Consider the following 144,179-nt stretch of genomic DNA (forward strand, 5'->3'; position numbering starts at 1 on the left):
GCCATTTGGCCAATTGCTCCTCTGAGACTGTCATAATCTTCTAGGCTCCAACTTCAGCCATTGTAGCGTGGTTTTCAAACCAACATTTTTCAAATTGACTTGGACCCTTTCATTGTCGCTTTAGTTGCTCTATCTCTAAGAGATTTGGTTGGCAAAGTGCTTCGTTGAATATCACAGTTAGGCGTAGTGCCTAGATGGGCAGGATTGGTCAATGCTAGGATTGCTTGTGTCCTCGGGATTTTCATGTTTCTCCTGAGGATTTGCTACTATTGTGTCATGGTTCTCCTTGGATGTGACTGGTATACTTTTGTCAATCTGTTGTGATAGTGCTATATCCACTCTTGATTGGTCAATGCAAGTAATGTTGTTGTCGGTGGATTGAGTTCTCTGTTTCTGGTTTTTCCTCATGGGACATAGGCCTGCGGGACAACCTCGCTAGGTTGTGAGGGTACAACTGCCTCTCTTTTTGGAGAGTCTAGCTCTTCAGCTAATTTTCCTTCATCTAGCTCCTTATCCGATTGCATTGGCAATTGCTCCGGGTCATGGGGCATTTGCTTTAGACTCTTGTCCTTACCCATTGGAACATGCCTCCATTGCTTCTTATCAGAGTGGGTGTTGTGTTTAGAGCTGTTTTTCTCTTGCTCTAGAGGTTCAGGTGACTCTAGTGTAGAACCAAGAGACAGTTTAGGGTTCCTATCATATAGTCTTAGACGAAACCAGTTGAACAAGTTGGGGTTGTATTTATGGGAAGCATAGAGATCTAGGATTGCAAGGTCTTGAGTGAGGCAAAAGACATATGGACTAATATCAAGAACCGTGCTCCCTACTCCTAGCCTGCTAGCCACATGTAGATCTTCTTCTAGAAGCAGTTTATCGTACAAGGGATGTTTTTGGATAGTGGCAAAAAGCTAGACCTCATGGACCATTGCCAATACTCTTAATGAGTTCGGGGCAATGTACCTGGGATCATGTATTGATGTCCAAATGGCTTTTCTTTGCTTGGCGAGTGTCATTAGTTGGTGGCCAATTTTGGCTGCCAAACTTTGATTGGAGTACCATTTCTGCACAAAATCTCCTTGTCCTTTCTCTTTTTGTTTGATTGCTTCGATCTTTTCCTTGTTTGTCTCACATTGAGTAGTATAGAGTGAGGGTATTAGGTGCAATTCTCTAGCTATGGCCTGTGGGATATCCTTTATGACTTCCTCAACAACAGCTACATGGTGGGAGCAAACATGTTGTTGCTCGTCCCAAGTAAAGGATTTGGCTATGAGCTTTGTGTGCTCTAGTGCTGGCCTTCCAATGTCCACATGGACGTACGCATGTGTGATGGCTATCAGCTTGTGATCAAGCTTCATCATGCACTTCATCTTTGGTTCATTGGTTAGATGCACCCTCTCCTTGGCCAAATCTTCTAGAGATTTCTCCTCAAGCCTAGGTTTTAGGTGCTTCAGAAGTACTGGAGGTGTCAAGGATGTTGGTTCTAACAACTCTTTCACATGTGAATTGCTAAGGACACATTCCGCAAGGGGCATCGTCACGGTCAAAGGCTGTGACTACTGTGATTCCTGATTGGAAGTAGTAGCAACTAGTTCAGTGGACCGGCTACTATTAGTCGACTGCGGTGTCAAGTCCTTAGGCAGATTGGAAGTGGTTGTGTCTTTTTTTGCCCTTTGAGCATTCACTTGTATAGATCGAGCATCAGTTGAGCTAGCCATGGTGGATTGCACAGGCATCTCCCTAGGTTGAGAATTAGGGGTGTTGTCATGTCTCGCATCTTGGACATTTGGAAGCTCGGATTGAGATAGATATTGGGATTAAGCAATTGTACTTGACAACTTCTGTTGTGCTTCATGTGTCTGTTTAGAGAAAGAGGGTGTAGGAGACTTAGGACTCCTAGGTGGACTTGGCATTGGCTAAAGGATTTGCTCATGGCTATTAGATGACTCTACTATTTTTTTTATTGAGCAATTAGCCTTATCATGAGCAACATTGCACCTGTGGTGCTCATTATCCTCTTGGGAAGTCAAAGGCTCCTTGGGCACCAGTGGCTTTTGTGCACACTCAACGGTTACATATGATATTCACTTGTTAAGCACGCTAGGCTGCTTATGTGTCAGGAATCACGCAGCAAAGGAGACAGGCTTGGGTAAATCGACACATCCGCAAGAAAATTTTTGAAGAGGGGGATTGGGTAGTTGTTTATAATTCTCGATTGGGAAAATTTCCTGGCAAATTGAATCTTAGATATGTTGGACCATTTATTATTCATAAAGATATTGGGCAAGGTACATTTCTGCTCAAAAATTTGCAGGGCAATATCCTGAAGCCTGCGGTCAATGGTTTTCGGCTTAAAAGACTACTGCAACCTTATTATTCACCTGTTAATTTAATTTTTCCTATTAATGTAAGGGAATCAAATTGTGAAGGTTACATGTGTGAAGGGTCACTTGTGCATGATGCTGACATGACATTTGGCACACAACAAAGTTTACTTGCAAAAGACTTGGACTTCACTTTTCAAATGGAGAAGGAAGCAAGCATTCTTCGTGATTCTCCTCTTTCTCCATCGCCGTGTGTTGTGTGCCCTATTCGTGCCGCCATGACATATACACGCCGAAGCTTTGCCCGGAAGCTAGCTCTTCCAAAGCATGCTTGCCAAGAGGAGGAGGACGATGAGGAGTATGAGCTATCGATGCTTTCCAACATCGGCACATTGATCCTGCTCATCAATGCATTGTACCTTTGGCTGAAAAACAGAGCATGCACCATTTTGACTTGCAACTGGACTTTTGGATCAGGGATATCTACCAAGCTGATGCCATCGTTACTATGGACCAAAACTTTGTTCATTCCAAGCATGCTATATACGTCCCTTTTGGGCCGTCTTTCCATCTTATTGGCTAGGCCCAACGCCCTCTCCACCAACTCTAGGGTTAGCTCCAACTTCCACTTGGCGGGTGTCTTCTCCTTAGTACATTGTTACAGTGTCATGGTTTCTGTTGAAGATCCGAAGGAACTCCATGCACTTTTCATAGTCAACGGCCTATCCAACCTTCTTCACATACTTCTGCAACTTGCATTGGTTCACAATTTGCCTTCTGGCTTGCTCCTCCATGACTACATCCTCCAAATTCAGGATATGCATGAACTTGAATTGGTTGTAGGCCCTCATCTCCACTAAGAGGTTATACTTTGTCTACTCTTCCTCTGAGAACGGTAACTTGCTAGTTTTTTTGTGTTGTCCTGCCATTGTAGGTGCCTATCATGAAGCCACAACTCACCATTAGTATTCTTTAAAATAGTTTCTTGTGGAAAGACACGTAGAAAATGATTGTGTGCTTATGGAAAACTGAAATTGTACGAAAAGAGACTTTTCCTTCAAGTGGTCCATGTATTCCAAAAAAATTTATGACACTTTTCCTTAATCCCAAGTTGTTTTTTATCCATTCTTTTCTATTAGCCTATTTTTATGTTCCACCCTTTACCCCCTCCCCCCCCATGGGAGATGAGAAGAATCCTTTATAGGGATTTGAAGGGTTAATGGCATTCAGCTCATGCTCACGGTCCTTTACTTTTGCATGAGCCAAGCGTAGAAGTTTGAGTTGTACTCCATATTATCATAGTAGTCCATGTCGAAAGGTCAGATGCTTATATGAGTGAAGTAGGTGAGGACATCCATTAGGAAATCACCAGAGTCTATTCTACTACCAATGTGTAACTCCTCCTCTATCAAAATGTGATATAAGTAGGGGTGAGTCATGATGTGCTCTTCTAGGGGCCGGTTGCAAATGGTTGTCAACACCTTATAGGAGGTTGGAGCTATGTAAGTTGGGTTGTATTTTGAGGTCTTGATTGCATGTCTCTACTCAGCATTGGTCATGATTTGGTAGCCCTCTTGATCCCATCATTGAAGTCAGAGAGCATACCATTTTTGCAAGAAAGAGGAATCATTGTCCACAAGTTGTTTCAATTCCTCAATTTCCTTGTTAGTGGGCAAGGACCATGCCCTTGTCATAAGACGTAATGAGGCATTGCTTGTGTGCTTGTTCGTGGAGAATCTCGGTGGCAATTAGTTTTTTAACTGCCTGGGGAGCCTTAACGAATACAAATTTTGATTCTTCCCATGAGCAAGGCAGTGTGTGTACCTCCGTTGCTAAAGGCTCATCTAAAAGACCTAGGTCTAATCGGTCATAGCTTTTAGCAAGCATGGTAAATGTGGCATCCAAGTGCCGAACTCAAACAACCAAGTTATCCCCTGTATTTTTAGCTAAGTCTGAGACCAAGGTAAGAAACGATTGTCATTCATAGGAGGGTTTAAGGCCTGTTGAACGTTGGGGTTTGACTAGACTCGATAACAGCTCAAGCAATTGACATCTACAATCGCAACTCCTAAGTATGTGGTCTAGCCTCTTGTGCGTTAAGCATGGTTTGTGATTTTGACATTGTGCTGCCAAATGTTTGTGAGGCTTTAGGGGCACTAGCAGTGCTAGGTTGAGTCGGTTTAGGGTCAGCAAGCTGCAGTTTTAGTCAATAGACCCATTGAGGCTCTGCAGGCTTAATGGTGTTGGGCACTATGGGCTTCGCAGCTTAAGTCTTTTGCGGCTTTAGTACCTGATTTGTTGTGGGGCTTTGTGTGGTCAAGTGTGAGGGTAGCATTTGAATAGTGTCGCTAGTCATCGTCGCTTTAGGCACCCATATTTACGCATTACCCTCGTAATAGCATTGCGCTTGCAATAAGGTCTTGGGGACCCATTGTGACTTGACCATTCTTCGGTGCCTATAGTTTCTTTTTTGCCTCTCCTAGGTTTCAAATATGAGTTCCTAGGCTTGCGAGGTTGTGTTTGTGTGCTTCTAGGCCGGCGATCCTTGATGTTTAGGCACCCAATTGAATTGTAGTTCAAGAGCCTTAGCTTTGATCTCAATGGTTCATTGGTGGTGTGGCTTAGCAAGTTTTGACAAGTCAAGACCCCCCTTCTTAGGCTTGGTGGTGGGTTTCTCTACACCGGTGGCCTTGTGGGCTTTGATGGAGCTACGTTGCCCTTTCTAAAAGCTGTGACTATTCGTACCTTGCCAATAATAAGGTGAATATGCTGAGACTTGTAGTCGACATTATAATGTGCTTGCTTTTTAAATTAGCATCCTAACAATGATTCCTTACCAGCATCTTTTGTATTCGGCAACACATAAAAAATTATGAGTATGCTTTTAGACTTGATAGAGACTGTGACGTTTGCACTTTCTTAAAGTACATACGATCGGCCCCCAAATGGGCTAAGTTTGGCGTTGGTGGATTGTAGTTGTGGTCGGTCAATTTGAGTCTAATGATTGTGAGTTAAGATATTAAAATCGGCTCCCTCATATCAATCAATGCATCAAAGGCATGTGTTTGTTGGGCAGTGACCGTTATGCACAAGTAAGCAAGTGCTACTACCTCTTCATTCTCCTCATCAATTTTCGTTATTGTGGCAACTAGGACCTTCACAAGGAACTTTAGCATAGGAGGCTCATGCATTGGATGTGTGGGAGGGTAGTAGTTCTTCATGTAGCTACCATTGAAGAAGCCTATTCCCTCTCCATCTAGGGTCTGAAGCTCTACATTGCCGGTTTGGTTGATAGCGAACTCAGAAAGGCCCTAATCCCCTAAACTTCATCTTATGTTGTGGCTTCTTATCGAGTACAACAACACTAAGTCACCCTACTCAAACTCTCACTGCTTGACGTGCTTGTCAAACCAATTCTTGCATCATACCTTTTCGCAAATCAATGCATGGGTGGCTAGAAGTCGAGTCTCCCATAAGCATTCTAGCTCGATTAAGCGCTCCATCCGTACCTCCTTTCCATCCCATCTCTCTTGAATGGCTACTCTTAGGCTTGGGACAAAGAACTCTACATGTAGAATAGCTTTAATCCCGTAGGTCAACTTGAAGGGAGTCTATCCTACCACCATTTTATAGGTTGTTCGGTAGGCCCATAAGGCTGTCGTCAGTTTGTTGTCCCAATCATTGCGCGAAGTAGAGACTACTTTGGTTAGGATGTTCACTAAAATCTTATTAGTAGACTTAACCTGGCCATTCGCTTGAGGATAGTAGGGTGAGGATTTTCGATGGATAGTCAGAAAGGTCAACAAGAGGTGAGCAATCACTTCATTAATGAAGTGGTGCCTTGGTCACTAACTAGTTCAATGGGGCAACCAAATTATGAGACCACCTGCTTCCAAAGGAACATAGTAGTGGCTCTAGCATCATTTTTTCTAGTGGCCCATGCTTCTATCGACTTTGTGAGATAATCTATGGCAACTATAATGTACTTAGTCTGTGAGTATTGTGTCGCAGGACTGATTGGCCCAATGAAGTCAGTTTTTCATTCTTCAAAAGGTTGTCTTGCAATGATTAGGTTTAGCTCCATTTAGTCTTTGTGGACAGATACCTTAGTCTATTGGCACTCATCACAGTGCTTTATGAATCATGTAGCATCTCGAAAAAGAGTAGGCCAACATAGTTGAGACTGCAGCACCTTGCAGGTTGTCATGTCTCTACTCAAGTGTTCTCCAACATTTTCATTGTGTACTTCTACAAGTACATAATGCATCTCATGTTCGCACATGCATCTACGCAGCAATCTATCTTGCCCTAGCCTATAGAGCTGGCCTTTCTACCAACTGATAGGGTTTGTATCTTGAGGATGAGTTGCCTAAGTCGAGCCTTCTCGATAGGTCAATCCCTCTCACTAGACAGGTTAATAAACACATGCACGTCTGGCAAAACATCCATGATGCCCTATCCACCAGTAGCTTCTCTTGTGGTATATGCGAGACATATGATCAGCTATGTAGTGCCACTTCCCTTTGCATACAATTATGGAGAAGTTGAATTCTAATAGTAGAAGCAACCATCGAGCAATGCATCTAGTAGCATAGGGTTTGTTAACAAGATAAAGCAAGGCTTGATTGTCAACAAAAAAGGTAAAAGGCATAGTTAAAAGATAGTGTCAAAATTTCTTTACCACAAACACCATGGCTAAACCCTCTCTTCCCATCATGGAGTATTTCATCTCCATATCTATGAGTTGTTTGCTAGAAAAGCTCACTAGATAGTTTAGATTGTGTTCACCAGGCTAGCACAACACAGCTCCCATGGCAAACTTTGACACATCAATGTGAACGTGGAAGGTTACGGTCCAATCTAGGGCTCTTAGGATTGGTGCGGTGGTTAGAGCCTTCATCAATTCTTCATATGTCCATTTGGTATTCCTCAGTCCATTTGAATATTATCAATAGTTTGTATAAAGGTCTCAGAATTAATGTATAGTTCAACACAAATTGCTTAGAGTATCCCATATGGCCTAGGAAGCACTGAACTCCCTTGTAATTGGTTGGTGGTGGCAAGTTGACAATAACCCTAACTTTTGAGAAGTAAGTGGCAATGCTATTCTTGGACACTACGTGCCCTAGGATACATCCATACTTCACCCAAAATTGGCACTTCAAGGGGTTTAATGAGACAATATAATTTGCATCGTTCAAAGACTTCTCAGAGTTTGTCTAGGTGTTCCTTCCAACTTGAGTGAACACACAAGTCATCAACAAATATGTCTAACTCTCGCCTAATCATGTCCTTGAATATAGCACATATGAGCTATTGAAACATAGATGGTGCATTTGTCAACCCAAAGGGCATGACCATGTAAGCAAAGACAATATAATTTGCATCGTTCAAAGACTTCTTAGAGTTTGTCTAAGTGTTCCTTCCAACTTGAGTGAATACACACGTCATCAACAAATACTTCTAACTCTCACCTAATCATGTCCTTGAATATAGCACACATGAGCTATTGAAACATAGCTGGTGCATTTGTTATCCCAAAGGGCATGACCATGTAAGCAAAGACACCCCACTGGGTAGCAAATGAGGTCTTATGTCTATCATCAGGATGTACTTGCACCTGATTGTACCCTAAGAAGCCATCCAGAAAACTGTAGGCCTCTTTGTCATCTACTCTCTTGAGCATATGCTCAATGTACACTAGCGGATAACTATCTCTCTTTGTAGTAGCGTTGACCTTCTTATAATTGACGCACACTCTGATCTCTCCATTATTCTTCAACACTATCACAATAGGCGAAACCCAATCCGTGTGCTCAATTTCATAAATGAATCCTACTCTCAATAGCTTATCAATTTCCTATTTGACAGCATGAGCATGTTTGGGATTCATAGGATATGCTTGACTGGCGTTGCATCAAGTGTCATGGGGATGTTATCAGTCACCACGATTGAATCTACCCCTTTCAGCTCATTGAGGGACCAAGTGAGTACGTCTATATACTCTTGTAAGAGAGCAATGAGACTCGCTTCTTATTGCTTGCTATAGTCATTGATTATGAACACAGGTGGGGAGTTTCCCCTTCCTTAGCTAGATTGGCCTTCTCCACTTTGGCAGGTCCTTCTATTGGCTCACTTGCTTGCCCTTGTCATTTGGCTCCTAGCAAGATCACTACCCTATTGCCTTTCTTAAATTTCGTGAATTGTTTCAGTAGGTCTTGCGGCTTTCTATGCTCTTTAGCTTGTAGTTCCCTAGGCACTCTCCCTTTTTCCTCCTCCAACCTTTGGCACCTTAGGTGGACTGCTAGGTCTCCCTTGGCAAGTTTGGTCTTAGGTGGTCAGGGTCTCTCATGATCACTATCTTTACTTCCAACTTAGAATCAAACTCTCTGACTTCCTAGAAGAGGGAGTCTCTCCTAGTGGTTCTAGCTCAAATGGTGATTCCATTTTAAACAATCGTATAGCACTTGGTTGGGTGAGGCATGCTTGTTCATAATTGATCGCTCATATGTGCTCCAACCATGTGGGATTGCAATCCCTACACATGACTCATTTCTTGATTCTGAAAAACATTCTTCTTCTATAGTTTGAAGTTTGTCTGTATTTGTTTAATCACGTGTCCCTTAGTGTTGTACTCTACTGTGTCGATTTCTCCTTCGCTCTCGTCACTGAAAGAATAGCAGTCCTCGTACTTGTCATTTGAATCGTAATCATCCGACTGCTTGTCATCCCCTAGGTCTTGATACTACATTTCCTTGTCATTAGTGACGAAGGCCCAATTGCACATCAAGTTTAGATCATGCACCTTGGTCCATCGCCACTTGGGTTTGTCCAAGAGATCCTTGAGTGGTTTAAGATTTGCGACTGGGTTACCAGCTAATTTGTCCCTGTCAAGTGCTCTAAGATCTCATGGAGCTCTAATTTGTTGTTCAGGACATGGAATGTGACGAGGATGGGCCATCTTTGTTGAGGTCTTCTAGCAATCATACAGACTGATACTAAGGGTTTGTTCTTGGGCTCGCCAACTGCCTTGGTATCTTGTTCGTACTCCTCGTTGTCCGACAATGGCAAATCAATTGTGGTTAATACATGCATCCAATCTTGCTTATCCTCAAAGCAAGGCATATACTTGGTTAATGGCCCGTAAGATTTTCTAATCTGAGTGTCGCCCTTCAGTATGGCTGAGATGGTGTCTAGATCGACTGGTGTAGTCTTCCAACTATCCATCTCCACCCTCACCGCTTTTGTTTGATTGCCTAAGAAGATCAAACTGTTGCCCCAGTCTTCTATGACTCGTGCATTGTGCATCCAGGGTTGGCTTAACAAGATGTCGTAGTCCACTCCTTTCATGACTATCAAGTCTATAGAAAACTGGACTCTTGCGACCTTCAATGGTCAAATTTTCAACACTTCGAATGGCTTTACTTTCATTCCGTTAGCCAGTGTGATGTTGAACCTAACGTTCTCGACAGGCGGATTACCCCAAGTCTGGAGTACTACATGGCTAATCACATTGACTTCTACCCCCGTGTCTACAATCCCTTTCCTCATGGTAGTTGACTTGCATCATGGTCTTGCAAGTCAACTTCCGTTTGCTCTAGCGATCCTTCTACTCATTGATTTAACTCTTGCCATAGCATCGGATGCTGCCTATGTAGGTCTCCTAATCTCAAAGTTACAAGGGTGGCCAATAGCATTGTCAGAAGATTGTTGGTTGCTTGCTTCTCTCCTAATTCTGCACTCCTTGGCCAATGGCCTTAACTAGTTTGCTAGTCCGTGGTGTTCAAGCTCCATCTAGGTGACACTACTTGAGGTGCAGCTGCGTATCTCAGTCATGTGGGAGAGACTAGCATGCTTATGCTAGAGATATTATCGATCCCATCCTCCAAGATGGGCTCAACATCCTTTAGGTGTTCATGGGCTTCTCTCACCCACTCCTTGACTTTTTCTATGGCTTCAAGTTGGCACTTCGGATTGGGGTACTCCCTTACCATAGCACTCCCTTTCTCAACAGTCTTTGGAGCAGATGTTTCTACCTCTATGTCCGTGACTTTCTTTCCAACAGGTAGTATTGTCGCGTTCTCATTTTTAAGTGTGACCTTTGCGTCAGTTTTCTTCTTTCTTTGCCTATGACTTTTCTTCCCCATTGAGACTGTGTCTAGGTTATAAGACCCTACAGTCTGCACATCTGAGGTCAGTCTTATCTCTGTTGGCTTGCTTCCTCTTGAGGTAGCACGAAGAGATGTGTCCTGGGTGACCGCAAGTCCAACACAAAATTGGTTCTTGGGTCTACCCTCTTAAGTCCCTATCTCTTCCTCTTCCTAATGCCATTATCGACACTAGTGGATAGTCCATGAGAACTGGATTTCCATCTTCGTCATATGAGATGTAAGAGTTTGCATAAATCTCCTCATCATTCGGCTCCTCCACATAGCGGACTAGAGTGTCACTTGATGGATGGGTTACAAAAGTTCCAAGTGGCCCAGATATGCATGTTGGATTGATCTCCATCAAAAGAATGGTTGGTTTCACGCCATTTATGCTGGAATACCTAATGGGGATCCTCTCCCAAAGAAATTCAAAGGCCTATTCCCTAGGTATGGTTGGTTATAAGGCTATGAGTATGGAAGTATCCTTGGTAGTTTGCAATGTATGGCATCATGATTGAACCTACCACAATTGGTGCAAGGTTGAGACCTAGGGCCTTGACACTTAGCCTGAATGTGGTTTCTGCTACAATACATGCATTGGACATGTGAGCGCATAGGTCTTCTCATCATCTCTTATAGTCTGGCTAGCTCCATTTTCATCTCCGCTAGCTCTTGACTTTGTTCAACGCTTTTTCCCTTATCATGAGTGCTTGGAACTAATCATTTGCTAGATGTTGTTGCCCTTGCTAAGATTTTAGAGTTGGCCTCGTCTTGATTTGAGCTCTTGGAGCTCCTCTCCTCAAGCTAGTCATCTACTCATATGGCTTCTTTGAAGACCTTAGTTTGTACATCTCTCTACAAGCTTGAGTTGCCTACCAAGGCCTTGTAGAGTTCCTCGGTATGAATTACATTGATAAAGAATGTGGACACCGCTCTCTCAATGGATCGTTTGTTAGTCGAGACTCTCTTAAAGAGACTCCGCAATGTGGGTAACATAGTCCCTAATGTTTTATTTGTCCTTCTGCTTAACATTCATCAACAACACTATGAGATTATCGGAGTACCTAGCCTCCTCAGAGAATCTCTTAATGAAGAGATTCTTAAGGTTGTTGAAGTTGTTGCGCTCTGCACCATCAAAGATTGTGTACCACATCCTATCCTTATTGCCTAGACATAGGCCAAAATCTTCCGAGTGCTGAGGGATATTGGTGAGGCCATTGGCCTCGCAGACATGCTCAAATTGCTCCACAAAGCTATAAGGGTCATTGCCTGGTTGGTATTTATCTAACTGCTTTGCAACTACAGGGATTTTCAATTGACTCTTGGAGCCCTGGGTAACTAATAATCCTGCAAGCAATGAGGTCGCTAGTGCTGGTGCACTCTGTTTTTCCGACATACTGTCTAAGAGCCGCTTCATGAGAAGCTCACTCAACATTAGGTCCTACCTCTCTCTCTCTCTCTCTCTCTCTCTCTCTCTCTCTCTCTCTCTCTCTCTCTCTCTCTCTCTCTCTCTCTCTCTCTCTCTCTCTCTCTCTCTCTCTCTCTCTCTCTCTCTCTCTCTCTCTCTCTCTCTCTCTCTCTCTCTCTCTTTGTGCGTTTGGTCATGTTCGGTTCCTATTCGCTATAGGACTAGACTTCCTGCATCTCTATGTCCTGATGCAATTTTCTAGCATGTTACTCCTGGTTATATGCCACTATGCTTTGCAAGGATTTTCATGCTAGTTCCCTCTCCTCTTTGAGGTCCATTATGATGTCCTCTGATGGCCTACCATGATGGTCCATCTTGGTGTGCGCATCATATTTATTCACCATCTATTGGATTTCGACTAGGAATTCTCCCAAGTCGAGCTCTTCATTTCTATAGTTCGTACTGGTTTGTTCTATTTCTATGGTCTCTTGCTTCACTAAGTTGTCGATGAGGTTGATTAAGTCGAGCAATGTTGCGCCTCCAATGGTGTCGATCCTTCTATGCATCTAGCTTTCTGTGTCAGGTTTCTCTCCTGGTCCTACAAATTGGGGTTCTTGTTCTTGATCACCCATCTAGGTCTGAGGGTTGTCTCCTATTGGTGGGTTCATTATGCTTGTTAAGTCTGAGTGGGTTCCTTCTTATTTACAAATAGCCCTCAATTTACATTCAATTAGTGTGTGCATTGTGGTGCTCTTTCCGTATACGGTGTGAAATCAGGCTTTCAATTTTTTCAAGTACACTTCAAGTGTCAGTATGGGGTGCAATGCAGAATGGTAAATTCATCTTTCACACTCCAGTCTATGTTTTTGGCTGAATATAGCTTTAGGCTCAGTTGGTAGCCGCTCTCAAGGTTTGTGCTGTGTCTTTTAGCTTAATCAAGGTCTAAATGGAGTATGCAACTCAGTTTATAGCTCTAAGAGGGACTAAAAGCCGACGTGATTATCAGTGACCATCTCTAGCTGCCCATTAGTGATTTCTAAGGTCAAATGCGCCTATAAGGCTTTCTGTGAGGATTCCCCTATTGTGGAAGGTGTTCTGTTTTGCCCAAGATGCGTTAGATTTGTCAATTTTTACTGTTAACTTTTTTGTCCAATTTTGCAACGTCCGATTCTCAGAATCGAACGTCCGAGTGAGGATGGTCTGACTCTTATGGTTTGATTCCCAACTGTCTGATTTGGACTGGTCTGATTCTACCTTGTTTGATTTTCGTGTCTAATTATATGTGGTCATCCGATTTTCAGAATCGGGCGGGTCGAGCGTCCAATCGGACAAGCAAGATATGTCCGAGTGTGGTCCAATTTTCCAAATGCCCGATTTGGACTGGTCCAGTTCTACCTCATCCGATTGTAGGTGCTATGTCTGATTTTCAGAATCAAACCGATCGGACATGTAAGATGTGTCCGAGTGCCTGATTGCCCAGAATCAAACTCTATTGCATGTGTGTCCGATTTTGATGGTGCTAAGGCAAAGACGACACTAAATTAATTCCACGCAATGATTTACAACATGCAAACCTACAAGGATTTCCATAATGCAAGTATGGACCAAGAACAAGGTTTGTATATACTTGGTATGTGCAAAAAACACATATGGAAGATGATCGATCCGTCGAGAGCTCTAGGTCTCTCTCTCTCTCTCTCTCTCTCTCTCTCTCTCTCTCTCTCTCTCTCTCTCTCTCTCTCTCTCTCATTACTGTAGGTGAAAATGAGCTTCATCCTTGCTCTCTAGGGTCTTAAACCCTTGCCCCACTCAACCTTGACTTCTCTAATCTCTCCCCTTGTGACATCAACACATTCAAGCACTCTTTTTTTCCATTTTTCCCTTGTTTATGCCCTGTTTGAGCCTATTTTACAACAGTAATCCTAAAGCGATTGGCTTCAATTTCTTGATCCTATCCTACTCCAAATGCAACAAAAATCAAAACCCAAATACTAAAATGATTTATCCTACTTTTCTACTCATCAAAAATCCAAAATACTTATTTGTTTTGAAGATTAAATCCCCAAATCTCCTACCTATATCAAACACCGGTTCAGGGATGAAACCCTACTTCGACGCTCAATCTGAAGCACGCAAGTGCTCAAGCTCGAATCCATTAGTCTTGGCAATGAAACCAAAATGAAGTGGAAGCTCACGCTCAACCACCAAGACCCACAAACCGCTTATTGCTTCAAGCATTTCAAGCGAGCACAAATGGCTCTCTCTCACCTAGCCAGTGCACCTTCGGTCCTACGGGGGTGTAGTGAGCACCACCTTGATGCCCAAATGAGTAGCCTCCTCTCTCAAGCAAGCTGGTAGCTCCATGATTCGAGATGCAAGCTCAAGAAACCTCAAGCCTCCTCCTTTGAGCTCCATCCTCGATGGCCGTGTGCAAGAGAAGAGAAGAGAAGAGAAGAGAAGAGAAGAGGAAGAGAGGAGATGATGGAGAGCTTCTCCACCACGGTCCCTCACCCTTACACACTCACTACCTTACACTCTCACACTTCCTCTCTCAAGCACGCACAAGCAAGCAAGAAGGAGAGAAGAGGAGAAGAAGTAGAGACCACTTTAGCCACACATCAAAGAATGAGCTTATTATCCACTTTTGAGTTCATATAAAAGCCCTCAATCCCTTGGGTGCCCATCCCCTTTTTGTATGACCAGGGATCTTGCCGAGGTCCTCTTTGCCTATTCCCTTCTAGTTACCTTATCCCTTCACCTATGCTAGTCTATGTTTTACAATTCACATAGGAGGGAGCCTGGCGCTCTTTTACAAAATTTTAGTGGCACCTTTACATTATAAAATGTGCCTTTGCCTTCGACTTAACCTCTGCGGTCACCTTTGAGCTTTTGGCATTTCCTCTTTTATTCCTTTGTCTAGCTACCATTTTTTTTGCATTATTCCATATTTTTGAATTTTTTTAATCATCTTGCATTGGGGTTAACACTACGCATCTATAAATGTCGAATAAATACTAAATCCCATTATTTTCTCCACCCATGTGATGTTGGTCATTGCAACCAATCGGTGATGGTAAAGCATTAGCCAACAAACTATCGTTGACCTAGTTCACAATGACCATTTAGAACCTCTTGATGAAAAGGTAGGTTCTAAACATCCCTACGAATGGATCTATCATGCTTTAAAACCCATGTCTAAGCATTGAGCTTGGCAACCTACCACCGTCCACACCTAGTGGACCTAATCATATCCCTATGAACATGCAACTCATAGTCTCTACCAATTGCTTAATGTGAACATCCCATGTTGATTGGATGTCCACAAAATCTATTATCAACATGTTCTATCAAAGAAATTGCTCAATATATACACACAGAGACACATTAAATGTACTATTAATATTTAAATATTTAAATATTAAATATCAAATATTAAATGTAAGTATACCAACCATCACTTGATTATCAAAATTACTCCACATAAACCTCAAGAAAGTGTAATGTTCCCGCCCACGTGGGAACCACCACCCCTCTCCCCTTATTAATAAGAATAATCGATTTTTAAAAAAATATTACCACCCCCTATCATCGCCAACAGGTGGCAAGGGGGGAGAGAAGGGAAAGACAGTGTGAGGACATGCCATCTCTCCAATGAGAGAAAGGAAGAACGAGATTTACAAGCCGAAGTATGGCCCCAAATTGGAGGATGACACGCACCAATGGAAATCCTGCATCCGACAATGGAGCCATTAGTTAGGGCAGTACTGTCAATACAAATGCAATATTGGGTATGGTTAAGCCATTTCTGAATATCCAGGTACGAATTGCCATCTTCCCTATTTGTGAGTCATCAGCTATATCACTTCGGTATGCACATGAATTCATGCAAAGGATTAGCTTGAACTTATTCCTATTATTATAATTTAGCATTTCAATTGTTCCTTTTAACCCAACTTAGTTGCATACGGCCTATTTGCTGATAGTGCAATTACAAGGAGGAACTAGTCAAGGGTTATGAACGGTATAGTCGCTAAAAGAACGGCATTAGAAGATTGTGCATATAAGTGCTAGGTTAAAGCATAGTCAAGGGTTACAACTAGCATAATTGCCAAAAGAATATGTCTTAAGAATCAGGAATAGAAGGTTCTAGTTTAAAGTTTGGATACTTCAAAAATACTTAGCCTAAGAGGCCAAATATTAAGAAAAACTAGATTCTAGCTCAATGCAAGGCTTGTCGGAGTCTAGTTACTTGAAAATCATCTCGCATTTATCTTATCAAGTATTTACATGTTAGGCCTATAACATGCTTGATATATGAGAACAATTTCCTGTTTGCTTCATGGCTTGGCTAAGAGCTAGTATAATAAATTAATCATATGGATTAAAATTAGAATTTTTTGAGATACGTCTGATAACTATGACTTTCACCAATCCAATTCAGGGTTGGATTATTGATCACTGTAAGTGAGCTATAGAACTTACATCATGTACAATGTTTGAAACCTTAACATATGCCTTAGCCAAAATAAGGTTGTGTTAAGTAAAATTTGCATAGAACCACTCTTGATTCCAAGGGGGAGAGCAAATACGAGATAGAAAGGTTATCACGATTATTCCTGTGATGTTTGGGAAAGAATACAATTGTTTTTGTTGATTGATCAAACAACACCCTAAATGATTTTGCATTAAACTGATTGTTGGGATGTGATTTGGATGATTATTCCAAGTGTTTGTGTTTAATGGTAAATGCATGGCAGGGGTCAATGATGACAAGTTGCCATGGGAAAATAAAGAAATGTTTTCTTGAAAGATGATATTAGGTTGATTGTCTGGATTGTGCTTGATTGTTAATTGGATTAATTAAGGAATGATATTTTATGCGGGTGGATCATCTCTAAGGTCACGACGCGTTTCAATCTGAGAGGGCATTGCTTGATTCACGGGCCGAAGGTCGAGTGGTGAAAAGGCGAACCACGGAAGTTGTGTCTCACTCCTAGGTCACTTGGGGTTAGTGGAGACTGGACATCCCCTGCCTAGTCCGAAACACAACTATAGATTGCCATGAGCCTAATGTCTAGGGTGTTGGAAGATCCTATTCTAGATAATAGATGAAAATTATAGTGCCATGTGATTTGGACCGGGTACTTCTATTGGACAGAAGGGATATATAATTTCTATTGTATGGGAAGGAGACAAAGATCAACGTGAAGATAAGGAATTTGTCTGAACTTGTTTATCAAAGGATTGCTTGCTCTTTATTTGTGTCTGTATTGTAAATTGTGCAAACAAACCATGTTCCCAAAAATGCTTAATTAAGGAAGCTGATTTTAAGTGTCACACATAAATGTGATAGGATCTAATTAGAAAACTAAAGCTATCAAGGGAAGGGGGTGGACGGAACCCCCGATGGGTGTGGGGGTGGTCCCAAAGAACTGGGAGGCTTCTCACTAAGTTTTGTCGTCGTTCCTACCTTAAGTATTGTTAAGTCAGAGCTTGACTTATGCCGTTTTAGGGGACTAGAATAGAACTATGCCCTACAGGCAGAGAGGTCGAGCGGCGCATCCCTCTCGTTTCCCATTCTCCTTGAACTAAGCATGGCATGGGTCTGCTATGGCTTGGGTATCTTTGCGTAAAGTAGGATGTCCAGGACCCGAGGCTAGAATGCTGTCAGGAGACCTTGACCACTAGGAACCCAGATTTCACGTCGATCCTAATGGGTTCAAATGCGGATGTTTCGTTGTGATGCAGACTCGGAAAACCCTAAGTGATAAATGTCATGACATTCCATAGGAGTGTCAGGCGGCGTTGCTTAGACTCGTCTCTCTATGGACTACTAAGAACATGCCTAGACATCCGATAGGCGGGCACATTACAGAAAGAGACATCACATTGTACATACTTATTACACTTCACTCAAATATGCCTCCTTATATCACAAATATTGCATACCTTAGTATATTCCATGCAGCCTTGCGAAAAAGAAGTATATATTATCACAAAAAGTGTTGGCCCAAGCATGTTAAAACACACAGGATAGTATGAGCTTATAAGTTTCCTCTCAAGTAAGTTTTGCACATCTTAACACATTCCATACAAGCTTCACAAAAAAGAAGCACATGTTATCATTAAAAAAAAGCTTGAATGGCAACCAACAATCCCTTTGGGAAATCACAGGCTCATGGTCATCATTGAGCCCCTAGAATGATGCCCACATATTATTCACCAATAGATTTATTAATTTTCTTGTCTCAAAAATACCCGTCAAAAGTTTCCTTACTTCACCACCAATGTCAGTTGACACCTAGTCAATAACACTTTGGGTGTACTTTGTCTCACACAAAACACCATACAAACCTTTAATGTATTCATGTAACTCTACTGAGTACATGGCAAGTGCATGATCTACACGTGTGCATAAACCTATCTGCATTTCCATCAACTCATTCATCTTGGTCTCAGATTTTTAAAGTCTGAAGAACTTGGAGTACTTATCATGTTTCTTCGAATCCTTATAGTTCTTGCACATCTAGCAACATGTGTTCCTTGGCCCCTTGCCACCTCTTTCATCTTTCGCACGTTCACTCTATTAGAGCCCATGTTTTGGTTGCAACAAAACATAGAAATATCTATCTCCAAAAATATACACAACACCTTCATGCAAGCACAATCAAAACAACTATCTTCCATACCCATGTGAATAACTCCAAGCCAGCAAGCATCGAAGAGATGATGTTGTGCATGTTTTGTTCAATCCTAGTGAATTCATTGCTCAATGGAGTCGAAAGTACTATGTCTGGAATATCTCCCATGGCTCCAATTTATTCTGGCATAGCCACACCAAACCTTCAAGAGAACATAAGAGTCACCCAACAAACAAATCTCAAAGCTATTCAAGACATGAGCGACAAACATCCTCGCAACCACAAACCCTAAATGCATGAATAAATGCATGTATGGCCATGAGGAGCGCCATGCACACATGGCACTCACTAAATGCTAGCCAAGCATTGCCCAAAGGCCTTGCTAATGGATGTCCATTTATCTACATTTATACAAAGATATGTTATCAAGGGAAAAGAATGCGCCCTAGATGGGAGGTGTCCAAATTTCGAAATTGCAAGAATAGCGATGCATTGGTTCTAGCACAGCCATGCACGCCTAATAAGGTGAAAGAAGATTAGTCAACACCTAATAAACAATTCAACGGTTCATGACCTACCATTGATGAGTATATCCGTAATAAGAACATCCCATAGGACTATATTTTAAGCAGCAAGCATCATTAAAAAAATCCCTATCTAATTAACAAAACAAAACAAATAGAAGGCACAATAGTCAATAAAGGCATGTGCTCATGATTGACTTCAAAGTGAGAATGTCACAAACCCATGGCCATATCATTACCTACTTCCAGAATACCTAAAGGCTCATGGATCATTTCAAAAGAAATAAGCATGAGCAACATAATAATATATTATTCAAGAATGCAGTGGTAAAGCTTAAGCATACTTCTCAACAACAAATTCAATTACAAACCTTGACCTCACTTTTCAAGTGCGATATCACTCTTCTGCTCAAAAACATGCTATGATGTCATTTTTATTTCCCAACACCTTTAAGCTTTAACTATTTTATGTTTCTAAACCAAGTCAAGGGAGCACTTTAGTCAATTTGTATCCACCACGTTTGATTTAATGAAACAATTTATTGCCACATAAGCTTTAAACTCACAAGGGCTATTGCATAGATACCTTGGTCAAAAGGAACAACGAAACATCTATACATGAAAGAATTTCGAGGCCAATTCACAACATTAATAATTGAGAGAGAGACAGAGGGAGGAACAGACTATTAAAATGGCTTTAAAATAGTTATATAATTTGCAAGAGTCGAACAATGTGCTTCAAAATAGACATTTTCATCAAAAGCTCGTTTCAGAAGTCGTGTAAAGACTACATATATTCGAGCAAACTATGGCGACAGCCTATCTGGTGATTCTTCTGCATTAACATTGCTCAAAATCTATTAAGATAAAATTTCAAAGAAGTAAGTTGCACATCAAGAGCAATGTTCTCTAGTGCAACCAAGCTCTCATTCTTATGGGTAATTAACTTACACACTACATCCTCTATACGACTTGCATTGTTGATAATGTCTTTCAGCTTCTCTTCTTGATCATCCAAAGATCCAACATGCAGCCACCAAATTTTCTGGATGTGTTCATAAATGTCACCTATATAACCCTTAATCTCTTCTAACTTGCCTTGTGTCATTACTTCATCGACAAGGTTCACTTCATATTTCTCTTCCAATATTCTCTCAATCCTCTATAGATGGTCACCAATGGTCTCACCAAGAGAAATCGATACTTTTTTATGTAGAAACAACGTCTTCACTTGCTTTTCAATCCCATCCAAGTGACGAATGATCCTCAAGAAACCACCAACATTATTGTGCCCTCCAATATGCTTGAGCACACGACCAAATTGCCTTTTTCCTTGTGACCTATTTCATTTTGCATACATTCATTTGTACGCTAGGAGTGCATCGTACAACATTTTCTATGGACACATTCTTGTTTGCTGTAAAAGCCTCCATACTCGACAAAAAGCACGTGTTAACCTTGAGCAATATATAAACCATTCTCTCTTTTTCTCTACCTAACTTACTAACTAACTAATGCAACAAACATAACCAACCTACTCTCTCTCCCTACTTAATTAACTATCTAACTAACATAACTAACCTTCTCTCTTTCTCATTCTTTTTCTTCTTATGTTGGTTATGTTAGTCGGTTAGTTAGGTAGAGAGTCTCTCCCTCCCCCCTCTCTCTCTTATTCTTATTATTATTATTATTCTTATGTTGGTTACGTTAGTTGGTTAGAGAGAGAGAGAGAGAGAGAATAATAATAATAATAATAATAATAATAAGAGGGGTGAGGAGAGAGAAGAAAACGAAGAAGAGAGAGATGGAGACGAAGAAGAAGAAAAAGAAGAGGAAGGTGAGAAAAGAGAGAGAGAAAAAGAAGAAGAAGAAGAAAAAAGAAAACAGAGGCGAGGAGAGAGAGAGAGAGAGAGAGAGAGAGAGAAGAAGAAGAAGAAGAAGCACGTGTTAACCTTGAGCAATATATAAACCATTCTCTCTCTTTCTCTCTCTACCTAGCTAGCTAACATACCAACATAACCAACTTGTTCTATCTCTCTCTATTTCTCTTTGAGAGAGAGTGTGTGTGTGTGTGAGGGGAGAGAAAAAGAAGAATGAGAGAGAGAGAGAGGAATAATAAGAAAAAAAACTAATAACTAATCTACCAACAAAACCAACTAACATGTTAACAAAATCGACACTTATATAAACAAAAAAATCAATAACAAACCTCACCCATTCTCTCTATCCCTCCCTAACTAACCCGCCTCCCTCTCTCTCTAATAAACCATTCTCTCTCTCCAACTAACCTACCGCCCTCTTTCTCTCTCTAACCAAACTCTCTCCCTCTCCCTCTCTAACCTCTCACCACCCCCCTCTCTCTCTTTCTCCCACGCTCTCTCTCACCATCCCCCCTTTCTCTCTTTCTCCCACACTCTCTCACTATCCCTCTCTCCCTTTCACCACCTCTAACATATACACACACTCTCCCTCTCTCATCAACCTTCCCCTCCCTCTCCCCACCTCAAACACACGCACTTTCTCACTAACCCCTCTCCCTCTCTCTCTCTAACCTCTCACCAACCCCCCTCTCTCTCTCCCACTTGCTCACACACACACAATCTCTCTCTCTCTCTCTCTCTCTCTCTCTCTCTCTCTCTCTCTCTCTCATCACACATGCACACACATTCTCTCTCCCCACCTCACTCACTCACTCTCTCTTTCTCCCTCTCTCACCTCACATACACACACACACACACACCCTCTATCTCACTTAGACTCTCTCTCTCATCTCACACACACACACATTCTCTCTCTAATAGTGCAATAGTGGGCCCACAGTAGCCTAACAGTCGGTCCACGACGGTGGTGGTGACTCCAACAGCCCTGTGGCCCTGCGGTAGGGCCCGACGGTGGCCTTGCCTTGGCTCAAGGTGAAGGTGGTGAGAGAAAGTCTCTCTCACTCACTCTCTAGCCCTGCGTGGTCCACCGATGGCATTGCTTGGTAGCCTTGCATGGCCCACAAGTGGCACTATGTGGCAGCTCTATGCGCTACCTATCAGCAGCGGGCAACCCTACGCCCTACCCAACTCTCTCTTTCTCCCCATCTGTAGCTCAAGGTGAAGGCGGCCCAGCACCAGTTTCGTCGACTGCGGTGGCATGGCACACTGGTGGCTCGGGAGTGGGCTCTTGGGCAGGGCTCCTAGACGAGCCACAGGTGGAGAGAGAGAGAAATGCATGTTGCTTCCTCTATCCATGTTGCTCCCTCTATCGATGTTGCTACTATTTGTGCTCTCTCCCTCTACCACTACAGTTGCTACTATTCGCGCTCCCTCCTTTGCTACTTCTGTTCATGCCCCCATGCTCCCCTGTTGTTGAGAGAGAGAGAGAGTTGGCCAATAACAATCATGAGCCACCTTTCCACCACCATCCTGTCACTTTCACCATTCCACCTTTTCCTTCATTAAACCAATTCAAATTTGGTTCGGTTTGGGAGCTCTCTAGTCTTAGGCACCTCTTGAATATGCAGCTCAAATAATAAAGTATTATAAATGGAAAGGGGGAAAAAGTTTTGAAACTACAGGTAAGGAATGGAATATGTCCTCAATGCAAATTGAATATTGAGTCTCTAACTCATTTGTTTATACATTGCAAGTACAATAAAGAAGTCCGCAATTTCATTCATTAGATTATTAACACGTTTCACCCTTTCGAGTAAACTTAGAAGAAGACAAGCGAAGTAGCCGTGCTATCGCACAGCAACTTCGCTCAACAATCCATTTCTCATCTTTCTCTTTCCTCTTTTTCCTCTCTCTCTCTCTCTCTTTCTTCGCCTTCTATTTTAGTTTATTTTTTCTCCTCTCCTAGTTCTCTCTCTCTATTTTTTTCTCTCCTTGCTTTTCTTCTCTCTCTCTCTCTCTCTCTCTCTCTCTCTCTTTATTCTCTCCTCTCTTTTCCTTCTCTCTCCCTCTTCTCTTTTTTTCTTTTTCTTTCTTCTTCTTCTCTCTCTCTCTCTCTTCATTCTCTTTTTAATTTTTTTAATTCTCTCTCTCTCTCTCTCCTTTTCTTCTCTCTCTCTCTCTCTCTCTCTCCTTCTTCTTCTTCTTCTTTTTCTTCTTTCACTTTCTTCCCCTCCCCCTCAGTCTCTCTTAAAGTATGTAAATTTTATCTTTTCCCTATATATAATTCTCTCTTTATGTTTATATTCTCTCTCTTCTCTCTCTCTCTCTCTCTTTCTCTCTTTCTCTCTCTCTCTCCTTCTTTTTCTTCTTTCACTTTCTTCCCCCTCCCTTAGTCTCTCTTAAAGTATGTAATTTTATCTTTTCCCTGTACATAATTCTCTCTTTATGTTTATATTCTCTCTCTTCTTCTCCTCTCTCTCTTTCTCTCTCTCTCCGCCCCCTTTCTTCTTCTCCTCTTTCTCTTAATTTTCCATTTTTTCTTCTCTCCCTTCCTCTCTTTTAAATTTCATCTTTTTCTTCTCTCATTCTCTCTCTTTTAAATTATATATTCTCTCTCTCTTCCCCCCTCTCTCCTTCTTTCTCCCTTCCTCTCTTTCTCAAAAAATATTTAAATTTTAAAAAGACTTTTCTCTTTTCTCTTTTTCCATATCTCTCTTCCTCTTTCTTCTTCTTCTTCTTCTTCTCTCTCTTTCTCTCTCTCTCTCTCCCCCCCTCCTCTGTTTTCCTTCTCTCCCCTCTTTTTTTTTCTCTTTAAGTTTTTTTTTTCTTTTAAATTTTCTCTCTCATTTTCTTCTTTATATCTCTCTTCCCCCTCTCTCCTCTCTTTTCCTTTTTTCTTTTCCTCTCTCTCCCTCTCTTAAATTTTATATTTCCTCTCTCTATGATTCTCTTTCTCTTTATTCCCCCTCTCTCTCTCTCCCTCTCCTCTTCTTTCTTTTTTGCTCTTTGTATATATATATCTCTCTTTTTCTTTTTCTTTTTTCTCTTTAATTTTATCTTTCTTTTAAATTTTATATTTTCTCTTTCTATAATTCTCTTTCTTTTAAATTTTATATTTTCTCTCTATAATTCTCTCTCCGTGTTCAAATTCTCTCTTCTTCTTATTTTATCTCTCTCCCCCCTCTCTCCTCTCTTTTCCTTTTTTCTTTTGCTCTCTCTCTCTCTCTCTCTCTCTCTCTTAAATTTTATATTTTATCTCTCTATAATTCTCTTTCTTTCTTTTAAATTTTATATTTCCTCTCTATAATTCTCTCACTATGTTCAAATTCTTTCTCTTCTTCTTCTTATTCTCTCTCTCTCGCTCTCTCATTTTCTTCTTTGTCTCTCTTCCCCCTCTCTCCTTTTTTTCCTCTCTCTCTCTTTTAAATTTTATATTTCCTCTCTCTATAATTCTCTTTCTCTCTGTTCCCCCTCTCTCTCCCTCCCTCCCTCTTCTCTTCTTTCTTTTTTGCTCTTTGTGTATATATATATCCTTATTTTAATTAAACAAAAAGTTTACATTTAAAAGTTTAATCTGATAGAGAGAGAGAGAGAGAGAGAGAGAGAGAGAGATCCTAGGCCCTACACATGAGAGAGAAAGGGCGGAGGAATTTAATTAAAAAAGATGGGGGAAAAAGAAAGAGAGAGATTATAAGTGAGAGAGAGGGAAGGGGGTTTTAATAAAAAAAAGGGAGGTGGGAGGGGGGGAGGGGGGAGGGGAGAAGCTTTAATAAAAAAAGGGAGGGCGAAGAGAATATGAGATATTATAAGTGAGAAAGAGCACTACAAGGGAATGGGGCAATAGCGACGCCGATTAGCGACGGCGGATATCGGCGTCGCTATAGGCGTCGCTATTGGCGTCGCAATTGGCGTCGCTATTTGCGTCGCATTTGCGACGCAAATAGCGACGCATATAGCGACGCCAATTGCGACGCCGCAGGGAAAAAAAGCGCGGCCGAAACCAGAGTGCCGTTTTCATTTTCTTTTCTTCGCCTTTTGAGAGTGAGAGCGAGGGAGAGAGCCAAGGCTTTGTGAGAGAAGAGAAGGAAGAGACTTGCTGCCGCCGCCGCCGCCGCCACCGCCACCGTCGTTGTTCGCGAAGGAGAGGAGGAGCCCTCGTTGCAAAGAGAAGCCGCCCACGCTCGCCATATCTCATTAGTGAGTCTCCCTCTCTCTTTCTTTTACTTGTTGAAGGTTTTAATCGTTTATTTTTGTTTGTTTAGGAGAGGAAAAGAAAGAGAAGGAGAGGGAGAGGGAGAGAGAGGGAGAGAAAGAGAAAGAGAGTGAGAGTGCATTCTCTCTCTCTCTCTCCCTTTTGCTTGTTTAATGTTTAAATTACTTTCTTCTTTGCTTGTTTAGGAGAGGAAACGAGAGAGTAAGAGAGTAAGAGAGAAAGAGAGGGAGAGGGAGAGGGAGAGGGAGAGGGAAAGAAAGAGAAAGAGAAATAGAGGGAGAGGGAGAGGGAGGGGGAGGAAATAGGAGAGGGAGAGAAAGAGAAAGAGAGGGAGAAGGAGGGAGAGTGCATTCTCTCTCTCCCTCCCTCTCCCTTTTGCTTGTTTAATGTTTGAATCACTTTATTTTTTGCTTGTTTAGGAGAGGAAATGAGAGAGAAAGAGAGTGAGAGGGAGAGGAAGGGGAAGGAAATGAGAGAGGGATAGAAAGAGAAAGAGAGGGAGAGTGCATTGTATCTCTCCCTCTCCCTTTTGCTTGGAGGATGTTTAAATCACTTTATTTTTTGCTTGTTTAGGAAATGAGAGAGAAAGAGAGATAGAGAGGGAGAGGGAGAAAAAGAGAAAGAGAGGGAGAGGGAGAGGGAGAGGGAGAGGGAGAGGGAGAGGGAGAGGGAGGGGGAGGGGAAGGAAATGAGAGAGGGAGAGAAAGAGGGAGGGGGAGGGAGAGGGAGCGAGGGAGAGGGAGAGGGAGAAAGAGGGAGAAAGAGGGAGGGAGAGGGAGAGGGAGGAGGAGGGAGGAAATGAGAGAGGGAGAGAAAGAGAACGAGAGGGTGAGGGAGAGGGTGAGAGAAAGAGAGGAAGAGAGGGAGAGGGAGAGAAAGAGAGGGAGAGGGAAGGGAAGGAAATTTAAGATAATATACGTATTGATAATGGTATGCAATGTGCTTTGCATACGGCCACGTACTTCATCAAAATTAACCCAAAATTATTGTTATAGAAGAAGAAACCCTTAAATTGAGTATAGGATAATTTCTCTCAGGTCTTATGACTATGAGTAAAATTGGTTGAAATAAATTTTATTACTATAGTTATAAAATTTCATAGATGGCGCGCATTAATTTTAAAATGGATCACTTATACTCAAAGCCGAGATATAACAAAAAATTATCTACTGGGACAAGCAAATCGTTGAGCATGATACAAGGCCGAGATATAACATCGGAAAATCTCTCGACTACTACATACAATGCAAGGTTTATGGTCAACTTGCAACTTGACGTACATCTCCATAAAGCTATCCATTTAAGCCTCGTTTACTGTAATGTAGATAAGATGGCAAACGAAGAAGGTCCTATTGTTCAAGACCGCGAGTCGTATCTTAGTCAGCGTGTCCCATGTCCTTGCTCTCAATGCAAGTTGGCAATTAGACGAAAACGCCGATTGTCTATAGAACACGTACGACGATTTGGCGAGTTTCAATCTGAGATCATTGATCAGGCGATTGCAGATTTTCAGCAAACGGTAATTTGAAGTTAGCATTTTTCATGCATTGTACTCTCAAGCTAATTGAAAACCATACACAATAAGATTGGGTCTTGTTGGCAAATTTTGTATCCAGGGGGGTGATGTCTCGACCCAAGGGGGAGTGCACCCTTTGCGGCCAATTAGAAGAGTTCGTGGACGTGCGATGGATGGATGGCAGGAGCCAATCGACCACTCGCAAGGCCCATCTATATCGTCAATGCCAGAGGAGACAGACAACCTTCCCGACTTGCCTACAATCTTGGAGCCTGAGATGGAGGCAATGATCGATGCATTGATTCCCATGGATGTTGAGACATCTGACCCGCTTAGAGAGGAAGCATCCATACCATTATATGATGGATGCCGAGTATCTCGGTTGAAGACATTGCTTGCACTCTTAAGTGTGCAAGCAAAATACGGTTGGAGCGATACGAGTGTGACTGAGTTATTCAGGTACCTTGCACACAGACTTCATTGTTTTTTTTTAAAACAATATTATTGCAAACATGGTTGGATTTTTCAAGGTGTTTTATGATTTTTTCAGGTTATTGAAATATCATATATTGCCACCTGCAAACACCATGCCTGAGTCTCGTGATGATGCACGACATGTTTTACGGAAGCTTGGCATGGACTACAATAACATCCATGCATGTATCAACGACTGCATATTGTTTCGAGATGAATATGAGACTATGGAGACATGTCCAAAGTGTGGTGCTCACAGGTATCGACAGGACTTGCAAGGGCAGACCATCCCTCAAAAAGTCCTCAGACACTTTCCGCTCATCCCCCGCATAAACCACATGTTTCGCACGTCTGCCATGGCAAGCTTGACAACGTGGCATGTGCAGAATAGGTCTACGGATGGAGTGCAACGAATATCAGCAGATTCGCGCACATGGAGCCACATTGACTCTACCTTCCCAGGCTTTGCGCGAGAGCCAAGGAATCTTCGGCTCGGTCTCGCCATGGATGGTGTGAACCCATTCGGTCTGCGCTCAACTTCTTACAGTGTGTGGCCTATAGTGCTTGTCAGCTACAACATTCCTCCATGGCTTTCTACGAAGAAAGGACATCTTATCCTTAGCTTGCCCGTCCCGAGCCGCTACAAAGTAAAAAATATGGACGTGTATCTTCGTCCATTAGTCGATGAGCTTAAGATTTTGTGGGAGGAGGGGGTTACGGTGCAAGATATGAGCAGGCGCGATGGTCGGCGGTCAGCCAACATTTGAGCCATTCTCATGTGGACGATGCATGACTTTCCGGGATTGGGAGAGTGCTCAGGTGAGCAGACCTTTGTTCACGCCGGTAATATTTATATTTTATTTCATTCAATCAAGTATTCACTAGGTCGTGGATCGCCTTGCAGGTCTCGTTACCTCAGGTTATCATGCATGTCCATTGTGTGGGCCACAGTTAGACTCCCGAAGGTCACGAACCATGAAGAAGATGGTATGTCAAGGGCACGCCGCTTTCTTGCCGGAGGATCATGAACTCAGGGAAGGTTTTCTTGGACGACCTCCAGCACGTATGAACGCTGCAAGCTGGTACGAGCTGAAAATGGTAAACCCGGAATCACATCCAAATGGAATGCGACGGTTCTCAGTTTTCTACGAGTTGCCATATTGGACCCACTTACAGGTCAACCACTTGTTGGATCCCATACATATTTTCAAAAATGTGGGCAGCTTGCTATGGGACCACATCACAGGAAAGAGAGACACTATAGGGTCACGAATGGATTTAAAGGAGGTAGGTAAGATGGAGGCGCTTTGGCCGCAGTCGAGTGCTGAAGGGGGAGTGCAGCTTCCTCGCGCTCCCTGGGTTTTGTCTACCAAAGAAGAGCGCATTGTGAAGCAAGTAATCAAGTCTACCCGCACTCCGACGGGTATGATGCGTTCTCTCAGGTCCGCATTTTCTAAAGATGACCAAATGTCTGGGCTAAAATCCCATGATTGGCATAAGATATGTCAGGTTTGTGAACAGAATGGATTTTAATTAGCGTGGACATTTTGAAATTTGAAAAGTGACCATTATTCTTAATGCTTTCTCATTTGTGACAGTTTGTCCTACCGATCGCGATCGCGGGATGCCTAACTCCAGAAATTCGCGGGGCCATTTACAAGCTGTCGACTTTGGTGCAATGGATCTCACAGAAAGAGATTAAGACGTCCTCTATTGAATCCGCAAGGCGGGGAGCAGTTGAGACGGTCTGTCTCTTTGAGAAATACCTGCCCACTAGCATGCTCACGATACAAGTTCACCTTCTTGTGCATCTTGTGGACGAAGTGGAGATTGCTGGACCTGTCCATACGCGATGGATGTTCTTCCTGGAGCGCTTCATGAAAACCCTGAAAGGCTTTGTGCGACAACGAGCTGGTCCGGAAGGTAGCATGGCGGAAGGTTGGTTGGTGTCAGAGGCGTTGGTGCATATCTCACAATGGCTACCAACGGTGGAACCAGACAATGAAATGCTATGGACGCTCAAGGACGATGACAGGCTGACTGGAGATGTGGTGGTTGGAAATGGGGTAGAAAAAAGAATGGATGCCTCAATGGAAGAGAAGGTGAATCGCTTTTGTATGTTGCACCATGCCTCCATGGAGACGTGGCTCGCCAAGTACCAGATTGCAAGGCAAGATCGAGAGGAAGCGCGAGCTGAATTCCGACGCAGTACGCGTCACCGACCGATTCGATATCCCGAAGGCATGGAGGAGATGCCGCGGTTTATGTCAACACGATGGTTGCATGGAGCCTTGATCGCAGCATCCAGCGAAGGGACAGAGGTCTCAATGGAGAAGTGGGAGTTCTCGAGGGGATGTAGTCCAAAGGTAATGAGGGGTTTAGAATGTGTCGTATCTGAATTTGTTTGCTACATCTAATTTGAGTGTTTCAATGTGCAGTACAAAATATATAGTGCAGCGTGGTCGCGCGGACGGCATTTTCAGGTGGAGCGTATTGACAAAATGCGCTCCACAATGGACTGTGGTGTCATGGCAAGGTTTGAGCAAGAGAGCCGGCGACGAGCAACGGATCCGAACACGGTTGTGGATGACATGGAGTATTTTGGGAATTTGCAAAGTATTATTACGGTGGATTACCGTAGCTTCTCCATGATAATATTCGATTTGCAGTGGTTCAAAGTGGTACTTGGAGGAGCTGGCGCAACAATTCGACGAGGTCCATCTGGATTTCTCGAAATAGATTCCAAAAAAAAATGGATTGATTTGCGCGACACCTTTGTGTTGCCGGCACATTGTGAACATGTACAACTAGTCATTTGCTTGCTAATTGTAATACGACATGGTTTATGTCACAATGGTTTGAAGATGGTTTGTAAGTGTTTGTGAACAGGTAATCTTCTATCCAAATCCCCGACAACCTCGATGGTGGTATGTTATACCTTCAACTCCTCGAGGTGCGAGAGTATACGATCAAAGCGATGTTCCAGGCATAGACGAAGAAAATATGCAAATAGAGGGATCGAACTTACAAGGGGTGGAGGCCACCGCAAGCTTGGAGCCCGCATCGGCTAACAATGATGGAAATACAGAAGTCGTAGAATTTTTTGAGAACGAGGCAGACTCGTTCTTTTGTGGTGACATGTCTATCGACCTTCCAGTGTATGCAGAGTTGTGTCAGGAGATTAATATGGGACCATAGAATACTTCATTCTTGGAGAATTGTATTACTCAATTCGTTGTTTAGATCTTCCATAAAGGTAGATAAGATATGCATTTTAAGAGGGATTTTTCAAAAATGATTTATATTAATGTGCTTTGTATAGTTTAAATTGATTATTCTAACATTATTTTTTACATGTGCAGGTATCGACATTTTCAGGATGAGTCGAGGGATGAGCGATGAGGAGTTTCAGGAGATGATGGCACGTATGTCTCCAGATCAGCTCGCGAGATTCAGAGAGATAGCAGATCAGGAGCTGTCTCGTTCTTCGTCAGGGCGCTCTGCTAGATCAGCTTCAGTGCGATCAGATGCTTCAGCTTCGAGCAGACGATCTCGACCCTCGCGACTTGGGCCAGAGGGAGGGACTGCGACTGCAGGAGGATCAGGGGGGTGCTGTTGTGGAGACACGGACGCGGTGTCTCCGTCTCGTCGTTCAGCTGGAGCTCGGTCACCTCCAGGATTTGTCACACCTGTGGGGACGTCCACTCCAGTTACTCCGGCTTTTGCGCAGCCGTCGGCAGATGTCACGCCTTTTGGTGGCACTCCTTTTGGTGGCACCCCCTTTGGTGGCACCCCTTTGAGTGGCACTCCGGGAGAGGGTACCCCCGTCGGTACACCGGATGTTCAGGGGTCTCCTGGATATGCCCAGGAGCGTGGACGGAGATGGGAGAGGGCCCATACGAGGCACACTCCTAGGGATTATGGATACCTAGTGGATGGCAGGTCAGGAGCCATCATCATGAATGATGAGGGGAGGAGGGTGATGGCTCGCATGAGGGAGTTGTGCCAACAAGTTTTTCGGCACAACGTCCTGGATCATTGGAGGAACATACCGGAGGGGAGCAAGGAGTACATAGTAGCATCCTTGCACGAGGAGTTCCCGGTGCCAGCCGCAGTAGATAGATTCTCTACGGGCTGGATGATGGATTGCATGCGTGCATATATGTCACATAGACGATCCGACGCATGCAAGGCAATCAAGAGTGGGGCTCCAAAGCCCGAGTGGTTAGATGCAGATGACTGGCGCCGACTGAGGGAGGAGGCTACAAATTCGCCAGGACGTTGGAGTCAGCAGCGGGAGGCGGCGAGGGCACGAATCGAGGCCGAATCGGTACATCATCTTGGGAGTGGTGGCCACAGGACATATTTGGAGGACTTTGTAAGTTTCTCTTTTGTTTTGCTTATTTGTTTTTTTGAGATATTATTTGTACTGACAATCATGTTTCTAACAGTTAGCATTTTGTTTTCTTTGCAGCACTCCATTACAAATCGCGATCCGCAAGGCCTTGAGACTCGATATGCAGAGAGGCACGGTCTCAGATCATTGATCGACCGATTGTACAGACGCGGCGGCCCAGTAAGTCACTCATCTTTCATGTCCGTAGTTACCATGAGATATTTGAATGCATTATTGTATGGTGGATTGATATGTTGTTTCTTTTTCTGCAGAATCCGTTTGATGCTCCTTTACAGCGGGAAGAGCTTTCGGGGGACGACGATTTGTAGCTCGCCCTTGGATCCTTAGCGCTCACATACCTTTAGTTTTTAGTCGCCCGATCTATGTAGACATTTTCTATGTATTAATGATATTGTTTTATGATTGTACCAATCGCATTTTATGCGATATCATGTATTTATTTCATCTATCAGTTTTATGATTTCAGTATACATTCTTTTTGTTTGCAAACGCTTTGTATGCAGCAGTGCAGAAACTATTTTATATGGCTCTCATACAGCACACAGTGCTATATGTGGCAGGGCAGCTTGCTGCCCTGCCACAAAAAAAAACAATTATCTGTTACCGTCGCTATTTGCGTCGCAAATTTACTGCACGCGTCGCTATTGTCGTCGCTATCAGCGTCGCAAATTGTCTGCAACCGTCGCTATATGCGTCGTTATTTGCGTCGCTATATGCATCGCATTTGCGACGTAAATAGCGACGCATATACCGAGGCATATAGCGACGATTCTATGGCGTCGTCAATAACGACGCTTTTTGCGACGACGGGGGCAAATTTTGTTGTTTGTATTTTCGTCGCTTTAAACGTCGCTATAAGGTCTATATCTTGTAGTGGAGGGGAGGGGAAAATAAGGGAGCTTTGGAAAAGGGGGTAGGTTCGGGAAGCTCTCTAGAGGTTCGGGGTTTTCCGAACCTATAGCTAAAATAATATAGTAGTAAGATATAGTGGTAAGATTTCTAGTCAAGGCTTTTATAAATGGCCACCCCACAATAAATACACAATATGGCCATTGTCACGACCTATACCACTGCTACCATTTGTGCCACCCCAACTGCTAGTAGCTATATTATATGCTTCTTGTCTTAGCCTCAATACTTAAATCTCATACATTTCTCATGGTTCAAAACATCATACTTTGGCTAGTTCTCAAAGCCAAGTTTTGGAATTTTTATTAAATATGCATGCTCTGTAGCAACTTAGTACAATACTTTACAACCTTTCTCCTGAAAAAAATCTTGAATGTCGTAGGAAATACTGGACATCCCCTTAAATTTAGACCTTCGAAAAATCTTCCCAACAGTTACCACGGTTTTCTTAGTTATGATAAAATCCGTTATCGGTAAGAGTGGCAAAGAAGTTGACTGTCAAGTACTTCGTATCACTTTAATTAAGCTAGCGCATAGAATGCTAGGCTGCTTTGCTACCTCGAAGCGGCAAGTAAAGGTGCCGTGTGATATGCTTAACAATCCATTTCTCATATTTCTCTCTCCTCTTTTTCCTCTCTCTCTCTTTCCCAAATTCCCTACATCTAATTTGGCTTCTATTTTAGTTTATTTTTTTGTTTCTCCTGGTTCTCTCTCTCTCTCTCTCTCTCTCCTCCCCGGCTTTTCTTCTCTCTCTCTCTCTCCTTTTATTCTCCCCCCTCTCTCCTCTCTTTTCCTTCTCTCTTCCTCTCCTCTTTTTTCCTTTTTTTTTCTTCTCCTCTCTCTCTCTTCTCATTCTCTTTTAAAAAAATTTCTTTTCTCTTCTCTCTCTCTCTCTCTCTCTCTCTCTTTTCCTTGTCTCTTTCGCCTCTATTTTTTATTCTCTCTCTTTTTAAAATTTATCTTTTCTCTCTCTATAATTCTCTCTACATGTTCTCTCTCTCTTCTTTTTCTTCTTCTTCTTTTACTTTCTTCCCTCCCTCCTCCCCCCTCCCTCAATCTCTCTTAAAATATGTAAATTTTATCTTTTTCCTATATATAATTCTCTCTTTATGTTTATATTCTCTCTCTTCTTCTTCTCTCTCTCTCCGCCCCCTTTTCTTCTTCTCCCCTTTCTCCTAATTTTTCTTTTTTTCTTATCTCCCTCTCTACCTTTTAAATTTTATCTTTTTCTTCTCTCCTTCTCCCTCTTTTAAATTTTATCTTCTTTGTCTTTGTCTCTCTCTCTCTCTCTCTCTCTCTCTTCCCCCTCTCTCCTTCTCTCTCCCTTCCTCTCTCTCTCTCAAAAAATATTTAAATTAAAAAAAATCTATTTTCTATTTTCTCTTTTTCCCCATCTCGCTTCCTCTTTCTTCTTATTATTATTCTCTCTCTCTCTCTCTCTCTCCCCTCTCCTCTCCTTTTCTTCTCTCTCCTCTTTTTTCCTTTTTTTTCTCTCTTTAAATTTCTTTCTTTTCTCTTTCTTTTAACTTTTATCTTTCCTCTCTCTATAATTCTCTTTGTGTTCAAATTCTCTCTCTTTTTCTTCTTATTTTCTTCTCTCTGTCTCTATCCCCCCTCTCTCCTCTCTTTTCCTTTTTTCTTATTCTCTCTCTCTGTTCCCCCCTCTCTCTCTCTCCCTCTCCTCTTCTTTTTTGCTATATATATATATATATATATCTCATTCTCCTTATTTTAATTAAAAAGAAAGTTTCTATTTTTTTCTTTTCTTTTTCCTTTCTCTATAATTCTCTCTCTATAATTCTTCTTCTTATTTTCTCTCTCTCATTTTCTTCTCTATGTCTCTCTCCCCTCTCGCTCCTCTCTTTTTCTTTTTTCTTTTCTTCTCTCTCTCTCTCTGAAATTTTATCTTTTCTCTCTCTATAATTCTCTTTCTCTCTGTTCCCCCTCTCCCTCCCTCCCTCCCTGCCTTTCCTCTTTTTTTTTTTACTCTTTCTCTCTCTCTCTCTCTCTCTCTCTCTCTCTTTGTGATTAAACTTTTTAATGTAAACGTTTTGTTTATATTGTCTCTCTTTTTCTCCTCTCTCTCTCTCTCTCTCTCTCTCTCTCTCTCTCTCTTCTTCTTCTTCTTCTTCTTCTTCTTTCACTTTCTCTCCCCCCCCCCCCCCCTTAGTGTCTCTTAAAGTATGTAAATTTTACATTTTCCCTATATATAATTCTATCTTTATGTTTATATTCTCTCTCTTCTTCTCCTTTCTCTCTCTCTCTCCACCTCCTTTTCTTCTTCTCCCTTCTCTTAATTTTTCATTTTTTTTTCTCTCCCTCTCTCTCTTTTAAATTTTATCTTTTTCTTCTCTCATTCTCTCTCTTTTTAATTATATATTCTCTCTCTCTCTCTCTCTTCCCCTCTCTCCTTCTTCTTTCTCTCTTCCTCTCTTTCTAAAAAAAAATTTAAGTTTTAAAAAGACTTTTCTATTTTCTCTTTTTTCCCATCTCTCTTCCTCTTTCTTATTCTTATTATTCTTCTCTCTCTCTCTCTCTCTCTCTCTCTCTCTCCCCCCCCTCTATTTTCCTTCTCTTCCCTCTTTTTTATTTTTTTTCTCTCTTTAAGTTTTTTTTCTTTTCTCTTTCTTTTAAATTTCCTCTCTCTATAATTCTCTCTTCTTATTTTCTCTCTCTCATTTTCTTCTTTATGTCTCTCTCCCCCCTCCCCCCTCTCTCCTCTATTTTCTTTTTTTCTTTTCCTCTCTCTCCCTCTTTTAAATTTTATATTTCCTCTCTCTACAATTCTCTTTCTCTTTGTTCCCTCCCTCTCTCTCTCTTCCTCTCCTCTTTTTTCTTTTTTGCTCTTTGTATATATATATATATATATATATATATATATATATATCTTTCTCTCTCTCCCCCCTCTCTCCTCTCTTTTCCTCTCTCTCTCTCTCTCTCTCTTAAATTTTATATTTTACCTCTCTATAATTCTCTCACTGTGTTCAATTTATTTCTCTTTTTCTTCTTATTTTCTCTCTCTCTCTCTCTCTCTCTCATTTTCTTCTCTTTGTCTCTCTTTCCCCTCTCTCCTTTTTCTTTTCCTCTCTTTTAAATTTTATATTTTCTCTCTCTATATTCTATTTCTCTCTGTTCCCCCTCTCTCACTCGCTCCCTCTTCTCTTCTTTCTTTTTTGCTCTTTGTGTATATATATATATATTCTTATTTGAATTAAACAAAAAGTTTACATTTAAAAGTTTAATGAGAGAGAGAGAGAGAGAGAGAGAAAGAGAGAGAGAGAGAAAACTAGGCCCTACACATGAGAGAGAAAAGAGGGAGGGGGGAGGAATTTAATTAAAAAAGGAAGGGGGAAAAGAAAGAGAGAGATTATAAGTGAGAGAGAGGAAAGTGGGTTTTAATTTTAAAAAGGGAGGTAAAACGGGGGGGGGGGGGGGGGGGAAGAAGCTTTAATGAAAAAGGGATAGGGAAGAGAAAATGAGATACTACAAGTGAGAAAGAGAGGAGGGGAAAAGGAGGGAGGTTTGGAAAAGGGGGTAGGTTCGGGGTTTTCTGAACCTATAGCTAAAATAATATCAAGGCTTTTATAAATGGCGACCCCACAATAAATACACAATATGGTCATTGCCATGACCTGTACCAATGCTACCATTTGTGCCACCCCAACTGCTAGTAGCTATATTCCATGCTCCTTGTCATAGCATACTTAAATCTCACACATTTCTCACGGTTGAAAACATCATACTTTGGCTAGTTCTCAAAGCCAAATTTTGGAATTTTTATTAAATATACATGCTCTGTAGCAACTTAGTGCAATACTTTACAGCCTTTCTCCCGAAAAAAATCTTGAATGTCGTAGGAAATACTGGATATCCCCTTAAATTTAGGCCTTCGAAAAATCTTTTCAAGAGTTATCACAGTTTTCTTAGGTAGGATGATCCGTTATTAGTAAGAATGGCAAAGAAGTCAACTCTCAAGTACTTCGTATCACATTAACTAAACTAGCGTTCCACGCGCGCTTCGCACGCACAGAACGCTAGGCCGCTTCGCGATAGTTTCGTTACCTTGAAGTGGCAAAGCGAAGTTGCCGTGCGATTCCCTATGTCTAATTTTTTTTCTCTCTCTCTCTTTCTTTGCCTTCTATTTTAGTTTATTCTTGCATTTCTCTTGGTTCTGTGTCTCTGTCTCTGTCTCTCTCTCTTTTCTCTCCCTGCTTTTTTTTTCTCTCTCTCTCCCCTTTTATTCTCCCCCCTCTCTCCTCTCTTTTCCTTTTCTCTCCCTCTCCTCTTTTTTCCTTTTTTTTTTCTTCTTCTTCTCTCTCTCTCTTCATTCTCTTTTTAAAATTTTTTCTTTTCTCTCTCTCTCTCTCTCTCTCTCTCTCATTTTCTTCTCTTTGCGCTTTTCTTATATCTCTCTCTCTCTCTCTCCTCTCTTTTCCTTCTCTCTTTCGTCTCTATTTTTAATTCTCTTTTTTAGAATTTATATTTTCTCTCTCTATAATTCTCTCTACATGTTCTCTCTCTCTCTTCTTCTTCTTCTTCTTCTTTCACTTTCTTCCCTCCCTCCCCCCCTCAGTCTCTCTTAAAGTATGTTAATTTTATATTTTTCCTATATATAATTCTCTCTTTATGTGTATATTCTCTCTCTTCCTCTTCTTCTCTCTCTCTCTCTCTTCGCCCCCTTTTCTTCTTCTCCCCTTTCTCTTAATTTTTCTTTTTTTCTTCTCTCCCTTTCTCCCTTTTAATTTTTATCTTTTTCTTCTCTCATTCTTCCTTTTTTAAATTTTATATTCTCTCTCTCTCTCTCTTCCCCCCTCTCTCCTTCTCTCTCTCCCAAAAAATATTTAAATTTTAAAAAGTATTTTCTCTTTTATCTTTTTCCCCATCTCTCTTCTTCTTTTCCTCTTTCTTCTTATTATTCTTCTCTCTCTCTTTCTCTCTCTCCCCTCTCCCCTCTCCTCTCTTTTTCTTCTCTTTCCTCTTTTTTCCCTTTTTTTTCTTCTCTTTAAATTTTTTTCTTTTCTCTTTCTTTTAACATTTATCTTTCCCCTCTCTATAATTCTCTTTGTGTTCAAATTCTCTCTTTCCTTCTTCTTATTTTCTGTATCTTATTTTCTTCTCTCTGTCTCTGTCCCCCCTCTCTCCTCTTCTTTTTTTTTTGCTCTTTGTATATTTCTCTCTCTCTCTCTCTCTCTCTCTCTCCTTCTCCTTATTTTAATTAAAAAGAAGGTTTCTCTTTTTCTCTTTTCTCTTTCCTTTCTCTATAATTCTCTCTCTATGTTCAAATTCTCTCTCTATAATTCTTCTTTTTATTTTCTCTCTCTCATTTTCTTCTCTATGTTTCTCTCCCTCCTCCCCCCTCCCCCCTCTCTCCTCACTTTTCCTTTTTTCTTTTATTCTTCTCTCTCTCTCTCTCTTAAATTTTATATATTCTCTCTCTATAATTCTTTCTTTTCTTTTAAATTTTATATTCTCTCTCTATAATTTTTTCATTGTGTTTAATTTTTTTATTATTATTATTTTCTCTCTCTCATTTTCTTCTCTTTGTCTCTCTCCTCTCTTTTCCTTTCTCTCTCTCTCTCAAATTTTATATTTCCTCTCTCTATAATTCTCTCTCTCTATTCCCCCTCTTTTTTCTTCCCTCCCTCCTCTTCTTTTTTTTTACTCCGTCTCTCTCTCTCTCCTTATTTTAATTAAATAAAATGTTTACATTAAAAAGTTTAATCTAAGAGAGAGAGAGCCTAAGCCCTACACATGAGAGAGAGAGAGAGAGAGAGAGAGCCTAAGCCCTACACATGAGAGAGAGAGAAGGGGGAAGGGGGAATAATTTAATTAAAAAAGGGACTGGGAAAAGAAAGAGAGAGATTATAAGTGAGAGAGAGGGAAATGGGTTTTAATTTAAAAAAGGAAGGTGAGGGAAAGGCTTTAATGAAAAAAAAGAAAGGGGAAAGAAAATGAGATATTGCACATGAGAAAGAGAGGAGGGGAGGAGGTTTTGATTGAAAAAGGAGGTTTGGAAAAGGGATAAGTTTGGGAAACCCTCTGAAAGTTTGGGGTTTTTTGAACCTATAACTAAAACTAGGCGCTCCGCGCCTAGACTCGTCCCGGCACGATTTTTTGGGGAGGGCACCCGCCCCCGTGTTCTCTTTTTTTTTTGTGGGGGAGGTGGGGCCACCCACCTCTCCTTAACTAATAGTATAGATAATATAATAGTAAGATAAAGAAGTAAGATAAAAGCTTGAAGGTTTACTAAAGACATAGCCTGGCATGGTGTTCCTTTTTGGAAAAGGTGAAGTTTCAAAAAACGGGCGCCGAATTGGATGTTCGAATCTCTGTGTCTCTCTCCCTCCCCCCGCACACACACACACTCTCTCTCTCTCTGTGTCTATCTCGTGCACATCCCTCTTCGCTCTCCTCACAGGACAGGCACACAGACTCTCAAATTCTGCATTGTTCAATAGCATATTACCTGATCAAGCGGATCCTCTTCTACGCAAAATGCCTTTCCTCTGAACCAGCTTGCTCCAGGTTTTTTTCATGGAAGTACAAGTTTAGCACCTTCGCTGCTAAGCCTACACAGATGCAAAGCCTCCTTATGCCGTTTTTTTTCCTGGTTCAGAGGTCGCATGAACAGTTTTCCCGAATTGTAGCAATTTATGATGATATGCAACCTCACGAGACAGTTTTAGCCTAGCATTTAAGCAGTTATCTTTCTTAAGATTGCCAATGGCCAAATTAGAACTTCATCGGGCTTCATTCTGGTACAATGCTTAATGTTCAATTGCAAAACATAAAAAGTTTCCGTCCACAGGGCTCAATGGCTTAGCTCCGAATTGCTGCAACAATGAGCACCGTAGAGCTTTGCTTTCCTTCTCCGCTTGCTCCAGCTTCACCTGCAGCAGTCGAGCATGGACTGACTATCAAGGCTTCCTCCGATTCTTTTCCGAACAGTGTTCCGTTTTCTCGTCTTGTTGAGTTTCCGCCAAGGCCTGTGAAGTTCTCTCTGCATAGTGTGCCTGACGAAGAGGAGCTGGCGACAGAGTCGTTAACCTCTGGCCAGGAGACACAAAGGTCACCTTATGAAAGTAAATGGACACAGCTTCGGAAATGCTATTACCGCAAAAACAAAAAGCCATTGCATTGTTCAGGTAATTCAACACTTACTGATCGTTCTCTTCAGCTGCCTGTCAATGGAATGCCTGTCAATGGAATTCCTGAAGCTAAAGTCAACGAGTCATGTGCGCAAATGCATGGTGGTGTGACAACAGAGTTCGTTTCTGTCATGTGTGCACATGGCACATTGAATGAGATTTCCAGGAAAGAGCTAGTAATCACAACCAAACAGGGCTATGCTTTCTCTCCTGAAGTTATGTGCGACAAAAGAGCAGATTTACCATCTCCTAGGGTTGATAATAAGTGTTCTTGGACATCTCTGTGTAATTCAACACCAAATCCTATTTTTTATGGTGGTGCAGCACTTAGAACCAGGAATATTGGCACAATGCATTTCCCTACAGATCACAGGGACGGAGAAGCATGTTCTGATCTTCATGTTGCGGCATCAAGGCCTGGAGAGGCATCGCTATTTGGAGCCAGCAAGCTAGCAGCTGATCAGAAGTTGCATGCTTATGGAGTTGACCAGGTCACAAAGAAAGACAATGACGATCAAGGAAACATTCTAAGGTTTTCTGAAACAACCACACCACCTGAAGTTGAAGGCTCTATGGCAATGAATGCAGACCCCAAAGAAAACCTCTCATATTCTGATGCAGTGGAACAAACAAGTCAAATGGAAGATCATGAACATCAAAGAAAGATCTCTCCATGCTTGAAAACAGTTGCACTGCCAGAAGCTCAGGACACTGTAACAGATCCAAATATAAAAGGACTGATTCGAAAGGTGAGAGCATGCTCGTCTGTTACAGATACTAGGGCAAAACAAAACCTGCTGCTTGCACTGTCCTCATCAAAGAAGAAAAGATGTTTGGTGGGAAATAGTGCTTTTACCAGAAAGAGGAGACAAATTGACAGCAAAGGTGAGCTGCCAAATTGTGCTCAGTCTTTTGCTGGATGTCAATTTAAAGCTGGTCCTACTCTGAGGAGTTCATTGAAGCGTTTGAGCCTGAGTAAACAAGAACGGCGACAGCTAGTTTATGCTTCAAACAGAACTAAGCTAGCAAAGTTTGGGTCATTTTCAGCCTATTCATCTAAGAAGGCCCTTGTAAGAGCATTGGTAGAGAAATATATCAGAAGTAAACGAAGGAAAAGTGTGCCTATAGAGAGCAGTGACAATTGTTTGCCTTTTCTCAATCGTGGAGCTAAACGAATGGTGAGTTATATGGGCCATCTTTGACGTTTTTGTATTTGATCTCCATCAAGTAAAGTATGTTGAGCTTTAACCTAATCTGATGTCTTTCTGACGTCATAAGACAAAATTTGGAAGTTCAAGATTTTACATTTTCTCATAACTAGTCTCACAAGCTCAAAATAGTTTGGGATGGTTTTGTTGTCTAATATCAGATAGAGTCCTCTAGGTAGAATGCTCAATGTGTGCCATTTGGCTGACTGTATTTGGGTTTACACAACAGAACAGCCTCTGGTGGATAAGTTAAGTGGGTTTTTCTGGTATAAAGCTGTTTCCCTGCAAGTGATGCTCAAAAATCAAGAGCACAATATGCAAGCCTCATTTCCAAATTCTAGGGATGATTTGTCTTCTTGGCATGTTGTGGTCTCTTCAATATCTTTGCCATACATATAGTTCTCTTGTGACTTCAAATGATATATTCATAGTAATAAATACAATTACCCATTACGAACAAAAAGAAAACTCTAAAGAAGATAAACACTGAATATTGAGAATTGAGAGCAAAATATGTACACGAGTGCATGTGTGAGTGTATCACTCTCAAAGCACCTAATTGGTCGACAAGCAGCCATTGTAAAAGCTGTCAATAATTCTTGAACATACCACTATTGAGAAAGGAGAATTTGCCTCTCACTTTGCCATATCTCATGGCCTAGGAAGAAGTGTCAGAACCCCATATCTGTCATCTCGGACTCTTGGATGAGGGAATCCTTGGTCTTTTGCACTATTTAGGTGTGGTCCTTGTCAAAGTGAGATTATCCATGTAAAGCACAAACACAAGTATTTTGCCACATGAGATGTGGACATAGAGAATGGGATAAGAGTGTGATGTCCATTAACCCAGCCTCTCTTGAAGAAAGGTGTCATCTTTTTATTTCATGCATGTGGAGCCTATTTCAAGCCATGAAGAGCCTTCTTTAACTTGTACATCTATCCCTTGGCATTTGACATTGTGAACCCATAAGGTTGCTAAACATAGATCTCCTCCTTCAAATCTCCATTGAGAAACACAAACTTCACACCAACTTGATAGATTGACCATCACCTATGGATAACCATAGCAAGAACACCCTTGTTGGTCCCCATCCATGCAGTAGTAGTGAAGATATCATCAAAATCCACTCTGGGTTTTTGAGCAAACCCCTTGTCCACCAATTGGGCCTTGTGCTTGTCCAAGAACCATCACTATGATATTTTATTTTGAACGCCCACTTCACTTGAATGACTTTGTGTTTGGCTAGTCGAGGCAGTAGCTCCTATGTGACATTCCGCTCAATGGCCTCTAATTCTTGCTCCATGGCCTATGATCAATGGTCATGTTGCATAGCTTCTTTAATTGACATGGGTTCTTTTTTGCCATGGCATGAGTCATCAACTTGTAATTGGTGTGCAAAAACTCTCCTGAATGTGCCTCATGCGGACGAGATCGTCATGGACCATCATGCTGTCATAGTTTCCAAAAATGGCATTTTGGATTGGCGGAAATGGGACGGCCATTTTGGTTTTTTGGAACCGATGTTTTAGGCAAGTTAGGTGACGGGCAGGGTGAAACCCTCTTTTTGGCTGTGTTTTTTTGTCGCTTGCTCAATTTGCTTGTTCCTTGTATGTTTTGGATCACTACACTTGCTGGAATTGGTTGCAAACCTGCCCCAATTGCTGCAAACCAGCCCAAGATGAGCCAAAAATGCATTAGCTTTATTAAAATAGCCCCAAAACTCAAATAATTAATGGATTAGACCTTTTATTAAAAAGGATATGTGTTCTTAGAGAGTGTCTACATCCCATAAGCACAAACCCTAATTGGGAGAGCCCAAACTTTCTGTAAATAGGCGTGTTGCCTCCTCTCAGCTATAATCTTGCGTTTGCAGCTTGCAAGTGCTCTCTTTGCTGTTCACACCCCGTTCGTAGAGGATCTCAACTAGAGCTGCCGATCATTGCTACCTACCATTTGGCACCTGTTGTCCAAGCCCTATTGCTGTTTATGGAGGAGTTTCACCTTGTCTAGCTCCTACATCAGCTGATGGCTGCTGCCAAAGAGGGTCTACGAGCCTGGGTTTTCAGATTTCAGCCTTCCGATGCTGCTATGCAGCCTAGAACTACTGTCACCCAATTGTCCATGTCAGCAAATTGTTGTGTTTTGATCAGCTTGCTGCTGCCTTGCCTGAAAAGTTGCTGTAGATCTGTGTCTTTGCTGTTCAGTCATCTTTAGAGCTGCCATGTTAGCATCATCAGCATCGCTTGCTGATTATATCCGTCTTAACACTGATCAAGCACATCTCTGCTGTGTTTTGCTGTTCAGCCATCTATAGAGCTGCCATGTCAGCATCATCAGCATCGTTTGCTGATTATACCTGGTCTTTTGCCCGTCTTAACACTGATCAAGCACATCTTTGTTGTGCAAAACAAGGATGGGCTGAATGGTGGGTAGCTTATCTATTTATAGATGCAAAAGGATCCTCTTGAATTAGGGCTTTGCTTATGGGACACAGAAACTCTCTAGGAACACATTTTTTTCAAATGAAAGTTTGGTAACATTTGAGGTTTGGGGCTGTTTAAAAGAGCCAATCACTTTGTGATGCATTTTTAGCTCAAAGCATGCCACTTCTACTCCTTGCGATACTCTCAATGTTTGCATCTTTGAGGGTTTGTCGAGAGCCCCATCGAGGAGGAGGTTGAAACTATGAATGAATGATGAATATATATGACGCTCAATGTAGCAAACATACTATGCAAAGGTGGGTGACATCTAAAACAAGAAAACTTAGTTCAACAATCCAATGGTAGGTGGGTGACAATTGGAAGATCCAGAACAACATCAGTAGATGATGGACATGTAGTAAATGTAGAGGCTAATTAGATTGCCATTAATTGAGGAGGGTTGGACAATAGATACCAACAACAAACAATAGTAGACAACAAGTCGAACTGAGATATCCTCCATGTAGGGTTTGGACAACAAAGTTTAGGTACCAACACTTTGTAAAACGAGATTCAAATTGAGTGGTGGACAATGTGTCTATTCATAGATAGTTAGGTTCTCCCAAATTAGGGTTCGGATTAAGGGACATAGATTCTCTATGATCACATTTCTTTTTAATAAAAGTTTGGTAATTTCTAGTTTTGGGATTGTCATTAAGAGCTAATTAAGTTTATAATATATTTTTAACTGAACATCCCCTTTAGGTCCAAAACTTCAGCTAGGAAGGGATAGTCAAGATAGATCAGGCCTAATTTTTCTTTTACCCCAAGATGTCCCACCCGAAAGCAACTAAGGCATTAGGTACAAGGTGCTTAGTGACCTTGCAAGACTGTAGAGTCGATGGTTGTCTTGCCAAGGGAGCCCAAGTGATCACCTTGGAGAGGCTAAGGCATCGAACAAAGGATGCAGGAGGATGGTACCATATTGAATATTGTTTTTTCTTTGGGAGTATTTTGAATGTTAGTTTTCTTCCTATTGTGAGTAATTTGTGTCTCTAGGAAAAGGATGAAAAGGGATGGTTAGGGGAACACATCACAAAATAGACAAGCTATTCCAACCACCTATGGGTGTTGATGAAAAAGGAAGCTATGGGGGGATATGTGGTGAAGAAGGCAAGGGAGATTGCCTTAGGAGACTACTGTGGGAGTTGTCACGAATATGACAGATATTACTCTCTAAACAGGTAAATGTGCATAGATACATGTTTACAAGAATAGAATGCCAATGTATGGGGTAATGCAGTTCAGCTACACTCAAATCCTTCATGGAGAAGGCTGAATTCAGTTGTCTTTTCAATGCATTAACCTGGCTCTTATGCTTACTAGCGATAAGCATACCAAAAGTAGCTCTCTTCTTCTTCTTCTTCTTCTTGCTTGCTTGCTTGAGTTTGTACTTGAGAGAGGGAGTGTGGGAGTGTGAGGGTGAGGGACCGTGGTGGAGAAGCTCTCCATCTTCTTCTCTTTTTTTCTCTTTTTTCTCTTCTCTTGTCTTGCTGGCGGCAATGGAGCTTGGAGCGTGGAGCTTGAGGATGAAGCTTGCACTTGGATCGTGGAGCTACTGGAGTGCTTAGGAGAGGAGGTAACTCGATCGGGCATGGAGGTAAGCTTACTACACTCGTAGAGATGGATACTGCATCGGCTATGTGAGAGGTAGCTATTAGTACTCAGCTTGGAACGCTTGAAACAATAAGCAGTCCTTGGGTCTTGGCGGTTGATCGCCTCTATATTTTGGTTCCGTTGCCGGGACCAACAGATTCAAGCCTTGAGCGCTTGCACGTTTTGAATCGAGTATTAAAGTAGGGTTTTTCCCGAATCAGTGCTTGAGGTAGATAGGTAGGAAGCGAGGGAGTTTGAAGAGGTATTCGATCTCCTTAGCAAGTAGGTTTTTGGTTTTTTGGATTTGGAAAGGAGTAGTGTAGGTATTTTCTTTATGATTTTTGCTTGCATTTAGGTAGAATAGGAGCAAAACATTTGAGCATGTAGTAGGGTTTTCTATTGCTGTATAACAGGTTGAAACAGAGAAAAGAAGGGCAAAAAATGAAATTTTGGGTTAAATGTTGGTAAGGGGAGCAAGACTAAGGTGAATGCAAGCCTGGGCAGGGTAATAAGAGGCCAAGAGTGGTAGGAGAGACCTCAATTTGCATTTCAGGGATTCAGGGAACTGGGGAGAGAGGGAGAGTTTCATTGCGTGGACTTGTTTTGATTTTGCTGTGTCGAGGAATTTTTTGCCCATTATAGGAGCTCCCACATCCTCTACTGTATGAGTAGCTAGGATCTAGAGATACTCGACCAGTAGGAAGGCCTCGATCGTTTGGCCGACGAATTCTGTGCAAGTCCAGCGAAAAACGCGTCGCGTTCGGCCCATCCGAGTGACGGTAATTTTGGGCCGAGTTCCAGAATCGGCCCTCGGCCTACATGACTCGGACCACTTGACTCAGACACTCACCGCGCGGTACGTCTGAGTCAACCATTTGGATCAACTTGATATTCGGTCCTTGGCCTTGTCGACTTGGCCCAATTCCACTCGGACAAGCTGACATTCAGTCCAATCAAATTCACCACACTTGGTGGACCAACTTTGCACTTGGCCCACCTGACTTGGCCCTTGGCCATTTGGTCCAAGCCTTCCATTTGGACAAATCACTTGGTCCTCGGCCTAGTCGATTCGGCCCACCACCATTCGGCCATTCGGCCCTCGGACAACCATATTCGAATTGTCCGAATTTGACATTTGGACCAATTACATTCGGTCCTTTTCTCATTCGGCCCTTGATCACTTGGACGGGCCGAATCGGACATTCGGCCCCTGCGATTTGGACTTGTTGGGCCGAATTGGGATTTTTTCAAAATTTTAACCTATAAACCTTGAAACCGATCTAGAGATTATATAGAGCCAAAAGCACATCATAGATCTATCACTAGATTGAAATCTAGAGTAAGAAGTTCAAAACCTGACTACGAATGGTCCTTCAAATTGCACATGGTGTTTAGCGTAACGGCCTTGTGGACTGGGGGGTGCTGGCCCCTCCCCTTCCCCCCTCCCTCCAACCCCCACAGAAGGGGCTTTGCCCTCTCCGCACCTCTCCTAAGTAGGTTGGAGAGAAAACGCGCGCCGTGACAGGTCCTCCAAATTGGATCCTAGTGTAGTAATGGCTCTGCACAAGGATAGACTCTCACTTGCAAAACAACAACCAAAAGTCCATACACGAACAAAGACAAACAGAGACCCTAGAACCTCAATGGGCCAATCTAGCCAACAAGGGCAAAAAGGCCATACCGCAAAAACACGTATATGTTACATTTGGACTGCATCTAGTCAAGGTGGAATGCAATAACATCAAGCTACAATAGCGAGGGTGACTAGACATGACAGTCCTGACAATACATGCATCTTGAATGGCACTGCATAGATGACCCAAGACATCAGTAGAGAATCCACATCTAGCTGTGTAGTTGAGGACTCAAATACATGTATTAGAAGGCTTGAATTTACAAGCCAAGACCCGGAAGATGGAGACATAGTACCACCAGCTTACCTTAGGGTCAAGCTCATTGCAAAAAGAGAGCATAGTGTTGATGCTCTCATTGATGAAGGAGCTGATTTTAATATCTTGACCTATGAAGCATGGATCCTACTAGGCCAACCAGAGCTCACACTAACTATTGCAACTCTTAATCCTTATGGGGGATACCCACAAGCACTTATTGGGAAGTGTAAAATCCTTGTAACTATTGAGGCTGAAAGCTTGCCTATCCTATTTTATGTCCCCCCAAATAGTGCTAATTGATTATTGTGGAAAAGAAACCCTTCTAGGAAGGCCCTTCAAAAGGGTGACAAAGTGTGAAGCTGATTATGTAACACAAAGGATACACTTGACACTACCAGGTGTAAGGATAATCACAACCTTTAGTAAGGGTAATCTCATCAAACCTCAAGGGAAGGACAAGGAATATTTTGACATATCAGGCAAGCCTAGTAATGAGGGCAAGGACTTATTGAAAGAGTTGATAGAAGCGCATGTTGAACAGAGAGAACCAGCCTTATAGACAAAGGTATAGATGGAGAGCTAGCACAACACCGTGATGGATATTCAAAGCGTTGCTACGTGCTTAAGGGTATAATGCAGGTAACCGATGGGTTTGGGTACCAAAACCCCCTGCTAAACCACCTCTGTCAATCGTTGAGGATACACAAAAGCCACTAGTGCTCGAGGAGCCTTTGATTTCCCAAGAGGATAACGAGCACCATAGGTGCAATGTTACCCATGATAAGGCTAATTGCTTAATAAAGCAAATGGTAGAGCCATCTAATAACCATGAGCAAATATTTCAGCTAGTGTCAAGTCCACTTAGGAGTCCCAAGTCTCCTACATCCTCTTTCCCTAAATGAACACAGGAAGCACAACAATAGTCAAGTGCGGCTACTCAATTCCAATCTCTTATCTCCATTTAAGCTTCCGAATGTCCAAGAGGTGGGACGTGACACCACCCTTAGCTCTCAGCCTAAGGATATGCCTGTTCAATCCATTGTGACTAGCTCAACTAATGCTCAAGTTACACAAGTGAATGCTCAACGGGCAACAAAAGACACGACCACTTCCAACTTGCTTAAGGACTTGGCACCACAATCCACCAACATAGCTAGTCCACTGAACTAGCGGCTATTATTTCCAATTAGGAATTGGAGAAGGAGCTAAACAAAGGAGAATTGACCAAAGAGCTAGACTCCCCAAGAGGAGCGGCAGTTGTACCCTCACAACCTCACAAGGCTGTTCAACAGGCTGCAGTTATGTCTCAAAAGAACATGCCAGAAGAAGAGAATGCTGAGGCCCAACTAAGCACGTCAATATTTGACCTAGTTCAGGGTTTTGAGTCTTTAGAGGATACATCTCATTTGCCCAAGAAAAAGAGGAGAAAAAAACGAAAACAACGGCAGTTGCTAGTGGCTGTAGACACTAAGAAGATTGAGACCAAGAGCGTTGAAGAGTTGAGGAATAAAACATCGAGTCCATCCACCAATAAACCCATTGCCGTCTCTCCTAACAACGGTGAAACCTCAGATACATCCGTGTGTTTTGAAAAATCAGAGTAACCATTACCACCAACGGTTGCTTGCAACAATCAATCCACCGATAATAGAACTCACATTGACCAATCAAGAGTGGATACAACACTGTCACAATAGAATGACAAAACTATATCAGTCACATCTGAGGAGAACCATGACACAATAGCAGCAAAGCCTCAGGAGAAACATGAAAACCCCGAGGACATAGACAATCCTGGTATTGACCAATCTTGCTTATCTAGGCCCGACCCCCAGCTATGCTAAAGTCTAGAGAAACTCTTAGAACCTTGCATGAGATAGCAACCAAGCAGGTCTTCATAGAAGTGTTACAGAGTGTTTGATTGAGTTGGACGCTAAACTCAAATTATTCGCATGTGTTTACGTCCTTGCAAACATGGACACATTCCCTAGGGAGTAGCTTGAAGAGTACTTGCCATGTTTTCCATCTTGGAAAGAGCAGGAATATCTTAATGACCACTATGATACACTCCTACATAAGCGCATGTAACTCATCTCTGACGAGGAGATTGACGAACTACGCTTAACTGTGACATTCAATGAAGCGCTTAGCCAATTGAATCTCTTAGAGATAGAGCAACTAAAGCGACAATCAGAGGGCCAAAGCTGATTTGAAAAACGTTGGTTTGAAAATTGTGTTACAATGGCTGAACTGGGAGCCCAGATTATGACGGTCTTAGAGAAGCGATTGGCCAAATGGCTGTCTCAAAGAGACCCAACCTATGTGGTGTCAACTTCCCTTCGAGTACTAATTGCCATTCGGGGTATGGACTTAGTCGGAACTAGCTAAGAAAACTCTCTGGTTGATAAGATTCTCACTGAGGAGGAGCTACATGTTGCGAGTAGACTCGGACAAGATACCATGTTACTCGATGTTGCAAAATATCTGTTGTTATTGAGTAAGCTGCCACGAGTATTGGATGCGTGTGCCGTACTCCAGTACAATCCCGAGTTTTACAATTGGTTCTTATTCTCACGAAGTGACGTGGGTTCATAAATATGTATATAAATAAACAATGAATTTTGTAACTGTGTATAGATAATGCCAACACACACAAGCAATGATAGTCAAGCACAGGGAGAAAAGTTTGGGTTTGACAAGTTGAGCTCCTAGGGTCCTCTCAACACACGTCTAGAAGTTGTGTGACCACTCCTGCCTCCAAGTGGAGGGCATGCAGTCCTCATGGCCGCCATGGTAAGTCCTAACCAACACCTCTGAGGGTGTGCATAGGGCGTTGTTCCCTTCTACAGGCTTTTCCTTGTTTTCGATCTATCCTTTCGGGAACGAGCCTTGTCCCGTTCCATCACAACCAGTCTGTGCAACTTGGCATGCGCAAAGATCTGTTACTAGCTAGAATACGCTCCGCAGTCAAGGCCGGACGAACATCATCACGGGGGCCGTCTCTCTACAGCAAACACTGCATGCCTCACCTCACCTCTTCTCGTCATATGCGCTTGATAATCCATTGTTTAATCCCTTTCATGTGAATAGTTTTATCCTGTCTCACGACCTAACCCTTGGTTCACATTTTGTAGGTTCCCCCACAGAAGCCCATCATAGAGCACACAATGCAGCTCGCCTGTAAAGAAGCTCTCCTTCGTAGAAGGGAGCATACGGCATGAGCTTCTTCACCAGAACGCTACGTGCTTGCCCTAAAGAGGTATGCGCCGAGGCGAGGCTCAAAGCAACATTGCCCGGATGCAGGTCGCAAAATTCCCAGGCCAAGAAGAGGAAGGCTCAAGGGAATGCTTGGGGGGTAGCGACCCTTGCCGTGCAGGCCCTCCCCAGATGCTCGGGCACCAGATGCTCAAAAGAAGAGAAGGAAGCTAAAAACAAGAGGGAATTTGCTAAATTATTTAAAAGCATTCTTGATACGACAGCGGCCAGGGACTACATCATTTGGGTCCTAGCCGATATCTCCCTTGCTCGGCCTGATAAGAGCCCCCCACCAGCAACGGCCCCGTTGCCTCATAATCCGAACTCACCCCGCCTCATACAAATAGAATAGCCCCTATGTTGTATAAAATGCTTACCAAGTGTTACCTGGCCATGACTTTTTGTCTTTAGATAGTTAAAAGGGGGCAGGTTCCCCAACTGTACAAACCTTCCATATCTACTTTTAATATATTTCACGCCTTTAGCAAAAGAAAAAGATAATCAAGCACATGTGATATGTATCTAAGTCAACACCATGGGATTTAGATAAGTGATGTCTCTTTGCGTTGCACCTGTTCATTATAGTTGAGGCATATGACTTGTATGTACTCTCACGAGTTGTCAAGTGGATATAGGACGACACAGGTCTCTATACGAAAGCGTTTAATGTTCAAGATGCCACAAGACCACCAACGCCACAAAGAGTCATCACAGAAAAAGCAATAGAAATACCAGGAACAAAGAGCCACGACAGAAGTCTCACTACCGAAAGCGAAAATCACCCTTGCAGACCATCCACATTGCATGGCCCAAAGCATAGTCATTGGCTACTCTCTCTTTCTACGTCAAACTCTACATTTGGCTCACAACAGTTGTTATCTCAATTGTACCGATATCACATGTCACAAAGAGGTTTTGGAAAATCTCAAGTGTATCTCTTCATCTTCACAACTGTTCCTCCAACAACGAGGTTAATAATATAATCATCGTTGTAATATCCATTTTCACAGCCTTTGACTCTCTATATTTCCCAGTCCAAATGAAAGGTTGATGGTCTCAACGTATTGCAATGGTTGTATTTTCAAAAAAAAAAGAGAGAGAGAGAGAAGCAAAAGAAGAAAAAAGAAAAAGTGAAAACAAAAAGAAAGGACAATAAAAGAAAAGAAAGAAAGAAACAATGAAAGAAAAAGGAAAAAGCACTTACAATCACAGCACAACACCTAGGGGTCCTTAAATTAGGTGCGTTCAATGACCTTGGTCAGCTGGCTCCGTCCTTAGTCCCCTAGCCCTTTTCACATTCCCACATTTGTTTAGGGCACATCAAGGGCAAGACATACCTAGGGAGCTTGTCTCGCCTATGGTTAGATCTATCACCCTGATCCATTTGCATACTTCTTTTTTGTATTCCACTTCACTACCATTGCAATCGATCATGGTAAGCAATGCACGAACGACCATGGAAAGTACACCGTACGCGTCAAGCAATACAAGTAGCTACCAACTACCAAAAGTTAAGGTGTCGATGAGTTCAATTATGCTACATTATATTGCCACAGCACAAATGATGTCTCATCCACCTTCATGTGTACTTCTCAACCACATGTTGCTACGTGATACCAAACCAACAGTCTTTTAACTATGTAATATCTAAGTATGCATAGACACTTACGTACTATCTAAACCACACTATACACAGTTTGGATCCTCAAGTGCAGGCATTACTCTCGGCTCACCTAGAGTTCATTGACCTGTCTCCCAAACTCATTAAACTATGTCTTGTGCATGGTAAAAAGACTAGCACTATCCCCAAGGAGAGACCACATTAGCGAGGTTTCCAATTGTAGGTATTGAAGACTCCAACGAAAGTGTTGTCAGCTCTTCATCAATACTCAACTTTGAACTCTTGTCCATTTTCATCATGCAAGTCCACCAAAGAATCGTTCTGTGCAGAATCCCCACACACCACCACCTATGCCAACCACCAGTGCAATTCCCAACACTGAACAGCCCTATCCCCAGCTCCAACAGTCCTACCACCAACCATCCACACCAACAACGTGCCTCCACCGACCTTCATCCGCATCACTACTAAAACTCCAAGACAAACCACTGCTGTTCCTTCCACCCACGTCTTCGATGCATGTCAAAGCTTGCTACCTACGACAAGTGCCATGGGACTGGCCCTCAACTAGGAGGGGGTTAATGCTAACCCTCAAACGAACAAGGTGGAAAATCGGGAAAATCTAAAGTAGAAGACAGAGCCAGGGCAAAAGCGGAATGGAGAACGAAGGCACGCCAAGAAAAATCGGAAAACACAAAAGTGTGAAAAAGTCCTAAATCAAGGAGAGGCGCTCAAGAAAAGGCACAAGTCAATACTTTTGTAAAAGAGCGCAAGGCGCACCATGATTTATTTTAAAAGTGTTGACCTGTGCAAATTGTAAAAGTAAATGGGCGGTGGGAAGGAAGTTAAGAAGATAGGAGGACAATGGGAAAAATGGCCTAGGCTACCGCCGGCCATGTAAAAAAAGGGATAAGGGGATGACCGCTCAAAAGGGATTTAGAGTTTTGTATATAAAGTTAAAAAGTGAATGAGAATCTCATTCTTGTGTGTGGCCAAAAGTAGCTCTCTTCTTTTTCTTCTTCTTGTTTGCTTGCTTGAGCTTGTGCTTGAGAGAGGGAGTGTGAGAGTGAGGGAGTAAGTGTGTGAGGGTGAGGGACCGTGGTGGAGAAGCTTTTCATATTCTTCTCTTCTCTTCTCTTCTCTTCTCTTCTCTTGTCTTGCTCGCGGCAATGGAGCTTGGAGCATGGAGCTTGAGAATGGAGTTTGCTTGAAGCTTGCACTTGGATTGTGGAGGTCGGCTATGTGAGAGGTAGCCATTAGTGCTCGGCTTGGAACGCTTGAAACAATAAGCGGTCCGTGGGTCTTGGCGGTTGATCGCCTCTACATCTCTTTGCATTGTTGCTTATTTTGACATGGTATTAGAGCATACCTGTTATTTTTGACAGACATTTGATTTTATAGATCCATTTGTTAGGAATGGCATTGTGCCTCTTTGTATGCGAGAGGCTCATCCTCATCTGTGAGTAAAATGTAGTCCAAAGAGGGATCAAACCTCTATAAGGGTCTTTTGACACATGTAGACCTTCTCACCCAATTATTTGTATTCTCGGGCAATGGATCTACATCCAAAGGAATGTCAATAACCTCATTATTTAGTTGCTAAACTACATTTTTAGGCTGTTGTAATTCGTTTTCAGGTTGCTATAATTTGTTTTCAGCATGTTGATTATGATGCCTAAGCTCATTTTCAGCATCCCTTTGTTGCCTATTTTCATTTAGCTCAATAATGACATGCTTTGATCATCAAAACCAACATACATCAAACAGGGCTGAATGTTTAGTGATGGCTGTTCAAGTGATCGATCATGCTAAAATTTCACTTTCTTCTTGTCTAAGTTACCAGATGTGGCATTTTTTTGCAGCTTTGATTCATTAAATACCACATCTTGGTTGCAAATCACATGTTTTATACTTCGAATCCAAACTCTATGACCCATTTCTTCATCTTCATAGACCATGAAGATGGCGTTGATGGATTTTATGTCAAGTTTGGTTCTGATATCAATAGGTGCAGGTACATAACATTCATAGCCAAAGACCGTTAAGTGGTCATATGAAGCAGGCTTGCTAGACCAAACCTCTTTAGGGATGCTAGTATCAAGTGCATGATGTGGAGATCGGTTGCAAATATGTATTGCAGTTTTAAGTGCCTCCCCTCAAAATGATTGTGGGAGATTAGCTGCTGACTATATGCATCGAATCTTCTGACATAAAGTGCGATTCTTTTGCTCAGCCACACCATTAGATGACGGATTATAAGGGGCAGTAAGCTTCCATTTAATCTTGTTCACATCACAAAACTGGTTGAATTCTTTTGATACATACTCTTCCCCATTATCTGTTCTTATACACTTTAGTTTTAAATCCTTTTGAGTGCTAAGGAATGCATAAAATCTTTTAAAAACATCCAATGTCTCACTTTTTTGCTTAAGCAAGTAAACCCATAGCTTTCTAGAGTAGTCATTAATAAAAGACACGAAATAATAGAAACCACTATGAGTTTTTGTTGGCATGGTACATGCATTAGAATGGACTAAATCCAAAATATATGCCTTTCTAGCAGCTCCATGAGAGTATGAACTCTTTACATGTTTTTCCAAAATACAGTCATCACAAAAGTCAAGCTTTGAATCTTTCACATCAACTCTTCAAAGTGAAGAGAGTGCTTGCAAACCCTTTTGGCTCATGTGTCCAAGAAGACGCTTGTGCCATAGCTCCATGCGTGACTGCACTTGTGCAATTGCAACAAACTTTCTAGGAAGTGCCTTGCAGTAAAGATAATACAAAGTTCATTTTTTACTACCTCTAGTGACAAGCATGGATCCTTTTTGTACCTTCTACATTCCACCACCAAAAGTAGTGAAGTAACCCCTTTTGTCTAATTGCCCAACTGAAAGCAAACTCTTCTTGATGCTAGGTACATACCTAACATCATGAAGAATCAATTCTTGGCCATTTTCAAGAGCTAGGTATATGGTGCCGATTGCCTCTATGTCACATGCATAGTTATTCCCTAGGTAAACTTTCCCAAGGTGACCTACTGCATAAGAAAAGAAATACTCCAAAGATGGATTACATGAAATGAAGCACCATTGTCAACAATCCAAGATTGTGACAAACTGTCACGAGTAGACAGCAAAGCATCTATCACATCCTTTTTAGTGATATACATGTCTTCTGTTGTCATAGCATGTGGATTTGAAGATGCAATCAACAAATTTGCAACATCTTCATTTTCTTCTATTTCTTTAATGACAACCCTCGATATCACATTTGCCTTCTTTGTTTCTTGAGGGGTAGAGTTGCTATCTTTGTGATTCTTTTTGACTTTTGCATTTATTTACTTTTTACATTCTTGTTTCTTTTTAAAATACTTGCAATCAGGCTGTTTATGCTCTTTGCATCCACATTGGTAGCAAGTGACATCTTGCTGTTTTTTCTTGCTTTTGCTGCAATTTTTGTGTATGTTTGCAGCATTTGACTTCTTTTTAGTCCTTCCTCTTACATTATAGGCTGATACACTGTTGCTCCCACTTACCTTGTGTCTAATCTCATTGAGAATAGAACCACTCACACCATCAAAAATCAAGGTCGGGTTGTTGCTCAAAGAGACAACCAATGCTTCCCATGAATCCAGTAAAGTCGTGAGTAATAAGATAGTCTTCAACTTGGGATGAAAAGGTGGCAAGCTTGCATCTTGTATCTGACTCAAAATCCCAGTAAATGTATTCAAATGCTTTGAGGTGGGCTTGGACTTATCAAGCTCCAAGTTAACCAACTTCTACAAGAGATGGACTAGATTGAGAGGAGTTGTATTCTCATATGAGCTTTGAGTTTTATCTAAACTTCACGTGTAGTGGAGAGTCCCTTGATATCAACCGAGATATCATGTGTGACTGGCATTTTGATGTAAGCAATAGCTTCTTTACTCATCTTAGCCCATTCCTCATCTAACAAAGCAATAGGCTTTTCTTGTTCCAAAGAATTATCACAATCCTTCAGAAACAAGATACCTTGCATATGATTTGTCCAAAGATCAAAGCTGTTGCCATCAAATTTCCGAACCTCGAAAAGATTCCTTGTGTTAGAAGTGGATGCAGTGCCAACCATTTTTCAGCAATAAATTTCTGCAATAAAGTGCTGAATATTGTTAGCCAATAGTAAGGTTGCTGAATATAACAGCAAGTACACAAAATGCACTTCCAAAGGTGCTGAAGAAGCAGATCATTTGCTCCAATTTCAGTCCAAATAGGTTGATTACAGCATATACATGAACAAAATGTGATAAGTATGCATAAAAGTCAACTCCACACTTCGATAATACATCACTGTAATGCCCATATGCAACAACCCAAGTGCTGTATATACCACTGTTTCCGTGCACAATGAGCATTCAACAATACATGTACTAAAGAAGCTGCCTTTTGACAACATTTGATACATCCCAAGTAATAATTTCTCCCACTCAACAATGAATTTGCTGTTATTTTATTGCCAAAGCATGAATTAGCGCAAAATATATCACCGATGTGAACACCAAAATTTCTTTGACAAACCTGCCCCAATTGTATTAATACAGGTTCCCGAGTGCCAAACAAGGGTAAATGTTGCAGAAATTCAACAAATTCTGCAAAAGCCCCAAATTTCTTGGGTTTGGCCACACACCAATGTCAGTGAATTCAACTCAGTTGAGCAAAATTCCACTGATATATGAAAAACCCCAAATGTTTCAAAGCCAGTGTGTACAATGTTGGCAAGTTTTGGGTCAAATGTCACTGCACAAGCATTCACTGTGCAAAATCAAAGAAAATCCCAAAAGGGTTGATTGTTGTAGTGTCCAAAGATTGCTCTAGATTTAATGAATGTCAGTTCAGAATTGACAGCAGGACTGCTATGTCATCATAGGAGAGCCTGTCAGTTGTCACACTACTCCAGACGGTACTACCAGCTGTCATTTGTGTAAATTTTAGGGTTTTAGATTTTGTCTGATTTTAGGGTTTCAGATTGTCTGTCTATGCAAAAACAACGTGTGCTTGTTTGCTTGAGCAAAAATGACTTGTGTCTGCACCAAATTTAGGGTTTTTGGCGTGGCAATTTTTGACAGTCCAGCACACACGTGACCTAGAAAGTGACGACTTGATGATTTTCTCGCACAGAATGAGCCGGATCAGACTCACACAGACTCCGGGAAGCACGCACGCCTTGACCAAAGCTCTGATACGAGTTTGAAGGGGGTGTGCGCAGCAGGAGTGCAGTAGTAGAGAGTGCAAAGAGAGCAAAAATGTGAGTAGGGTGTGTACATTGAGTAAACAAATTCTAAAGATTGACATAGTGTGAATCTTTGAGAGTAATTTTCCTACAATAGATCTATGTGTGTGCTTTGTTGAAGGGTTCACCATGGGAGCCCTTGGCTAGTTTGATAGGGAGATCTAGAGGCATGGCCAAAGGTTGTGTTTGATTAGTGCAAATTTGGTTAACTAGCTGATGTGCTTACTTCTATGAGAGACAAAAATGGAATCCCCAAATCTAATTATCTTCATCCTTAAAAATAAGACATTTTTACAAAGGTCAGTTATCTCAAACGTGGAGCTAAGTTGGGCCTTAATATTTGCAATGGTAGCAAAGAGCTTGTAAGAAGTAAATCATCAATGTATAGTAAGATATAGTTGACCCCCTTTGAAGTAGATCTGGCATATAAGTTTGGGCCATAAAGGATAGAATGGAAGTCATGAGTTGTTAGAGGTAGAGTCATCCCCTGGACAGGCTGTGTTAGGATTTTTGCACAATTAGGGTTTGATTCAACAGTATACAGCATACGACAGAGGACACATCAGTAGTCTGCGTAGGTGACATGTGGCAGCTTGCAGTCGGACAATAATTTGGCATTATTTTATTGCAGTTGGCTGCATTTAATGCAGCCGACATGGTCATTTTTGTGCCTTTTCTTTCTGCTTTATATAGCAGTCCTCCAGCACTTTGTTGACACATTATTCAGATACTGATCTTGAGATTTGTTGGTTGAGACAGACTGTGCTCGGGTTGACGGAGATTGAGGTCATCAAGTCAGAGACACACGCAGATATTTTCTCTGCCCCCGTTGTGGTGGTATCCACACTTCCGAGGTGTTGCATGTGTCAGGCTTGGGGTATCATTTGCTTTCGGTCCATAAGATTTGTGCTCTTGGTCTCTTGGTGGAGTTTGACAGTGATACTGTTCGAGTCCTTGATCGTGGATCAAGGAAGGTTCTCTCTGCAGGGTATGAGGAGAATGGCATCTACAAATTAAAGTCTTCTACAACTCTTACCTCTTTTCTTCTTACCTCTTAGACACAGTCTGAGCTATGGCATGCTCGGTTTGGCAACTTGAACTATGAGTACCTTCGGAAGGCGTCGCGAGGATCATTTGTCCAAGGTTTGCTGGATATAGTGGTGAGCCATTAGCCATGTGTCTCTTGCATTCGTGGGAAATTGCATCGGGATGCGATTTCCAACAAAGCTTCGAGGCGGTCTACTTTACCCATGGAGCTTGTATCTACGGATCTTTGTGGCCCGATGAGGACCGAGTCCCTGAAGGGGAGCTTGTACTTCATGTTGATCGTAGATGACTATAGCAGGATGACTTGGGCCTATTTCTTGACTTTGAAGTCGGAGGCTTTTTCTCACTTCAAGGATTGGCTTCTCTTTGAGGAGAACCGTTTTGGCCGGCAACCGAAGACCTTACGTTCAGACAAGGGAGGTGAATTTATGTCTAGTGAGTTTGCTCGTTTTTGTGCAGATAGGGGCATTCACTAGGAGTTTGCTAACACCAACACTTCCTAAGAGAATGGCATTTTGGAGTAGAAGAACTGAAGTGTGATTGAGATGGCGTCATAGTTGTCAGGTACGAAAAGTACGATATGGTACGGTACGATAAAATACGGTATTAAATGGTACCTTAAGATTTTATAAGGTACGGTACGATATTAGTACGAAAAAAAAAACTTCATTTAAAAAAAAAACTATAAATAATAGAACACATGTTTAAAGTGAAACTAGCAGTGCCATTACAAAATATGCTGAATACATGAGGTAAAAAGCCCTTGCAATCACATGCGAGCAGCAAACATGCGGGCAACGGTACAATGTACTGGATACATCATACAAATTACAATCATCAATGAGTGAAACTGGATACAATCATCAGTGATAGTACTAAGTAGATACAAAAAGGTGAGACTCGAGAGAGTTGAGGCCTAGAGGCTAGGATGACTCATGAGGCATCACTATCATCAGCATCATCATCATCATCATCTGAGTGCTCATCAAGAGAGTTCGAAGATGACTCCTTGTCATCGAATGATGAGGCACTCTCATACTCATCCTCATTGATAAGGTTACCATCATCATCAAATGATGGCTCCCTAGGCAATGACGGTCTAACTGTAGGCAAGGGGGGAATGCCATCATCAGGGACTGGACGAGAGCTACTAGAGCCCCATCTCATATATATCTACAGACTACTTGAACCACCCCTCGTCGATCTCAGAGGGTGCCGAATGACCATGCCCTTGCTGGCAACTCGAACTCCTCACCCACGAGCACGCTGACTACGAGTGTCACGGGTGTCTGCTGCTATGAGCTCTCTATAGAGCTGTGCAAAGATCTGCTCCTCCTCATCGACCTCCTGATGTACACTTGCAAGAGTGTCGCCCGTCAACTTGAATGTATCAACATTCACCTACACAATGCACATAAGATAATAGATTATAAATACTAAATTGTTGAGCATAATACTATAAAGTAACAAGTTGAAACAAATAAATTTAAAAATTGAACTTGACTTATCATTTTATGGTTAGGTGTTTACTTGCTTTGGACTACCCATACTCATCATGGCCTTCATCATGCGCAAGTTAGTGCGGCAATACACTAGCTGCTCTAATTGTCGTGTGCTAAGATGATTGCGAATCTTCGTGTGAATGAGAGAATTGACACTTCAGTTTCTCTCACATGCACCCGAAGAGCAATCCTGCGCAAGGACTCTCATGGCCAAAGGCTGAAGAGTCTCCAGTGCATATCCAAAATTTTGCCACCAAAATAGAGGCTTTACAAGTGACTTCCTTTTCCAACAAGTGGGAGAAGAAAATGCCACATGTCCTCTCTGATCTGTATAGCATCCAAGCTCCTCTAGGATTGTGTTGTGGTCATCTATGGGGACCACATGAGTCAAATATGCAAGTTGATCTGACCGGAGCTCTCTGTTATCCATGATCGCCGGCGACTTGTAGGCCGGATGCACCAATGCTGCGAAACCATGGATGGGCCTATGCATCCATGCCCATCTCCTCTCTGCTATCTCTATGATGTATGCACGTTGAGAATCTGTGATCATCGTGCAAGCCCGTACCTCCACCAATGCCGCTCTGAAGAAGTGAATGAGAAGGCCCATGGTGGACCCCTCGCAATCAGTCATGCCCAACACCCTATAAAAGGGAGTCACGGCAATCACAATGGCACGGACTTTTTGCCAAAACTGCTCATCAAGGCACAGCCGCTGCATGGCTTTCGCCTCCTCTGTCTCATGCTCATCCCACTGATTCCATAGAGTGGACACTATTGTTTGGCGTAGGGCGGACCACACCTCATAAAGCCGCTCCAACAATAACCACATATAAGCAAACCGAGTTGAAGAAGGCTTCTTTAACTCAAGTTTGCTATGCTCCCGATACATCGCAAGCACCTTCACCTTCACCGTGAAGAAGGTGACAACAGATGTAGCCTTGTATACCACCCTCTTCACCCATTTTAGCTTTCTGATGTTCTCCATGAGCAAGTCCAAACAATGACTTGCACATGGAGTCTATACGATCAAAGGAAACTCGGTCTCAAGCAAATGGCCCATGCACCGACAATTGGATGCATTGTCAGTCACAACTTGCACCGCATTTAACGGGCCCACCTACAAGCACATCATACATGGCACAAATTATAAAAGCTTCGGGGAGAGATGAATCATGAATCATGACTTGAAAATTCTAATTATGATTCATGAATAATGAAAGCAACTTTAAAAAGACAATGTGTACCTCAATGATAGCTTGCCGAATGTGGCGGTAGATGAATGAGCCAGTCGTTTTTTTTCTCCTCTTGCCGGTGTCTACGGCCCACAAAAAATATGTGCCAAGTGGACATGAAACGAGTATGTTGATGATACCCCGTTTCTTACGGTCACTCCATCCATTGGTGAGAATGGAGCAATCGTATTTTGTCCATGCGGCCCGGATAGGATCAAGGGCTTTATCAATCCTCTCCTCTTCATCAATCTTCTTTGTCCTCATATCATTGTATGAGATGCCGCTCCATCCTTCACATGGGCCAACATTAGTGATGGTTCTCACCATCTTCTTCCATTGCTCATACTTCAGGATGTTGAATGCAAGATTGCACTCGATCACCGTGCGTGCAATCTCAACATCGGCTTGTCGTTGCCTTTCTCTAAGAAAGGCAACCGATCCACGTGTATAACCGGGAGCTTGAGAGAGAGAGGATTGCCTCTTCGGTATTGCATGAGCCTCTAACCTTTGCCTTTTGCCAGTGCTGGAGCCCAAAGGGGATATGGAGTCGGCACCACCAATGGTGGAGGCCTCACCTGCATCGGTCGAAGATAGGCCTACATTTGAGGCTTCCTCATGAGTAAACATAAGTGTAGATGCCGCCACCGTCGATCTGCCACCTCCTCCTCTAGTGGATCCCCCTCTCATCTTGGCGAGAATCTCGTCCGCAATGTGTTGAGGGATCGACTTGCACGGAGCAACTTGCCCTCCCCCCCCGTCTTGGAAAGATGTTGGAGAAGCCAGGTTGCACCACTTGTGTAGCTCTTCTTGCAATACTTGCATATCCAATTGTGGGAGTTGGACTTCTTTGTGTCCCTCTTCACATGGATGGCGTGCAAGTTGAAGACCTCATGCTTCTCATGTGTCATGGTGCCGAGGCTTGGTCAGAGGCCTGATAAAGAGGAGAGAGTCGAGACTTGTTACTCCGATTGCCGTGATGCTTGAGGAGGGAGGGGATGGGAGGAAGAGGAAAGAGTGAGATGATGCTTGAGCCTTGAAGAGAGAGGGGATCAGGGAAACTTGGAAAGTTGGAAGAAGAACGAACTTTGAAAAGGGAGAGGATGGGAGAAAGACTCAAGAGAAGAGGGGAAGAGGAGAGAGGAAGAGGGGGACTTGGAGAGGATGGGAGCTTGATGCAGCCTTGGAGTCTTGGAGACAAGAGGGAGGGTTGAGGAGAGAGTCGAGACTTGCAAGAGTGTCTATGTGTCACAAATGATCAATCGTGCCCAGTTTGCGCCATTTTCCCCAGCCTGTTTCGCGCGGAAACTCTTTGGATAGCTCACCTTGTCCCGCAGGATACGTGGCCAAAACATGTCTAAAATCTCGTACGAAACAGTACGGATACGTACCGTACGGTTTGTATGGTACGAACCTGTCCGTTCGACGTACGAGTGCAACCTTGGATGGCATGCACCATGATGGAGCACCGATAGACACCTCAGTTTTTGTGGGCCGAGGTAGTGGCTACCGTAGTTCACATCCTCAATCGATCTCCCACTTCAGCCGTTGACAAGATAACACCTTTTGAGGCTTACTTTGGGACTAAGCCTGATGTCTCTTACTTCAGGATCTTTGGGTGTGACGCTTATGTGTACATCTCGAAGACGTAGTGTGACAAGTTCGAGGCGGTTTCTTGACGACAGGTTTTTGTTGGCTACAGCTCCCAATCCCAAGGTTATAGTCTATTTAATCCCGTCAAGCAGGATGTCTACACGAGCCGAGATGTGCGGTTCGTGGAAGTTCCTGCCACAGAGGGGGGTGAGGAGCACCTCGTTCTTGGAGATCCAGGGGAGAGTTGGGCTCCCGAGACAGTTTCTTTGGAGCCAAAGTCTTTTGATGGAGATTCTTCTTCTGATTCAGAGTCTTTACTTCCATCGGCCATCCTTGAGGAGCTTCCGCCGGTGGATGTTCCCGAGTCTTCCACAGATTGAGAACGACGGGGAGAGGTCCGGTCGAGATTCAGGGATCGAGGGGGTCCTTGAGGAGTGGAAACCGCAGGATGGACCGCGGAGGTCACGGAGGAACCAAGCACATTCTATGGAGCTTGTTTGCTCCAACTATTGTTTGCTGACCTGTGTTATGTAGGACCATGATGTCAGAAGTGATGCAACAATGGAAGCATAAACAACATGTTGAAATAAACTGTTGAAACACAAGACAAGAAAATATAAACACAAATACAGATGAGAACTCAGATGTATGCTTGGGAAATGGAATCCATATCGAACACGAGACAACAACATACAATAGTGAATCACTGGCTGTGTGGGCACCTTGGCATCGGCTCCTCTCTCCTTAGAAGAATCCACAAATGATGGTTGAAGTACATCAGAGGAGGAGGAGCCCTAGCAATATATAGGCATAAAATGGGGGGAGCAATAAATGTAGTTGGCCAACATTAAATGCTCCCCACTCCTAAAAAGGGCACAAAAAAAACGCTAGAAAAAATACTATAAAAAGGCCACAGCCTCTGCAGCACAGACTCACCGTGAGCTGACTAATCTACTAACACCCTCTCTCAGATAAGGGATGAGCTGATACAATACAATAGTACAATGATGGGGAATCATAAACTATACAACATAGAACCACCAAAAGAACCATGGATATCCAAGCAATGAGTGGCCAGCCCATCACCAAGATGCCTCGGAGAGTATCTGACATTGATGTCGATCATAACAACACCACTTGAAAATAGAGAAGAATCATAGTAGCTCTTTGTGTTATGTCACCTATGTCACTCAGGACATACGAGACCAATGTGCCAAACATGTCTTTGAACACGTGACCATGGAATCCTCGCCTTTGGCCAGAACCGCCAAAGTGTCCCCTCTTGTGGGCTCGAGACGAAAGCCTCCCACTCTTTGTCAAGTAACCAGCCCATCATGAACTTGGATGTCAATCCTAGCTCCAGGATTTGTACCTGCCAGGCTTCGGTCGATGCATCAGGGATGTCCCTCTCTGGATCTTGTGCATTTGTATAAACATGTAGATGAGGCACGGTTGCCCCATCTCACCACCCTCTCACACTCCCTCTTTGGCATTGGAGAGTTGTGAGGGATGTCCGCATCACCACCACTAGAAAGCAGCTGAGGAAGGGGCCACTAGGCCCTTCCCATGATCCGAAGAAAAGGATCCCTTCCGCGCCTTGGACTTCGCCTTGGTTGGAGGATTGGAATCGGAATCTGAGGCAAATGATGACTCGTGAAATGAGTCCGCATCCCGCTTCGTCTTTTGCTCCTTTTTGTTCCAAGAAGCCGCTAACTCTTTGCAGTCCTTCCTTAAATGACCTTTCTTGCCACAGTGGTAACAGTGGGCCTTTGACTTCTTCATCTTTGAACCCCTCTCTGAAGCTGCAAAAGCCTCACTTGAACCTCCATAATGTGACGGAAGCCGCCCTTGTAGTCGCAAAGTAGCCTCATGCTCGAGTAGCATAGAGGACATGTAAAGAAAACTGACAGAAGTCATAGATGTCTGCACTTGTAAAGCATTCGCCACTCCATCAAATTCCTGGGGAAGCTTGTAGAGTACCGTACCAACAAGATGTGCGTCTGATAGGGCAGACTGCATAGTGCGAAGCTAGTCCTAGAGTTGGGTAACACGAAGTAGGAAGGATTGAATCGTATCTTTGGATTCAAACTTCAGTTTGCTGGAGCTGGCCATAGAGAGTAACGGCCCTCATGGTGGAAGAAGCCTCGTACATCAACTGGAACTTCGACCATACGTCTGAAGTTGTCGTACAGGAGGTGACCGCCGGTAGGACTTCTTTGGAAATACATCGGAGTAATGCTGAATAAGCACGGGCATCATCCGAATCCCATGTAAGCATAGCCTCCTCATGGTTGTCTTCATAAAAATCAGATGGAACAGGAGAAGGTTGTTGAGGACGTGCCACAGCTCCATTAACCACGTACCATAACCGCTTCTAAATAAACCAAGCCTTCATCACCGCACTCCACGTGTAATAATTAGGTCCATGGAGCTTGTCATCAGTGGATGTGCATGGAGGAGCCATCTTGAAAGGATTTAGAAAAGAAGTAGAGAAAAGAAGGGATTGGGAGAGGGAACACTGCCAAACCACGAGCACAAACTGTAAAAAACAAGAGTTCACATGCAGTATAACCCAAAATCTGATTTAAAAAAAAGACAAAACTGCTATAAAAAGTCAAGAAATCAGTCAAAAACTGTCAAGAACAGCAAAAACAGCTTGATGATGTAAGTGCCCAGCCAGGAGGAGATGTAGAAACACCAAAATGCAGGCTGAAATGGATGCACAGGCTGTACGGATGCTGACATCAGCAAAAAACACAGGCAAAACTAGTCGCCTGATTGGAGCAGCAGCTGCCTGATCAGCAAGAGGGAAAATAGTCTTGAAATCAGAAATAAAACACAGCAGAAACACAAAACGTGAGCTCTGATACCATGTCAAAAGTGGTGCAGCAATGGAAGCATAAACAACATGCTGAAATAAATTGCTGAAACACAAGGCAAGAAAAAATAAACACAAATACAACAGAGAACACAGATGTATGCCCGGGAAACGTAATCCATATCGAACACGAGACATCAGCATACAACAGTGAATCACTGGCTGTGTGGGAACCCTGGCACCGGCTTCTCTCTCCTCAGAAGAATCCACAAATGATGGCTGAAGTACAACAGAGAAGGAGGAGCCTTGGCAATATATAGGCATAAAATGGGAGGAGCAATAAATGCAATCGACTAGCATTAAATGCATCCCAGTCCTAAAAAGGACACCAAAAAAATGCCAGAAAAAATACTATAAAAAGGCCATAGCGTCTGTAGCACAGACTCACCCTGAGTTGACTAATCTACTAACACATGAGCCCACTTCAGTAAAGGAGGCTTTGCAGCCTGATCATTGGTGGAAGGCTATGGAAGCCGAGTTGGAGGCTATTGAGAGGAATGACACTTGGTCTCTTGTGCCTTGTCCCTCTCACAAGAAGGTGATTCGTGTCAAGTGGGTCTTCAAGACCAAGTATCTTAGCGATGGTTCTTTGGACAAGCACGAGGCTCACCTTGTTGCTAAAGGTTTTGCTCAGCGCCCAGGCATTGATTTCCATGATGCTTTTGCCCCCATTGCTTGTATGGTGACTATTTGAGCTGTTCTTGCCTTGGTTGGCTATAGGAGATGGCCTGTCTATCAGTTGGATGTGAAGTTGGCATTTTTGAATGGTGACTTGTAGGAGGAGATCTATGTATAACAACCTCCTGGCTTTGGATCCTCGGATGGGAAAGTTTACAGGTTGAAGAAGGCCTTGTATGGCCTCAAGCAGGCTCCACGTGCATGGAACGAGAAGATTGACTCGTTTCTTCAGTCGAAGTTGGGATATTGGCGCTCCAAGGCTGATCCACAGCTTTATGTGCACACTTCAGAGGTTGGTCGTGTGTTGTTTGTGTTGTATGTTGATGATTTGATTTTGATAGGGGATCATGCACAGAAGGTCCACGAGACTAAGACAACTTTACATCAGACATTCAAGATGACGGATTTGGGGCCTTTTCATTTTTTCTTGGGTCACGAGATTTATCACTCTTAGAGGGGGATTTTCATCTCTCAGCAGAGGTACATTCAAGAGCTCTTGGTGACTTTTGAGATGGAGACTTGTCGGCCCATTACTACTCCTATGGATCTGAACTGGAAGTCCACTTCACACGCAGATTCTCCCGTGATGGATGCTTCCCGCCACCGTTAGTTGATTGGGTTCTTGATTTGGCTTCTTAACACTCGTGTTGACCTTTGTTTTGCTATGGGTCTTTTGGCGGGGTTCATGACTGAACCCAAACAGGTGCATTCGCAGGCCGCCCTGAGGATTCTTCGATATTTGAGGGGGACCTTTGACTTAGGGATTTCTTATCCAGTAGGTACAGATGCTTCAGATTTGGTTCTTGTAGGTTGGAGTGACTCGGATTGGGCTGGCGATGTGGACCACCGACGGTCTACTACAGGCTATTGTTTTAACTTGGGTATAGGTGTTATTTCTTGGAGTAGCAAGAAGCAGCCCACGATAGGCTTTTCTTCTACTGAGGCGGAGTATCGGGCTGTGTCTTCCACCCTGTGTGAGGTTGTGTGGCTTCAAAGATTGTTGGAGGAGCTTGACTGCCCCCAGACTCCTCCTACTCTTTTGCGGTGCGACAATGAGGGTTGCATTGCCTTGGTGCGGAATCTTGTATTCCATGCCCGGACAAAGCACATTGAGATCTAGTATCAGTTCATTTGGGAGAAGCTTCTAGATTGGACCATTGATGTGGAAAACTGCAAGATGGAGGATAATCTTGCAGATTTGTTCATGAAGGTGCTTCCCCAGGCTCTTCTTTAGCAACATTCTAGATCCCTCAGTCTGATGCCTCGTCCAGGATCTGAGAGGGGGTGTTAGAGGTAGAGTCATCCCCTGGATAGGCTGTGTTAGGTTTTTTGCACAGTTAGGGTTTGATTCAACAGTATACAGCATACGACAGAGGACACGTCAGCAGTCTGCGTGCGCAGGTAACACGTGGCAGCCTGTAGTCGAGAGCAGTGTAGTCGGATAGTAATTTGACATTATTTTATTGCAGTTGGCTGCATTTATTGCAGCCGACCTGGTCATTTTTATGCCTTTTCTTTCTGTTTTATATAGCAGTCCTCCAACACTTTGTTGACACATTATTTAGATTCTAATCTTGAAATCTGTTGGTTGAGACAGACTGTGCTCGGGATGACAGAGATCGATGTCATCAAGTCGGAGACACACACAGATATTTCCTCTGCCCCCATGTATATTTCTGCACTCTTATACAGCATACTACATTGCAGATTTTTTGCGTTTACATTGTCTCCTTTTCTCTCTCTCTCTTCTCTCTGTGTTTACTCTCTCTTAGTCTTTGTGCTACGCTTCCACATCGCTGCACTCTAACATGAGTTTGAACAAACTCCTCCATTTTATGGAACCATGATCACGGTGCTTGCTTTAGCTTGTAATGAGCCTTGTGAAAAAAAAAGACTTTATCTCTGCGGTCTGCTTGAAAAGTTCCGAGAGGTTGCTCCACATAGACTTTCTCCTCTAGATAACCATTCAAAAAGCCACTTTTGATATCCATTTGATCAATCAGTTAGCTACGGTGAGTGGCCATGCAACTAATAGATGGAATGATGCCAATTGCATTATGGATGCGAAGGTATTCTCCTAATTAATGCCATGCTTTTTTCAAACACTACAAGGTGAGCCTTGTATTTATCCAAAGCTCAATGAGCTTTCATTTTGGTCCTAAAGATCCACATAGTTCCAATGATCTTGTTATGGCTTGGATGATCCACTAACGTCCAAGTTTCACTTTGGTTAGTGCTGTCAAACTTATTTTCCATGGCTTCATGGCACTTTGAATGCTTAAGAGTCTCTTGCTAACTCTGTGACTCCAAATGCGCTATGCGATTTGCCATAAAGATAGACACAATTGAGGGAGTAGGTGCAAGCTGACAAATCTTCTTGGGCCCGTTGGGATGGGATTCGATGGAAGGATCCTTAAATCTTGCATGGTTTATTGGTACTAGCGAGGTAATGAGTCTCTAGGAGGAGGCTTAAAAGTGGAAGTCTCAATAGGTGGGTCAAGAGTGAGTAGTAGACTTGGCTCAAATGACACCATCTTTGATGAAATAGGTTGAGGAATTGGTGTTGGAGGGAACTGTAGTGAGTTGCACTATATCTCTCTCGTAAAAAACTACATCTCTTTGGGTAATCACCTTGTTTGTTCAAGGATTAAATAAGTAATAGGCTTTTGACTTGGAGGAGTATCCTATAAAGATCAATGGATTAAGTTGAGGATCTAGCTTTCCTATCTTATCATTAGGCGTGTGTGTATAGGTAAGGTGCTCCAAGACTTTGAACTGGGAAATGAGAGGTTGAGTGCCAAAAAATGCCTCAAAGGGGGTCTTTTGAGGGACTATTGTGCAGTAGGTTGAGGATGTACACTAATGTGTTAACAACCTTAGTTCATAGATGCTTAGTGAGCTTTGCTGCAAACAACATAGCCCGTGCCATGTTCATCATAGTTTGGTTCCTATGCCCTATAACTCCATTTTGAGAGGGGGAGTTTGTATAGATAAAGCTAGCGAGAGATGCTTGCTCATGTAAGAACTCAAAAAACTTGTGGGATGTAAAACTCACCATTGCTATCACTCCTCATGGTTCTGATACGACGACTAATCTAATTTATACAAGACGCATCCAAGCAGAGAAATATGTGAAGGCATGAGATTTATGCTTTAAAAGATATACCCATATATATCTCGAATGGTCTTCCATAATAAAAAAGAAGTATTTAGGGTGGTAGTGGATGTTGGCTCCCAAAGATTGATGTGAATTGATTTAAAGTGTTGCTTAGCTCTTTGTGTGGTCTATTAAGGAAGTGGCATGCAATGCTGTTTTCCAAGCTGAGTCTCTATAGACATCCTTGGACAGTTTTAAGCATGGAAGGCCCTCAACCATTTGCTAGCATGATAGTTCATAGAGCGGGTCATATCCAAGGTATCGAAAGCGGAAATGCTAGACTCATTGTTCATAGGCTCTTGTGTGGTGGCTAATGCTAAAAAATAGTGGAACTTATGAGTCCTCAACAGTTAACTAGGAGAGGAACTGGGTCATCATATAGAGGCCACTAGATTGTGCCTTGCTGCGAATAATCACTAAATTGGTTTGGGAGCCTATGACCTCACAGTGGTCGTAGTAAAAGAAATTGCTTGCCCGGATCAGCAAAGTTGCTAAATGGATAAAAGTTTCACCCCAAACTAGGGGATATAATACACATCATCCAGTGAAGCAAGATCTTGGCCGTGTTAGAATCAACACTGGCTCTACCTAGACCATGGATCTTGACCAAGGCGTTGTTATCACATCGGACATTCTTGGTTGCAAGGGCTTGAGCAACCAAAATGTTCTGAATGGGGGGTCATGTGATGGATGGTTGCACTATCCACAATCTAGACAGGAGAAGATATGTTGGGTTGGGTAGAGTAGGCCTTTGTTGGTTGCCTTGTCAAGAGGTAACTTGCGAATATGGACCAAGCTCGCATCCTTTGATGTCTCTACAGAGATGAGGTTTCCCTGTCAAGAGATAACTTGCGAATATGTACCAAGCTCGCATCCTTTGATGTCTCTATAGAGATGAGGTGTGCTTGTGGTGTAGGAGACCAGTCAGACATGCCCTTTGGAGTTAAAAACAAAATTGGTTATGATGGCTAATTGGTAGTGTGGGTTTGAGTCCTCCATTGCCCTTGATTTTGGTTGCCACTACCTTGCCTTCCTTGTTGGGGTTACTTGACTAAGGAGGGGGGGTTTGATTCTTAGGTTTTGGTTGGGTGCCTCTTGCCTTTGATCAATACTCATCATGAAATGGCCATTTGTTTGATAGTGTTGCAATACCTATTTTTCTTAGGTACATTCTACGACTTGGGTTTGAGAGTAGATTGGGAGTGCCCTTGTGATGCGCTTGTGGTTGGCTATGAAATCACTTGTTGAATGAAATTGGAGTATTTCTTTGGTAGCTTGTTAAGGAACAATGTGACCTTGTCATAGGAAACTTAGGAGCCTCTATTGTGGAGAACTCAACGAGTAAGTGCCGATATTGAGTCAACTTGACCTTAAGGTCATCTTGGCGAGTGATCCTAAATTCTTGGAGCTCATGGTTGAGATTTATATGACAAGTCCTATCATGAGCCACATAATGGTCAGTCAAGTGTTCCCACTGCTTTGATGCAAGGCCAAAATGTTGTAGTTGAGAGTGAAACTTTGAGAGTAATCCTTGCCTACATCAACTCAATGATGGTGGAGGTGTTTTTAGCCTTCCAAGAATAGACAACCTTGTATGGAACGAGAAGAGGGTCTGGTTGGGGTTCTAGCCCCTATACAATGTCCCACACATTCCATGAGTCAAGAACCTGCTTCATCAGATTTGACCAAGTAGTGTAGTTAAACCCTTTAAAAGGAGTCTTATCAATAAATGCATGCTTAGTTGACAAGGAGGAGGAACTATGAGGTGAAGAGGGGTAAGGTGGATAATAAGAAGAATGAGATAGGTAGGCAAAAATAGCTTGTGATAGTCCAAAAGGTGCCATCATGAAATGTAGTGCAAACTGAAACAACCCAAAACGTGGGGCTGAGACTACCTTAAACAAGATGTCCAAGACATATTTGATTTTCTAGAATAAAGTCTTAAAAAATTATCTCAGTAGCCGTTATATTTAAAAATATTTCAAGGTTTGTGTTAATGTGGGAAATGCCTATCTTGAAACGTTTTTGACATGAGGAAACATCACATGCTATTAAAAAACATAAAACATTTTGGAAGTGGAAATGCATGTTGTATTGGGGTTCACACATTTCATCGTTTCGGGTCCCTTTGGAAGCTGTTTTGGGTCGTTTTCTGCTTCCATGATCTAAACTCGATTCTTCAACGTAGTAGCTATATGGAGGAAAACCTCTAACAATTAGCTTGACTAGCAAAGCTTTCCTATGGCTATTCGAGTGAATGGTCCCAAGCTTGTGTCTGAATCTCTGCTGAACAATCACGTCCAAGGCTAGATTCGCCTCGGTTAGGTTGCATCTCCTCGTGATCAAATGAAGTTTTGGAAAAGATGCATCTCCTCATGATTCAACGATGTTTCAGAGAAAAGAAAATTGTATGAATGACACCTCAGAGAAATTCCTAAGGTACTGATGTAACATAAAGAAGGTCCAATAAAGAGCAATCAAGCACACTATAAATTGTTGTGAATAACCAATTTGGTAGGCTATAGTGCCGGAGCCAGATCATACGAGGGGCTAGGTGAAAGAATGTACCCGAATCCCATGGCCACAAGAAACGTCTCTCCTTCCCATTCTCTCAGAACCACTCTGCTGCATTTCCCATCTCACATGGAAGGAGGGTGTTTTGTTGTCCTTCAATTAAAGGGGAACTGGCTTCTTGAAGTAATGCCTATCATTAGAAGACAGCCAATAGAACTCACCAAGGTTATGCGAGGAACCCAAATGAAGAGCTCATAAGGTCTCTGGTTAGGCTGCTTTATGTCACATTGCCCAGAATCCATACGACTCTTCATGTATTACTACCAATGGCTGTATATGTTATTTATTCTCTCAGAACCACCCTGCAGCCTTTCCCATCTCCCATGGAAGGAGAGAGTTTGTTGTCATCCAGTTAAGGGGGAGCTAGCTTCTTGAAGTAATGTCTATCCCTAGAAGACAGCCAATAGAACTCACCAAGGTTATGTGAGGAACCCAAATGAAGAGCTCATAAGGTCTCTCATTAGGCTGCTTTATGTCAGATTGCCCAGAATCCACATGACTCTTTATGTATTACTACCAACGGCTGCATATCTTATTTTCTTTCAGGCTAGTTCCCTAGTTTCAGAAAGAACGGACTTTTACACAAAATGAAAGTTAAAATAGTGTTTGGAAAAGGTATGAAATGGACTTGAAACAAACATCTTTATAAATGCTATTATAACAGCTTTTCCTTTTCGAAAGAGTGTATTTCCCTATCTCAAGGGGACAAAATGAGTTTACTGTTAAATGGTATTGAAGAATCAGCTTGAAACTTCTTTTTTGTTTTTGGAAGTGACAGGTGGAATGTTTTATCTGCAAGAAGGTGGTTATTTCAAATGATCTGGTCAATTGTAGCCACAAAGGATGCTGTAGAAGTTACCATCGTTCATGTGCTCGTACCTTAAAGGAATCAGTTTTTCGAAAGAGTGGACATTTTGTTTGCCCTCAACATGTAATTGCTTATCCCCCTCATACGCACATTTGTACATGTTAATGTATTTTTCCACTTGTCTTGTAAATGATTTTGCAGGAATTTCCTTTGTCATGGTTAGAAAAGGTAAAACATCAGATTAGAAGGGCTTTAAAGAAATAGACTTTACCAGCTGCTTCTTGCTTTGATGGAGTCCACATCTCCTTATGTGAATCAGAAAGGCTCTGTTGTAGAATCTGCACAGGTCGATTGATTGATGTTAAATCTTGGCTTGACCTTTTCTCTGGATATGATAAAGTACCAAACTTTTATGATAAAACTTTGTGAGCAGAAATTGCAGGATTTTCTAGCATAAGGGATAAGCATGCATATATACAATATTAGATGTGTGTTCATTGAGATATATTCTGGGCAATTTATGTTTGGATTTGGTGCATAACAACATGAACAACCTTCAAATTAGGTCATACAAAACAGTAAAGCATTTTTCATACAATCTGCTGGTCTACTTATCAAACTATACAGTCATAACCTTCAGAGATGGTCTTAATATTTCATGTAAGGGTAAACACAATTTGCAGGTTTGTATGGCTTGTGGTCTTCAAAACCGATCAAGGATCCTGCACTGTGAAAGGTGCATTGTAGCAGCCCATAAGAAATGCATGGCATTTCCAGAGCATGTTTTGCATATAAATGATAAACATGGCATCATTTGTTGGCGGCATCCTCATGATTGGAGGCTTGAAAGCAAGGTAAAGGCTCTTCTTGTTACTTTTCTTCCCCTGTTACAATGAAGTTCCGTTGCCAATCTAAATGAGAGATCGGTTAGTCCTACATGAGGAGCTAGTTTGCTTGCTGTCTAGATGAGAAGTTGAACCGCTCTTGATAAAATCATGATTTTGGTCTGGATAAGAGATTCACTAGTCATTTTACTTATTTAGTATTCATTGTCTAGAGGGAATGCACATTACCACATTAATGTAAGATCATATTTGTTCCATTCAACACAACCTTTGCATGCAATGCTGATCAGCAGTCTGATGGAAAAAAGGGGTGAAAGTTATGGCTGATTGTTTAACCTAAAAATTTTGTTAAGGCTTGAGTGTCGAATCCTTTGGCTTCCTATACACGCACATATTGCGAATTGCAACATGGTGATTTTCTTGAAAGATGTCTGAAATGTCCAAAGCTAAACTGTAAACATCATCACTGTCATTGAGCAAGAGAAGAAACCGCCCCCTCTCAAACTAGAGGGAGAAGCAAGAGGAAAGCACCCTCTCCCCATCAATCTAAAGAAGTAGAGGAGGGTGGACCCAAGCCAATCCAAGGTAGGATGTACTGTAGGATTGGTGGAGTGACCACTTTGGTCACAATGTCTGCAAAATTGTCGCTTGAAGGCACAAACTCTAGGTGAATGGTGCCTAGCTCAACTTGCTTTTTGGTGAAGTGGAAGTGGACTCCCATATGCCGCGTCCAAGAGGTGATGATCGGGTTGCCCGCAAGGGCAATGGTACTTTGGTTGTCGCAGTAGACAACTGCAGAAGAATCACAGGGGAACTGAAGCGCAGCTAGCAAGCTCCCTCAGATACATGGCCTTAGTGGTACCATGGAAGAGAGCCCTATACTCAGCCTTTGCCGCCGAGGAATCTGCCACCGTCTCTTGCCTACGGCTTGACCAAGAAATGGGAGCCATTCCCAAGGAAAAGAGGTATCTGCCATGGGAACGTCAGGTGTCAGGATCTCTTGCCTAGTCAAAATCAGTGTAACCCTGCAAGCATAAACCATGTCCATATGTCAATTCATAAAGAAAAATGTGGAGTATGTTGTAGCTAATTGGCAAATGTCAAGAGCTCACAGCTTCATCATTGTGTACATTGGTGACTGTTTTATAGCCTTGTGGCAATAGAATGTGTATGGTGACCTTAAACAGCCTTAGATCATCTTAAGCTATAAATGTGCTCCATCTCAGTTGATTACCTCAGGACTCTTTCAAAGCAACTTTGTTTGTGAAGCTTGATCCCATGTAAGTATATCTGTGACCATCTGAAGATGAACAACCCCAATTTGCAAAAAAGCAGTCTTAAAGTTTGATTTCACCCTTACTTTTGGATAAGCTGGCACCAGAGGTGTAACAGCACCCTAGATCCTCTGGCCCAGCAAAGTGGATCCAGTTCTCTTTTCTTGGTCTGCATTGGTCTTTGCTTGTGGTTGTGGGCTACTGTTTAGGAGTACTGCAAGCCTATGCTGTCTGTACTCACTTGGTTGTGGTGGTTGGCTGTGCTACTCTTTCAGCATAGCTCTGCAAAATTCCACACTGTTCATATTCCCTCAGTTGCATCATTTTTCAGCACTTTTGTGATACACATCAGTCTCTACGGATCGGTTTCACTTGAGGGCTTTTATATCTCCCAGGTTGTGGTTGTATTAGGCCTCCCTTTGAAAGGTTGTAAGACCTAGGAGACTGGCAAGCTTACAAAGTGTTATATTTCTAATTCATATCCTTTCCCAAGTAGACATTGCATTTATGAACGTTGTACAAAAACTAAGAACTAGAGGTCTGCCTAACAACAAAAACCCTTCATTGAAGGAGGGAGAGAGGGAGGTGCGGTAGCTTGAAGCTTCCATATAATCTTTTCTTCTGAGACAGAGTTTATGAACTGAACCTGCTGCAGCACAAGGCAAGGACAAGTGATACAAAGGTGAGACAAATTACTAAATAGATTTTGCAATGTACTGACAAGATGTCTTTTTTAGTTTGTCAGAGTTGTTTGTGTAATGAGACAAAAAATTGGCTGAATTCAGCATCTGATAGAGGTTTTGTTGTATGACAGGAGATTTTTCAACGTTTACCTGTACCCTATGTCAATACGGAGTTTAGCATAGATACCAAAATACAAGAGGAGGTCGCTGGCACAGGGTTTGAGCCAGCTCCTTATGTCCAGATACGTCGCAGTATCCTTTCATCTTTGTCCTTATTCATACATAAGCCATGATTTGTACATAAGTATAGAGCTGTCTACAGTGTCATAGTTGAGAGGCTGCTTATACTTTGGAAACGCTGCCTCACTTGTAAATCCTGATCCTTGATTTAAACAGATATGTTTTTTGTAAAGAAAAAACGTGATGATGCTGATGATGGGGTTGGATGTCATTGCACATCTGAATGTGGAGACTACTGTGAATGCAGGTGTGCATTTCGAGAGAGAGAGGGAGGGAGAAAAAAAGAGAGAGCTATTTTTTTACCCCTGAAAAAGAACAAATAATGTAATAAGCGGTAGAAGTAAAAAGCTAATACACCTTGGGCTGGCTGCTCTATGGGCTAGCTAGATTTCTCACAAAAACCAACAGGTTAGGAAGTTGCATTAACATCTTCAAAATGCCAAAATGACCTATGAGAACAAAGAAAATAACTTTGTTTATAGCCTAGGAAGTGAAGATCTAGAAAGTCAAGGCCAACATCTAAGGACAGCTTCATGAACTAGAAACTTCAACTTGGTAAGGGGAGTGCTGAAACTGAGCCTTGAGGTTTGACCATGATGGTCTGCATTCTCTTTTGATAGTGTGTGGTAATGGGCAGGTTCTTTCTGGCCAAGGGCATTGTGTTCTCCAGAGAGAGGGAGTGAGGGAGGGGTGCAGGAGGACAGAGGAGAAAGGAGGAAGGGACGTTTCTAGAATTTGAAAGAGCACTGCATGCTTGTTAAGTTGTGGAGATTGGTTGCAACTTTGGTAGCAGACAAATGGTTGCACTGTTAAGTGACAAGCAAGCATCATTAACACTAAAATAGAATGGTATGTTGTCACTTATTTCATCAAAGCTGTAGCATTCGTTGGTTCCGTACCTTTGAAGGTATTCACTCATTTTACTCAGTCATATCAAAATGTAACAGACTCAAAATAAGTTGACAGAAAAGAGCCACAGCCATCATTCTTATAACAGCAAGTGCCTGCAATCAGCTATTACTGCTCTACAAAATCACAAAATGCTTGCACAAGAGTTGGAGGAGGGATCAAATTAGCCAACCATTCTGCAGCTGCCAGTTGAATCAATTTGGTACATGCACATGTCAAACGGTCTGACACCTCTTGCACAGTAAAAACTGAGAGCTTCTTAGAAATTTGAGCTCTTAAAAAGAGTTCCCACATGATGTGTCTGTTAAAATTTACAAGATAACTTGATAAAAAGTTGGTCTTTTTGGAAGATTGAAAATACATAATTTAGCATCATGCCATCATAAACAGTTAGTTGTTCAATAGAACTCTAGGAGGCGTTTCAGATTTCCAGAAAGATAAGATGCTCTTGCTTGTTGTCTATAGAGCACAGTCAATAAGCTGTTCCAAGAGCTGTTGTTGTGACAATTCTTGCACAAATAGACCATTTCGGAAAGAGAGAAAAATCAAGCTTGTGAAGGTAACATTATGGTCTTGACATTCAGTATAATCAAATTTTGAGTTGCAAATGAAATCCAGTTCACTGGTTTTTGATGGTTTACATTATGGAAGGTTTCAAGCACATTTTAGATGCAACTAAAGTGTGTGCCGATATGTATTTGGAATATATGCTTGTTTAAATGTAGTATGTTTGTGAGTTTTACAATGGCTTATTTTCTGCAAACTATGTTTCTATTAGTAACAGAGCGACTTGAGTTACAAATATATATTGTGCCTAAAAGGCCCAGTGGCCCATTCTTGGTAGATTTCTGTCCTCTTTTTGCTTGGACTTTTAGTGGATGTGTATCCAAGTTTCAACTGAATCTCATCCAAAGTTGCTATCCTTTGCTATGTTTTTCGGCTGAGCTGACCTTAGCGCATCATTCATGGAATAGCATCATCAGCTTCTCACTCCAGCATAGTGCCAGGTCTCATTGTAGTAGTATCCACTGTGCAGTATTACCCGAACTTCAGTTTAAGTGTTCAAGCTTGTTGCCTGCTCAGTCCAGTTGACAGGCTGCTCCAGTTGCATCTTTTTATCCAACAATTAAAGAAATTCAAGTAGTACTTGGGGCCCCACTTTTAGTGGGTTTTGGGATCCTATGCAGTGCCTGGACAATCTAAAGCCAAAAGTCTTTGTTCTAAAGTATGTTGGAACCTTAACAGTAAACAGGTTCATATGAGAGATTCCATGCTTAAAAGTAAAGATGTTCATTGGAGAGACTTAGATTTCCTTCCAAGCTTACAGGTCAGGTTGAGGGTACATGGTATAGGAAGGAGATGTTGCCAATGGTTCCACCAAGGACTTGTAGAAGCAAGCTACCAAGATGTTTGCTAGAAAAATGTGAAGAGGAAAGGAAGATTACAAGGATGCATGCGACCTAAAAAGAAGAGTTTGTTGGAAAGAGTGAAGAGGGAGGACGTGAGGTTGAGGGTGAATGGCAAGAGGGGAGATGACATTATCAAGGGATTGTGAAAGGCTCCATGAAGCAAGTTAATAGAATCCTTTTGGGGACACACTTCATCACACTATTGAGATTTTGCTGAGGATGTGTTGAAACAAGTTGATGAGGTGAGGGAGAACTTTGTTTGTTTCTTGCAAAATAAGGTGTTCTACATCACAAAAACAAGGCCTCTTAAGGCTGTTTTTGGGATGGGGGGAGAAGCCAAGGTGGGAGAGTGCAAAACTATTGGGGTTTACCATATGGTAGAGTGGAAAATAGGCTATGGGAACCCCAAGTATAAAGAAATAGTTATTGAAGCTCTTGTTGATGTCAAGGGTCTCCTTGAAGGTGATCCTATTGCGCTAAAACACGCTTTTCAGCTGATTAGCATTCTTAAACAGCCCAAAAACACTCTTAATTAATGAAAAACCTTGAAAAGGGGAGTGATCCTAAATAGTTTCAGTGGTTTCTCAAAAACCCTAATTTTTGGGGCACCCTTCTACGTCTATAAATAGACAAGCTGCCCCCATTCAGCCTCAATTCCGTCTATGCAAGTTTCACACTCTTCAGTGCAAATTGCAGCCATCAGTCTACCTCCACGTAGCTGTCCAGCCTTCGCGACTGCTGCCACCTCTCCCTCCAGCCTTGCAGTGCCTTGGTGCCTTCTTCCAGCTGTTGCCCACTGTTTGGTGCCATCTCCTAGGCTGCATTTGGCCTCAAGCTGCCATCGCTAGCATCTCCACCATCATCTGACATCCTACAACTTGAGTTTGCACCTTCCTAGAGCCTCTTGGCATCATCTCTCCATTCTGCAGCTATCGCTTCTGTCTTTGGCAGCCCTTGGTGTCAACGTTTTGCAGCTTCCTCTCTTCACACTCCGATTGGTGATCAGAGACTTGGGATCCGTCTCCGGTGGATGTCACTCTCCGACATTGCTCTGCCCTTGAGCACACTGTACACTCTTACATTCATTTACGACATTCATTCACTTCAGAGTTGTGTTCTCTCTCTCCCTTCTTCTGTTTGTGTTCGAGTTTTTGCGTTTGAGTTTTGAGTTTTATGTTTAGGGTTTGAGTTTGAGTTTTGCTTTTAGGGTTTGAGTTTTGCTCTCTGTGTTTGTGTTTGCCTCTTTGAGTTTCTGTCGTGGTCGTACACTTTGTGTTTCCTCAATGCAAACCCTAGCAGTTTTCTTCACATAGTATCAAAGCCGGTGCTCTTGTAAAGAGTATCCTACGGATATTGTGGAGAGCTAGTCTTTGTGCGAGGCACACAATATGACTTGTAACCGAATCACAATATCCCAGGCACCTTCTCCAATTCCTATGATGTCCTATCATGCTTCTCCATCACTGGAGGCCCTGAGATGGCATTATGGACTCGGTGAGGAGGACAAACTCCACTTTCACTTTCACTTTCTTTTTCTACTCCTATTTCAAATTTTACTAACATGACAGAGGAGGACTTTGAGGAGTACTATTGCAACAAGTACGGTGATGTTTACACCTCTCTTACTAGTTTTGCTACCACATTCGGACTGGTTGGTGAGGCTGGCCACCTCTCCAATCATGGAGGACATATGGCATTCGGAACGTCTGGCTATCCATCTTCATAATCTCAGCCATGTCCAATGTCAGGTTTGTACAATCCTCTTGAGTTGTATGAATCAAAACCCTCGCCTGTTTCTTCTTTTGAGGTACAGGATCTGGATGACTAGCAGACGGAATTCAGGTACATCTACAACTTCTGTTTTATTTGAGCATGTCACACACACTTCTGACTTCCCTCCCATCCCACCCTCTTCTATATCACACCTTGATCACCTCTCATCATCTTTCCAAAATCTTGAATTACACTCCACATCTGCATCATATACCCTAGGGGTTGGATCTTTCATCTCTGCTCCTAGCACCTTCTCCTTCTCTATCCCATTCTCTACCTCTTTGCACCATGGTACTTCATTAGGGGAAATGCTATCCTTTAACACAGTGCCTCTCACCTTTCAGCAAATGAGCACACCTATAGCTCCTGGGTCGACTGTGATGGGGACCTCTCTCACTATCCCCAGCTTCACATCTCACATGACCACTCAAACGCAAGGGTTTCTATCCTCAGCTTATGGTGCGTCTTCACACTCTCCTTGGGTTACACCTACGCAGGGATTCCCATCTTTTGGTCCCTGTGTTCCCATCCTACCTCCTTGGGTTACTCATGTGGCTACCAAGCCCATGCCTAGTCAGCCCATTCCTACCTATGGATCCACCTTGCACACTATCCGTATGCCTGGTGGGCACTCTGGGGCCCATTCCCAAGTGTACTCCACTCCCCATCCTACCAAATCCTCATCACAGCCTTATTCAGAGCATAGGGGGTTGGTTGTCTCTTCTTCAGGAGGAAAAACCACCAGTGGCAAGAACTTGCAATATGCAAAGGCAAGCCAATCAAAGGGTGACTCATCTTTCCAGATATAACCAAAGAATCTAGACCTATCTGGCAGCATTTTCCTAAGAAAAACCGGTTTTGCACATAGTGCCAGAGAGCCGGCTATGTGGATGAGGAGTATCGCTCCAAGACCCAAGGTCTTCCACCTAAAAAGCCTCAACAGACCGTTGTGATTGCACAGTCCAGTGGTGCTACGCCTTCCGCTCCTACTTCATCTGCTCCTTTAGCACCAGTTGTTGCTGTTGGACATGTGGCTTGAGTACAGCCTCAGTAGTCCATCTCTTTCACTACCCTTGAGCGACTAGCTGATTGGTCTGTAGGTACTGATCCTGTTGCACTTCATGCATCCATCTCACCTTTCTCTCCACCTCGTTAGGCGTTCCCTTGGCAGAGGTCTGCTGCTGGACGTACGCGATGGTGGCTACCTTCTTAGACTAGCATGTCTCTAGGTCCTTTCGGACACCCTAGGTCAGTCTAGCATTTATTTTTTTCACTCTTAGAGTCGGGCCCATAGGATTCATTGTTCTTAGCTTTTCCGTTCTTTTGTCTTCTGTTGCATTTACTCACATACATACACATTCATTGCATTTATTTTGAGGATTTCTTTCTGTTATGTTTTGCTTTGGAGCATCTCACCATTGACGTTTGTGTTTGCAGATTCTCATATCTTTTGTAGGGTTTTTGTCTTTCAATGTAGGGCTAACTTGTAGATTGCTTTGGTCTTACTTGGGCTAGAGATGTTGGGCTAGAGACGTGGGGATGCGCATCGTTCCTTTCATGGTTTCATCATCCTAGGAGTGCTTACTCTTCTTCCAACATGGTTGTTTCCCCTCTTGAGGCGGATCATGCAACATCTCTCTCAATGCTATCATGGCGGTGCCTTCTTCCTTGCTCTTCCAGCAGGGTGCTTCATCCACTTCATCTTCTTTCATTTCTTATGGTTCTCATTACCATATGAAGACTGATATCAAGCTTCTCTTCCTTCTTTGGCATCTACTTCCAGGTCGAGAGGGGGTTCCTACCCTTTTTGATATTCTACAAGATTCAGCACTTTGTCTTCGACAGATTTCTTTCCCCTGTTGTACCTTATCCTTTGCATTGCATGATTTCATCATCCTCGTACTAGGGCGCTTGGGCAAGTGAACAAATTCCCCACGAGGAATACTATCCAAGTGGCACCTGTTGCATGAGCATTCTTCAGTATGTAGAATACTTTGCATCTTATTGTGTAGAGCACCACTTGAGCGAATCGTAAGCTGTTTCTACCGGCGGTTGTTGTTACCATACGACCATCCTTCTTCATCACATGGATATCTCATCACTTGTTTTTCCTTGTTATCGACACCCTTGAGTGGATGGGTAAGCTTGTACTGTTTTGTGATGTGTTTGGTGTATCCTCCCTACTCTTGTCTTCTGGGTCCCTAATCCTCAATCGACCGAATCCCATAAAATTTAACTCACTTATTAAAAAAAAAAAGTTCAATGTGATTCCATCCGCCTTTGTAGGGCTTGGTAGGCCACTGGGCAATGAACGTGCACCCTTTGTCCAATGCCCTGTCCTCTCTAGGGGTGACTACTTGAACCCCCTTGGTAAGATCACCATCGCCTCTGGAGTCTTGGTAGGCCACTAGGCAGCCGACGTGCACCTTTTGTCCGATGCCCTGATTGCTTTCGGGTGGGACGCCTTGGGGTAAATTAACATCACAGTGGTTGGTCTAACCTTTCGGCTCAATTTTGGGCTTGAGAGGGGGTATTGCGCTAAAACACGCTTTTCAGATGATTAACATTCTTAAACAACCCCAAAACACACTTAATTAATGAAAAACCCTAAAAAGGGGAGCAGTTCGAGAGAGTTTCAGTGGTCTCTAAAAGACCCTAATTTTTTGGGCATCCTTCTATATCTATAAATAGACAGGTTGCCCCCATTCAGCCTCAATTCCGTCTGTGCAGGTTTCATACTCTTCAGCGCAGATTGCAGCCATCAATCTACCTCAATGTGGCTGTCTAGCCTTCGTGACTGCTGCCACCTCTCCCTCAAGCCTCGTAGTGCCCTGGTGCCTTCTTTCAGCTGTCGCCCATTATCCGGCGCCATCTCCCAGGCTGCGTTTGGTCTCTAGCTGCCATCGTCGGCATCTCCACCATCAGGCTATTGGGTTTTCACTCACACCTACGCTCATAGAGAAGTGTTGGTGATCAGTAGGACATTGGGACACTTTTTACTCTCGGTATGAGAGGTTTTTTCCCCCAGACTTATTGTTTTCTTTTGTATGTGCTTATGTCACACACTTATTACTGGCACTTATCGTATTCGGGTGTGAACACTCCCTACAACCCTAAGGTTTGAGGGCTGTACTTTATTCTTTCAGTTTACACTCTTTCAGTCTATTGCATTGGGTGTCGTGCTTTACTCTCCACACTGTCGACTGCACTCTCAGCTGAGCTTCGATCCTCTCTCCATCTCACATTTGATATCAGAGCTGAGGCTTTGCTCAGTTCAGCTTTGCTCAGCATCTGGGAGTTCTTGCTCAGTCCAGCTTTGTCCGGTAAAAGACCGACAGGACTGTCCGTCTCTTGTTGCAGCTCGTCAATAGTGCTCCCTGCCGCCATTGCAAGCAAGTTTGCCACAGCTGTGTCATGTCCATCAACGCCAACTCCACTTGCCCACGTTGCTTGCGACGCCCCAACTTTGTCAGCGTATGCCTTGTTTGCGCTCTCCCACCTGGACTATGCCACCCGCTTGTGGCAGCGCTTGCCACGCTTGCCTGCAGCTCGCCATCGTTGCCCTTGCCGCTTCTTGCCCTGTGCCACGTCCTCCTTCAACGTTGCCCTTGCAGCTTTCTGCGCTTGTGGAGCGCCGCTTGAGCCTGTACTTGCAACGCCATGCCCTGTGGCCTTCACTGAACTTGCTGCCACCAGCTCGATTGGTTTTTGAGGTAAAATTTTCAAAGTTACTTTTTTATTCCAGATTCATCTTTGAAAAAGGGGGCTTTTGCCCGAACAAGCACAAAATTTTGACTATATGTTTGGGACACGATTGATGCAAATTTCTTGGCAAACAAGTAAAAATTTTTGGGGCTTTTGAGGTTTTTGAAGACATTGGTACATGTATTGCAGTCTCAGTGAGAAATAGGCTGTTTTGGACAATTCTAGGGCAATTAATGTTAGGGCTTTTGCTCACACAATATTGCTGAACATTGAATGCACCTTGGACTGCGTGCATTAGAGACAGTTTTGACAGTGTACTTCAGTGTACTAATTGCAGCAAGCTATTTGCTGTAATTTTTGGAAATTTTGGAGATTGCCAGGTTATTCTAGCTTGGACATTGCTCTTTTGCCTTCTTTTGGTATTGATTATCATGGCAAATCAGGGAGGAGATGTATTTACCTATGTATCCAAAGAGGACAAATTGGATGATAACAATTACTCACTTTGGTCCTTCATGATGAAGAATGTATTTGTTGTGAAAAATATTTGGGACTACGTCAGTGGAGAAGAGTGGCTCTTGCTACTCCTTCTCCAGAAGGACGTGGACAATGGGCACCTCAACCTGTTTAGTTTGCTCCACTTCAGCCACTTTCCCAAAGATCAGCAGCTTAAAAAGCATGGGATACACGGGATGCACATGCTTTGTCACTGATTGCATTGGTAGTTTAGTGGTCCATCATCCCTCACATTCGTTCTGCAGCTTCTTCACGAGAAGATTTGGAGCAAATGTTTGCTGGTAAGAATGAGACCCGCATCTCTTTCTTAAAGAAAGAGCTTGAGATTGAAAATGGATGGGGTGATTCTATGCAGGATCACTTGAATAAAATTCAGGACTTGCGTGAGCAACTTATGAAAGTCGATGAGTACTATTTAGATGCACAACTAATATCTACTACATTGCACTCATTATCTCCTTCGTACTTGGCTTTTCACATTGCCCTAAACCTCACAATGAGGATTGCCCCACAGTCTATTTCCTTGTTTCAATTAGTCAGTTTGCTTTTAGAGGAGAAGCAAACAAGAAGAAATAGTGGTGTGGATGTCATAGCATCTGAGCAGGCTTTTATGGCTAGACACAAGGGCAAAGGCAGCCAAGTAAAGAATGCTCCATAGAGCTCTGGGATTTCAAGCATCTCACAGGGAAATAAAAAACAAGGAGACACGCAAGCCAAAAAGGGCAAATGCCATTATTGCAAGAAGCCAGGCCACTACATCACTGAGTGTAGAAAGCGTATTGCCAAGGAGAAGAAAAAGAAGTCAGGGATGTTTGTTTCTGATGCTCCTTTCACTGCTACTGAGTCAGCATCCTTTGCAGACAAGGACTATTGCTTTTACACATGCAGTTATGACACTTCTTGGGTTGATCGAGCATTTAGCTCTATCGAGGATGCGTGCACTTGGTTTTTTGATAGTGGTGCTTCTAGACACATCACATCTTGCAGAGATTCATTTGCTTCTGTAGGTGCAACTCCAGTTGGCAAGTCTGTACAGTGTGCCAACAATGCATCATACCTTGTTAGAGGTATTGCGGAGATTGTGCTCACAACCATTGATGGCTTTATTCTCCACTTACAGGATGCTTTGTTTGTGCCACGTATAAAGAAGAATCTGCTCTCTATTTCTTCTTTGGCACGTTGTGGATTGTAGGTCACCTTTGATGATGACAGATGCATGGTGAGAGACAAGGAACAGATGACTTTGGTCTTAACTGGCACTTTATGTCATGGGTTATAGGAGTTGGATGCTCTTTCAGTTGATTAGTTAGCGTATTTGGCATCTACTCTTACTCTTGCTATGATACTGACAGAGTTATGACATGCTCGGATGGAGCATGTGAAATTTGGCAGCTTGATGCTCTTACAACGTACATAGATGCTAGATGGATTACCTCTTTTGGAGAGACCTCCTGAGTACTTGTGTGAAGGATGTATTTTGGGAAAAATGCATCGGTTTTGTTTTCCCCGTAATGTTGCTTTTAGAGCCACAACTAGGTTACAGTTAGTGCATTCAGATGTATGTGGGCCTATGCAGAAAAAGTCATTGGGAGGATGTTACTATTTTGTGACTTTTATTGATGACTTTACTCGATTTTGCTGGGTCTATTCTTTGGTAAAAAAGTCAAAAGTGTATGATGCATTCTTGGCTTTTGTTGCACTTGTTGATAACCAATTTGGCTGTAAAATAAAGACTCTCCGTTCTGATTGAGGGGGGGAATATATGTCCTCTATGCTGAATTCTTTTTTGAAGCAGAAGGGCATTGTTCATCAGTTCACTACTGCTTATACTCCACAGCAGAATGGGGTTGTAGAGAGGAAGAATCGGTCACTCATGGAGATGGCCAGATGTATGCTGAAAGCAAAGAGCTTGCCAAACAATTTTTGGATGGAAGCCATTATGTGTGCTTGCCATGTTTTGAACAGACGCTCCACCAAAGAATTAAAGAAAATTACACCTTTTGAGGCTTGGAATAGCTAGAAACCTTATGTTGGACACTTTCGTATCTTTGGGTGTTTTGCACATGCACACATTCCCCAAGTACTCAGAAAAAAGTTTGATAACAAGGCTGTCAAGTGCATTTTTGTGGGATATAGTAGTGAGAGCAAAGGCTACAGACTCTATGATCCAGTCTCTAAAAAGGTGTTTGTCAGTAGGGATGTATTGTTTGATGAAAAATCAGAATTATCCCTTTCTGGTTTAGATACATATCAGGCTGCCCGCAATGTATTTGAAGGGTTGTTGCCCATTTGAATTGGTGATTTAGCTGGAGTTTCAGCAAGTGAACTTAATGTTAATGTTCAGCCAACTGGTCCATTGGAAAATGCAGAAAATCAGCCATTGGCTGATCTGAGTATTCAGCAAAGTGTTGAAACTGAAATTCAACAAGAGCTTATGCATAGTCAGGAGGCAAGACAAATGCCTAGATGGTATTTACAGACTGTGAAAGATAGTCATCTGGATGCACCCATAGCTGGTCGTACTAGAAGGCAAGCTCGTACGCATGATACTGCACATACCATAGAGTTTGTTATGACAGCAAGTACAATTGATGATGAGGAGCCTGAATGTTTTGAGGATGCACAACAAAGTGTGCATTGGATGGCAGCAATACAAGCTAAATTGGATTCTATCACTAAGAATCAAACATGGGATTTAGTGTCTTTGCCCTTTGGAAAGAAAGCCATTGGAACAAAATGGGTCTACAAGCTGAAACCAATGTAGATGGATACATTGACAAATATAAGGCAAGGCTTGTAGGTAAAGGCTATGCATAGAAGAAAGGCATTGACTATGAGGAGACATTTGTTCTTACCTCCCGAATGACGACCATCAAGTCTATGGTTGCTTTGGCTGCCCATTATGGATGGATTGTGCATTAGTTAGATATTAAAACTGCATTTTTACATGGGGAATTTCATGACGAAGTATATGTACATCAGCCCATTGGTTTTGAAGTTGAGGGATCCGAACACTTGGTTTGCAAGTTGAAAAAGGCTTTATATGGTTTGAAACAAGCTCCTAGAGCTTGGTATACAAAGATAGATGCCTTTTTGCTCAGCCAAGGGTTTATAAACAGCTCATCTGAGTCTATCCTTTACGTATGTAAAGAGGGGGGATCCATACTGATCATTTGTCTATATGTTGATGATCTTTTGCTTATAGGGACACATGCTGATCAGATTTCAGCATTCCATCAAAATTTGTAGCAAACTTTTAAAATGTAAGACTTGGGGTCTTTGCATTATTACTTGGGCATTCAGTTCATACATGATGCTAGAGGTATTGGTTTATCATAGTCAAGATACATTGGTAAACTTCTTGAGAAGTTTGGCTTACAGGATTGCAAGCCAGTCTGTACACCAATGGAACCCGGACTAAAGCTGTCATTACATGATGACAGTGATTTGTTTGATATACACACATATGCTCTAATAGTTGGATGTCTTATTTACCTATGCAACACTAGGCCGGGCATACAGTTTGTATTTTTCAGCCCTGAGCAGATATATGCATCAGCCATGCATGTCACATTGGCAAGTTGTTAAGCATGTCTTTCGTTACTTGCAGGGTACTAGATCTCTTGGATTGGTTTATGCCAAGGGGGGACCACTGCAGTTACATGCTTACAGTGATTCTGATTGGGCTTGTGATTATGATTCACGTCACTCCACTAGTGGCAATTGTTTTTTCCTCGGCTCATCTTGCATATCTTGGCTTAGCAAGAAACAATCCACTGTTGCAACATTGTCATGTGAAGCTGAATATAAGGCAACTTTCACTACCATAGTTAAATGCATATGGATTAGACGCTTGCTAGCTGATCTTGATGTATCTGTTATGGAGTCTACTTCTTTGTTCATTGATAGTCAGAGTGCCATTGCAGTGGCACAAAACCTAGTGTTTCATGCACACACGAAACACATAGAGTCAGAGAGAGGCTACATGCAAGTGATATCAACCTTGTCTATCGTCCTATCACTAGTAATGTGGCAGACATCTTCACAAAAGGTCTTCCTCGTGACAAATTTGAAGGATTTGCCAATGCTTTAAATTTGATCTTCTTTGGTGACGGATGATCCTTGTACTTTTAATCACTCTTCACTCCAAGGGGGTTTGTTGGGTTTTCACTCACGCCTATGATTACAGAGGAGTGTAGGTGATCAGTAGGACACTGGGGCACTTTTTACTCTCGATACGAGAGGTTTTTTTCCCTAGACTTATTGTCTTCTTTCGTATGTGCTTATGTCACACACTTATAGGCACTTATTGTGTTCGGGTGTGAACACCTTCTACAACCCTAAGGTTTAAGAGTTGCACTTTGTACTTTCAGTTTACACTCTTTCAATCTATTGCATTGGGTGTCGTGCTTCATTCTCCACATTGTCTACTGCACTCTTAGCTGAGCTTCGATCCTCTCTCTATCTCACAGAGGCGAGATCCTACAACTTGCGTTTGCACCTTCTTGGAGCCGCTTGGCATCATCTCTTCATTCTGCAGCTGTCGCCTTTGTCTCTGGTAGCCCTTGGTGTCAGTGTTTTGTAGTTTCCTCTCTTTTCACATTCCGATCGATGGACGTCACTCTCTGACATTGCTCTGTCCTTGAGCACACTGTATACTCTTACATTCATTTACAACATTCATTCACTTCAGAGTTGTGTTCTCTCTCTCCCTTCTTCTGTTTGTGTTTGAGTTTTGAGTTTTGTGTTTAGGGTTTGAGTTTTGCTCTCTGTGTCTGTGTTTGTCTCTTTGAGTTTTTGTTGTGGTCGTACACTCAGTGTTTTCTCAGTGCAAACCCTAGCATTTTTCTTCACAGCTTCTCGTTTCCATGAAGAGATTGGATAATGGAGGAATTGGGCTTTGCCAAGGTTGCATGCAAAGAAGGGGGTCTGCCTATTGAAAACCCGAGCTGGTTGAAAGGCAGGGTTCAATCTCTTCAAGAAGAGGAATATACAAAATACAAACTGTTGGCCAGAGCCGAAGCTTTACATGATAATAACTGTCAAACTCATCAAAATTTTGTTTATTTGCATCAGAAATATGCCCGAGAAAATATTGTGTGCTTAAAGGATGGGCAAGGTGATATGGTGACTGATGTTACCTCCATCATTCGGATGACTATTGACTTTTATAGATCCTTGTTGGGTCTGCAAGAGATTCTTTTTGATGCTGTTCTCTCTGCTCAAACATATATTTGTGACCTGGTTAGTAATGGGGTCAAACCAAAATGGATGAACTTAATGGAGGCTGATATTTCAGAAGATGAAGTGGAAGAAGTGCTGCCCCACTTGCCTCGAAGCAAAAGTCCTAGATGGGATGGGCTTCCTAATGAGCTTTTTTCAGCGCATGTGGAACTCCTTAAGGAGGCATTAACCCACTTGTGTCAGCAAGTGTGGGATTTTGGTATGATGCCTTCAGATTGGAAGATTGCTGTCATTAGGTTGTTACCCAATATTCCCTCTCCAACTTCTTTGAAACAATGGAGACCCATTTTTGTTATGGGGTTGTTATATAAAATCTTTTTTAAAATTATTGCCAACAGATTGCAGAAAGTATTTCTGCACCTTGTTCATCTACGTCAATACAGTTTCATTAAAGGTCAGACTAAAATGCACAACATTTTGAATGTTCAACTGGGAATTGATTATGCCAAAGCTTGTAGCCAGCAGCTTGTTATGCTTGAGTTAGATATTGAGAAGGCATTTGATCATGTGAGATTGTCATTTTTGCGGCAATTAATGTTTACAATGGGTTTTGATCCCTGTATGATTTCTCTAATTGATACCATTAGTCACGGTGCTGTGGCTCGTATTGCTCTTAATGGAGGGATTATAGAGGAAATTGCCTTATCTCGGTCTCTTCGGCAATGCTGTCCTCTCAGCCCTTTGCTGTTTGCTTTGGTAACTTACCCGATGCTCTCATTATTGGATAAGTTGGCAGCTCAAGGTGAGAAAGTTGGCTCATCTCTTCCCTGCGGTGACCAGCTTCTGCGTCAATCTTTGGTAGATGGTTCTTTTATGTTCCTCAAGGCTGATCGCACTAATATTAACCAGGCGATGGTGGCTTGGAATCTTTTTGCTTTGGCATCGGGTCTTCATATTAATATTCAGAAATCTACCATTCTCTCCTGTATAGAGAATGATCTGCAGGCCTTGGGCTAGAATGGAATTGTGATCTCGAGGGGCAATATAACCTGACACTTAGGATATCCTATTGGTGTGGAGGTAGCTCCCTGTGCCTTGCTGGATTGGATGGCCTTCCGGATTCATGACATGTTCATGTGCTGGAAATCTTAGAGTTGGCCTCTACATGTTAGACTAAAAGTGGCTCAATGCATTATGATTAGTATTATTTCCTTTATTCTGTCATTGCTTCCTTGGACTAAGAAGTCCCTTTTGGATTTGGTCTAGCCTATCAGATTCATGCTGTGGAAAAAGAAAGGCAATCGTTTGGGTTAGGTATGGATTTCGTGGCAGCATGTGACTACACGGAAAAGGATGGGGGGTGGAGCTTTGTTGGATGTTAATTTGCATATGGCGGCTTTGAGGCTCTTCTTTTGCAGAGTCTATTTATTCAAAGTCATCCTTGGTCAGATATTGCTAAATTCTTCATAGAAACGATAGGCATCTCTCATGATAGCAGTGTTATTCATGCTTCATGGTGGCATGTGTAGCGTGCTTAATTCTACGAGGCCTGTTAAGGTCTCCCAGTCTTTTCTTCTTTCTCATTTGATTGCATCTTGGCAAGAGATGCTACGTTTTGCAGTTTGGCGTCCTCTTGATATTGTAAGGAGGAAAATTCATTGCAAGGAGAAATATTGGCTTTCTCAAGGTTGTTGGATCGGCGAAAAAAAGATTTGCAGTGAGACAAGTTTAATCGGATGGCTCGGTTGGGGTTGAAGACAATCCTTGACGATGTTATTCTTCGGCAGCCCTGTCTTTATTCTTTCAAGCGTATTCGTCAGTTCTTTAGGGTGCCTCGTGGATATAGTCACATTTGGTCGTCCATACAAGACAGTCTTTAGAGCTTCTCTCCCTTGCATGCGTTACAGCCATTGTATCCATGGTGTGATTGGATGTTTGTGCTTCCTGATGATTTTGAGAGAAGGTAAGCTAATCAGATATATCATAAGATTGTGGAAGCCAAGAGATGGGTCATTGGGAAAGTTAATAAATTATGGCATCTTCGGGATAGCAAAATGTAACATTTTTCCAAGCAATACCCGTCCCCCGCACGCATTTTTCTTCTGTCCACATGAATGGGCTTCAAACAAAGTAGAATAATGAAAAATAAAGGATTTTTTTCTCTCTCCACCCTGACGGTAGAGAGAGGAGAGAGATGACAAATAAGACGACGGGTTGTGAGGGAGGGAGGAGGATACGTGTCTTCCACTCCCCCTGCCCACCAACCAATGGCAGGGAATGGTGGCCAAAAAACAGCCAAAGCAGGTGACCGGCTAGATCAAACGAGAGGAGAAGAGTAACCAATCAACACGAGGAGAGAGAGAGAGGAGTTAAACTCCCACTTTACCAACTCTGCCATGGCCAACCAACAACCATCTTGTAGTCAGAAGAGAGAGAGAGAGAGAGAGAGAGAGAGAGAGAGAGAGAGAATTTAGACTGGTCTTTTATTGCAGAACTTACGTGTGCTATGGGTATGGTGGGGTTATAGAGCCATTTGTCCTTGCATGCTCGGTCAGACAGGGTTGCCCTTTGAGTCCTCTCTTCTTTGCCCTGGCGACTCACCCGGTTCTTTCAATGCTATCTTCAATGGCAGCTTTTGCTCAGCTGGTCGGATTGTCTCTTTCTTTGGGACAGCACTTCATTAGCCAATCTCTGGCTGATGATAGCTTTATGATTTTGCGTGCGGACGAGGACAACATTCGCAAGGCATTAGATGTTTGGACGCTCTTTGGTCATGCTTCTGGTCTTCGCATCAATGCCTTTAAATCAGCCATACTCAGTTGCACGGAGTTTGATTTACAGTCATTGGGTTGGCAGGGTCAGGTCGTTTCCGATGACTCCATTGTCAGGCATCTTGGATACCCATTGGGGGTGGATGTTCGGCCAAAGGAACTACTGGAGTGGATTTCACAGAAACTGGTAGCGAAGTTTATGTATTGGAAGTCGCAAGCGTGGCCATTCCATGTCCGCCTCAAAGTGGCTTAGACAATTATGTTGCCAATGCTCACATATTTCCTGCCATTGCTGCCGTGGACTCCTACTACTTTGAAGGCTCTCACTCGCCCCATTCGTTTCATGTTATGGAAGAAGGATTCATTGCAAGCAGGTATTTCGTGGATTTCATGGTCACATACATGTACCCCCAAACGCCTGGGTGATGGAGCTATTTTGGATGCTGAAACTCATATGTTGGCTCTTCGTTGGTCTCTTTTTCGCACCATGTGTGTGGATCATCACCCGTGGACCATTATAGCCCATTATTTTCTTGAGGACAGCGGGCTTCGCCATGGTAATACACGACTTCGGTGCTCCTGGTGGCATGTCCTTAATGCAGACTCTTGATTTTCCAGTCCCTCTTCCTCTCTGTTAAACTGCATTTGGTCAGCTCTTGGAAAGTGGTGCTCCAAAAGGCACGTTGGCATCCAGTGGGGGACCGCTTGCATACTAACTTCTTTCAACTGGAATTGTTGGCAGTCTCGAGATTACTTTCATGGGAAGACAAACATGAGCTCAGACCAAGATTTAACCGCATGGCCCGTTTGGGTGTGACTTCAGTTGCGGATGCCACCCTTGCCACTCGTAATGTCTTCGCATTGTTTCGTACTGCCAGGAGACTTTTCAGGATCCCGCGCGGATACCGTGATTTATGGGAACAGCTTTTGTCGGTGCCTCAGGGCAGGCAACCCTTTCCTACCCTGGCTGTGGATCGTCCTTGGCAGCACTGGACCTTGCAGGCCGGTTGAGTCTGGAAAAGGCCTCTGCTAATCAGGTGTATCATCTTCTCATTAAAGATCATCAATGGCTGGGTGTGAAAGCTAATACTGTATGGGGATTGCGGAAATCTCAGTCATGGTGGAAGGCAACTGTGATGGAGGGCTTGTTGAATAAGACACCTTTCAAATGCAAGGTCTTTGTTTGGCGGGTGACGATTGGTGGTCTTCCTCCCTTTCCAAGCATAGAATCTCGAACGGCAATTGTTTCTTCTGTACCATTGGTGTGGAATCGGCCCGACATCGATTTATTTCTTGCCCGCTCGCCAAGAATATCTGGTCACTCTTGTCACAAGTTTGGCCCGCAGTGGTGGGGTCCTCACTAACTCCTTTCGATTGGGTTTTTGTGCGCCCAAAATACCCCACACCGCCACGGTTGCATATGAAGATCTTATTCCACTCTTTCAGATACTGGGGATGCTGGCACATTTGGACCATGCGGAATGCCTTTCTTTTTGATTCGGCCTCTAATGTACCGAGACACATTGCCCGGCTTAAAGGTCTCTTGCATTGGCAGATAGATCTCATTCCCCTCTCATCATCTCGATCATTGGAATGAAACGCTGTCTGTCTGACAAGAGAGAGGGGAGAGAGAAACCTTTGGAAGGTTCTAGAAGTTCCCTCTCATAAGAGGGGTTCATACGCACAAGCCCGTATTGCATATTGTGCATACAACCCACCCTCCATCACTTGCTCTTGTTTGGAAGGTCCCAATTGTAAAATCCTTGCTCCCACTTCGCAGAATTTCTTTGCAAGGATAGATAGTCCACAACAAGGTCCTCTACCAAGGACGCACACAACTAGGCCATTTTCCAAGACGCCTCGATTTATCGATGGAGTCCTTGGTTGGAGATAGAACGAATCTTTATCTTTAGTCGAGAGATTCCTAAGCTGAAAATATGGCTCCAAAACGAAGAGTGACACGTATCAATGGTAATCCCGCACCCAACAATAGAGCTACTAGCCAGGGCATTGCAGTTAATACAATTACAAGGTTGGGTATGGATAATTTGTCTCCAAATACCTAGGTACTAATTGTCATCTTCTCTATTCATTGAGTCATAGATTATATCGCTTTGGCATGCACATGAATTCATGTCATTGAGTTTTCAATGGTTTATGAGCTCATAGAAAATCATAGGATAATTTTTTCCGCATTAGGTCCACCATAATCATAAATGACCTTGCATAGATTTATGCATATGGTGCATTGAAATTCACACAAATCCTTGTACCAAATAAAATCATTGGAAGGGATAAACTTCATCTCAAATATTCGCAAGACCGAGTTTTCAAAATGCATGTATCAAGAGAAGTTAATTGCATCTAGATGCTATGTGATAAATTCATACATAGCATATATAGCATATAAGGTTCCAAAGGATTGTCGACTCCCCTTTCTTGCAAATAGTAGATATGCTTTCACCACATTAAATGTATATCTTGTAGCTTGCACACGTGATGGATTGCATGGTAAGCAACCTAGTCTAAAAGAAATGCATTTTAGAAACTCTAGATCCTTGCTCAAGCTCTTGCTAATATCATGAAGTGATAGCTCATGTTTGATAGATTGGGATCTTGGTGATATGCGTAGTTAGTAGAAGCAATGATCATAAGGATTAAAACTAAGATGCCTTGAGATCCGTTTGATAATTACCATAAGTTAGATTGGATACAAACATCAACTCCAGGCCTCAAAGGCAAGTGGAGACTCAAGGATTAGGAAACCCTAAGTCAAAGAAAAGTTCGATACTTTTATACTTGTTTGGGAAGATTGTTGGATTGTCGATTAATGTAAGTGACAATAGAACTTACATCTTGTATAGTTGTATGAGACCTTAATATACGCCTTAGCCAAAGAAGGGAGTGTTAAGTAAAATTTTGCATAGTATTGTTTATCACATCCCAAGGGGAAGAGCGAAAATGAGGGAAAAGTGATATTGTAATTATTCGCGCAACTTTTGAAGAAATGCAATGGTGTTGATGGTTGATGAAACACTTGCCATAATAGTTGCGCTTTCAAACTAATTATTGGTTGCGGTTTTGGAGAATCGTTCAAGTGCTTGATTAGTTATATAATTTCGTGGCGGGGTCTGTGATGACTTTGCCATGAGGATAAAAGGATGCCTTTTCTGAAAGATGATATTAGGGCTGAATGCCTTGATTGTGCTTGATTCTTAACTGGATTAATTAAGGAAGGATATTTTGCACGGGTGGATCACCTCCATGGTTGCATCGCAGATCAATCCGGAAAGGGCACTGGTTGATTCACGGGCCGAAGGTCGAGTGGTGAAAAGGTCAACCACGGGAATAATGTTTCACTCCTAGGCAGCTTGCGGGTCAGAGGAGCTTTGAACACCCCTTGCTAAGTTCGGAATGGAGTTGAAGATCTCCGTGGCCCTAACATCTGTGGCATTGGAATATCCTATTCTAGATAAAGGATGGAAATTGTGGTGCCATGAGATTTGGACGGGTTACTTTTGCAAGCAGAAGGGACATATAGTTTCTCCTGTATGGGCAGGAGACAAAGATTAACTTGAAGATAAGTTAAGAATAACTAAAGAACGTCTATTGAGGGAAGCGGATGTGCAGAACCCTCGACGGGTCCGCCTTACGGCAGGGTGGTCCTAGAGAATTGGAAGGCTTCTCACAAGGCTGCTTTACTAATGTCCGACCCTTAGAAATTGTTAGGTTAGAGCCTCGATTCATGCCATTTTAGGGGGATTGGAATGGAACTATTCCTTACGGGTAGAGAGGTTGAGCAATGCATCCCTCTCATTTTCCATTCTCTTTGAAGCAAGTGCGGCATGGATCTTCTTCGGCTTGGGTATCTTTGCGTAAAGTAGGATATCCAAGACCCTACGCTAGAATGCCATCAGGAGACCTTGATCACTACGAACCCAAATTACAGGTCGATTCCAGTGGGTTATCCGCGAACGTTCCGTTGCGAGGCGGATTCGAGAAACCCTAGGCGACAAACCTCGTAACATTCCATGGGAGTGCCAGGCAGTGTCGCATAGATTCGTCTCTTGATGGACCACTAAAAACGTACCTGGACAGTCGCTAGGCAGACACGTTAGATAAAAAGAAGTTGTGGGAAAGATTTATCCAGCTTTGGAAGTTTAAGGTTTTGTATCAAGGTAAAGTGTTCATGTGGAGGCTGCTCATTGGGGGTTTTCCAACGGGAGATGTGCTGCATGCTTGAAAGATCTCTGCAGGTCGTCGTGTTTTTTGCACTACATGTGATGAGACATTGCTTCATCTCTTTGTCTCTTGTCTTGTTGTGCAACAGATTTGGAGTGTTATTTCTCGAGTATGGTGCTCGATGTTCTTTATGTCTTCTTTGCATTCAGATTGTTCCTGCCTTTTCCATTTCCTTAGATGGATAGCCCGTGGCATATATGGCGTACTCGGAATGCCTTTATTTTTGATTTTGCATCGGGCATCCATGGGCATGTGGCCCGTGTGTGTGGATTAGTGCTATGGCAAATCTCTTCTATGATGTCAGGCTGACCTGGTTCTTCCGGATATTATTGCTCCCTGGTTAGCTATTGTTGGCTCTACTCTAGTTATTCTTTCTGTGTGATTTATTAGTGCTACTCATGTAATAGGTTATTCAAGTTGTTTTGATAGCTTGCAAGCCTCATGTGTGTGTGTGTGTGTAGAGAGAGAGAGAGAGAGAGAGAGAGAGAGAGAGAGAGAGAGAGAGTAGTAACTAGGGAGGACTTATGTCCTTGGCATATGGCAATTTCCTCCGCGTCTTTGCCATGACTTTGTAACTTGTAGTACTTGGAACCTCTTCACATGATGGCTTAGATTGTCATCATGTATCTTGTAATCAAGTAATCTTGTATTTTTTTTGTAATTAATACAATTATCTTTTACGAAAAAAAGGAAAAAAGAGAGAGAGAGTAGTAACATTTACAAAAGGCCAAATCGGCCTATTAGACCAAAATGCTACATCCCAAAATAGTTGACATATTATGCTACGACTATCTAAATGAAAAATAAATAGTGAATAATATGTAGCTGATGAGTACAAAATGATGTTTAAGCCAAATACAATGTGAGACTACTTAGGAAACTCTCTCATCTTAGAATATCTCTAATGGGTCTATCTAGCATAGAGAGGTTGAAGCGGCAAGGTAGCATCCCTCTGTGACGGTGTAGTATCCTCTATATTTATAGATGATGCCGAGAGAGAGAGAGAGAGAGAGAGAGAGAGAGAGAGAGAGAGAGAGAGAGAGAGAGAGAGAGAGAGAGAGAGAGAGAGAGAGAGAGAGAGAGAGAGAGAATGTGTGTGTTTTTACAAAAAAAAAGAATGTGTGCGTTTCATGAGGATGTGAAATTTTATTGCTTTGCTTCGAATTTGATTAAAAGTTAATCAAATGTGCTAATATCAATTGCACATGTGCGGTGTAAGTGAATTATTTCACAGTGTGGGACCCAAGACCTTGAGATATCAAATATTGGTGTCGAAAGCAAAAATTGTAATAAATTATGCTTGATACGTACTAGGTGGTACTTGGTGCCAGCATTTCATGATGTAGCAGCAAACATTACAGCAGCCTTCAATGCTACAAACATACACACAGCCCCAGCAGCAAGGGGCTCAAAATCAGTCACAGACCCCGGAAGCTTCTGGACAGACTCCTGCCCCTGGGCATTATCCTTTACATACAGGACCTGCAGATATAAAGTTTAACGGTGTACCACCAACCTCTTATGTACCACAAACCCCAGGTGGTACGCCTGCACCTTTTAATAATCCGGGTGGCTTTGGCTTTCCACCACCTCCTTTTCTAGGTATGGCCTTTTCTTAAAATGTTACAACTGCTAGACTATTTCTGAGGAACAAGGGAGAGCTGATTGTTCCATCTCTATTTTTGTGTATTTACTGATCCCTCTTGTGTTAGCCTAGACCAATTTATTGGTTACTAATACCAGTGGTAACATTAGAGACTAGGTATTAATTAATTAACTAATGCTTGTCTAAGGACTAATAACTGCTCAGGGATACTTGGAAGACAAATTGGCCTAGCCAATTTAATTATTGGTTGATGAAATCAATTTTTTGAGTACTAGAATAATTATTAAAATTAATTTAATAAGCTAGATAATTTTGAAAAATAGGATTATAAGGTTGCCACTTGGTTAAACATGTCCATGTAAGTAGGAAATGCATTTTTAGGGGTTGGTGGAAGTCTATTCTAGCCATTGTGTGAGAGAGGGAGGCTGTTAGAGAGCAAGGAGAGGCTGTTGATGTGATTTGCAGCCACTAGGGATTAGTCCTATATCATGTGACAGCAATTTGGAGCCCTCCAAGAGTAGGTGATAGTAGCTCAGGGTTCTTCTGGTGCAAATGAAAGCATACATGATGGGTCGATTGTCTTTTTGGTGGTAAGCTGTAGGTGATTGCCTCCATGATTGTTTGAGTAGGATGCCAATAGTCTTTCAGCATTTCTTGTAACAAAACTTTGAAATTTTTCTCTCTACACCATTCTCTCTCATCTCCTAGCCATCTCTCAAGTTATCTTAGCATTTTTCAATAGTTTGAGCCATCAAAGGAAGAGATTTGAGCCAATCTTTATTGTAAACTTTAATTTACAATAGAAATTAGGTTTTGAGAGATGCCTCATTAGATTTGGGGTTGAATTTGTCTTTCAAGGAGCAGGGTGAAGGCCAATACCTAAGGAAACCAAGGGGTAAATTGTTTTGAAGGCTTGTTGATCATTTGTGATAGCAAGGGGCATTTGGATCACGGATGAGATTAAGGAATCTCATTTGGATCAACGGAGGAGATTAAGGAATCTCAGTTGTACTCCATCCAATAACTTGTCTAGTGTCCAAGATTAAATTGGCTAAGTGTACATTTCAGTTTATGTGAATTCTATGCTTGCTGTAATTATTGTTAAATCGTGTTATCACCACTCTATTTGAGAAGGAAGGTTGGTTTCATGGTTCCATTATCGGGATACTATCAATGGCCTTGAATTGGTGGGTGCTAAGCACCAGATTGAAGGTCAGAAGCTTTGCTCTAGTGCTAAATTGTTTTGACAGTTGCCTTGGAATGCATGCTCAAAATTGAGGGCCCAGTACTTGAATTTGAGCAACTGAAATATAGAGGAATTTCATGTAGATTCAAAAGGCCAGCCAAGCAATATCAGATGTGGGGTTGAATTTGTCTTTGAAGAAGCATGGTGGAGTCCAATCCCTAAGCAAACCAAGGGGCAAATTGTTTTGAAGACTTGCTGATCATTTGTACTCCCTCTAATCGCAATATAAGTTAAAGAAATATCAAGAGGGGTGGTGATTTCGGGGCCAACGGGCTATCTAGTGTCCAAGATTAAAGCAGTAAAGTGTGTTGAGATATCGAGCTCTACATGAGTTCGCATCCACTCTGTGCCTAGGTTATGTGGCGTGTTATTATTCATTAGCATGTTAGGTTACTAACATGAGAATACGCTAGTGATTCTACAGTTGGACTACACCCATGTAGTCCATTCTTGGTTATGGCATATTTATTGTGTCACATTTTCTTTCCTAGCGGGTATACACTTAGTGATCACTAATACATACGTTGTGGTACTTTCATATTAGTCTTTTATCATATTGTAGACTTTAGTTTATTTTGTGTGGAAGAAGAAAGAAGAAGCAGAAGATTTCATCCCTATCTCTTTAGGTTCTCAAGTTTCCATTGCTTTTGTGTATGTGCTTTTGGTCATTTCTTAGGTAAGCCTAATAAAGTATGGCATATTCAGGATAGCAAAAAGAAGAGGCAAGATAGATTCATCCAGCTCTCGAAATCTAAGGTTCCGTATCAAGGCAAAGTGTTCATGTGGAGGTTGCTTATTGGCGCTCTTCCTACTAGGGATGTGCTGCGTGCTTGCAAGATCTCTGCTGGTCGATGTGTATTATGCACTACATGTGATGAGACATTGCTTCATCTCTTTGTCTCTTGCCCTGTTGCAAGACAGATTTTGAGTTTTGTTTCGCGTGTGTGGTCCTCAGTGACTCAGTATCGGATATCATGTTGTTTTTGTGGATTATGGGAAAGATGACCTTTATGACCTCTTTGCGTTCGCATTATTCCTCCCTTTTTCATTTCCTTAGATGGACATCCTTGTGGCATATTTGGCGTACTTAGAATATCGGGCATCCATGGTCATGTGGCTCGTATTCGTGGTTTAGTGTTGTGGCAAATCTCCTCTATGGTGTTTGCTGATCTGGGTCTTCCTGACATTGCTGCTCCTTGGTTGGATATTGTTCGCTCCACACCAGCTGTTCTTTTTGTGACATTTCTGTATTAGAGTCTTGGTAGACTTTCCTTTATGTTTGTTATTTTCCATGTTGACTTGATGGTCTGATGTAAACATTTACTACTTAATTCAATACCAGCCTGTTCTTGTTAAAAATGATGTGCAGGGCCGCTTTCTGGTAATCGAAGTCTTATTTGAAGGAGAGATTTTATGGTTGCTGGGCCTCTATGCTCCGAATGATCCCGCATCCCGACGGGATCTTTGGTCGACTTTGCAGGGCTCGATGTCACTTGGCCGAAGGGGGTTTTTGATGGGAGATTTCAATATGTGTGTTGACTCTTCTCAGTCCACTTCAGGGCATTCGGTAATGGATACGCCGGAAAGCCGGGTGTGGAACTCCTTTGCTTTGCGCGTACTTAAGCAACATCTTTGGTCGTGGCTTCACCCTTCTTTTTCAGGGTTTACTTTTCATTCCGCACAATATGCAACTACTTGGTCGCGGTTGGACCGAATGTATATCATGCAGGGGGATGATTTTCTTCCCGAGATGCTGGAAATGAAGGTCTTGCAGCAATATGCATTGTCGGACCATTTCCCCCTCCAGCTTGAGATGCCGGCACAACCTATTGCACCTTTTATGCAGTTGCTGGATAGGCTCCCTTTACGTTTCAACTCCTCTTATTTGAAGCATCCTATTTTTCAGGGCTATATGCAGCAATTGATTGAGAGGTTCTTATTGGACTTTGCCTCTGAGGGCTTGGCTTCATTTGCACGGCTGCTCTCTAATGTGCAGCGGGTTGCTCGGCAGTATGGGATCCATCATGCCTCTCTTTGTCGGCGACGTCGACATGCAGCGGAGGGCTTATTGGCTTTGGTCCGCTGGCTTTGGTCCGTTCGTTGCTCGTGGATACCCCAGATGATGATTTTTTGCAGTCACTAGAGAGGCGTTTGGCCCATCTTATTCAAGTATTTCAGTTGAAATCTTATCAGTAGGCCAAGCTGCATAACTTGACTGACACATTGCAAGATAGTGCCTGCCAGTCTCGTAAGTTCTTTCGCGCCTTGCATGCTTCTCCTGCTCGTGAAAATATGACTAGACTCCAGGATTCGGAAGGTCACATGGTCACTGATCCGCAGACCATTGTCAATATGTGCAGAAATTATTTTATGGAACTTCTTGGTTCTTCTCCCTCGCCTTCTAGCCAGGTTACGCATGCCCGCTCGGTCTTCTATCATCTGGTCCGCCAGCAGGTTCCACTTGATATGCAAGCCACTTTGGAGGCGGATATTTGCGAGGAGGAGGTTATGGATGTTTTGTTGCACCTGCCTAAGGATAAAAGTCTTGGTTGGGATGGTCTTACCAATGAATTCTTTGAGAACTCGGCCACGCAGCTGGTGAAGCCATTGGCGGTCATGTTTCAGCAGGTTTGGGAAACAGGGGTCATGCCTTCCTCAAGGAAAGAAGGCCTTATCAAACTGATTCCAAAGGTCCCTTCGCCGTCAATGCTGCAACACTGGAGACCAATTTCTTTGATAGGCTCGATGTATAAAATCTTCTCCAAAGTGCTGGCGAATCAGCTTTACAAGCACCTTCCAGCGATTGTGCATCCTCTCCAATATGGTTTCATTAAGGGCCGCAACATTCTGCATAATATCTTAAATGTGCAAATGGCTATTGACTATGCGCGGCACTCCAGTTAGGAAGTGGTATTGATTCAATTGGACTTGGAAAAGGCGTTTGACTATGTGGACTGGTCTTTCATTGCAGATCTCATGTCTGCTATGGGTTTTGGTACTCGGATGTCCTGATTGATCTACACCATTAGTGCTACGGCTTCTTCAAGAGTTATGCTCAATGGTGGGGTTACAGAGCCATTTGTCCTTGCACGCTCGGTCAGACAGGGTTGCCCTTTGAGTTCTCTCTTCTTTGCCCTAGCGACTCACCCGGTCCTTCCAATGTTATCCTCAATGGCGGCTTCTGCTCAGCTGGCAGGATTGTCTCTTCCTTTGGGGCAGCACTTCATTAGCCAATCTTTGGCTGATGACACCTTTATGATTTTGTGGGCAGACAGGGACAACATTCGCAAGGCATTAGATGTTTGGACGCTCTTTGGTCAGGCCTCTGGTCTTCGCATCAATGCCTTTAAATCAGCCATACTCAGTTGCACGGAGCTTGATTTACAGTCATGAGGCTGGCAGGGCCAGGTGGTTTCCCGTGGCTCCATTGTCAGGCATCTTGGATACCCATTGGGGGTGGATGTACGGCCAAAAGACCTACTGGAGTGGATTTCACAAAAACTGGCTGTGAAGTTTATGTATTGGAAGTCGCAAGCGTGGCCATTCCATGTCCGCCTCAAAGTGGCTCAGACAATTATGCTACCAATACTGACGTATTTCCTGCCATTGTTGCCGTGGACGCCTACTACTTTGAAGGCCCTCACTCATCCCATTTGTTTCATGCTATGGAAGAAGGATTCACTGCAGGCAGGTATTTCGTGGATTTCATGGTTACATACATGTACCCCTAAACGCATGGGTGGTGGAGCTATTTTGGATGCAGAAACTCATATGCTGGCTCTTCGTTGGTCTCTTTTTCGTGCCATGTGTGTGGATCATCACCCGTGGACCATCATAGCCCGTTATTTTTTTGAGGACAGCGGGCTACGCCATGGTAATACACGACTTCGGGCCTCCTGGTGGCATGTCCTTAATGCTGACGCTCGATTTTCCAGTCCCTCTTCCTCTCTGTTACTGCACTTGGTCGGCTCTTGGAAAGTGGTGCTCCAAAAGGCCCGTTGGCATCCAGTGGGGGACCGCTTGCAGACTAACTCCTTTCAGCTGGAATTGTTGGCAGTATCGAGATTACTTTCATGGGAAGACAAACATCAGCTCAGACCGAGATTTAACCGCATGGCCCGTTTAGGTGTGACCTCGATTGCGGATGCTACCCTTGCCACTCGCAATGTTCTTGCATCGTTTCGGACTGCTAGGAGACTTTTCAGGATCCCGCGCGAATACCGTGGTTTATGGGAACAGCTTTTGTCGGAGCTTCAAGGTAGGCAACCCTTTCCTGCCCTGGCTGTGGATCGTCCTTGGCAGGACTGGGACCTTGCAGGCCGGTTGAGTCTGGAAAAGGCCTCTACTAATCAGTTGTATCATCTTCTCATTCAAGATCACCAATGGCTGGGTGTGAAAGCTAATACTGTTTGGGGACTGCGAAAATCGCAGTCATGGTAGCAGGCAACGCTGATGGAGGGCTGGCTGAATAAGGCACCTTTCAAATGCAAGGTCTTTCTTTGGCGGGTAATGATTGGTGGTCTTCCTCTTGCCTCGGCCCCTTCCAAGCGTAGAATCTTGAATGGCAATTGTTTCTTCTGTACCACTACTGCGGAATTGGCCCGACATCGTTTTCTTTCTTGCCCGCTCGCCAAGAATATCTGGTCACTCTTGTCGCAAATCTGGCGCGCAGTGGTGGGGTCCTCACTAACTCCTTTCGATTGGGTCTTTGTGCGCCCAAAGTACCCCACACCGCCACAGTTACATATGAAGATCTTATTTCACTTTTTTAGATACTGGGGATGCTGGCACATTTGGAACACACGCAATGCTTTTCTCTTTGATTCGGCCTCTAATGTACCGAGACATATTGCCAGGCTTAAAGGGCTCTTGCATTGGCAGCTAGATCTCATCCGGCACTCCGACTTGCTCCCTCGGGAGGATTTGGTTCCCTGGCATATGGCAATTGTCTCTGGGTCGTTGCCATGATTGGTGTAACCCTTTTTAGTGCATTAGTACGGGGATTCCCCACACGTTGGCCTAGGGCCCTCGTGTCTCTTGTAATCATGTAATCATGTAATCTTGTACCTTTTTTTCGTAATTAATACAATTACCTTTTACAAAAGAGAGAGAGAGAGAGAGAGAGAGAGAGAGAGAGAGAGAGAGAGAGAGAGAGAGAGAGAGAGAGATTTTTCATTGGAGGGATTTGAATTTATGAACCTAAAAATAGAAAATTGCAAAGATAGCATGGCTCGTCTTGGTTTGACCTTGGTGGCTGTTGCCACTCCCTTGCCCGAGGCACTCTGGTGTCCTTGCACACCATCAAATGAGTCTTTGGGGTGCCTTGTGGCCACAGTGATCTTTGGGGTAGAGTCTTTGATCTCTTGTAGGACTGGCAATCCTTTCCTATCTTTGATTTTGATTGCCCTTGGCAAGATTGGGATTTTGATTACCCTTTAATCCTCTTCAGCTAATCAGATTTATCACTTCATGATCAGAGACCGTTCAGAGACCGTGCATGGTTGACCACCAAAGCCAATACATTTAAGGCATTGTGCAAATCTAAAGCATGGTGGAAATTGACAAGAATGGAGGGATGGATCAATTATACACCATTCAAATGCAAGGTATGTATTTGGCGAATGTTGGTGGGGGGGTGTCTATTGAGCTAAAACATGCTTTACAGCTGATTAGCATTTTTAAATAGTCCCAAAACAAGCTTAATTAATGAAAAACACAAAATCGGTGTTCAGTTTGAAAGAGTTTCAATGGTTCCCCAAAACACTAATTTTTGGGGTACCCTTCAACATCTATAAATATATAGGCTGTCCACCATTTAGTCTTATCATTTCATGTAGGCTTATCACTACTCTTGTGCAGATTTCAGCCATCAGCCTTCACCCATGTGGTGGTCTACCCTTTGCAACATCTGCCACTCCTTCCACAACTCCTCCAATACTTGTTGGTGTCTTCATCAATTGCTGCCGGCCATTGTTTAGTGCCCCACACTTGGCTGCATTTGGCGTCCTCATCATCGGCAGCTTGTCCTATTGCTGGCATTTGGACTCTACAATCTCACGCGTCAGGTGGCAGCCCTCCACTCCTCTAGGAGACCTCTTGGAGCTTGCATTTGGTCCTTCCCTTTGCACACGACAACTCATTGTTGTCTTCCTCCTCCAAGTAGTAGCTCTATTGTTGTATTTATAGCTTGTTGCTGTACTCTACTCATGGCATTATCCTTGCTGTCACCTCAGTCTCGTGACTCCCTAGTGATCAACGTTTGGTGTTTTCTTCGTCTTTCGCAATTTGACTGGTGGTCATAGCAGTTGGGATCTGTCTTCGGTAAACGCCACTCTCTGATACTTCATTGCTTTGCTCTTTGGCATTTTGTACACTCTTACATTCATTTCTAGTATTCATTCACTTTAGAGTTTCTTCTCTCTGTGTTTGAGTTTTGAGTTTTGCGTTTTGGATTTAGGGTTTTTGTTTGTCACTATTAGAGTCCTTGTGTTTCAATCTTGGTCGTACATGTTGTGTTTCCTTAGTGCAAATCTTGGGATTTCTTCACATGGTATGAGAGACAGTGATCTTGTAAAGAGTATCTTGCGGTGATTATGGAGCCTAGTGTTTGTGTGACTCACATGCGACTTGATTCTGATTCATAGTGTGTTAGACACCTTCTTTTAGGGATTTTACGATGCTCTATTAGGCTTCTCCATCATTGGAGGCTCTGAGAAGGCATTATGGTCTCAAGGAGGAGGTAGACACACCTTCACCTTCACCTTCACCTTCTTCTTCTTCACGTTTTGATCATCTTATAGATGAGGAGTTTGTGGAGTAATTGCCTTCCAAGGGGTAGTCGGTATAGAGGTATTCTGCTTTGGGGTGGTAGACAATGGGATAATCTTTAGGGCAGTAGTAGTAGCCAATGGGGTATTGCTCTTCAGCGTATTTTGCTCGTGGGTAGTTGGCTCCTTCATAGTAAACTTTGAGATGGTAGTCGGCCTTTGGCTACCGATATTTTCCTTCCTCTTCTTCATCTAACCAGAATTCATCTTCACATGTCACCTTCTTATTCTCTTGGCTCTTCTACTTTTCTTTGGTTTGGCTTCATTCCATTCTTCAACTCTTGGAGCTTGTTAACTTTCATCTGCTTCACATATCATTCAACCTGCTCATGCTTCTTTAGATCCATAGGCGGTCTCCCAGTGCCACCTTAGGATTTTATCTCCTTGTAGTTCCATGTTGAGGTCTTTGGCCATCTTGACTTGCCACAACTTGGCTCTCCCATGCACCATAATTAGTTGGTAGTCAACCTCATCCATGTTCTTGTCTGGGTCTTCAGCCTTCTCCTTGAGATTTTGTAGCATCTTGGGTCCTTTGTGAGTCTTCTTCAGCTCCTTGATTGTCTTCCATGCTTGCTTGATTTGTTTGAGCAGTAACCTTCTTGTATACATTTTTGAGCCAGTGCTGACAGTTGGAGTTCCTCTTCAAATGAGGTGTCCTTCCATAGCTTGAGATATTTCCAGGTGGTCGTCATCTCGGATGGTATGCCACACGTACCTATTGTGTCATGGCTCCTTCATAGCTTGGTTGGTACATATGGGTCAGCTTTGTGCTGTGTCAGGATATCCTATGTGGCCACGAGTTTGCTCCCCTAATATTGAGCTACTTTGCTCCGTGATAGAGTTGTTCTAATTCCAAGTATTACAGACCTTCATGGGAATTCAAGTGCATACGGCATAGAAATGGCACAATGGAAAGGAACACATAATATATCAATAAGGAATCCTTGTATTCATGAAATAGAAAGATATGACATGCAGTCACATCTCAAGACTACACCCTTGTGATGCCGCACATGTGAGGGTTCACCACCGAGCATAGGGAATCACATGTAGAGTACATCCCATGTAGAGCTTGAGTGAGTACTACTCCCTATATAGGTGCATTCTTAGGTAATGCCATGGTATACCTACAAAGCCACAAATGGGGGGAGGGGACTTCCACTTGGGGGGGGGGGGGGGGGGGGGGGTAGGGTTTAAAAATAATAATAAACTTTGGTTGCAAAATGGGAGGGAATGGTGGTGGAGGAGGGTTTTTTGGGGTGGGGGAGGGGGGGGAATGCTCCACTCATGTAACTCCCCTACTAACTTGAACAATATTAATAGTAATTTATAATTTGGGTAATATTATCATTACTAACCTACTAGGCTTTAGTAACTTAGCAAAGTGGCTCAACTATTTACTAAAATGGATTTAGTTAACCAGCATTACTAGCCCGACTAAACTGAACTAACCCATATTCATATATTTTTTCTTTCCATGGGGCAGTGTCACCGTGCAATTTAGGGGTGTTCTCGCATGTGTCGAGATGAAGTCAGTTCAAGGGATGTTGTTGTATTGAAGGGACATGCACGTTACATGGTTCCATCTCATTGAGCAACATGGAGATTCATTGCACCCCGCAATTGTTTTGTCTTTTGCAATGATGAAGTATATGGATGCATGTCCTGCCATATCTCAGGAGGTTGTGCAGCCAAGGCTGACCATACTTTTGTGAGTGTGCATGCCGGCCTGCTCATGAATGTGCCGACTTAAGTAGTAAATGCACTGACCTGCCTTCTTCCTCCGTGCTTCTGCTGTCTTCCTAGTTCTGTGTGGCATTCGTACTCTTTTATTGTAATTATATAAAATTACTCTTCATGGAAAAAAAAAAAGCGCCAACCTGCCTGCCAATGTGCCCCTTACTGAAATAGGCATGGAATGCAAGAAAAAGGCAACATGTGGTGAGGGAGTGCCATATGGCATGCTGGACAGCAAGTGGGTGGGTCTTGGCAGGCAATGTGCAGTTCTGATGCTTGAGAGGCCTAAAGATGACTGCAGTAGGATGCCCATAGAAATGGCATGTCTCCATCTGATGTGCCTCAAACATCCTTGTCTGACTTAAACTAAGGCTCACAACCAGGAGATGGACACAGAGGACAGGATGGCTAGTATGTAAATCACAAACAAATGATTGTTTGGTAGGAATCTAATGTTCCATTTGTGCACTGAAAACATTGACCTTCAGTATGACTATGTTGGGGAGTGCTCAGTGGATCCTTTTCAAGGTGCTGATACAAAGTGGTGATTCTCTATCTAGAATCCAAGGGAGGGTGTTAGCATATGGTCATGCCATGATGCATTTACTTTTAGGGCATTTAGGCACATGTATGATCTCAGACAGAGTGTAAGAAGTATTGGCCACCTTGCTTGTGCACCCCATCTCATTGAGTCTTTAAAGGATATTGATAACTATGTTTGACTTTTCTTGGGCGTGCAGTTTGTTTTTGTTTTTTTTTCATCTGCTCCCTTTTTTGACAGGCCCTTTTTGTCTCATGTCACTATGCTTCCTAGGTGCTACCATGTAGATTGATTCCTTCATTCATCTTCCCAAAGCATTCATTTGCAGTGCACTTCATATTATATGTGCAGGGTCTGTTGCACTTAATTTTCCACTGTACCCAGCTTGTTCCTATGCCTTCAGTTCATGCTTGTTCTTTTATTGCTTACTCATGCGTTGTACTTGATTTGTCCAACGACATCCAATGCCTTCACTGGCAACACTTACATTTATTCACCTTGTTCTGTTTGTTCGGGTTGATGCCCATGTTTCTCTTGACTATTTGTGTATTATGCTTTGTCTGCACTTGGCAAATAATGGGAAAAGCAATATTATATGAGTAGTTTCAAATTTATCATTATGTCTGATTGATTGAACTAGCCTAATTCTACTTTACAGTGCCCTACTGCAAGGAAGTAGTGCCCTCAAAGCCATGCGTCCTAAAGACAGACTTCAAGGATCTAAATTGAAAGAAAAACACCCAACAAATCTTAAGGGATATCATAAGAAGCAAAACTTCGGAGTGGTACATGCAATTATGGGGTGGCTCTAGGATTAACTCACCAAACCATCCAAACCTCCTAGTGCATCATCTGACCTGGAGCACCTTGGTCTTTTCTCTAAAGAAAACCTTGTTGAGGGTCTTGAAGTGCATTTAAATTCTTTTAGACATGTGTAACCCAAAGATGGATCCCACTATCAGGCACTTATCGCAATATGACATCCTTGAGGGAGCTAAGGAATCCATAAGACTTGTTATGATCTAACAATTAGGAATATGGAGTATGAGAACTAAGAAAGAATTTGGAAAATGTTAAGAATTAAAAAAAAGTCATTTAGTAGACTTCACAGTTATCTTTACATCCCCGTGCATACTTGGTTTGTGTTTGGTCTATTACATGGAACTAGGGGGGAAAAACAAGGACGAACTCCATGATGTATAGTTGGGTTGTGTTTGGTCCATTACATGGAACCATAGGGCAAAAACAAGGATGTATGAGAGTTTCTATCTGGCTGAAACTTGTCCATCTTTACAATTCTGGTTTGTTTTGTACGCAGACAATGATGTGTGGATGGGGAGTGCACACATTAGAGCCTCTTCGAAAAGGAGAGTTTATTATTGAGTATGTTGGTGAAGGTACTTTCAACCTTTTTTTAAAAAAATCACTCAAAATTTTTATTGAAGAATATATTTCTTGAATGATGTATTTCAATAAAAGGAGTTAACATTTGTAGCTAAGTTTTCTGCAAGCTATAGTTTTAAAATATTTGAATGTTTTGAACCTTGATGGAGGTTAAAAATAGCTATATGGAGAACGTTGATAACTCCATTTGCAATAGAAGCTAAGACACACAGCTTAGCATCTTGCTTCAAGGATTGTTTAGATCTCCCCCAACAATATACAAGTCACAACAATGGAGATGTAATGTGATAGGTGATGGCTATGTCATTAGATTTGATCAAAATACCAGTGTTGAAATGCAAAGCTGGCTCTTAGTTGTTCATCCATGTGAAAGTCTAAGCTCCTACTTGGTCTGATTAGTCAATGACTTTTTGGGGGGGGGGGGGCGGGGGGGGGTGGAGGAATGTTAAGCACGAGTGGCTGAATTAAATATTTATGCTGAGGTAAAATCAATATATTATAAAGGCTCAAAAGAGCATGGGTGAAGCTGAGTAGATCAAAGCTCAAGAGCAATCCTGGGAAAGGTAACTACAAATAAAAGATCTCGCAAGAGTTGTGGGACCCTCAAGGCAGTCAAAGGTGGAGTGAGGGAAAGAAGCCAACGTGACGGGGCGGGTAAGCAGGAAGCAACAATGTTGCGAGTCTCTTTACATTCGATCCTAGCCCCTTTGAGCGAGTAAAAAGCTCCACAGAAAGCGAGAAGCACCAGAGCTCAATCTCCTACATCTATCACGCGTCGTGCATGCAGCCCCCCCTATACTCCGCCCACACGCATCACGTTGCGTCCGCCCGCCCATGCGCATCAATCCCAGCGCGAAGCGCCTCGTTAAAATTATTGGCACTGTGAATTGGTATATAGGGCTTCTGGGTGTGCCACATTTCAGGATGCCAATAGTGTTTGAGCTTTGTAACTTTTCTGCCAAGGAAGGCGTTGCCTTGACACAAAAATAAAGACAATGTTTGGGTGTCTGGATGCAGTGCGCAGTCGTCACTAGCCAACGTGAACAGGCACATCTAAAAGGCTCTATATTACCGCATCTCAGGCTAGTTCCTTCAACCTCCTGACAGTCTGAAATGATAGTTCGCAAAGCCACTTTAGGTCTGTAAGTGTTGTGTCCCATTAGAGACAGACCACAAGAAACAAGGGGAGGCATTTGGTCTGTTAATAAAGGTAAGAAATACTGAAATGTACCATAAGCCTGCACATAAGGACCTCAGTGACTATGCTTCGAAGAAACTGCTCTAGTACGTGAGCTTTCGTCTAATAAAACACGACAGCAGGTTTCATTGCTGTGCAGGTTGCAGAGAATCACTTCGAAGAATGGCTGATGAGTAGTGTATTTGCTCTTATATCTGATTCTGTAAAGGCCTATAGTGACTTATAAAACATCTGAGCTGCTGTTTTGCCACTTTTTAGATGTTTGAGTCTGAACCGAAGTTAAAGCAATCTGCAGTATTCCTGGATGAATGACAGTCTGCTTTGCGTTGATGCCACCACAGTAATCAACGAAACCATGTGTGAAGAAAGATTGTGGACAATGAAAGAAAGAGGAGACAAAAACTTTTACATGTGCGAGGTCGGGAGAGACTTCATTATTGATGCTACTTTCAAGGGGAATGCATCGCGTTTTGTTAATCACAGCTGTGAACCTAATTGCAAGCTTGAAAAGTGGTTGGTTGTCACTCCCCTTTTTTGAACTTGCCATCGATGTTATCTGGTATCAGCTTAAACGTTTATTCAGATTATACTTGTCGGCAAAGTAGACACGGTATCTGACTTTGTGACGTGATATCAAAGGAGGGTTGATGGTGAGATCAGAGTTGGCATTTTTGCACTGCGTGATATCAAGGAGGGAGAACATTTGACATATGACTACAGGTATGACGCATGGCATTCCGTGGGATACAATGTCCTTTCCAACCGGAGGTTTGTAATGAATATTTACATGCGCAGGTTTGTACAATTTGGTCCTTCTGTGAGGTGCCTTTGTGGGTCAACAAGGTGCCGGGGGAATCTGGGAGAGTCGTCTTCACAACACAACCATGTCAACAAGGATCTACAGCAGCAGAGCGGCAGGGATCCACAACACAATAGTGGGCCTGACCCTCCATTTGTGATACCTGCCTGGGGTGAGAAGCAGAAAAGGTCTCAAAAACACCAGTAAATGCATTGAGCAACAGATAGACGATTAGAGCAGTTTGGGTGGGCAACCAGTAAGTGGCATGAGCTGCAATCCTCTCAGAGGTTCCCTGCAGATTCCCCGTTTTCCTCACAGGGCTGTCATGGTAATCAACTTATCTGATCGCCATAGCGGCCGTACTACTTGAACACCGGCAATAAAGCTCATATTTCTTAAGAATTAGGGTTGCCATTGTAGCCCTGATTGTTTTTTTCTCTTCACATGCACGGCTTCTTGTAGTTGGGAGGGCATTAGATTCATTGGTTGAAGTGCCACTATCATAAAATGGGCTCTCTCTCTCTCTCTCACACACACACACACACACACACACACACATTGGATTTTTAAGATTTCATCTCTCGCAAGTGGTGGTGGCTTCTTTTTAAAAAACATGTGATACCATTAAAAAAAAAGCGATAGATTGTCAAGGTGATTCTATTATTGACAATTTACTTGGTACCGTAGTACAGATCGTGTGAAGTTAGCATTATTAAAACTCATTGTTTTTGCTTCATGAAAGTACTCCGGCGTTCCGCTAATTACCTCAGTTCTTGCTCCGTCTCGCCTTATCCACCTCCCATGCACCTCAGAGTCTTCCACTCGTCCTCCTCCCTCGCTTCTATCCACCTCCTCTGATCTCACCGTTCTAGCGACCCCTGTCACGTTCCCGTCAATGCTTGGGCTCTTCAGTCGAGTAGAGACACGAAAGTCTGTTAGTAGGTTACGGAGAGAGGACGGTCAAAAAGTGCGGTTCGATGGTTGGGTGACGGGTCTAAAAAGCTCGAGTAATTTGCTATAAGGATATAGAATTTGCTAAAAGGATACAGCTCCCCCTCCCAAAGCCATATGGTTGGGTGACGGGTCAAGCTCGAGTAATTTGCTATAAGGATGTAGAATTTGCTAAAAGGATATAGCTCCCCTCCCAAAGCCATATTCAAACGAATTGGTCTTGTAGGATAATTTGGAATTTAACAATGCAATATAGTGGTGTTAATTCTCAATGGTGATGGGTGCCAGATTGGTGGCCATTGAAGCACTTTTTGAAAGTGGGTAGCTAGAGGACCTAGGAGATGCAAAGACATATCTGTTTGCCTTCATCTTGCTTTGGCCTTTACAAACCTAGAACTACCTCACCACTAAAATCATTCTATCCAACCAAGCTTCTACCACCTATTAGCCTCACCATTAGAATTCCATCTCAAGACCTATAAATTGCTATGGAGGCCTATTGGTTATGCATCTCCATTTTCAACACTTTGGCTACTACTCTAGTCCACTTTGCCTCCATACAAGAGGCATCTTCCTTCTTATCCACTAGTTCTCCACTTATGCATTGTTTAAGTGGGCACATACACTCATGGGCCACAATCCATCAATGACTTAACCTCCATTGTGATAACCTACTAAAAGGGGCAATTGTGATTGCATTGAGCTAAAGCTCTAAAGGGAAGTATATAAGCCTTCACAATAAGTGCCTCTCAACTTATGGAGGCACCTTGTTAATAAATTCTTATATATAGCACTAGAAAATTTGAAACTATTGTGAGAGGACCATCTACCAACTTTGTGTGCTTCCTTAGCCACCTATAGCCATGTAGCTAACATTTGTAGCTAGGCTTATGCAACCTCCTAAATATGTTTCTATATTTACTCATTATGAGTGTGCCTTTTGCTTTCCTTTATTACATTGCTTAATAATTAATGATTATAATGATATGAGCTTCATCATTTCAATAAACAAATTATTAATGCATCTTTTTACTTTTGATTGTCATGCAAATCTTGTGTCTTGTTAGGTTTCAACTCTCAACATGAAAGAAGCTCACAATTTGACATAACTATTTTAAGCCCAATGGTTTGAAGTTTAAATCCAAGAGTATGAAGTATTATAGATGCGTGCTTGTAAATAGTGTGTCCCTCTTGTCTCGTTGCTTGTGGAGAAAGCTCTAGGCTCCAATTGCCATGAGTATTGAACAATATTTGTACTCTAATTCAACTATATGAATTGAGAATACCTTTGGATGTGATATAATTCAACCTATTGGTAGTCTAATTCAACCATATAAACTAGGAATACCTTCAAATGTGATATAATTCATAAGATTGTGCATGGGATTTAATTCTATCTCTAATTCTATCAATTTGTCAAGTTGGATGCCATGTGTTGGTTCAACATGTGTAGGATATGGGAAAGAGGAGAATCAATACAATTTGTGTAGTAATGGCATTATTGATTATTGTCTCTCCCATATCCTTTATTTTTATTGAATCAATGCCATCATCTTGCATCTTTGTACAAAGAAGCATTTCTTTTAGTTAGAATAAAATTTGTGCATTAATGGCATTATTGATTCTTGTCTCTCCCATATCGTTTATGCCATCAACTTGCATATTTGTACGAAGAAGCATTTCTTTTAGTTAGAATCCTATCTACTTAGCTTATCTTGTGTCAAAAACTTAAGAATGGCTTGTTGAACCTTTCATATAGTCTATCACTTGCTTGCAAATGCCTAACATGTTGGCTTTTGGCCATGCACTGAACATGGAAAAGGAATAGCATGAGTTACTCAAATCCATTCAAGAGAACCAAAATCAAGTGCATCACATGGTATATCAATGGGGACATTTATTCTCAACTCAAGGCCTACATCTTAACGAGATTTTATTACTACTTAGAACTGCTTCTTTGTGCAAACACATGCATTTTTGCAGCCCTCATTTGGTTTTGCTACCATACTTGCATAATGATTGTGCCTTTGGGGAAGCGTAGTCTGGGGTTTGAACTCACACATCCATGAAACTCAATCGACACACAAACCACTAGGCTATGCCATTGGTTGGTTTTGCTATCATAGAACAAAAAGCTTTGAAAAATTGACATCCCATCCTCCCTCTACAAAATATAAGCACTCTTTCCCTACCATCAAGGTTTTCTATTGCACACACACACACACACACCAAATCCTTGAACTTTAACCTTTAAAAGGAAAAACAAGGAAAATACATGGATGGACATTGAGACATACAACACTCTTGCATAGTGCAATCCTTTCTCTTCATTAGGAGCATCGCTATATTCAGCATAGTGGTGGCCTTATAGGCCTTTGTGCACGCGCAGGAACGGCTACATACTGACTTTTTTCTTATAGTGGCTGGGGCACGCGGCCTGACGAGTTTGTGGTAGGTGCTTGTGATCCCCGCCACTGGCACATGAAGCTCGATGCCCACCACGTCATATAGTGTCTGGTGATCCGTGGGTGGAGGTACAGTGAAAGCATTGATACTCGTGATGCTCCTTTTGTTGCTGCGATGCACTCTGATGAAGTACTGGGGCGGGGCAGGTTTGGGACGTGGAGCTGTTCCACCCGAGAGATCACAGGTCGGGGGCAACATTCCGTTGTGTATCTTAGCATCTATGGCCCTGTAAACGGAAGGGGGGGCGGGGGGACCGTGCCATCTGTGTTCTATCTACCAGAAGTAGAGACACCCTTCAACTGATGTGTGCTCGAGTATAGCCCAACACCTCTCTCTACAAGGCCTCCATGCCCACATGACGCGAGGGAGGCGGTACTCCACATCACCCACCCCAAGCTCGTGGATGAGCTCCAACTGCCCAGCCATACCGGGCTGCCCTTTGTCGTCATCCACATCACCTCACATTCGCACTCTGGGCATGATCATGAGCTTTGGCCGTTGCCTCTTCACCGTTGCATCCACCTTCATCACGTCCACTCAACCCCCTTCAAGCTTTTGGCCGCCATCAACATCTACGCAGTGCTACATCAGCTCCTCCTCCGTCAGCCTTGTTTTCCATCTTGGCACATAGCCTCATCGACAAAACCATCTCCATCACATTCCTCAAACCATCCATCCCGAGCGATACCTGCTACCTCTACATCAAGGAGTCACTTAGCCTATCTACATTCGTCTATTTACTACCTTCCATGTTCTAGGAGTCACTTAGCCTCATCGACAAAACCATCTCCATCACATTCCTCAAACCATCCATCCCCAGCGATACCTTCTACCTCTCCATCAAGGAGTCACTTAGCCTATCCACATTCGTCTATTTACTACCTTCCATGTTCAAGCTTCGTCCTCCATCGTTAAAAACCTCATTGTTGTCTACAGTGCTATATTTATTGCCTCCCGACACACGGCCATGCAAATTTGCAATTACTTGCCTCTATACTTGCGACCTTATTTAACTCATCTTTCTTATGTATTTGGTAGCTTTATATTTTATGCTGTAAAGACTTATACATTTATCTCTAAATATATTTCAAATCGTATTTATTGATAGAGTGAAAGGTAAGCTTTTCTTGAATGGTAATTGTTGAAGTATGTACCAATACATGGTTTTGGGGATCTTATAAGCATAAACCTAAGTTTTAATGTTGAGTTATACTAACACAAGTTATTATACTTTCAAGATATGTGTTCATTATGATATGTGATGAATTAGTAGTGCCAATAATATTTGTGTGTAGTATATGAGAATTGTCATGTACTTTTGTGTATTATATACTTTTTTCTAATGTTTAGAGGAAGGATTTGTTATGACAACCTAATTTTGGCCATGTCATTAGTTAGTCATAGTGGAAAGCAATGAAAAGCTTTCATTGACCTTTCGATCATATATAAGATAACGATTAAAGCATGTGATTGTGTATAGCACACTAATAATAACATGTGAGCTCTCTCTCTCTCTCTCTCTCTCTCTATTATGTGTGTGTGTGTGTAGTGTTAAAGACAATATTATGTTAGTTAAATATTTCACATTACATGGTAAGGTTGATTTAACACAAATGTATGTGTGTTGACAACTTAGAAGGCTTGCTACTACATACCTAGTGATAAGCAAACTATAATGTCTTGTAGTAATTGTACATCTAGTGATAAGCAAACTATGATGTATGCACGTGGACTTCCTTGAATAACAATTCAACAAATGCTCATAACATTATTCTAGAAATGAGCGTAACATCATTGTACCATTGCATAATTAAAGTCCCTTTCATATATTGCTTTGTATGATCTAGTTATGAGATTATTGAAGGATGGATATGAACGAAAATAATATATCTAGTAAGTTGGAGGTTTTATAGTACGACACATTTGTCACACGGGAATTGTACAATGTAGGATATTCAATGGTTTGATTTTTATCTTATTAGTTAGACTTTAAAAATTAAGGTTTTTATGATCACCTCTCCAACTTATGGAAGGGGTTTAGAAGTAGTATTAAATTAGTAACATCCTTTGCTCCACCTCTTGCTCGCTTTAATTTTCCTACTATTAAAAGGATAAGTAAGTATATTTCATATATCAACATTTTACATATGGGTAACTTATGTGTAAGGTGTATTAACATTTTTATCTATAATATAAGCATACTACATATTCATAACATGCCTAAATCTAAGACATGTAAAGCATTCCTTTGTATCTATAGCATGCCTAATATAGATTTAGGATATGCGTTAGATTAGATCCGACATGTAATGCAAAGTATATATGGACTTTCTCTTAATTTGAGTTGAAATTCAATCAAGTATATGCGTATTTATATAAGCAATCAATATTATATATTAAAGTATATAATTTTTGTTAATATAAAAGCAAAACTATATTCATTATATAATGAACTTGTTTCGATAGCCATTGAAGCTTCGACAATTTGTGAGCTTGCCAAGCTCTAACCTCTTATATGAGAAAAAATTATGAAGTTCTTTTTAAATTATGGTTTTGGAGTACTATATGATTACTACATAGGATCAGTCTTAGGTTTGTTAAATCCTTCAATTACAAGATAGAATAGGTAGATATTCTTGCATTAAAAGAAAAGAGTGGTAAGAGAGGAGATGTTGAAGGTGCACACCATTATAAATCCATTCAATGGCCATTTATTTTGGATTGACACAAAAGTTTGACAAAGCCCTAGTTCTAATACCTTGTATAACACCCATCTTAAGTTCATGATCCTCAATATGTTTTGGATTTGCTAGAGAGGAGCACATGCATGCATGTGCCAGTCCTAGCATTGTGTGATTTTCAATTAATATTTTAGATACATATTAGATAAAAATTAAATTAAAATAGTATTTTGAGCCTGCTTAGTATGGCCTTAGTAATCCACTTGTTCCTTAAAGGGATTTTTGAACCACTTCAATGTAGTAAACTATTTTTGTTGATCTATCCATTCCTGATTCATGGATTTCATGAGAGTATGTTGGTCAATGATATTGTATGTGCCTCTCTCTCTCTCTCTCTCTCTCTCTCTCTCTCTCCCCCCCTCTCTCTCTAGTAATATAGTTTACAAAAAAAAGAGTTTATAGTAGCGAAGGGGATCACCCCAAAGATGCAAGTTAAAATAATATATTTATAATCATGTGGAAAAAGAATTTAACTCATTGGCCAAAGTGACAAAACAAATGCAAGATGAAATAAGAGATTAGTATCGACATGGAAAAAGAAATTAAGTCATGGGCCAAAGTGGCAAAACAAATGCTAGCACAAGTGAACGAGACCACACAATGGATTGAAGAAAACAAAATTATTACCCATCCATAAAATGGAGGTTATGAATGCTACTCTTGAGAGAAAGAGGTAAAATGTAGAGTATGCATAGTGGGGTGGATCGAGAAAGGCACTCCCCAAGTAGGTGCAAAAGCACTTGGGGCAAAAATAGGAACAAATGAGGTGCCAATTATGGATGTACAACGTGTATGTGCAACAAAGGTCTTAATTATTATAGGTTATTTTGAGGACATTGTAAGCAATGTAGATATTGCTATGTACATTGAGACTCACAAATGCATTGGTATGCATTTACCAAAGGTTTGAGAACGTAGATGGGAGTCATATTTTTGACCTTAATCATGCACAATGGGGGGACTAGAGGATGAAGAAGAGTTGTGGTATTATTTAGGAAGGAGCTCTTTGATCGAGTACATGTTGTACAAAGAGAGACAGAGGCATGATATGTACAAGTATGAGTATGTAGAGATGGAATCAAAGAATTCTGCAAAGCAGTTTGCTATTTCTTGCCACTCAGTTCTAAGCATGCACTATTAAGAGATATAGCAAAGGTGTTTCCTTACATGCCACTATCTGAGGATGTTTTATGGCTTGTCAACACGATTGACATATAATTAGTTAAATATTTTAATGCAAGTGTAGGTACTATCCAAACAACGATGTATGACACATGTGGTGCCGTGTATCGTGTGATTGTCCCAGAGGGTTGGAACATGCAAAGGTCATGAAGGGAGGTGAGCCCTAAAGTGAAAGCACCAGCGGGAGCAAGAGTTATGGTGGAAGGAGCAAGAGCAAGAGAGAGTGACACACACAATGTGGGAACTCCAACAGTTACAATGTGTGACTGGCCTTTCCTTTATTCAAATGTCATTAAAAGAATAAAGAATGAAGTGACAGTGATGGGCGTCTGCCACCTATAGTGTGCCAACGCAAGTACTGTCACAGTGTAGTAATACATGGGCGGCTAGGCAGAGGCACCTTTACCCCCAACAACCTCCCAATTAAAGGCGAATATGCCTTAGTGAGGAGTGAAAAAGAAGAAGAAAAGAAAAGACAATATAAGATATACATAGATACAAAATGATGAGGAAAGATGTCATCTCATCCAATGCCCATCGAGGCTTTTCATGAGTAAGTCAACAGGATTGTGGTCAGTTGAGATCTTGACAAGGTCAATAGACCTGTCCTCAATGACCTCACGAATGAAGTGATATTTCACCTCAATGTGTTTAATCTTCGCATGGAAGACCAGATTCTTGGCTAACTAGATAGCACTCATAGAATCCGAATGCAATGTAGGGATAGCATCTGCAATACCAAAGTCAACAACCAAACGACCCAACCAAATGTCCTCCTTGCAAGCCTCAGTGGTTACAACATACTCGACCTCTGTAGTAGAAAGGGTCATGCATTTCTGCACCCAGGACATCAATGAAACAATAACTCCAATAAAGTTGAACACATAGCCAAAAGTGGACTTCCTACTATTGGCATGTCCTACATAGTCAGAGTCAGTGTATCCCATGACTCTTATAACTTGGCTACCATAACATATGCACATATCAGCAGTGTCCTTTTCAGGTACCTCATGATACCCTTCATGGCATCCCAATGCCTCTTGCTAGGTGTAGCTATATAACGTGCCACAACACCAACTGCAAATGCAATATCTGGACGAGTGGCTATCATGGCATACATAAGAGTGCCCACTATGGATGCATAGGGAATCTTGGCCATCTTGGCTTGCTTCTCATCTGTCTGTGGACAATCGGCCTATGATACCTTCACATGAGAAGGCAATGGATAGCCAATAGGCTTCACATCTTGCATACAGAAGCACTCAAGGACTTTATAGATATACTCCTTTTATAATTGATAGAGTAGTCCATGAGACTTGTCACACGTAATGTGCATAGCAAGTATATGAGAGGCTTGCCGTATATATTTCATCTCAAAGCTCTTCTTGAGTTGAGCCTTAAGAGCATCTAGCTCATCATGAGCTTTCTTTGCTAAAATCATGTCATCCACATAGAGTACCAAAGTCAGTAATGAACCATCACGGGCTTTCTTCGTGTACAAGCATGGATTCATAACACTACGAATGTAGCCATGTGATTGCATGAATGCATCAAATTTATGGTACCATTCCCTAGGTGCCTGCTTCAAGCCATAAGGCTCTTCCTTAATTTGCACACTGGGTGTTCCTTACCAGGCTCTGCAAAGCTCTTAGGCAGCTCCATGTATATCTCATCATGCAAGTCCCCATGTAAAAAAGCCGTCTTGACATCCAATTGATAAAAGTCCAAGTCAAACGGTGTAGCCAAAGCCAAGATTAAGGGTAGGGTGGCAATCTTAACCATAGGAGAGAAGACCTCATCAAATTCAACACCATGCTCTTGCTTAAAACCCTTTGCTACCAATTTGGCCTTGTATGCCGGCCTAGGGTGTCCAAGGGTACTTTTCAACTTGTACACCCACTTGCAAGGCAAAGCCCTCTTGTCACTAGGCAAGGAAACCAAATCCCACGTATGATTCTTATGCAACGAGTTAATCTCAGACTGCATAGCCCTCTCCCAGGAGTGACTATCACCCCTGCACATAGCCTCATCATAGGTGAGAGGCTCTCCTGCATCTGTAACCAAGACATAATATATGAAGGGATCATAGCGGTGAAGAGGTCGTCTACCTCTAGTAGAACGCCTCAACGCAGGTTGTGCTGTTGCCTGTCCAATATCCTGTCTAACATCCTGTGTAGCATCCTGCCTAACATCCTGGCCATGAGGATTAGTTGGTGCAGGTTTTCTAGCTAGCCATGCGGGAGGAGAGGGCTCCTCTTGAAAGATAACCATGTGTATCTCAACAACTTTCTTAGGCTGCATATGCATTTTGTCCTCATGGAACACAACATCATGGTTGCGGATGACTTTTCGTGCATGTGGATCCTAAAGACAAGATCCCATCTCACCTGCATCTCCATAGCCAAGGAAAATACATTTCACACTTTTAGGATCCAACTTATTGCATTTATCCTTGGGCACATGGAAAAAGGCCCCACATCCAAAGACATGCAAATGAGCATATGAGCTCGCGGCTTTCCTGTCCATACCTCCTCTGCAACTTTGAAGTCAATACCACTACAAGGTGATATGTTAATGATATGAAGTCCAAAAATGTTGTGGTAAGCTTGCTTGGCTAAGCTTACTTGGTAGATCCTCTCCTGGATAGTCCTATTCATACTCTTAGCCATACCATTCTAGGGAGGGGTGTAAGGGGCAATCAACTAACGTTTAATACCCCGCTCGTTACAAAACTGCTCAAAGGCATGCAAGACGTACTCACCCCCATTATCTGTCCTTAGGCATTTCAACCTATGCCTAGACTGGTTCTCAGCTAAAGCAAGCCAACGCTAAAACACTGCCAAGACATCAGACTTCTGCTTTATGGGATAAGCCCAAACCTTACGTGAAAAGTCATCAATAAATGTAAGGAATTACTTCATACCCCCTAGTCCTGATAGAGCATGGATCCACAAACATCAGAATGCACAAGAGCCAATGGCTCACCCATGCGTGACATACCAGAATTTTTATGCGAGTTCCTAGTCTGGTTGCCATATAAACAATGATCACATGACACAAAGTTAGAATGAGTCAAAAGGTGGGATAAACTACAAAAGCACGAAGCTTTTTCATTCCCTTAAGAGACATATGCCCCAAATGAGCATACCAAAGAGATACATGTGGGATAGAACCCACTGCCAAAACATGATCAAGAGTAGAACCAGATACAACCAAGGGGTAGAGGCTGCTAGACTTGGCACCTCTTGCAAGAACAAGCATGCCACGAGTTATCTTCCTTGAAGAATCACCAAAGCATATATGATGACCTACATCATCAATCTACCCACAACAGACGTAAGGCTTTTAGTCAATGCTGGTACATGATGTACATTATGCCAGCCTGGGGTATCCAAGGGTATGTTTCAACTTGTATACCCACTTGTAAGGCAAAGCCCTCTTGCCACTAGGCAAGGAAACCAAATCCCACATACGATTCTTATGAAACTGTGTAGCCCTCTCCCAGGAGTGACTGTTACCCCTGTGCATAGCCTCATCATAGGTGAGAGTCTCTCCTGCATCTGTAACCAATACATCATTTATGGAGGGCTTATAAAACCTAACGGTCATGAGGTCGTCTATCTCTAGTAGAACATCTCAATGCAGGCCATGTTGCCTATCCCGAACATCTTGTCTAACATCTTGACCATGAGGATGGACTACTAGTGCAGGCTATCTAGCTAGTTGTATGGGAGCAATGGGCTCCTCTTGAAAGATAACCCTACGTATCTCAACAACTTTCTTAGGTTGCATATACATTTTGTCCTCATGGAACATAACATCATGGTTGCGGATCACTTTCTGTACGTGCGGATCCTAAAGATGATATCCCATCTCACTTGCGTCTCCATAGCCAAGAAAAATGCATTTCACACTTTTAGGATCCAGCTTATTGTGTTTATCCTTGGACACATGGCAGAAGGTTTCACATCCAAAGACACACAAATGAGCATATGAGGGAGGCTTTCTTGTCCATACCTCCTTTGCAATGTGGAAGTCAATACCATTGCAAGGTGACTTGTTAATGAGATGCACAACAATAGAGACTGCCTCAGCCCAAAAATACTGTGGTAAGCCTGCTTGGCTAAGCATACTGCGGACCCTCTCCTGGATAGTTCTATTCATACGCTCAGCCATACCATTCTGGGGAGAGGTGTAAGGGGTGGTTAACTGACACTTATTGATATCTCGCTCATCACAAAGTTTCTCAAAGGCACATGTGATACTCACCACCATTATCGGTCCTTAGGCATTTTAACCTAAGCCCATACTGATTCTCGGCGAGAGCAAGCCAATACTGAAAGACGACCAAGACATCAGATTTCTGCTTTATGGGATAAGCCCAAACCTTACATGAATAATTGTCAATAAATGTAACAATGTACTTCGAATCCCCTAATGACTGATAGGGCATGGGTCCACATACATCTGAATGCACAAGAGCCAAAGGCTGACCCATGAGTGGAATACCAGACTTTTTATGTGAATTCTTAGTCTGCTTACCATATAAACAATGATCACACGACTTAAAATGTGAGTAGTCAAAAGGCAGAAGATATTGCAAAGCACTAAGCATTTTCATCCCCTTAAGTGACATATGCCCAATACAAGCATGCCAGAGAGATACATGTGGGATAGAATCCACTGACAAAATATGGTCATAGGACCAGATACAACCAAGGGGTAGAGGCTGCTAGACTTGGCACCTCTTACAAGAATAAGCTTGCCACAAGTTATCTTCCATGTAGAATCACCAAAGCATACATGATAACCTGCATCATCAAGCTTCCCAAAAAACATAATGCTTTTAGTTAGTGCAGGTACATGACGTACATTATGTAGAATAAAAGTGCTCCTAGAGGGAAACTATAGAGTGACATCATAAATGCTAACAATAGCAAGAGACTGATCATCACCTAAGCACACGGTACTAGATACATAGGTATGAAACCACTCATGATAAGGGGTCACATGAAAAGACGCACCCGAATCCAAGAGCCAACATTGTGCATGCATAGACTGAGCCTCAGTCAGTTGAGAGGCATCACATGAAGAGGCTCCTTAGGCTGCATAACATTTATCTCCTTAATCTTTAAGCTGGACTTTGTAGGTATAATGTTGCGATCATTGGATTTCTCCTGCACTTTTTCTTTCCTCTTTTCCTTGCCCTTATCATCGCGCATCCTATGGCACTGCCACCGTATGTGTCCTACTTTTCCACAATAATGGCATGTAAGATTAGACTTACGTCCATGGGACTAGCTACGCCCACGTGACTTAGATTGGGACTTCTAAGAGTCCTTTCCATGACGATCATTATCTTTCTTGCCATTTCAGCCACCTTTAACAGGATAAAGCATGTGAATTGCGGAAAGCATCATTGTTTTTCCTGTAAATTTCTTCAGTCAAAAGAGCACTGTCTACATCTTTCAAATTCAGCCCATCAAGTTTGTTGGTACAGATTGCAGTGCGAAATATATTCCAAGACTCAAGTAAAGTACAAAGCAGAAACAAAGGATGCAGATTATCCTAAAACTTAGTACCCTGTTGAAGCAGATTCTTCATGATAGAATTAAACTGGCTAAAGTGAGCAGACAATTGGGTCCCCTCCTTCATGTGGAGATCCGCCATCAACTGTTTAGCCAATACAACTGTGAAGCAGGGCTTTGCTTTGCATAAAGTTCTCGAATCTTTTCCCATAGATTCCATGTACTTTGATCTTCATCTTCAACAACATTATTATGGACCTCTTCAGAGAGTGATAAAATGATAGTGGATTTGCCTAGTGCATCTAAATCAGCCCAGTCATCATCATCCATATTCTAGGGTTTAATACCTTTGTTTCTTAGTGGCTTAATATGCAATTTTTGCACAAAAACTTGCCATATTTGAGACTTCCAATATCCATAGTTGGTGCCATCCAACTTGGCAATGTTAAACAAAGCCGTATCTTTGAGACGACCAAGTCAAACAGAGGCTCTGTGCATAAAATAATGGTTTTGTGGGATACTTCATTTCACTAGTCTTTCACTCCGTGTGGCTCATAAGATTCCAAGCCATTGTTTTTATTCTTGTGTGCATAATTGATTGTGATTTTCTTGAAAAAACCAATTTGGTACTTTGTATCCTTATGGACTATACCTTGCAATAATACATAGAGGGCTTCTTCTCTTGCTACTTGATGCTTGTTGTTCCAATCTATCCCCTATTTGATAGCATTTGATGTGGACACTTAGACCCTTCCATGGAACTAAGGAAACGATGACACTAGAGAGAGACAAGAATAATCTAAGAGTTAAATGTTAAATATAAATCTCTAACACTAAGATCAGATGAACCCTATAGGATGGATTGGAGTAGCACTTGAAAGGACATGAAAATAAAAGATGTGTTGGAAGGAGACTAAAATTTAAGAAAAGGGAGAGAGATAAAGTAGAAAAGAGCAATGCATATAATTGTTATGTCATATCTTGCTAGAAGGGGAACTGGAAGAGGTAGCAAAAGGAAGGGGATAACCAAGAGGAAATTGTAAGATTGAAACCATAGCATGCCAAGGAGTAGGGGGAAATATTGTAGGATTGGTGTGATTTTTGCTAATCCTAAGGGAGAGAAAGGATATTTGAAGTAGTACTAGAGAGCTATTGTTTGTCTAAAAGTGCACGGTAGAGAGTTTCCCATAATTGAGAGCATGTTTAAATCATCTCCTCTCTTTTTGGATTAGAATGTAGCCATGGAGCTCATGCTATGGAGGATTATGCTTTGATTTAACTTATGTCACGAGTAACCTAAGCATAAAGGGCCAGTTGTTTTCCTCACAAGATTTTAGGTTAGTTTGGAGCTAAAATGTGAGCCATCTTTGTGACCCCCCATCTCATCATTCTTGATGATCAATCACCTTTCTTCAATCCCAAGATTGTCTCTTCATATGTTTTGTAAAATCTAGAATAGTTTGTCTATAAATTGCACCCTTGTCTCCTATGATAAAATTAGAGATGTCAAATCTCTCATCATATGTTAGTGAGACCTTGATCACAACTTGAAGCCTTTGATAGATTGTTTGGCTTTGTTGACTTGTCGCTCTAGACAAGCAAGGGGATGCCATGATATCATGCATGATGGTATACATGATCAATTCTATAGTTTATAATTGAATATATATATATGAGTGTCTATTCACAAGACATATCATGTCATATGCCATTTTCTTCAAGATTTTGGTACATTGATTTAGGTTAATACTTAAATAGTAGGCCCCACTTTTGTACTTTGGTAGTAATGCATGTGAATACCCTTAGGACTATTGGGGTACTTTTTTCGCACTAGGAGGTTTGTCATGCCAGCCTTGTATATACATATTCACTATACTTTGTCATGTAAATCTTCTCTTTGTTGATACCTCTCAATACATGTTGTGTGGAGTGCTCCCTAGCTTCTGTTGGGGTAAAGAAAAATGGCCTATAGCTGGGCCAAAACCTAGAACCTCTTGTATATGTACACACTATGCGATCATATATAAGTGAAGACAATAAAGAATAAGGATAACTTTCATTTTTTTACCCACATACCTCTGTTATTTTCTCTCTCTCAACCCTCCTATATTCCATAACTTTTTACCTCTCATCCCACCATTGCTTCCCTAAACTAGTACCATAGTGGCATTTGATGGCTATGGGAGCTTGTGCCTAGAGTGAGGAGCATGAGGAATGAAGCTTTGTTGTAAAGGTTGAGGATTTGAGCTTCTTCTTCAACATTGATGCTTGCTATCCACACATTGATAGATAAATTGTTCACCATTGCTTCTCCCTCAACTGGTACCAGAGTGGCATTCGATGTTTATGGGAGCTTGTGCTTAGATTGAGGAGCATGAGGAGTGAAGATTTGTCGTAAAGGTTGAGGATTTGAGCTTCTTCTTCAACATTGATTCTTGCTATCCACACATTGATAAAGAAATTGTTATTAATGGGATCTAGATCTAGCCATTGATGTTTGATTTAGAGCTACAATAGCCCATTTTAACATTGATTTGGATAGCCATTAGTGGCTAGTATTGAAAAATAGCATGGGTTTGGATGCTTGGGAAGAAATCCTAGAATAAGGTTTTGATGTGTGTAATCATAGGGCTTGCTTAAGGAGGGCGTACTTATTTCTTAGAAGTAGGGGGTATGCTTATTGCAAGAGCAGAGGGTTTAAGCAAGGGGCTCAAGTGAACACCTTAAGCAAAGGCTCTGCTTATGTGTCTAACAAACAAGAGAAGTGTTTGATTTTTCTTTTTTTTTGAGATTTGTTGCTTGAGATGCAAAGCATTTGGGCTCCAAAACACACTTGCCTACTATTTGATGAAGATTTGGAGAAAATTGACTCCATTTTGAGCAAAAGTGACCCCTCAATTTAAAAATGTGCCTTGTGGGTTGCCATTACTTCTAGAAGCAGCCCCCTTCTCTTATAAACCTTTTTGTAAGGTTTAAACCTTAACATGTTGCAATCTATTTATACTTCAAGGCTCCGAAATTACTCTCACCTTGAAATTACATAAAAATATCAATGGAATTTTCACCTTAAAGATTTTTAGGTTCTCATTTACGCTTATTTTGCAGAGATTATGCAAGATGAAATCGATTCATGAAGGCAATTTACATGTATTTGGTCATTGGTGGTTGTTTTATGCTCAAAAGATAGCGACAACACTTAGACAAGCTTGTAGAAAATGTGTATGCCTTTGGGAGTGTTAAAATATCATTTTTGCATGGGATGCACGTAAAGAAGCAGGTGAATCTTAGAAAGCACATGAAGACAAACTTAGAAAGTGCACATATACAATGCATTAGTCCAAAAGAAGCAAGTGGAGCTGATCAAATGTAGTGGAATTAAGCCTAAGAACATGGATGCACATGCATAAGAGAAATCAGATGAGTCCCCATACTCCACTATTATGCTGACACTCTCAAACTCCATGTATTTTAATATGGAAGACATGGCATGGCATGTGCATATGGTTTATAGAAAAAACTTGGTAACTTATATGATATGAAGAAAGTGCAACTTCACATGTTTATTTGCTAAAAAAACTAGTTGATCTCTGCATGGAGGAGGCGACTTCAATGTCTGATCACCTCAAAAAGTCAAATAATATTTTTAGCCAATTGATATCTCAAAAGATCACATTCCATGACTCAATCAAGGCTATGTTTCTACTAGTCACCTTTCCTGAGAGTTGAAATACTTCTAGGACTATTGTTAGTAAGTCCACACTCATAGGTGGTCTTACAAATGCTAATATGGAGAGTAGTTTGCTGAGTTAGAAGAGGTGAATAGAAAGGATAACACAAGATCAAAGAGCTATAGTGCACTTATGGCTCAAGAGAGGAAGGTCCAATACAAGAGAGAACCCTTGTAAGAGATGTAAATCAAGGAGCAAGTCACACAAAATAGCTACCTTATCGAGACCTTAATAATCACATAGCCTTATCTTAGACCTCTTGATTGTGTTCTTTGTTATGGGTTTGTGCCTTCACCATGAGTGGCTTCCATCAAGAGCCCACCTTAAAAATCTAAAAATCTTGAATTATTGACATCCAAGAATACCCATAAAGCTATCATAGTACCTCGATGGGTCATTCCTTAAAAAAATTTGGGCTTTACAACTCAATCATAATCATTGTGTCATTTGACTTTGAACTTTACAAAGGAGACTAGAAATTGTTGGGTATTTGACTCACGCACACCTCACTTGTGCCTACGCTCATATGGGAGTGTCGGTGATCAGTAGGACACTGGGGCACTTTTTACTCTCGGTAGGAGAGGTTTTTTCCCCCAGACTTATGGTCTTATTGTCGTATGTACTTATGTGCTTATATTACACACATTTGGGTACTTAGTGTGTGTCGGGTGTGAACACCCCCTACAACCCTAAGGTTTAAGGGTTGTACTTTGTACTTTCTGGTTACACTCATTCAGTCTATTCGCTTGGGTGTCGTGCTTCAACTCTATCTCTCACTCTCACACTGTCTATTGAATCCCAGCTGCACCTCGATCCTTCCATCTCACATTTGGTATCAGAGCTCAGCTCTGAGCTCACCACCATCCGTAGTCTGCAGCGCCCAGCTCCAGTCCCCAGCACTGCCTGTGGTATCCAAGCGCAGCCTGTCTGTGGCCGCCTGCCTGTGGCACGCAACCTGTCCCTGCGTCTGTCAAGTGAGCTAGAGCATCTCCACCTGACCGTCAGTCAAAGCCTCCAGTCGTCAGGCGTCACGTCAGCTCTGCAGGCGTCGACGTCTGCCAGCGCGCTGTTCGTCAGCGCGCCCAAACGGCCGCCCGTCTGCCCCACAGTCCACCTCAGCCAACGACGCTGCCTAAGTCTCTCGTCAGTCGCCAGCACGGTTCGTCGACCACGTTGCCGTCAGATTCCGCCAGTTGCAGACGCCACGAAACACGTCCTGTCCGCCCGCTGCAGTCCACGTCGGCACTGACGTTTGCCTGTTCGTCGGCTCCATACAGCCCACCTGACTGCCCCGTTTGATAAGCGACCTGCCACACTGCCCCGTTCGCCTGCAATCCACGTCAGGTAATTTAGAAAATAAAAATTTTTTTTTTTTATTTTAGTGCAAAATCAATTTCTGGCAGAGGAGGTTCATATGCAGTAAGGACCGCATACACAGCATAGGTGTGGGATAAATTTGATGCAAATTTCTGGACTGGATCATCAGAAATTTTGGGGCTTTTGTGCATTTTGAGGACAGTTGCATATGAACTGCTGGTACAGTCACAAAAAGACTGTTTTGACAGAAATTTTGGCAAAAATTTTGGGGATTTTGATATAACAGTGTTGCTGTGCACTGTTTGCACCTTGGGAAGCATGCATTAAAAGACAATCTTTTGACAGAGTACGCCCTTGCACATTAATTACAGAGGCGTGTTTGCTGCAATTTCTGGAAATTTGTAGATTTCCAGTCCATACTGCTTTGACATTGCTCATTTTGTCTTTGGAAATTTGTCATCATGGCAAATCAGGGAGGTGATGTCTTTACGTATGTATGCAAGGAAGACAGATTGGACGGAAACAACTATTCGCTTTGGTCATTCATGATGAAGAATGTATTAGTGGCCAAGAATTTATGGGATTATGTCAGTGGAGAGGAAACTCGACCGGGAGTTGTAGCTCCCGTTACTCCTCCTCCCCATGGCGCACGTGGACAACGGGGACCTCAGCCCGCTCCACCTCAGCCACTTCCTCCAAGAACTGCAGCTCAAAAAGCTTGGGATACACATGATGCACATGCCTTATTGCTGATTGCTCTGGCAGTTCAGCGGTCCATCATACCTCATATCCGTTCGGCATCTTCTTCACGAGATGCATGGTTGACTTTGGAGCATATGTTTGCAGGAAAAAATGAGACTCGGATCTCTTTCTTGAAGAAAGAGTTGGAAATTTTGAAGATGCATGAGGGTGATTCTATGCAGGATCACTTAAATAAGATTCAGGACTTGAGAGAGCAGCTCATGAATGTAGATGAGTATTTTTCGGATGCACAGTTGATATCCACCACCTTGAATTCCTTACCTCCTTCGTACTTGTCTTTTCATACTGCATTGAACCTCACCATGAGGATTGCTGAGCACCCACTCACTTTTATTCTGCTGGTTAGCTTGCTTCTAGAGGAGGAGCAAACACGGAAAAATAGTGGTGTGGATGCTATAGTCTCTGAGCAGGCTTTTGTGGCAAGACAGAAAGGCAAAAACAACAAGGTGAAAAATGCTCCACAGAGTTCTGGCACTTCGGGCACATCACAGAATCAGACACAAGGGGGGACGCAAGCTAAAAAAGGAAAATGTCATTATTGTAAGAAGTCCGGCCACTATATCACTGAGTGCATGAAGCGCATTGCCAAAGAGAAGACGAAGGAGTTAGGAATGTCTGTTTCTACTACTCCTTCCACTGCTAGTGAGTCCGCGTCCTTTGTTGTGGACAGGGACTATTATTTTTACACTTGCAGTTATGACATCTCTTGGGCCGATAGAGCACTTAGCTCTACAGAGGATGCTGACACTTGGTTCTTTGACAATGGTGCTTCTAGACATATTATATCTCGCAGAGATTTGTTTGATTCAGTTAGTGCACCTCCCGTTGGGAAATTGGTACAGTGTGCCAATAATGCATCATACCCTGTTCGTGGTATTGGGGAGATTCAGCTCATAGCCATTGATGGCTCTATTCTCTGCCTGCAGGATGCTTTGTTTGTGCCTGGAATCAAGAAGAATTTGCTTTCTATTTCTTCTTTGGCACGTTGTGGTTTGCAGGTCACATTTGATGATGACCGTTGCATGGTTAGAGATAAAGAACGCATGAATTTGGTCTTGGCAGGATCTTTGTGTCATGGTTTATATGAGTTGGATGCTCTTTCAGTAGATCAGTCGGCATACTTGACATCCACTCTTACTCTTGCTATGATACAGGCGGAGCTATGGCATGCTCGTTTGGGGCATGTAAACTTTGGCAGCTTGATGCTTTTGCAGCGTACTCAGATGCTTGATGGCTTACCTCTCTTGGAGAGACCTCTTGTGCACTTATGCGAGGGATGCATTTTGGGGAAAATGCATCGGTTCTCATTTCCTCGTGATGTTGCTTTCAGAGCAACAACTAGATTTTAGTTGGTGCATTCAGATGTTTGTGGGCCTATGCAAACCATGTTATTGGGTGGTTGTTATTATTTTGTGACATTCATTGATGACTTTACATGTTTTTGCTGGGTCTACTGTTTGAAAAAGAAGTCAGAAGTGTATGATGCATTTTTGGCTTTCAGTGCACTTGTTGAAAATCAATTTGGATGCAAGATTAAGACTCTCTGTTCGGACCGAGGGGGGAATGCATGTCCTCTATGCTGAATTCCTTTTTGCAGCAGAAGGGCATAGTCCATCAGTATACTATAGCCTATACTCCACAGCAGAATGGGGTAGCAGAGAGGAAGAATCGGTCACTCATGGAGATGGCCAGATGTATGCTGAAGGCAAAGAGCTTGCCTTTTTTGGATGGAAGCAGTCATGTGTGCTTGCCATATTTTGAACAGATGCCCTACCAAAGCCTTGAAGACCATCACACCTTTTGAGGCTTGGAACAGCCATAAACCTTCTGTTGGTCACTTTCGTACCTTTGGGTGTCTTGCCTATGCCCATATTCCACAGGTACTTAGAAAAAAATTGGACAACAAGGGTGTTAAGTGCATTTTTATGGGATATAGCAATGAGAGCAAAGGCTACAGACTCTATGATCCCGTTACAAAGAAGGTTTTTGTCAGCAGGGATGTTGTTTTTGATAAAAAATCAGAATTATCCTTGGCTGGTTTGGACACATATCAGGCTGCCCGTGATGTTTTTGAAGGGCTGCTGCCCATTACTTTTGGTGATTCAGCTGGAGCTTCAAAAAATGAACCTAATGTTCAGCCAGCTGCTCCTATGAAAAGTGCAAAAATTCAGCCATTGGCTGATCGAAATATTCAGCATCATGCTGAAACTGAAATTCAGCAAGAGCTTGCACACAGTCAGGATGCTAGACAGTTACCTAGATGGTATTTGCAGACTATGCAAGATAGTCCTTTGGATGCACCCATGGCTGGTCGTACTAGAAGGCAAACTCGTTTGCATGATTCAGCACATACCATGGAGTTTATTATGGCAGCAGGTACTTTTGATAATGAAGAGCTTGAATGTTATGAGGGTGCACAACACAGTGTGCATTGGATGGCAGCTATGCAAGCTGAATTAGATTCTATTACTAAGAATCAAACTTGGGATTTGGTGTCCTTGCCATTTGGGAAGAAAGCCATTGGAACGAAATGGGTCTACAAACTGAAAAGAAAAGCAGATGGATCCATTGATAAATACAAGGCACGGCTTGTAGCTAAAGGCTACGCACAGAAAAAGGGCATTGATTATGAGGAGACATTTGCTCCTACTTCCCATATGACGACCATCAGGTCTATGATTGCTTTGGCTGCACATTATGGTTGGACAGTGCATCAGCTAGATATCAAGACTGCATTTTTACATGGGGAACTTCAGGAGGAAGTTTATGTACAGCAACCCATTGGTTTTGTAGTTGAAGGCTCAGAACATTTGGTATGCAAGCTCAAAAAGGCACTATATGGTTTGAAACAAGCTCCTAGAGCTTGGTATGCAAAAATAGATGCTTTCTTGCTTGGTCAGGGGTTTCTAAATAGCTCATCTGAGTCTACCCTTTATGTATGTAAAGAAGGGGGATCTATGCTGATTATATGTCTTTATGTTGATGACCTTTTGCTCACTGGAACACATGTTGATCAGATTTCAGCATTCAAACAAAATTTGTAGCAAACTTTTGACATGTCTGACTTGGGAGTTTTGCATTACTACTTGGGCATCCAGTTCATACATAATGCTTGAGGTATTGGGCTATCACAGTCAAGGTATATTGGGCAGCTTCTTGAGAAGTTTGGCTTATAGGATTGCAAGCCAGTTTGTACTCCCATGGAACTTGGACTGAAACTGTCATTACATGATGACAGTGATTTGTTTGATATACATACATATGCTCCTGCAGTTGGATGTCTTATCTATCTCTGCAATACTAGGCCGGACATACAGTTTGCATTTTCAACTTTGAGCAGGTATATGCATCAGCCACGTATGTCACATTGGCAAGCTGTCAAGCGTATTTTTCGCTACTTGCAGGGTACTCGTTCTCTTGGGTTGCTTTATGCCAAGGGGGGACCACTGCAGTTACATGCTTACAGTGATTCTGATTGGGCTGGTGATTATGATACACGTCACTCCACTAGTGGCAATTGTTTCTTTCTTGGCTCTTCTTGCATTTCTTGGCTTAGCAAGAAACAATCCACTACTGCCACATCGTCATGTGAAGCTGAATACAAGGCAGCTTTCACTACCATAGTTGAATGCGTATGGCTTAGACGCTTGCTAGCTGATTTGGATGTATCTGTTACGGAGCCTACTCCTTTGTTCACTGACAGTCAAAGTGCCATTGCAGTGGAACGGAACCTAGTGTTTCATGCTCACACGAAACACATTGAGATCCATTATCACTTTGTCAGAGAGAGGCTACATGCAAGTGATATCAGCCTTGTCTATTGTCCTACCACCAGTAATGTGGCAGACATCTTCACCAAAGCTCTTCATCGTGAAAAATTTGAAGCATTTCACGATGCTTTAAATTTGATATCCTTTGGTGGCGGATGATCCTTGTACTCTTGATCACTCTTCACTCCAAGGGGGTTTGTTAGGTATTTGACTCACGCACGCCTCACTTGCGCCTACACTCATATGGGAGTGTCAGTGATCAGTAGGACACTGGGGCACTTTTTACTCTCGGTAGGAGAGGTTTTTTCCCCCTAGAATTATGGTCTTATTGTCGTATGTACTTATGTGCTTATGTTACACACATTTGGGCACTTAGTGTGTGTCGGGTGTGAACACCCCCTACAACCCTAAGGTTTAAGGGTTGTACTTTGTACTTTCTGGTTACACTCATTCAGTCTATTCTCTTGGGTGTCGTGCTTCAACTCTGTCTCTCACTCTCACACTGTCTACTGAATCCCAGCTGCACCTCGATCCTTCCATCTCACAGAAATTGCATTTGCATTGTGCTAGTTGAAGTTCCCCACATCCCTAGGAACTCTTCCCCATGAGTCCCTTGATGCTCCAAGTATGAATAACTTGGGGGAAGCAAATCTCACTAACAAAATCAACTTATTGCATTAGATATCTTTGTTAAGCTCCTCAAGTGAACTTGACCTTCTAATGTCAACACAAATTACTGATAGGAGTTAGCACCTCCTTTATATTAGGTGGTTTAAATTGTAATCTTGAGTAAGGCCTTAGCTCTACTAGAAAAATACCTCAAGACTTTGCGAAATCCAAGAGTTAAGTACCTTATGATAGGTTTTGATCTCTACCTTGCAACCACATGGTTCCTGAAACTATCATTTTGCATTATGCCTAAAGAGTGATGGCATATTGAGTTGCCTTGAGATTCTAGTCAAGAGAGAAAGCCTAGAGAGTTGATTGATTAAAAGCTAAGATTGACTAAGAACAAAAAGTAGCCAATGTTGATGCACAAGCAAAATATATTTAGAGAAAACCTTAGATATTTGGACTTTGAATAGACAAATCGACCAAATACTAACAAGAGCAATCTAGTTGTGAAGGGATAAGAGGTATCTTATGTAAATTAAAAGTGGAATTACATCCTAGCTTCCCAAAGACATGAGTGGTTGAGGTGTCATCATTTGGGGATTGTCTTCTTCAAGACACTCCCATTCCTCAACTATTTGAGATCATAAAGTAGCTTATGAAGAAATATATTAGTAAGATGATAGACAGTAACATCATAAAACTATCTTGAGCTAAAAAAACGAAATCGGACATCACTTAGACTCAACCAGTGTAGAAACCAAGGGAAGAAATGCCATAGAAGACATTATAAAATGGACTTTAAAGCACTAAGAGACTATAAAAATATAAGAAAAGGGATTATATGACATAAGGTGACTCTTTGGCATTCAAAGGACATGATCTTAGACCTATTGCAATGTAATTTGCTAGACAACTCCAGTCGCATATTGTTAACTATCAATATGAGTAGTGGCTAGGAAGTTAAGAGAGCAATCAAATATCTCTGTAGTCGCCAATCAACTAGACAAATATAGAGAAGATTATATGTATAGCTTAATAGAGTATTTGAGGAAATTTTGAGGCTAACAACCTTGTGCCAAGTTATAAGAATATATAAGATTATGGGCTATGAGAGAGAGAGAGAGAGAGAGAGAGAGAGAGAGAGAGAGAGAGAGAGAGAGAGAGAGAGAGAGAGAGAGAGAGAGAGAGAGAGAGAGAGAGAGAGAGAGAGAGAGAGAGAGAGAGAGAGAGAGAGAGAGAGAGAGAGAGAGAGAGAGAGAGAGAGAGAAGACTTAGTTCACATGTGTTAATATTCTAGAGAAGATTTGCTTCTCCACATTGAAGGACCTTATTCATCAAAAGGCTTTCCAATGCTAGCTATGTGGATAATGTCATAGTCATACTCATGAATATAAGGCAAAAGGAGAATGAAACCATTAAGGATTATGTGGCCAACATTTGTGGTCTCTATAAGAGAATACATACAATAGGATGCTATGGAGAAGGCTATTGCTACAATCTTTATGAATGGGATCAAAGTTGAGGAGCTATACAGGGTTACAATTGGCAATTTGAGCTTGGTTAAGCCGTCTAAGTGGATTGTTTGAGGAAACCATTAAGGTAAATGATATTGTCAATAAAAGAGCAAAGAGAAAAGCCCATTGTTTTGGAAAAATTATTCTCTAGAGCAATGAGGGGAAGGATAAGGAATCAGGCCTTCCACAAGTCATGGTTGGTTGAATTAGCAATGCCTTATGTAATCAAGCTTTCCACAAGTCATGGGCTGATCTTCAAGAAGAAGTCATAAGGATAGTAGGAAGCCTTAAACCTAGGCATGGCCAAACCAATGCGCAATGCATCCACTATGGTGGTAGCTACCTATTGTGTGAATACTCAAAGCCTAGGAATAGAATATGCAACATTGTGAAAGTAAGACCATGGTGCAACTCTCTATCATATCACCCAAGACTGACATTAACCCATCATGAATACCAAGGGTGCCTAGCCCAATCATAACCCATCACACTAGTGACATTCCTCTGGACTATTTGGAGGAGCTGTTGGATTAAGAAAACTCTACAACCCCTTAGATCAATCATGAAAAAAGAAATGTAGCCCCATAACGGAAACCCATTCCAGTAATGGTCCTTAGATAAGGATGCTAAAGAGGAATGACACAATCCAAAGAGTATATATCTTCTTGGCTTTGTAGTTTGCTTGGGAATTTAGCTTTAAGATGTCTAGAAATGCAAGAGAATAAGATGGAAAACAAATGCCCAAAGTGTGGCATTATGCATCTTTATGTAGGTTTCCCTAAGACAAAATTAGCCATAGGTAAGGAAATTGTAGCATCAGAGCCTTTGAATCTATCTGGAGTTAAAACCTTTCATGAGGAATTGAACCTAGCTCCCTTGACCTAGCATCTAACCATGAACTTGGACCTTTAGGAGTTTACACTTTCTAGGAAGGAGTTAAAAGGTACATTTTTTTTTTTCTAGTGTTAGCTTCATGAGACACTATCAAGAAGGGGATCATAGACACATAAGTAGGTGGCAGCATCATTAACTCAACAACATTTGAAGCATGGGATAGCATGCCCATAGTCAATGCACAATCAATGTGAATGTAGTTGATGGCTCAAAAGCTAGACTTTTGGGAGTCATTAAGGATGGGCTAGTCAATATTGGAGGGATAGACTTCTATGTCAACATTGTAATGTTGAAACTAGTTGACTATTCCTTACTACGTGAAAGTCCTTGGATGCAAAATGAGTCGAGGGATACACTTCTAAGTCAACTTTGTAATGTTGAAATTCGTGGAATGTGCCCTAATACTTGAAATCCCTTGGATTCCAAATTCTAGACTCATATGATTTTGTGAAAATATACAAGATTTCTTCTAAAATAGAATAGACATGACAAAGATTGAGATGGAGATAGATAATAACAAGGGTAGATTACTGAAATCATCCCATGTTCAAATATGAGCAATAATGAATGTGCAAGGCTTACAAAATCATACTTGCCATTTACAAACAAACTCAATACATCAATAAAATGAGATGATAGTAAAAGATCAAGGTGAACTTAACCAAGCTGAAGTAAGTTGTTTTCATTGATACTTTTCTATATGATGAATGCCTCATAGGATATTAGGGTAGAAGAAATGCATTAGTTGACACCTTGCAACAAATTTAAGGTAGTAAGAGACCTCATCTTCTTGAGAAGGAGGCTAGAAAACAATCCTTAGCTTACCTCAAGACATTCAAGGAGCTTTCACAACCTTCATAATGAATTTGGAGCAATATGCATATCTTAAATTTCTATTGTAACTATGCACTTATGGCTAATCAATATCATGAAAGGTTAATAAGGTTGTGTGATTATAATACTTTAGATAAATAAACAAAATTGATATTGGTTTACAAGAAGAAACCTTAGAAGATGAGGCAAAATGATAGACTACTACATCAACAAATGAGTCATAAGAAAATCTTAGCCAAACTAGTGCTTGAAAAAGCACCACGATTGCTAGTCTAAGATGAAGTAGTGGAAATGAATCTATATTGGAGTAGCTCAAGTTTTTGGATGTCTTAAACTATGAAGGAGAAAATGAGAAAAATGGTGCTCCTAGAGAGAATAAGTATATTGATTTGAGTCAAAGATGAGCAGTGACCCAAAAAATATGCAACACTGCGAAATCCCAAAGGATTTAAAGGGACTTCCCAATCCACTTGCAAATTTTTTCAAAAAAAAAGCTTAAGCTAACTAGGAAAGGGAATGACTCTAAAGCATTGATATTAAAAAAACCTCAGTATCTTCCTAAATGATTCACACAATTAAAAAGGGACATCAAGAAATAATGGTGTTAGGGTTCAAGTGAGAAGATAAAGCTAGTAAATATATAGATGGTTTTATTAAGGTGGAAAGATGAATCTAGTAGGGAAGGGGAAATACCTAATCTATGCTCTTAGTTGACAAACTAGGTATCACCCATTGTTGTGGTACTTAAAAAGACCAAAAAGTTCTGAATGTGTGTCTATTAGAAGGTTCATATTGCAATAAATAACTAGTACATGCTAAAATGCATGGTAAATAAGGAGACTCAAATCTTCCTTTGTGGAATTTGATATTATAATCGAGTGCAAATCCATCTAGATAATCAACATAAGATAGCCTTTACTATAGAGTGGGCAGATCTTTGTGTATATAGTCATACACTTTGGTTTGACTAATAGGCTCTTGTGGTCTTGTGAGTGCCTTTTGTCCTTGAAGCCCTAGGCCTTGTCTCCTTGCCCATCTTGGTTACTTCACTTATGCCTTCTAAATTGGTATTTTTAAACTTTATGATGACTGTTGTGGCTGATGAATGTCAAGCAAGGGGATAAAGAGGACATCAGGGACTATGTTACTCATGTGCGGAGTTTTTATAAGAGAATCCCCACTAACAAGCAACCCACCGAGAGAGCGGTGTCCATGGTATTCATAAACGGAATACACAGTTAGGAACTTTACAAGGCCTTGTGGGTAACCTAGCAAACCAGCTGAGGCCATTAGCCAAGGAGCGCAGAATCAGGAGACAAGCAAGCAGCTAGCAATCTTCTCACAACGCTAGTGACCACCCTGTAACTATGAGTCTAGGATATCTTCTTAGGTAGCATCCAACTCTATGGCAGGAGCTAAAGCAATGGGTGGAAGGATCAATGGAGCAAGCTGCCGTTGACTTATAGGAGTATGACGTAGTGATGCAAATATCGAGCTTGGCACTACACTCAATGCGCAAGTCTTTGCATGTTAATGCTTTCTAGGAAGGCACTGAAATGCACACGGTCTTGCTGGTCCTAGCTCTAGATGATACCACGAGGAAAGGGATTGTAGACACAGGGGTAGGAGTTAGTGTGCTTAGCCACATATGTCGAGGATGCTAGATTCAACGCCACACTAGCTAACTGAATGAAGGTGAAGCCATCCGAAGTGCTAAAAAACTAGCCATTAAGGATTGCAAGAATTTGATTCTCTGTGGACTTTATAGTCATGAAAGGAGTGGACTACGATATCCTATTAGGCCGACCCTAGATGTAAAATGCACGAGTCATAGAAGATTGCAGCAATGGTTTGATCTTTCTAGGAAATCAAATGGAAGCGGGGTAAGAGTGAAAATGGATACTTGGAAGACCACACCATTCGACCTAGACACCATCTCAGCTATGCTCAAGGGCGGCGTTCAAAATGTTGAGATTGCAAGCTCAACATGTGCGGACATTGATGATGGACTGCCTGGCTAGATGAGTCCGTACATCTACACTTAGCACGTTGGTGGTCATTATGATACTCACATGGCCACTGACTTATTACTTATTATATTTAGTTTGTTACACCTACTTACAGCTGGCAAAGATATAATGCCAGTCAATTAGTGTAGTCGATTATGCACAGTTTGACTTAGAAGGCCACTTTCCTTTATGTTGTATCTTATCTATACTTTGTGTACATTGTATAGTATGTGGAAGAAGAAGGAAAATCAGCAAGAAAATGTTTTGGCCTCCATCTATCTTCTTGTGTTCTTGAGTGAGCTTCCTCTTGTGTATACAGTGTGTGTTTGGTGCAACAGCTCAAGCAAATAGTGTATGTGGAGGCACCAAAAGCAGGGTCGAGCAAAAATATCAGATTGCTGTGAGATTTGGTGTGCGAGCAGAACACTGTATATTCTGTAGATATGTCCTTTAGGGCTTTTGTGTAGTTATTTTGGGTGTCTGAGGCCATTTCAGGCCCTGCTTTATAGCCGCAAGGTTGCAAACAGCAGTTTCACGGTACACTGTACACTATGATTTCGACTGTATTGACCGAAAGTAGGTGCATATGTTACAAATTGCGAATCTGTAATTTTTGAGGTGTTTGCAGGAAGCAAACATAAGGTTTATCTGCAAAGAGGTTGCAGATTACATATATTATTGAGCAATCAGTGAAAAAGGTTGCTTGGTGTAGTGTTGTGCACGTGTTGTGAAAGATTGCAGAAGACTAGCTTGCTGTATTGTATCCTTATTTGTGATAATGGCATAGAACAGTGGAAATCGCATTATTGAGAAGCTCGACAAGAACAACTACCCTTCATGGAAGTTCCGTGTGATGAACTTCCTCATTGGAAAGGGCCTTTATGAGTTTGTTTCAGGTGAAGAAGAGGAGCCAGAGCTGGGTATCCCTCTGACTGCTGATGAATTAAAAGCATGGAAAGAATGGAATGTGAAAGACAAAAAGGTGATGTATTGGTTATCTGCAGTCATTAATAATACGATGTTGGGACATATTAGGAATGCAGAAACTTCACATGTAGCTTGGATAATTTTTGAGAACATGTTTTCAGTAAATACAAAGGCATGAAAGATTCAACTCAGGCAAGAGTTGAATGCCTTGAAGAAATGAAAAATGTCTATCAATGAGTATGTATTGAAGGTGAGAAGCATTGCAAATGCTTTAGTAGTGATTGATGCAATGCATGATGATGATGATTTGGTTTCATCCACTTTGAGTGGCCTTAACCATGAGAAGGCATGAAAATCATTTGTTACTTCAGTATATGTATGGAAGCCATTTTCAGATTTTGATGAGTTGATCTCTCTCATGATTACCGAAGGGATCAATATGCAGGGTGACTCATCTGAAAAAAATGGTAAACAGGTTCAAGCATTTTACTCAAGTACAGGAAGGGAAAGTGGTAGTTTCTCTTCGAGAGGCCGTGGTATGGGACGTACTGGCAATAACCAGCAAAACAGGTTCAATTAGCAATTTGGTGAAATGCAGGTTTCAGGAGGCCAAGGAAACTTTAGAGGCAGGGGGAGCTCTAGAGGAAGAGGTGGATGGCAGAATAGAGGTTTTAGAAATTCTGCTATTTTTTGCCATTATTGTGGCAAAACGGGCCATATTGCAGCCCATTGCTATGCAAAGAATGATGATATTTGCAGTGGTAAATTGCAGCAAGGAAACTATGCATCATCTTCACGATAGAATGAAGACAAAAATGAGTGTTTGTTTGTTATGCAGCATATGATGAATGCAGTTACAGGAAAGGAGACACATGATGATGTATGGTATGTCGATTCAGGTGCATTGACCACTCATGTTGAATGGTTTGGAAAGATGCAGGACTTACAAAATCCAAGTTATGTGCAGATGAGTGATGATTAATGCCACCCAATTTCACATATTAGAAAGGTTCCCTTGTCCTTGTATGATGGCTAGACAAAGAGTTTGACAGATGTATTACATGTGCCATTAATTACAAAGAATCTAATGTTTGTTGGCCAAATAGTAGAGCCGGGGTTGCACGTCCAATTCAATGCAAAAGGTTGTTTTGTAGAAGACTAATGATAAGTGCAGGTTGGTCGCAAAAGGACGTAGAGTTGGCCGAATGTTCACTTTAGATGCTGGAATTCCTGCAATGGATGCTACTATGTATGCTAAAGGAAAAGGAGTAGTTGTAGATATTGAAATATGGCATAAACGTATTGGACATGCAAACAAAGATTGAAATTAATGCAATCCAGAAGATTGGTTACAGGGTTGCCTTCTTTTAGAGTTGCAGAATTACATAAAGTCTGTGAAGCATGCTAGTTTGGTAAGTAGGCAAGGCAACCCTTCTCGCATGACAGAGAAGTGAGTAGAAAAATACTTGATGAAGTGCATATAGATGTTTGGGGGCCTACACAGAATGTATCTCTTGGTGGCAGCAAATACTTTGTCACATTTATTGATGACTATTCAAGGAAGTTATGGGTATACTTCATGAAGGAAAATAGTGATGTGTTTGAGCACTTCAAATCTTTTAAGGCAGATGTTAAAACAGAAACAGGATTAAAAGTGAAGTGCTTGAGATCAGATGGAGAGGGAGAGTACCTCTCTAATGAGTTTACTGGCCTCTTGAGGACTCCTGGGATAAAGAGGCAATTTAGTTGGTATACCCCACAGCAAAATGGGGTTACAAAAAGAGAAAATAGGCATATTGCAGAAGTCGCACTGGCATTAATGGCTGAAAAGAATATGCCCAAAAATTTTTGGTCTGAGGCTGTCCATACTGCTGTCTACATTATGAATAGAACTCCTACAGCTGCAGTTCATGGGATGACTCCTGAAGAGTGCTTTACTGGCAAGAAGCCCGATGTATCGCACTTGAAGGTATTTGGATGTGCTGCATATATTCATGTGCCAAATGAGCTAGGGAAGAAGCTTGATCCAAAGGCTGAAAAATGTATTTTTATTGGGTACTCTTTAGAGTAGAAAGGGTATCGATGTTATAACCCTATCATAGGTGAAGAGTGAGCATGGACGTTATTTTCGATGAGATGGACAGTTGATATGCACCTGTTGGTGATATATTAGATTATGATAATGATCATGACACTTATGTGCAGAAAGAAAAACAAGAATCACGGAGTCTTAGTGGACCAGAAACATCATCTGGTACTATACCTACAGTGAGCCCTTGGTCTCCCAGACCAAGGAGTAGCCCCACATCTTCAGGTGGATCTATAAGTGTTGCAAGGAAGGACAAAGGAAAGAAGAAAGTGTTGGATGGTAATGATGCATCTACCAGTCATTTGGGATTTGACAGAGATTCCAGTGGTTCAGAGAGTTTGGATGATGAGCTTGGTATTCCTTCAGTCAGGACACCAGGTGTACAGAGAGCTCATAGTAATGTAAAGGCTCCATTGAGTGATCCGATGGTATGCAGATCTAGCAGAGTCGGATACCCTATTAAAAGATTTGGTTTTGAAGGTTATCCAGCTCACCATTATGCTTATATGGTGAAACTCATTGAGGATGTTGAGCCCACTTGTTTTGATGATATTGTTGTTCATGCTCATTGGGATGCAACAATGGATGAGGAGATGGCTGCATTAGAAGCCAATAAGACTTGGGATTTGGTACCCTTACCTAAGGGTAAGAAAGCTATTGGCTGTAAGTGAGTTTACAAAGTCAAGCATAATGCAGATGGTTTAGTTAGTAGGTATAAGGCTAGGCTGGTTGCAAAAGGCTATGCTCAAACATATGGCATAGATTATGAAGAGACATTCAGTCCAGTTGCTAGGATGGAAACTGTTAGGTGTGTGATTGCCTTGGCAGCAACCAAAGGTTGGGGTTTGCAGCAAATGGATGTTAAGAATGTCTTCTTGCATGGTGAATTGCAAGAAGAAGTGTATATGGAGCAGCCAGCAGGTTATGAGGATTTAGAGCATCCCACATATGTGTGTATATGGAGCAGCCAACAAGCACCTAGAGCATGGTCTGACAAGATTGGAGAGTATCTTGTCAATATTGGTTTTTGTATTTTTGATGCTAATCACTCACTTTATGTGAGAAAGGGAGATGTAGGTTTGGTCATCATAGTCATATATGTGGATGACTTGATTATTACCTGTGACAGTGACAATGGGATTGCTGAAGTTAAGGACTTCTTGAACAAGAAGTTTGAGATGAAAGATTTGGGTGAGCTGAGATACTTTCTTGGTATTGAGGTGATCAGATGTGATGATGGTATATGGCTATCCCAAAGGCAGTATGGCTTGGATATGTTATCCAAGTATGGTATGGCAGTATGTAAGCCCCTTTCAGTACCATTGGAGCAAAATGTGAAGTTGAGCGTGCTGACATTAGGGATGAGATAGAAGACCCTACTATGTTCAGGAGGATAGTAGGGAGTTTGATTTACATGACTATCACAAGGCCAGACTTGAGCTATGTTGTTGGCCTTGTCATTCAGTTTATGCAGATGCCTAGAAAGCCTCATTTGGATGTAGTTAGACGTATATTGAGGTATGTGAAGTCCACTTTACATTATGGACTT

The 144,179-nt window shown here is 42.1% G+C and overlaps 1 protein-coding gene and 1 pseudogene across 1 annotated transcript; one reads left to right on the plus strand and one right to left on the minus strand.

The window, feature by feature from the left end:
* Window positions 1–38,728: 38,728 nt before the first annotated feature.
* On the plus strand, window positions 38,729–111,746 carry LOC148020145 (uncharacterized). The gene is made up of 11 exons (XM_087700430.1): window positions 38,729–40,779; window positions 72,365–72,517; window positions 73,078–73,248; window positions 75,169–75,195; window positions 75,328–75,448; window positions 75,593–75,683; window positions 76,811–76,904; window positions 109,221–109,299; window positions 110,846–111,017; window positions 111,144–111,224; window positions 111,300–111,746. The coding sequence occupies exons 1-11, from the start codon at window positions 39,295–39,297 to the stop codon at window positions 111,508–111,510; spliced, it is 2,685 nt and encodes an 894-aa protein (XP_087556556.1). The 5' UTR covers window positions 38,729–39,294; the 3' UTR covers window positions 111,511–111,746.
* Window positions 58,906–60,570, minus strand: LOC148020146 (uncharacterized; annotated as a pseudogene).
* Window positions 111,747–144,179: the final 32,433 nt, after the last annotated feature.

This window comes from Lygodium microphyllum, chromosome 19 (genome assembly GCF_053477565.2).
Source record: "Lygodium microphyllum isolate KBCC chromosome 19, Lygodium_microphyllum_v1.1.10, whole genome shotgun sequence".
In the NCBI taxonomy this organism is placed as follows: Eukaryota; Viridiplantae; Streptophyta; class Polypodiopsida; order Schizaeales; family Lygodiaceae; genus Lygodium; species Lygodium microphyllum.

What these genes read in the sequence shown, in the direction of transcription:
- LOC148020145 (XM_087700430.1), top strand. Translation starts at nt 39,295, where the DNA reads ATGAGCACCGTAGAGCTTTGCTTTCCTTCTCCGCTTGCTCCAGCTTCA. An exon ending in ATCGTGGAGCTAAACGAATG is followed by an intron (nt 40,780 to 72,364) that starts GTGAGTTATATG and finishes TGGAAGTGACAG; the next exon opens with GTGGAATGTTTTATCTGCAA. An exon ending in ATTGGAGGCTTGAAAGCAAG is followed by an intron (nt 73,249 to 75,168) that starts GTAAAGGCTCTT and finishes AACCTGCTGCAG; the next exon opens with CACAAGGCAAGGACAAGTGA.